At 40.9% G+C, this 121,182-nt stretch overlaps 3 protein-coding genes across 3 annotated transcripts; all 3 read left to right on the top strand.

Moving 5' to 3' along the window:
• Positions 1-794: 794 nt before the first annotated feature.
• Positions 795-31,348, top strand: LOC121179220 (sodium-coupled neutral amino acid transporter 3-like). Its single transcript, XM_041033929.1, has 17 exons — positions 795-847; positions 16,037-16,288; positions 17,177-17,209; positions 17,417-17,510; positions 17,635-17,750; positions 21,679-21,752; positions 21,985-22,077; positions 22,314-22,395; positions 25,193-25,275; positions 26,706-26,764; positions 27,178-27,324; positions 28,174-28,253; positions 28,710-28,810; positions 29,394-29,518; positions 29,671-29,815; positions 30,582-30,685; positions 31,244-31,348. Exons 2-17 carry the CDS (start codon positions 16,152-16,154, stop codon positions 31,346-31,348), a joined length of 1,578 nt encoding a protein of 525 aa, XP_040889863.1. The 5' UTR covers positions 795-847; positions 16,037-16,151.
• Positions 31,349-36,093: 4,745 nt separating this feature from the next.
• LOC121179317 (guanine nucleotide-binding protein G(i) subunit alpha-2) lies at positions 36,094-90,572 on the top strand. The gene is made up of 9 exons (XM_041034097.1): positions 36,094-37,004; positions 74,262-74,304; positions 78,233-78,374; positions 81,777-81,937; positions 85,153-85,281; positions 88,445-88,574; positions 88,764-88,917; positions 89,650-89,864; positions 89,972-90,572. The coding sequence occupies exons 1-8, from the start codon at positions 36,887-36,889 to the stop codon at positions 89,838-89,840; spliced, it is 1,068 nt and encodes a 355-aa protein (XP_040890031.1). The 5' UTR covers positions 36,094-36,886; the 3' UTR covers positions 89,841-89,864; positions 89,972-90,572.
• A 4,518-nt stretch (positions 90,573-95,090) lies between these two features.
• On the top strand, positions 95,091-98,591 carry LOC121179925 (PAK4-inhibitor inka2-like). Its single transcript, XM_041035072.1, has 3 exons — positions 95,091-95,249; positions 95,358-95,391; positions 97,103-98,591. Exons 2-3 carry the CDS (start codon positions 95,374-95,376, stop codon positions 98,096-98,098), a joined length of 1,014 nt encoding a protein of 337 aa, XP_040891006.1. The 5' UTR covers positions 95,091-95,249; positions 95,358-95,373; the 3' UTR covers positions 98,099-98,591.
• Positions 98,592-121,182: the final 22,591 nt, after the last annotated feature.

The raw sequence follows: 121,182 nt of genomic DNA, 5'->3' as shown, positions 1-121,182 counted from the left end.
CCTAGAAATTCAGCGTGCGTATCCTATGTGCGTAAGCAACAGTGGGCTTTGGTGGCACATGGCTCAGGCAGCTGTTTACGTTGTTGATTGCGTGCTCCTATGAAAAAAAAAAAGACGTTGCAGCTGGATCGGTTTTTCTTAAAGGTCCGCGTGAGTTATACTATTTTGGAACCAATTAAAGAGGAAAGCATTGATGAACCGTTGAAATAAATGTATGGTGTATGTGTGTGAGTCTGTGTGTGTGTGTGTGTGTGTGTGTGTGGTCTCCTCGCGTTCATTCACTGTCTCATTGTCTCATGATGCGCGTTCAAGCACGGCGATAAATCCATAAACGCGAAATAGCCCGACACCCCGCCACCATCAGCGTGTGAAACGACAGTTGCGTTTCCAATATTTTGAAAAGCAGCGGACACGACACGGCTGATGATGGTCGGTTGATGATGTTCATGTAACGCTGGTCGTCGTTTCCAAACGGTTTACAAAAAAAAAAAAAAAAAAAAAAAAAAAAAACAACAGGCGCACGTGCCAAATAAAGCAGAGGGCTCTCGTGTCCTCTGCGCGCTCTGGCTTCTCAAGCGTACACACAAACAATAATTTGATTGGAGTCGCCGTGCGTGCGGAACGGTAGGCGGAACCCGGACACTCTTTAACATCCCACTTTTGAGAAGATTAGGAGGACAAATTCACTGAGAATCACACGACGTTGAACGCCGTTTGGAGGGAAGGCGTACGGACGTAGTCGTGGGGGGCAGAGGCAGGACTACACGCCACGGCAGCCGAAGAGTGAGCGGAGGCAAGGACTGTGTGGAGATATTTGGAGTTGGAGGAGGACACTGGTACTTCTCTGGTAAGACACTGAAAGGCTGCTGTAACCTCCGTGTGTAGCCCTTATAACGCGTTTAAACTTGTTAACGGACGCATTTTTGTGTATTTTACAGATAAGGACAGCTAAATATTAGTATTCGTTTAAATATTAACAAAGCGACGCTCGCTGTATGTGCAGACTATGTTCAGCATCAGCCTGCTCGCCAAGTCCATTTACAAACATTAACAAAACGGCAGTTAGCTTGATGGAGGATGAAAGTCACAAGATGAGAGATATCGGTAGGTTGTGTCATGCAGGCGACATGCACGGTCCTCGGTCCAGCTGGAGAGAGAGGTGACATTACAAACGTGCTTCCCTTGGTCCTCATGTGTAGCTTGGTACCCTAGTATTGCGATCCAGTGCCCCCACTTTTGGTTTACACGACTCCTTTTGTAAGTACTTTCTTTCTTGGGGCTTATGTGGAAGTCTGCAGGAATGATTTTTGGCACACCTCTGGATAAATGTTTGCTCCGTATCCGAGAGGATAACTGAGTGAAACGTCGGATTAAATCAGCTAAAACAGTTATCACAGTGTCACCCTCTCACTACCACGGTCAAGTGGAGTAGCTTAGTAAGATCTAACTTGACTATTGGAGGGGACCTGCTGGAAGCTCCCCCACGACCATGTGTATTCCTGGTCACTTTTCAGTGAACCACTCCTTCTTAATTTTTGTAATTTCATTTTTTATGGTCACTGTATACTCAAAGCCGAAACAAACTCTACACTCACCGTTTTCCTATTTTTATGGCATAGGAATTTTATTATAATGCCTGTTTGAAGCATTCAGCCACTGGGATGCTACCATGCTTGGATTTTGCAGATTCTCCATACAGCTTAATTTTTTTGGGACTGCCTGTCATATTTTTAAGTCGTGCTGGCGAATCCATCCACAGCTGGCTCACACCACGTCACAGCCTGGCTACAGGTGCCATCTGGTCTTTATATTTGGTGATCTTGCTCAGTCTGAGGGACATATTCAGGCTTTTGGTTAGATGCCATCTCTAACTTGGCAGGGGGCAAAGCAGCTTTCAAATATATATATATATATATATATATATATATAAATTAGGTGCCAAAAAAATCATAGACTGGATAAAACTTTAACAAAAGCATGCTTCCTGGAGTCACCTGCAGCAGGCAAAGCCCCCAGTCATTCTCTAATCCATCCATACAATGAGTCACCTCAAGGTTGTGGGCAGCAGGTGAGACTGTGACTGCTGGTCTTGACAGGCTGGAGCAGACGAGAGCTCACGTCTGGCCCGCTTGGCCTCTGCTGTTAGAATTGACTGCCTCCTTTCTCTCCCTGGCTTGTCATGGGCCCATGTGCTGCCTCGGAGAAAGTGACCAGTGTGAACAGACTGATTCAGCCTTGCTCGTGCTGAGCTTTTGATCTAGTGGGTGATTAAGCCTTGCGTGTGTGTGTTTTGGGTTGTATTTGTGTACAGTGTACACAAATACAACCCAAAACACACAGTGTGCACTGTGCACGTATGTGATAGAGAAAGTACATTTGAGTGTCATGCCTGTACATGGCATGTTGGAATGGACACTGAAAAGATACTGCAACAAAGGTCACGACCCTCATTCACAACTATTAATGGTTCTTTCTTATAATAGGTATAAATGATTCCATCACAGCTCATTTCAGCCTGTGACTGCATTTCACATGTAGCCAACAGCAATGTAGCTTTCAGTCTCTTCAAGATTTTTTTCCTTGTTTTCAGTCTCAGGTTAGTGGATGGGAAATGCTGATGGTGGTTCCTTCTCCTGTCTCTTCTTTTCTTCATTACTGGATCAGACATAGACACAGAAGTTCCTCTTTAATTAGATCAAAGCTCTGTGTCCTGTGTGGAATATATACTTATCCTGTTGCAGTATTGGTTTACCTCCGCAGGAATGAAAAGAAAACATGAAAGGATTGTTCAGCCTCAGAGTGCAATGTAGTTCACTGCAAGAATAAAGGAACACCCCGCTATGAATATGTTTATGTTATTAAACTCTGAAAGGACGGGAGCCTCTTTCTGATCTTAAGGTATTTGATTTTGGTCTTTAAAAAGGTAAACTGAAGTATTTAACTCTTTTCTCTCTCTAGTTACAAAATGACAGTGTTGTATTTGCAGAATCAAAGTCATATATAAAGACTGAAAAGGATGGAATATACAAAATCTAGGCCCTACCTGCTGATGTGATGTGTTTTGTGTGCATATACGCTGCTGCTGTAACTCTTCCACTCTTTACCAACCTATTGCCTGATCAGAAAACTGAGCTATCAAGCAAACTGGTACCAAGAGATGTTGTGTGCTGATTCAAAATGGTATGAAAAATAATACTGTAGACAGAAGATATGTACAGTATAACCTGTGTTGTCTGAGAACATACTGAGGGATCATAGATGAACTGCAGCTTACATAAGGTCATGCAACTTAGGATAAATACCAGCCTATTGGTTAGATGAGCTCTAAGTAGGAGAAAATGATTTTACCCTCAACACTGTGCTGTCCGGTAATCAGCAGTAGATTGAGGAGAGTCTTAAATCCATGTCTAATGGGGAACAGCTGCCTGTTAATTGAAATTTTATATTTGCTGAAATCCACGTCCTATATTTTCTGGATTTGACTGCAAGTGCAAAAATATCTATTACAGTGGATTATAGCTGTTTTCTTTCCTTTTCTTTTTGTTTTGTTGTTTTTTTTTCTTGTGACCGCTTAATACAAAGCAATGTCTACAATGTCAGGATGCATATCTGTGAGCTTAGAACAGTTCAATAGAAAAGATTTGAGGCATGACAATGTATTATATAACCATGCAGTAAGACCACAGAAAAGTAGACATAATTATATGTAGCAGGATTTAGTTTGTTTTTGTACTACAGACATCAAGGTTGGGAACCACTGCTACAGGGCGTTTTTCACTTGGCCTCCTCATATGGGAGCCAGAGTATTGGAACGGTATGAGTGTCTCTTGGTGCTCATAGGGCTTGATTGAATTGCCAAAGACACTTCAGCAGGACAGATTGAAGAAAGTATCTTGCCACTGTGCCATCTCAGAAACCCCGAAGTTTGAATACATTACTCCTGAGCCTCATCTAGAGCTGAATTTTTGCTCATTATTCATCGCTGAGCTATTGTACTCGCCGCAATTCTCAGTTCTATAAGGGATTTGATACTTAAGCCTTACATTGATCTGCTTACAGTGGGCGCCTACTGTGCTTAAGAGTTCTCTGTCAGTGGGCTGGGATGGATTTGTGCTTCCATGGTGCTGTGGCATGTGACAGTCAGCAAAGCAACACCCACCACGGTGGTCACACACTGCGTGAGTTGCACTTCCAGCTGAATGAATGCATTTGCCCCAATGATGCACTCTCTTTCTTTTTCTTTCCCCCCATGTGATGAGGAGGAAACAGGAGAGAGTCTGGTGGTAGATGCCAGGAGAGGATGGTACTTTGTTTTGGGGCACATGATTGAGAGAGGACAGAGCTGGCATTGAGCAGAGTGGTGGTGAGGGAGGTCTGTGTGGACGGAAGGGCAGTTAGCTGATGGCATTCTGTACTGTTGTGCAAATTAATATACAACTGGCATATGGTTTCCATATAGAGGCTGTGTCCTCAGCTGTGTCAGTGCTGTCCTTTTATGTTCCGTCCTTAGACAACCTGCTTTTGGAGCCACGGTGCAAACTAACCACAAATGACTAACTGGAAGACACAAAAAGTCATATGCGATCAGTTTTCCATCAAATAAGATCTGTTAGATAAACACTAAGAGCTTCAAAGATCGGCTGATTGGAAGGAACATTAATCTGCAACTATTTTGATTATCCATTAATCGTTTAAGTCATTTTATAATACGTCTAACCCTTTATGATTCAGGGTACTCAGCAATGGGAATTTGCTGCTTTTCTTGGTCTTACATAATAGAAAATAGAATATTTTGAACAGTTAGGAAAAAAAAGACATTTCATCACATCACCCTGTGCCCCAGGATAATGTGATGCGCATTTTTCACTGTTTTCTAATGTTTTATTTATATGGTTTAGCCATTTTTGAAATGCACTTGCTGCTTGAAAAGTGCTCTGTAAATAAAATTATTTTAGTGTTACGTGCAAGAGTTAAATACGTCATGTATTTGTCTTCCTCAATGGCTTATTTTTTTCTGATTTGTATTATCTTATTTCCTATTTCCTACCATAGGTGTCCAATAATGTTCAGTTTTTAAAGAGTTTTCATTCAAAAAAAAAAAAAAAAACCCTCCATAAAGGACCACTTCAGCTTGGAAGCCACCAGTTTTGGGAAGTGGAGAAGCTTATGTCCCCAAGCATTTACATCAAGATGGAGGGCATGCACAGAAAGGGCACAGAAAGTAATCAGGTGAAATTATTTGGCATGTGTGACATTTCTGAATTCTTCAGCGCGGATGGCATATTTAACATGTTGCTAATTTAAGCCTACCTTGCTGATATCTTAATGATTTCTCCTCCCTGTGTTCACTATCACCATCTGCTGGACTGGATGTTAGAGTTTGGAACTTGATACCTTATAATCATGGTCTTCTTTAGCATCACTGTTATGCTGGCAAGATGCTTAGAATTAAACTGAATTTGATATATTTATCCAGGAAAAATGCTCATTTGAGGAGTTGTTGCCAGATGCTTTAGGTTTACATCTATTTAGTCATATGCAAAAAAAACCCATCTTATTTTGAAGAGTGCCCAAATCGTGTTTGCTCTCACCATGACTTGCAAGCTCCCTCATCTGGCAGTGAGTATAGCAGTGCTCGCTTCCAGTGCTGTGTTTGACAGCACTCTGAGAACAGACGAAATTTGATTTAGTTTGAGGAATAGCATTACCTTGCCAACATTAAGTTATTGTCCAGGCTGATACTTATCATCCTTACTTTTTTCTTTCAGATAAATCGAATGGAACACACGTGGCATGGGTAGATACATGTCCCCCTCTGTTGAAGATATAAGAAAACAAAAACATAACATCCATCCCAATAACATACTGCTTTGGCTTCTATCTGATTGAGCAATAGGACTAAGATACTACTGTCTCAGCACTTTAAAAACTTTGTTCCAATGTGATAAAAATCCTTGTCTCATAATAATGATAATACTTGAATAAATATAATACGTTACATGTATGAATTCTAACTTTAATTATACAACTCTGGCTTTAACTTTTCACTCTACTGCTGTGATTTTCTTCCGTGAACGACAACACACAATCTGGCATCTCGTAATAAAACACTGTGTTGTACTAGTGGTACACGGGCGTGCTGTATGAAAAATGTTAAACCGGAAGCTTTGCTTGTTAACAGGTCATTTACAGTTTTGCCCATTAAGCAGCACAACACAGTGTTACTGCGTTATGCATAGAGGTGATGGAGGCAGCTTATGAGCCAGGGAGCCACAGGACTGAGACCACTTTCAAATCGAGTGAATAATTTATTCTAAATTCACAGCATGTTGTTGAAACAGATGTGGAGCTGTATATAATCTTATTAACCTGTCAACTATTTGAAGCAGCTCATCACAAGAGCATCATGACTCTCTGCATCTGTGCACAGTGTTTGGTTAGTTACACTGGTGATACCTTGCATGACTGCCCTTTTTAGAATTTCTCCATTTTGATTGGCTGTTTCTGTTTCAGATAAACTTTGCTGCTTTTAGATCTTCTCTGAAATCCCACCACAATACTGGAGTTAAGTCAACAAGTGACTTAAATTTACTGTGCTTTTAGTTCATAATTATAAGGGTATCCTGCACCTGGAGAAGTGTGTGTGTGTAATATTGTACCTCAAACATTTGACTGGCAAATTCAGATGTGCCTAATGGAGGATTGTGCAAAGAACTGGAGGAAGTCTGCTTGATTACAGATTCTGCTGGATTTAAAAACCATCACACAATTTGCAAGGACCAGTTTAATGGAAACATCCTGTATTTGGCTCATCTTTAAAGAGAGAAACACAGGTGTAGTAAAGAAAAACAGTGCACAAAAGGAACTGCACTGCATTAGATATTACATAAACATATAAACAAATAATTAAAAAATGCATAAATAGAAATAAGAGCGTTAATAATAAACACCATATTTAACTATTTTACAGCTACAAACAAATAGGGGATGGAAAGTTTTGGTTTTATGAGACTTGAATTTGACCAACAGACTATAGTGCATATAGTCTGCATAGTCGATATAGTGCATTTGGATGTAGTTACTTTGAGCAGACGTCAGCCAGCTGATGCCAGAACATCCTCTGAACTATTTACTCCACCTGGCTTAACATAATCTGTTCTACCTTTTCCTTTGGATTTCTTTCTTTTTGTTTTGTTTTACTATGTCATTCTGTCTGTTTTTCATTTCCTTGGAAGCTCGTTTAATTATTCTAGTTGCATGAATTAAAAAAAAAAAAAAAAGTCTTGTAGTAAAACAGCCCCAGTCTCTTACTGCCTAATTAACGATGTGCAACTTGGTCTCATTTAGTTAATTTAGATGATAATTAGGTTGCGGCGCTCCAAAGTGTAAATTTAAGTAAGGGCTTGGCACCTTGCATATTCTCACCCTAAATACTAAATACTATACTCGTTACTTCATTTTGTTTTCTCACTAAACCATTCCCCAAAGTAGTTTGTACCTTTCAGTTGCTGTGCCTGTATTGTTTAAAGCTCACTGAGTGCAGTTTATGTGCGGCTGTGTTTCTGCTCTACAATCCCTTGCTGTCTGTTGGATGTCCAGTTCTAGAGTTGAGCCAGAGCGACAGAAAGTCATATGCGATTCTATTAATAAGTCGCATTTTGTGTGAGTCACCACACTGTTGCTCTCATGTAGGCGTGTCGCAAAATGCTGAAGACAGTCCACACTGCCTCATGTCTGACTCGTCCCTGGGTGCAGCCTCACCTTGTAGTGCAGACGCCCATCATCCTCAATGTACAGCATCAGCATCAGTCAGTCAGGCCGAGAGACAAAACGGTTGACACTTGGCCTCTTTCAGTCTTGTACATGGAATGCAAATGTAAAATTGAGTCACCAAATAATTGAGCACCCAAAATTTAAGTAGAGGCAGTGTCATGGAAAACAAAAACTGTCTTGGGATGGATTTTGCCTCATGTAGGGTTCTGCTATCTTCAATCAAAGCAAACCAGTCCTGACAAGGTTTTGGTTAGTGTTTGAGCTGCTGTTTTGTTGAATGAACTGTCCGTCCGGGGGCGGATTCAGGTTTGGTTATTTTCAAATTAAAATTTATTTCTCTCTCTGCTTGTGCAAATCAGGTCTCACGATATTGACACTAGATAAGAGGTGGCTCAGTGAGAGAAAGAACGAGCTAGTGTGTAGCCAATGCTTTTCATTTGCCTCATTAATGATCTATAATGAATGAAAGTAAAATATAGGGTCGGGTTTATGTCTCAAAATTTGCCATTGTACCAGTCACATTTACTCAGGTGGGTTCTTAAATATAGACCTGAACATGGCCCATACCCATTCCTTTAAGGCCCATGCGGAAATCAATGTTAATGATGTTATTGAAAGGCTATTAAAGCATGGAGCAGGTTCTCCTCACTGTTTCACCATCTTTTTGATGTGATAAAATTGCATGTGACCCTCCGTGTGACACCTGGAAAAACTTAAGTGGGGGTTCAGTGGGAGCGATACTGTCAGCCACTCACAGCAGTAGATTTTAAAAATGAAAGAGTCTTTCATGACAGCTGGGTGTGGCGCAATAGAATCCAATCGACCGGTTGGGTAAATCTGACCAGCCTTTGAACAGCTGTTGCCAATGTGCTTGAAAGACATACAGTTGTCATGCCAATTCACAAAACAGGATAACCCCTTCTTAAAACCTTTCTTACACTTTCTCTAATGGTCTCAAATATTAGTGGGATGAATAGATAGTCACAGACCCTGTCAATAATTTGGATTTTATTTAAAAATCATGCATGCATTATAAACAACTGACCACAGACAGTGCACATCATGAGGTGTGATGTGGTGATGTTTCTGTGAAGCCACGTAATTATTTCATTTACAGTGTGCCATGCAATTCCCCTGTTCGTACAGTGCTTGCAAATGTCACCATCCGTCCATTTGTTACTGAACGTAGGTTATGGAATCATCTGAGGAGAGTGGAGAGCAACTTATTGCAATCTTTTTTCTTCTTTTTTTTGAGCATATGGAATAATCCTGATTAGAGACTATATCTGAAACACTTGACTTGCTGTGAAATAACACCTTCCACCTAATAGTGGATATTTAAATGCACTGCCAAGCAGAGACTGCATCCTGCATTTATTTTTTATAGTCTCTGACGAGTGTTTCTCACAGCAGCTTATAGGAACCCTGGAAATGAGGAGCATCTCAGAAGCTGACATACAAATCTCTTAGTCAGAAGTTAATCTCCTATTCTCCCTGCTGGCTAATCACAGTGGTACTCAGGGCCTGCAGCAGAGAGAGAGAGAGAGAGAGAGAGAGAGAGAGAGAATGACAGAGACAGAGGGAGAGAGAGATGGGGAGGGAGATGGCAGGACAACACTCTAAGGAAATAGAAACAGAGGATACAGAGGCCTGTGGGGCAAGTGGCATCTAGTGAGAGACTTGACACAGTTAAAGCAGAATTTCCTTCAGTTACAAATGTTGTGTTGTGGAAAATGTTTTTTTTTTCTCCCCTCTGGAGGTTAAAGGCCCAGCAGAAATTATACTCTCAAATCCAGGCAACAGAGACACCAGAGTCTTAATCTGTGAGGTACAGAATACGATCTTACTCTGCTTACAATCAGCAATACAAAACTTATTGTATTCTGTATTTTTCCTCATTTACTCAGTTCCCATTTCTTTTGAAAGTCCCACACACTCATAGTAACACACACACACCTTTAACCTCACAGTTTGAGGTTTAATCACCCAGAGTAACTGAACTGTGTGGGTACACAGGACCTTTGATCTCTTCAGTGTTCTCAATCACTGTTCGGCAGTAAAGCATTGCTCAGTAATTTTCGGTAACAAGCAGTGTGAAGGATTACAGTTTGAAATTTAGTTATTACATTTACACTTACTAATCCCACTAACGCTCCGCTGCTTTGTCATTTTGAGGTGTTGGCTTGTTCACTGTCTTAAGAGGTTTATGGGAGGACTGATATCAGTCCAGTGGACAGACTGGTCTGGGACATGGTCGCTCAGTGCAGGGATTCAAAGCGTTGGGAGACAGCCCCTGCAAAAGTACTAGGAATGCGACCACCCTTAACTTGTCTTATTTACATGTTCTTTCTTAGCTATTTTGCTAGCTTTAGCCACCAGTAAGCCTAAATTCAGGAATCAACTGGTTCAGTTTTGGAATTGAACGCTGTGTGAATCCTCTTATTTCTCTATGAAGATGGGGCTTGTGAAACACTGTGTGCGTTCACCACGGCCGTTATTGTTAAACCAGCTGTTAATGGTTTGTAAATGACACTGTAGGCTGGCACCTTGTTAAAGCATAATGTTTATTATTATTGTTATTATTAATAATAACAATATCAAACAATATCAAGCTCTGTGATTGGATGTTTCTTACCAACATGCTACTTGGGAGTTGTAGTTGACTTTTCCCCTCGTGTTTTTATGACCACAGGCTTGTACGTTAGACTTTGTAAATACTCAAACTTTAAGTTATTTAATGTCGTCTGCACAGAAAATAATAGAACTTGAATAAGCCTTAATAAACTGTTGTTTATGTTGGACATGTAGGCTATTACTGGCAGAAATTCATCCAATTCATTCATTATTGTGTTTCTCAATCCATCATCAGTTATACTGTATATTGCACAGAAATGTGCTAGATACCTTTTAGAAGATATTAGTAAAGATTTACCAGGACTGGTGTTTTTGCATAAGTAAAAAAAATCTGCTGCAAACATCTTGTAATTCTACACTGGTCTCAGTTACACATTTTGGTAACACACATTTGGTGGTGATTTTTTTTTTTTCTGCCTGTAGCTGTTTGGGATGTTTCATTCATTTAACAACAGCACGACTTTTTCCCATAATTACACTGCATATGTCTTTGTGTGGATGTGTGTCTTATCAAGTGTATTTATGTGCATGTTCACCCTCGTGTGAAGAACCAGAATACAGACAGATGGTTGTTGGATGCGTTTGCTGAGTGTTTACTGCTTATTTCAGGCAGCTGCTGTGTTCACTGGCACATGCAGCAGCGCTTAAATGCAGCTTTGTGTGTGACATGATGTGGGGTTACAGCAAGGCTATTCACTCCTCTGCAGCTATTTTTACACAGGAGCAAGAGTGTATGGAGTGACCTGAGCGGTTTGATCCTGATTTCCTGCTTGAGCGAGATGAGCCCTAATCTGATCTGCTCGATCGTCCTGACTGTCAGAGGTCCCCAAGTCTCAGCCCACTGTTTTACAATAAAATGTCCCCTGATAGATCTATTAGCTGCTCATCAGTGAAATTGTGGGCATGTGTAATCTCTTAATCTGCAGGAAATCTCTTCCTGTTCATGGACAGAAAAGGGAGGATGGATAAATTGCTTTAGATGCTGTCATTTTTCCACTACAGCGACTTTTAAAAGCAAACAAGACCGGGTTGTCAAAAAGGAACCACTAAAATAATCCCTAAAAAGATGTTTTTATTTTCATTTGTCAGAAATGCTATGGTGAGATGGCTTCGCTGTCTTTCAAACGACCTGCAGAGAAGTGATGATGCTGTAGATGACTTTACGATGATAATGTTATTCAGGCATTTTGATGACATTTAAAAGATTTTTAGCTCTTCTTTTACTGCATCCATGGGCCTGGATGTGAGGGGAAAAAGGGTGAAAAACACTGATTGTCCACATGCACTTCAGCAGATTAAGAGTCTCTGAAAATTACACTGGGGACTCAATTAAGAAAGCTTATATGGCCAGAGCCCTATGAGACTGTCATCAAGTAGTGGAAGAGGAGGTATTATTACAGTTTGAGATTACTCCTTGCATAAACTGCCCCCCCCCCCCCCCCCCCCACACACACACACACACACAACGAAACACATTTATATTCACCGAATGAACTACAACTACACACATTCATAGCAGTAAGTGTGGATGAATCAGCATACACAACATTATTTGGTTCAGGTTTCAGCTTAGGCATAACAATCAGGGAAACGGCCTGGATCTGTTTTGCTTCCTTGCGGAGTGACGTCTCTCAGCAGAGTTGCTTGCGTCAGAGCCGGTGAACTGAGGCGCATGGACTCGCTGTGTGCTGGCAAACTGAGGCGGTGTTTTGGATGAGGGCTTGAATAAACATAGCCTCTGCTCTTGCTGTGAAAAGACTCATTTACTCCCACCAAGAGCATCACAATGTGGCAGTAACTCTTGCTTAGGATGCGGAAGTTGGGATATCGGTGGAGAAACAATGGATTTCTAAAGATAATCCTTCTTTTTTTCCTCCATTTGGTGCTTCTGTTGTTTCCTTTTCTCCAATCTGTTGCTTTGTTTTTTCATAAAAAGCTTTGCTTGAATTCCCACAGTAGCAGTAGTAGTAGTAGTAGTAGTAGTAGTAGTAGCAGTTGTAGTATCTGCTCTTGTGAAAGATGTGGTTTAAAAGAATTATTTAAGTGTAGGGCTCTACTGAGATGAATGAAGAGTAATAGTAGTTCTCACCCTGCCAGCCTGTCTATGGCTGGTAATGTTGCATGTTGCATTTAGGAAAATAAACACACCAAGCAAATACCACTTTATTTATTTGGAGATATTTAAATTTTTTTTTGTTGCTCAGCTGAATATCTCAAATGGAATAATGTTTTTTGGGAATTAAATATCTTTGAAACGTGCTGTTTTGAAATCAGGGTTAACTGTAACTTCTCATGCAGACAGATGTACATGTGTTTTGATGACATAGTGTCTACAGACCACAGAGAATTTCAGTTTTGCTGTCTGGGCTTTCCTTGAACATTTCCTTATGGACACACAGCCCTGCCTCTGTTTCATACCACAATGGTGCTATGGTAACTGGGGTTTAAGCCTCTGGGTATGAAGTCAATTGTTTCTGTGCTTGTCCTTTATTTTCTTGGTTGTAACTAATGGTAGTGGCTTGTCATTTAGCAAATTTGATTACAATCCACCCGATAGTGGTACTGTGAAGGAAAGACATTTAGTTTGATCTTGGGTTGACACATCTTCTTGAAATTGCTTATTTCCACAAAGGAAAATTTTCCCCACAGCATTTAAGATATCTCCCTTTCACCTTCACTTACTTTAAACCTAGAGGAGAACAGGCTTCCTAAAAATAAGATGTTCTGACTGAATGAGTGTATTTTCACTCAACTATTTTCAAGTATTGCCTTTGTTATCAAACATAATGATTGTAGGAGCCACAGCTCTCCAGTCAGGCCTGCTGTTTCAAGCTCTACTGCTAGAGGCAGTTGAAGAGGGGACCTCTGCAGCCAGACAGCCCATCGTGTATTGTCCTTGAATTGCTCCCCCAGCCTCCTTGTGATTTGTAGACTTTCTGAGTGGCAGTGTGGTTCTGTGCAGTGATTTGTCCCACGAGAGGGGTGCTGCCTCTGCCACTGCAACCATCAGCAACTATGCTACAACTGTGCATGAATACAGGATACTGGCATTTGCTGAATTCAAGGTGGCGTCTTTTCAATTAAAGCCCAGTGAAATACCTTTTCAGCCTCTCGAGTGGCCTGGCGAACTACAGCCAAGGGGGCCCCGGCAGTATAATGATGCCAGGCACAATAGTACCACTGTTCTCCAACCCGTTCCCAGGAAACCACACAACATGTGCCATTGTGCTGTGTGCTTTGCTGCCGAACCACGTTGCCTGGCTTTAGCCAGAGACACCGAGAGGCCTGGCTGTGCAGTGAAGCTCACAGCAACGTGGTTGGGACGACAGGTTCTGAGGACTGCGAGATGAAGGCCGGGGTTTATTCACCTCACACTACGTTTGATGTGTTAAAATAATATTACAAAAAGCTACATTCAAAAGGGCAGGCTATGGAGCGGAAGAAGCCCGAGGGAACAAGTGCAGCTGAGTGGTTGCCAGGAATGGTAGTACAGAAAACCCTGAGCATTGTTGCTATGTTGAACCCTCTTCAATAAAAGAGGAAACCAAGAGAAAAGTGACAACCAGAAAAATGGAGGCACAAAGACGGCTAGAGCTGGTCGTGGCTGGTTCTTCTCTTTTTATCTCAGTGCAGGGGGTTCAGCTGTTTGTGTGTGTGTGTGTGTTCCTCCTCTATGGCCCCCAACGTGCTCTCCATTATAGCCTCCATTGCCGTTTATGCAGCAGAGCAAAGGACATCATTCAGGACCAGCCAGATTGGGGGCTTTGGTCACCAGCATCCAGGAGATACATGTCACGGGGGCCTTTCTGGGCCCCACAAACCAGCTGGTCAGCTAAGCCACCACAACAAGATATCCAGGAAACAGAGGCCTGACGCAAAGCCCAGTGTGTCACAGTTAACTGAAAGCCCTGTTTCCTCTGTGTGTCGACCTGTCAGTTGATGTGTTAATTATTCATGGGATTTGCCAAAACATCTATTCATGGCCATCTCTATATTTTGATTAACATAGTGGGAATTTTTTTCCTTTGCTTACAAGTGAAAAACAGGTATACTAGTCTCCCCTGTTGTCATCCTTTCTGTCAGCATTCATAGAATTTCAGTCACGTCACTGTTGGACCTGAATATACAGAAGATACAGACTCACTTGAATGTCCTCAGTGTGGCCTCCTTTATCTTCCCACCTGTCTCTTATTGTTGGAAACTAGGAATTAAAGCATTGCTGGGACCAACATAAGTTTCTGTCAATTTCCTATTGAGTTGGACTTCCTAATGTTGTTCGACAACATTACTGACAAATATCATCTCCACCCTTAAGCAAGGGTTGCATATTGTTGCTGTCCTGTGAAAACCATGTATCTTCACCATGTCAGCTTTTCACAAGCTAAGAAAAACAGACAGCCCTGTTGTAGCTTTGTGACAATGCATTTTTCAGAGAACTCAGCGGCCTTTTACATGATTTGTTGCACTAAAGAAGGATCACACTAATCCCTCTATTTATCTGGAAAAAAATAGAATTCCCAAAACTGGAGATACAAAGTTTTCATTGAACAGCCATGGTATGTAATTTTGACAGTTTGTATTCAGATTCTCATTAGCTGACTTGCAAGAAAAAGCTCATCTTTCTGTGACCCTGATATTAAAAATGTCATATTCCTGCAGTCAGGTCTAATACAAGGAATAAAGAAATTCCAGGCCCTGCACACCCACAGAGGCGTTTTGAAGCTTTCTAGTTGATTAGAATTGAAATGTATGTGGACGGGTGGATGCTGTCGCATTATGTGAGGTTATCAGAGTCCATGTACCAACAATAAGTTAAGAAGCTATCATTTGTCCCACCCTAGCAAGTACAACAAAGCTGTCAGAAGAGTGGGGGAGATATTAGTCATAATCTGTAAATGTCCAACAGTCCTTAGAAGCGTTTCTTATCAGCCACAGTAAGTAAAAATCACCTGTGTGGGTGGACCATGAGTTCACAGGGCCTTTAAGAGTTGCCAAATTCCAAATCATCTGTAAACATGTTTTCCATTTAAATGGCAGCCTGTATCAGTTTACTTAAGGTTGGTATTTATAATGCATATATAATGTGACAAGATATTCCAACAGCTTTGTAATGGATTGAATATCTGAGAAAGGGTGGGTGAATCTAACCAATATGTATGTGTGTGTGGTCCATGGATAAGTGTTTAGTGGCCCAATGTTTTATCTTCTGAGGGAGTAGTTTTGATTCTTGATTGAAAACATTTCTAAATGAAAAAACAAAACAAAAACTAAAAACCAATAAATGGACTTGATGGTGGGGCAAGAAGGTGGTCATCACTGCAAGGTAGGAGGAATTATACAACCTTAGTTGCATGTCATACCCTTATCTCTCTTTCCTCATTTCCTATCTGGCTCTGTACTACCTGCTGCACAATGAAAAAGCATCCCTTAATGAATTTCACAGTTTTGTTATTAGAAAATATTTGAGTTCTCACTACATGAGTCACCAAATTAAATGAGCAGTTTACAAGAGTGTCATTGTTCCTGTCTTTTACCTGCACCGTCTGGGAAAATGCTGGGGGGGGGGGGGTTGTCTCCTTGTTTCACTGCAAAATATTATGCTAATTGCTCATATTTTTTTCTTCCACAGATCCCACAGGAGGAAAATAAGCTAAATCGCACTTTCCAGACTGTCACACAGCCTCAAACGTTAACACATCTCAACAGACAGATTATTATAAACACACCAAGGCACACGAGCAGATATGAGTGAAGAAAAACCAGCCGAGACTGTGGAGACCGCCCCAGCCGAGGTGAACGCTATTCCTAATGGGAAAGGCCATGAGCTTGGTGAGGAGATCACAGCATTGGCCAAAACGCCCCCGGCAGAGGACAGTGAAAAGTGAGTATACTCCCACTTAATGTAGTGTACATTGATCGGTTAATAATACTTTTAATTGTACTGTTTGCAAGGCATACAGCAGGAAAAAGATAAATCGGTGATAAACAACCTGTCTGTTAGAGAATCAGTTTCATTATTAAAGCAAGGGGATTTGATTCACTGGGTGCTTTTATTTGTCGTCTTTAACCTGCCACTCACCGAAGGTCTCACATGTCTTCTTCTCATGCATCACATCACATTACACGCTGTATGCCGTGTGTGTTAACAGAACATCAAATGAAATTGGTGTCATGTGTTACTTGCCTGTGTCTGTTTCTCTGCTAACCGAGAGGTTGCCGCACTTATGGAGTTAAGATGTGATATTTGACGTTTTATTATCAGTGTGAGGGATTAGTAAAATATTATCTGAATGAAAGGCCTCAGTGCTCACAATACATTAGGGACAGAGATACAACATAGCAGCTAATTGTGTGTGTTGTGCTGAGACTGATTATGTCACCCTGCTGCCTGGGGCAACAGTTCAGCCTTGACACTAGAGTGATTGTCCCATAATTGCAGGGTTGCGGGGACAGTCAGTATAAAAGCAAATACTGTATGTCCATTAACTGCTTGGTGGAGTGCCTTTGAGCAAAACATTTACTTCCTACCTGCTCACTCATTGTGCTTTAGAATTTGTGCGGCATAATGGAGTAAGCTCTGTGCCTAATTATCACGTCAAAGGCTGTCTAGCACTATTTTTTTTGTACCCTCACTCCAGGATACAGATGATAATTTATAAATGGTCCCTTCACTGTATTATTTGCCTTATTATATTATGACCTGGGGTGTTGTTTTTCCACTTTGTGCTCTCGTTGGGTGATGGATGGCCTCTCTCTGCACTACTTGTAGGGAAACTGTACCCAATAGTACCCAGAATGCTAGGTATGTATGTTACAGTAATGCATGTTTCAAAACCAGTGTGTGCTGTCTGTTTCAGTTGTGTCTTGTGTGTGACCGAGCACAGATGCACGGAGAAGAAACTGTTTCTAAACCACTTGTTCTGTAACAAAAAAAAAAAGAATCGTGAGTGTTTTTGTTAGCTGTGTTTTTACTTCGGGTTCTTTATGGCGACGTTTCTTCTCATTATAGTCCTCACAGAACTGAAAATGCTGAGGCCAACCTCCCAGAGAGCCAGGAGTTCTTATCAGGCGTGGAGGACAAGAAGACGACACGCTTTACAGATGTAAGTTCAAACACAGCCAATGGGCTATTATCAGTCGCATGATCATAATTAAATGTAATCCCTTCAAGCAGTATTGGAGGATTTAACGTGTTCATTCCTCTCCTCTGTCTTACATCGGTCATAGTTTGAAGGGAAAACCTCGTTCGGGATGTCAGTCTTCAACCTGGGCAATGCAATCATGGGAAGTGGAATCCTAGGTCTGGCCTATGCCATGGCCAACACAGGGATCGTCCTGTTTTTGTAAGTTAGACATCTACTGTACATGTGATATGGTAAGCTCATGATTATAAATTGGAAGCATCAGAGCAGAATTAAATCTCACAGATGTTTTATGACTCATTTTCTTTCCAGTGGAGGTCTCTGTCACACAAAAATAGCACTTAATTGTATTGTAATTGGCTTGAATTAACCAGGGAGCAGATCCTGTTTATGGCACAGACACAGATGACACTAGGGTATTTGTTTGTTGATAAATGCTTAGATTAATATCACACTGGAAATAATTTACTTGTGTTATAAATGTGTGCAACTGCAATCACAGATGCAGAAAATAAGCATGTGTGCTTCTGTGCGGTTGAAACAGTGGGCGTATGGTACTCTATATATGAAGGGCTTAACATTTAAAAGCCTCCACAGCCGCATTGTTTGTCAAGATAATGATGTCACAGTCGACTGCAGCTTCTAGGTTGATTGTTTTTATTTTCATCCATGCATTTTTTTTCTGTCTGATTTAGATGCACCGGTGGTCTTTTGACCTTTTAGCTGCAGAGAGATCTTAAACCTCGACTCCTCGCAAAGATTGAATGATGACAGTGGAAAGTACCAGAACAGTCAAGACACTCTGTATAACCCCCTGTGGAGTGAAACATGTTGCAGTCTTGTTTCTGGCACTGCCCTTTTCTGACATGATTTACCAAGGTCTTTTTTTAACCCAGAGAATTGGTTAGTGTTAAAGCAGTCTCTTTCAAACAAGCATGAAGACATCTGAACTTTTGATTTAATATTCTTGGACTTATCCTGTCTGAATCTCTAGTCTACTTGACATGGCTTACAGATCCTCAAATAATTTTGGTGCAATATAACCCAATTTTTTTTTTTAATTGTATATAACATTGGATTGATGGGCTGTCAAAGCTTTATATGCTTGTTTAGGTTTTAGATGCACGTTAATGCTTTTTAAAACCAGCTGTAAGATCTCTTTTGTTGCACATCTCAGAAATAATCAGGCTTGCAAGAAGGCAGTTTCACCAGATATCACTGGCAACATCAACACCTTCACCTCCTCGTCTTCCATGTGCTGTTTTGACACCTTTTCTTGATGGTGGTAGATTGTAAGGTGGCTGGTGCTGAAGCTAAGTATTTTTGTGGGAATAGAAGGGCAGCTCTGTAAAGTATTACATGTCTTTAAAAAAAAATTCAGGCAGTGCAGTTTATTTAACTAAGTATTCTGGAATAAAATTACAATAGTATTGTTCCAGAGAGGTGAAACAATGTTTTGGATATTTGACTTGTTTCAAGTGGATTTGTAGCTGTGCTGAAAAACTAGATGTTCTCCCTTTTTAGGTCACAAGCAGTTTGTTAATTATACAATAAACTCCACAACAGAAAAGCAACAGCATATTCATGTAAGCACTCAAGATTCAAATGAATCTGGGAGAAATGTGAAGCTAGTTTTAATGTTCAACTGCTATCACGGCCCTAAAATATTATTCAGGGATGTTATTTGAACTCTTTTCCAAGGCAGTCATGTCTGGAGGATTTTCCCTCGTGTTAGAGAAAGCTTCTTATTTTGAGCTGAGTTGTGTGACTGAGGTTTTTCAAGCTGTCTGTTGTCTGGACCGACTGAACCCTGTATCACCAAACGCTGCTGTCTTTGACACTAGGCAGTCTAGGCAGGAGCTGAAATGAACTCTGTAGCCGATTAATCTACGTTTCACTCTGATGAATGCATGTAATCGCGTGCGAATTAATAGTACGTGACCAAATGGAAGAGACAGCATATATTTATCTATGCTGTAACACATGAAAGGCTGTGTCTTTGTCTTTGTGTGTGTGTATCTGATTGATCTTGTATCAAACAATAGAGTAGTTACTGAGAAATACAGGCTGGGTCAGTGACATATTTGGCAAAGGAAAACTGGCAATTTCTCTGTGTTCCACATTAGACAGGCGGGTGATTGCCTTAAAAAAAAAAAAACATTGCATCTTTTTTTTTCTACCAGTGCACTGAGTCATTCTGAACCATTCTAATCCTGAAGGGGACAGAAGACCTAAAAATGAGACGACTGTGTTTTCTCAAACACAGGCAGGTAAACGAAGGCAAAATAAATGCCAATAGCAAACAAAAACAGGCATGTTACGCAATTTTTACATTAAACAGGTTGTCCTCATCCTCTCCACTGCTGCAGACATCTTCTGTATACATATATAATACAGCTAATTGATTGGTAGCTTGTGTGTGGCTACACTATAGTGAGGACATGAGAGGTAAGGACAGTTTTTGGACTACAGCGAGAGCCACAATGTGGCTCGTGCACTTAAAGTTATTGAATGTAGCAGATAATTTATTATATCCAGTACATGTATGGGAATGTCCTTTGTTTCTGCTTCCCTTGTGGCCCGATGTTTAATGTCACACAGATTTTTGTTGGCGAGGCTTCAGCGGGTCAGTAGCCCCGGCCCGGGTAGGAATGCAGCAGGGTGGAAAGCTGTGAGCGGAGCTACAGTGACCCAAGTGTGCCAGTGTTGGACTGTCAGCAGATCTGTCCTCCCACTGCCACTTGACTGACTAAATCCTCCACCACAAGTCAGCCCCACATTCTTCCACATAGTCTGAAGAAAAGCCAAACGAAAAAAAACAAAACAAAAAAAACAACAAAAAAACCCCCAAAAACAACTGTTAACTGGCCAAGAGTTGAAGTCGAGGTGAAAGACGTGCTGCCCGGCCTTTCCAAAATGAGGGAGGAATGGAGAGACTGTGTGTGTGTGTGTGTGAGAGAAAGAGTGTTAATGTCGCCAACAGTAACAACAAAAGAGAGAGAGAAAATAGAAAATAGTTGGAATGAGGTGGACTGGGTCAGGGAAAGTCAGTAGATCAGGAGTCCATTCACAAAACTTCCTCATGCTGAGGATTCTTAAAATGGTGATGTTTCTCAAACATCTCCTATAAAATTAAGTAAATGATTAAAATGTGCGTCATTTTATTGCATCTAGCCAGTAAAACAGCATTGATGGATAGCTTGGTTTCCCAGTGTTGAAGTGGGGTCGTTTATTTGAAACATTGCTGCATAATCAGCAGTGTGCTCACGTTTAACAAACGTTTTTATGTAGAGTTGCAGATACGATTGACTTTTTTGATCTTAATGTTAATTGATTTTTTTTAAAAAATCCACTCCAATAAAGACATCATGTGTTGCCTCTGGCTTCAGGTTTCTTAGCACAGAGCACTCTGGGTGGTAGGATGTGTTTTTAAAAAAACATAGCCCTAGCTAATATTGTCACATATGGTAGAATGATTTCAACTGCGGAATAAGATTTGGGATTGCTTATTCACTGTAAATCATAGAATGATCAAATAGAAAAGATAGAAGCTAATCATGTAGCAGGCTGCATGAAGAGGAACAACATGTATAAAATGTGAATACGCCTCAGTGGAAAGAGGATGATTACAAATACAGTCCTCCTTGAGAGTCTGTTATTGAAAATGGAGGTAATGACTGTTGTTGTGACTGAAGTGGATTATTCCACCACTGAGGAACAAAGAGGAACAAGATTAATGTTTACAAAGGATTTTCCTCAGTGGGTCAGTCTCAACACTGCATTGGACATTTTTCTTTTGAAACAGTCCATCTGGAGTGTGTGCTTACTTGCTGTGGCAGAGGGCAGAGGGGCTGATAGGGCAGTCTACTTGGCTCAGCTGGAGTAACAATCCAGTGTAAAGAGGAGCCACAGGGATTCTGCTCTTCCAACACAATCTATGTACCAGCATCCAGAAAATGTACGTCTGTGGTGCAGCTGTACAAATAGCCCACAGAGTAATGTACAGTACAAAAATGTACCATATAACACCGCGATTGTCTGTTGTCGCACTTGGTACGACAATGGTGTTTCTGTTGATGAAAGAGGTGGTCGTAAAACATGTTGTTGATGTTTGTTTTGTTTGTTTCAGGGTACTTCTAACAGTGGTGGCAGGCCTCTCATCATATTCCATCCATTTACTGCTAAAGTCATCTGGTATTGTAGGTACGTGTGTAACTTCACTGTCTGCATCTACTGATTAGCAGACTTCTAAATTAGCCTCCTCCGTCATATGGTAAGATGACAGTGTGTGAACCCCCTGTGCTCTATGACCTGCTGCACAACTGGTTCTCATGTATATGCTTAATGACATTCGCAGTTTCTTTACAGTCTAAGACCTTGTTAGTGTGGATTAAACACATTGCTCATATGCTTTTATCTGCTGTTTGTGGTTCAGGTATTCGTGCGTATGAGCAGCTCGGTTACAGGGCCTTTGGGACCCCGGGGAAGATGGCGGCAGGTATTGCCATCACACTGCAGAATATTGGAGGTGAGGTGACACACTGCCATCTGTCCGCATACTTACACATACGCACATTTTTTTTTTTTTTTTCAAATTTTCTGGGTTAATACTCGTAGTATTCTGTGATTTGTTGCTCTGTGTGTGTGTGTGTGTGTGTGTGTACTTTGAGCCTGTATGTTTATGTGCCTTCATGTTTATACAAGACATTAGCCTCTGTGTTTGTTAGTAACACACTGGTTTATGCACATATCTCCCCTCCACAGCCATGTCCAGTTACCTGTACATAGTCAAGTATGAGTTTCCTCTGGTCATCCAGGCCTTTCTGAAGGTGGATAAGCCTGCAGGGTGAGTGGTCGTTTGCATGACATGCGTTTTTTTCACTCACATCATGTACTAAGACATGTGACTTCATATCTAGGGAACACATACTGAAATGTCACAGGGGAAGAATTTCATCTGATTTCTAGTTAATCTCATTTACACGAGTGTAGTAATCTTGGTTAGTGATTATATGAAATGCTGCAGATTTGGGGAAAAAAATGAAACATCATGAAATAAAAATCAATAAATAAGTCAATATGGACTAAGTACTGTAAATATATCTGGTTCAGCATGACATTTGTAGACAGTGCCATGCCTTCTAAAGATTGAAAAGAAATCCTCTCATGTTAACAAAAAAAAAAAAAAAAAAAAAAAAAATCAGTATGATGTCCAGTGACTTCTCTATGGGGCGTCATGAAGTCACCCTGTGCGTGCAAAGACTTGAGCCTCCTCAAAAGTGTCCTGTCAGGCTGTGCCAGTTGGTGGGCCTGGTGCTGCTCCTCATGTGCTGAGCAGCTGGCGTGAGAACAGCTGTGATAGTGACCCCGAAAGAGGAGAGCAGCACGACCACGTTCACATCAAAACACAGCTAGGCTCCACGGCTGAACACGTAAACCATGGGATATCACTGGCCAGGTGTCCTCAGAGACAAACAACGCTCACTTCCTTGGATGAGATTTCGAGTGTGATGCTACCCCCATACCCCTTAACCCTTACCCCATTTAGAGCATCTCCTCACCTACTTCTCAGTTTTAAGAGAACTGGGTGAAGGGGAAGGAGGGGGAAAATACAAAGTATTTGTATGATGCTGCCGTACGCCTGGTTACACAATCCTGTGTATAAATAGGAAGAGTCTCATGGAAATTTTTGCAAAGGAGGAAATATGTAGTGCAGTGATGACATTTTACTCCTTATAATATCTTTTTACAACAGAGCCAACAATGGTCCTAACCTATAGCAAGGAGACTAAAGACTACCACTACTACCACGTTTGCTCATTAATCCTCAGTTTGATATGTCCTACTATATATAGTTGCTATAGAAGTGATATACTGTGACAACATGTCCGCAGTGTTTTTTGATGTCAGCTCTGTTTTCTCTGTGTAGCAGTGCTTGATGCTGTGGGCCATGGTCAACAATCACTGTTTATTTGAAATGACAGGCTAGATTGTCCCAGTGGCATTTCATCCTGTCGGTGGGTGTGTGTTTATACTCGTAAATTGTACAGGGGGGTGGGCAAAATAACAGGGACACCTCACAATGCGATGCCATCTTATACAATAGCTCTACAAGAAATACAACCATATAATAGAATATGATTATATTATAATCACAGAGCACATAATTATATATTAAAATGAATTACAGCTGAGAATGTTCAGTTTTTGGTGACTGTCTCTAATAAACACTGTTCTTACGTTTCAGGAACTTATCTGTGTTTATTTTAAAATAAGATAGGTTGTTGTTTATGTTGTTTATCTCATTGATGTGAGGGACCCTGGTGGACCATAATGAGAGACTGATTTGCATTTTTTCCTACACTTTCTGTTACTGGAAAGTGTGTGTGTGTATATGTGCTTGCCTCGCAGCAGGAAGCGTACAAACATTTCATTGCACATACCAAAAAAACCCCAATAAACAAGTGAAAATCAGTTCTGTGGAAACTGATCTGCTTCTTCCAAAATATCAGAATCTGAAGTTCATATATGTTTGGGAAAAATATTCTATCTCTGTGTGAATGTTGTGTATCAGTGAGAGATTGGGTCCCTGGTCCAGATGGCCAGAGGGCAGCATGACAATAGGATAAATGAGTCTCTTCTTTCTTGAGATGGGTGAATGTACAGTGTGTGTCACAACAGATGTTGTGCCTCTGCAGTGTCTCCCACCTGACAGAAGACAAGAAATTAATCACCCTTACTGTGTCAATGTAAAAAAAAAAAAAGCTCACAGAGGTTTGTTTTCTTGAAATGGCAGTGCATGAGATAGTAACATGTGGTAGGTTGTGTCAGTGGAGTCTGTTTGTCATATGTTCCGCCAAACTTCTCATATTCATGTCCTCTGCTAAGTCGAAATGGTGTTTTTTTAGTTTGGCAGTGGAAAGTAACCACGCTGCCTTTGCACAATGTTTAGTCATACATAATGTGTTTACACTTACTAATAGTTTCCACTTCACTCTGCGTCAGACAAAGGATGCTATGTCGCTAATTTAATTATAAATCTGATTATGGATAAAATTATATAAACAGTATATATCATAGGTTAAGGTATTTGTTAACATTTAGGTTTACAGTATATATCATGAACCAGTATAAATTTGTAATTTTTCCATACCATTCATACTGTGGGAGTGATCCCTTTAATATCAGTGGTTATATTAGACCATTGTGGCCAGTGGTGCAAATCAGTGAGCTTGAGTAAGAACATGACTTCTGTGTCCTTAATGCCAGCTATAGTTCTTAATGTCCTGCGGTACAGGGAGCAAAGAGATTTATTTCTTCCAAAATATTTGATTTCCTGGCAGCCACTGACTTTAATTTGTTTTCATATCTGCTCAGCTGTGAATAAAATTCCGTCTGCTTGGCATAGTTATGCAGATATAAAATAATCCCCAACCAGAACCTCTGCCTTTTCCACCATGTGGGCCTAATCTCTTGCACACCTGATTTTCTAGCTGTTCTTACACTTTTCTCCTGCGTCCTCTGGATCAATATCTGACACAGTGCAAATGCTTAACAGAAGTGAGATTGAGAGGAGTGTTTAAGCTGAGTAATTCAAAAATCATTAAATTTAATTGTCTCTGTGTCTTTCTGTCTCTCTGCAGTGAATGGTACATGAATGGAAACTACCTTGTGATCATAGTTTCTGTTGCAGTAATATTACCGCTGGCTCTCATGAAACAGCTAGGTGAGTGTGTAATATCAAGTCCTTCTTACAGTGGGACACTCATCTCATCCATGTTTCAGTGTGGGGTTACTTATTAATTCTGATTCGTGTTATATTTTGCTGAATTAGGTTAAATCAAGACTGTAGAACTTTTGCTGAAGAGCAGCCACAAATGACAGTTATGGGTTAATGTGATAAATGCTGAACCACTGCTAAAATGCATCAGCCACGTGGCGCTGTAATGTTTGTAAAACAGTAATGTCTAGCTTAGGTTTGCTAACATTAGCCACCATGAACCAGACCAAGTAAATCTGCAAGGAGCAAAACCCCTGAGTGCATTGGCTTGAGCAATGGTGTCTTTTATTACTAAAGAATTCAACTTTTCATTTAAGAGAAACCCTCAGGTGCGCAAATATAGGAATATAGCAGGTATTATTGTTTATTGAAGGTTAAACATTACTGGTCATTGTGGGAATTTTCAATTTTTTTTCTTTGTTTGCCATCTTGCTTCTTTCCAATATCTTGCAAAGCTACAGGCAGGACAGAATCTATGGAGCTGATAGGGTTTTACACAGTGGCTAGCTCAAGGCTACTTAAGGGGATGTTCGTCATCATCAAGGGTTGAGCCTTGGTCCTCTGTTTTAATAACAAGCTCTCTAACCTCCCCTCAAGCCTTGGCGGCCTCCTAGTTACCTTCTAAATTTGAACAGATGCCATACCTTGTATTTAGATGTCTTTAGGTGGATATTCCAGATATTTGAGACCCACACGATGTTATTTTCCAGGTCAAAGCTAAAATTTGCCTTCCACTGTTTCCATTGTTGTCCTCCTGAGATGTCCCTTGTTACACGGCTTATGCCCCTGCTTGTTTAAGTGTAGCCATGTCTGATGATCGTTAAACACTTCTAGAGTTCACTCATTTTAAAGTAATAACACTCTGTTGTTCTTGTGACACAAACACAACCCCAGTGTGTTTCACTAGGCTGGCAGGCTGTCATGCAGTCTCTCTGCATCATGACTCCTCAGATGAGCAAGTACATGAAACGAAAGTGGAAAGAAGAAAAAGGCAGGGAAAGCCAGTCTGGCAATGAGAAAGGAGGCGTATTGGCTGACCTCTTGCAAGAAGTCTGTCTCCTGCCGAGACATCAAGGACAACAGAGCCTGTCGGTGCAGTGAGAGTCAGTAATGAGCTCTGACTCCGAGCACCTTAAATCAGCTTGGTCCACTTCAAGGCATGAAGAACATGCTGTGGAAGATACAGTTCAACAGGAAAAATGCTGCTTTACCTCACTAGTGATTAGTTAATACAGTTAAGCAGATATTAAAGGGGAGTTATTATACATATCTTAGTATTTTATTTTTATTTTTTGGTGTAATATATTTCAGATTAAGCATGACCATGTAATCCCAGATAAGAGGAATGCTAATGAAGCATTTGTTTTTTTTTTTAGGATACCTCGGATACACCAGTGGCTTCTCCCTGAGCTGCATGGTTTTCTTCCTCATTTCGGTAAGTCCTCTGACTCATGGTGTTCATACATGTGAGCGAGACATCATGTGTCTTGCTTCTTGTTTCTTGCCTATTGGCAGCGACATCAAGGCAGCATATTCAGATGCACTGGGATCAGCTTATAACGAGATGCTTATTTTTTTTCACCTTCCCACCACCTCTTTAGTATTCCCCACTCTCTCTACTCATTGCCATGGACTAATGTTTGTATGCTGCAGTCCCAGGCTGTATTGGTTCTCTGTCTTTCTCTGACCTAGTTTTGGCTGTGTGAGCTGTAATCCACGCATTGCTCTCTCTCTCTCTCTCTCTCTCTCTCTCTGGTTCTCTGTGCCGTATTTTCCGTCTGTCTGTATGTGAACTGTGTCCCACAGTCTTTATTTCAGTTTAATGCTTCTCTCCTCTTCACTGTACAGGTCATCTACAAGAAGTTCAATCTCCCTTGTCCATTTGTGGACTTTGCATTGAATGGCACTAGCAGTGTTCTGAATGTCAGTGCGATGGATCCTGGTGGGGAGGACAACTCTGCTTGCATTCCCAAAATGGCAAACCTCAACTCGCAAGTAGGTTTCTGCATGTCACTCAGTCTGAAATTACAAGTCCACCTCCACTGCCATGGCCACTGACAGCCACCCACTTAGGTCATAGTCATCTTCAGCATGTTTTGCCAGTGACGATTCACAATCCAAGCATGGAAATCACACTTGTTTGAAGCACTCAGTTGCAACCAAAAATACATCAGGGCTTTTATAAAGCTGTTAATGATAGTCAGTAGGCTGCGAATAATGCAAGACTCAAAGATGGACAGCGACCCCTGAGCTGTCTGCTCCCGTCAGCTGAAGAGCAAAAATTGCTTTGGCATTCTCATGGTTATAGTGAGATCATCAATTTTGCCCTTTATGGGCCAAAGAGATAGGTAATGAGTGATATGGGAAAGCCCTGACATTTCTCTAAGTACCATTATTTTTTCACTCACAGTACATACCTTCACAGCAGGGCAAGACTCTGCAGAGACTTTTAATCGCAGCTAGTTGCTTAAATTTGTTGGTGACATTATAATCCTTTACTTTTTTGAAACAATGTCACTTTCCAGAGAATTAGCAAATACTGACTTATTGTTCCTTGATTTTTAAGAAATCTTATCAACTCTTTATTAGGATCCCTTGAAGATGTATGAGTCTTTCCTAACCCAGGCTAGTAAGACCGATTCCTGCTGCTTAGCAGCTTACATCTAAGGCATTCTTAAATAGGCTAAAGCTGGTCCGCAGCCAGGCCCAAGTTAATCACAGGGAAACAATTAGCTCTCTGTGATGTGTCTGGAGGAGTAATGGGCAGTAAAGCGCAAGGTTGGTGGTAAGACGTCTGGGATGGCGCTGCTGTATCTATGGTGACTTGTTGGGATTCATTTTCAGACGGCCTACACCATCCCCATCCTGGCGTTCGCCTTTGTGTGCCACCCCGAGGTCCTGCCCATCTACACAGAGCTGCGCAAGTATGTTCTTATGATGGAAAAACTCCTGCTAGGTTTCGGGCAAGAGATCAGTTGCATAACAAAGAGGAAAGCTACTATGTCTGCTTTGTGCTTGGCTGATCATAACCTAATCACATGCACCGCTTTCACTTAATTTTGAAATGACTTGGCACTGCTTGTATGATGTAGCATGATGTTAGTTTGAATTTATCATCCTGCTTTGAACCACTGTTGTTTGTTTTCCTAACATTAATTTGGATGTGTTACTGAATATTTGAGGCATTTTCCTGCAACACAGCTAGCCCCACAGGTTAAGATGGTATTTTATAGTAACTGGGCTACATGCTTTCTGTATTGGCATAATAAATTTTTACAGTGGATGCCCTGATCTTGTATGTATGTCTGTATCTGTTTGTTTGTTTGTTTGTTTGTGTGTATGTGTGTGTGACATCACACGGCAATGTCTTCTGATTTCAGTGCCACCAAGAAAAAGATGCAGCATGTGGCCAACATCTCCATTGCAGTCATGTACGGCATGTACTTCCTGGCTGCTCTTTTTGGATACCTAACTTTCTATGGTGAGGCGTGGTCCTCCTCGCACTGCAGTGTATTCTCTCTCATACTTCCTCTGTCATCTATCTATCTATATATCTGTCTATCTGTCTGTCTGTCTCTATATATTTCTATTTCTCTCTCCATCTATTTCTCTCTCGCTCGCTCTCCATCTATCTCTCTAGTCACTTTTGCTACACTGCCACATTTTGCTTCTTGATTTCTTTATCCATGTTCCCAATAAGTTAATTTTTGTTGTTCTCATATCAGCACATTATTAAGTCTGAATCACTACAGTATGTCACAGCAGAGCAGTAAGCCTGCAGGCTGAAAAACATTATGATGCATCTACCCCCCTCTAGTGGCCGTACTGTAGACCTTACATTTGCACTGCTTATGTAAACAACTACACTTATAAGGCATCCTCATTTATATTGATTTTTGCATTGTATTTGTTACTGTTGATCATGATCTATTGCTATTAATATCAATATTACATGTATTCTAATTTTATGTTCTTAACATTTTTAGTGTAAGTGTTGTTTTGTTAGTTGGTTTCTGGGAAACTTCATCATCCCCTCTATTTTCATCTGTTTTCATCTCTTCCAGGTGAAGTAGAAGCAGAGCTGCTTCACACCTACAGCCGTATTGATCCGTATGACACTTTGATTTTGTGTGTGCGTGTGGCTGTGCTCACTGCTGTCACACTCACTGTACCCATTGTTCTCTTCCCTGTAAGTACAGTTTTAGCACCGACAGTTGACACAATTATGAGAACTTAATTCTTTATTTGTGCAGTAATTCCACATTGCTTTAAAGCACAGTGAAACAACTGAAAATGGCGATTTTTTTCATTTTAATTTGAATTTTTTTTTGTTATGAACAGGTACGGAGAGCGATTCAGCAGATGATGTTTCCCAACAAGACCTTCTACTGGCCTCGTCACATCGCCATTGCCTTCACTCTTCTCACTTTCATCAACCTGCTGGTCATCTTTGCCCCCAACATTCTTGGCATCTTTGGGATCATTGGTAGGTTTGAATAGCCCAGTAACAAGGGTGGTTCTGACACATTTAGAACCAACAGAACCAACATTTAGACAAACACAGTTACTAGTAGAGGCACTGCGACAAATCCTGAGTAGCTTTCATGATCTCTTTAAAGTCTATATATCTGTGGATTATTCATGCAATATATGCAAACAAAGTCACATATCTACATTTTATGAGACCAGAGATCACTGAAAATGTGTGTTTATATTGTGTTACATAAATATATAAAAAAAAATCTTTCCACTAGCAGTTGGAAAGAAGGGCAGTTATATGTTATTGTACTGTTAACAGTTTGAGCTATGAAAAGACAAAACGGAAAAGTGTGAGGCAGACTAGGGCCAATATCAGACTTGAATTTTTAGGAGTAACTTATTGTAACTCGAAATATGTGACACTATTATGAATAATATATATAAATAGGATTTTGAGAGGAGCAATTAAATGTTTGGGAACATTTGAGATTTTTCTCTCTAACTCTGGGACTTTGCTGTGGGGTAATGAGCAGAACTTTCACAGATGGAGTCCAGCAGGCTCATTCACTCTTCAAACATTAAATTCAAGAGCCTCATGTCATCAATTTTCATTTCTGGCACAAAATAAACATGAACTAATTATTTTTTCCCCTTTTTCTGCTATTTTCCACATCCTCACTACAGTGCTGTGAGACAAGCAACAACTCTTAATGAGAAGTGGAGGGAGTGAGAATTTGCTTCATGAATAATTCTGTGTTTTGTCTGCTTTCCAGGTGCCACATCTGCCCCTTGTCTCATCTTCATCTTCCCTGCTGTCTTCTACATTCGTATTGTACCCAAAGAAGAGGAGCCACTGCTCTCCGTGCCCAAAATCCTGGTGAGCATCACATGAGAATAACAGAGTAAATTTCAGTATGTTTAGGTTATACAGGTTTGTTAAAAACGTAGTATCAGTGTACATTGGATGATCTGTATAAGATGCTCTGTGTGTTGAAAATGACTAAAGACAGAGAGGGAAGAAGTACATTTACAAATGGTGCGTGTGAACAAAAGTAAGGAAAAAAATGTTGTAAAACTGAAGCAGTGTTTTGCTGCCTTTTCTGGACTCAAGTCTTCTTCACCTCTGGGTATGACCAGAAGTGTCTTGCACCAGTAATATCACAAAAAAAAAAAGAATATTGAACAGTGTGACATTATTGGATTTGATTCTCAAATATTGATATGAGTATAAACCTCAAAAATCAAGCTTTTTACTGAAAACCAGAGACTGAAAAATGTCTGTGGTTTACAGTCACTCATATATTCACTGATTTACTGTGGAAGTTACTGTAAACACCCTGACACTATCTGAAAATGATGCTTCTAGATAATGATCCTACAATGATCTTTCTGTCTCCTGTTCTCTGTCCTTCTCGTTACTCACCCTCTCTTTCAGGCGGCCTGCTTTGCTGGAATAGGCTTCCTGTTTATGATAATGAGTCTCAGCTTTATCATCATTGATTGGACATCAGGCACCAGTAAAGCCAGCAGTGGTCACTAGGCACCACTTTCCCTTTTTTCTTTTTTCTTTTTTTTTCTTTAAGGTTTTATACTGTTGATTTAGATGTTATACTGTTACTGTTTTTACTTCGGATTATGTTTGATGTTGAAGATGCCCTGTCTTTTCCATTAGAGAATATTGGCCACAGAGGAGGAGTCTAGAGTTCAGGACAGCTCTCTGTCCCTCTGCAAATGCTCTCGCTCTAATGACATTACGTTGTACTGTACATCCTGCCGAACAGGGACTGCAGATTCAGGCCACTAGACTTTCTTGGAAAGTTGATAATGACTTCACTGAGAGGCCAGGTGCATAAAGATTGATGGTGACACTTGGAGGCTGTGCCTTGTGAGATGGATGTGTAAAAAAAAAAAAAAGGAACAGAACAGTAACAATGTAAGATGCTGCTGTCTTTATACACCTGTCCCTGTGTTTGCTGTGAGCATTTGCCACCTCATGCTGTCCCTGTCTTGTCCTAAGATGATATATGATTTTCAAACAACTACTCAGATTAGAATACACAATCTGAGGCATCTCCCTTTTAACTGTTTTGAATGAAATTTATTGAATGATAGACGATTCTTTTATGATTTTTATGTCTACTATTATTATTATTATTGTTAATAATAATAATAATGATATTCTAAGTTATTTGAAATAACTACATCTTTGCAATTCTGTGCACCTGCAGAGGAAAGTGAAAGTAAAAGCTATTGCACAGATAAGTTAAAGGAATAGTTCAACATTTTTAGGATATGAGCATAGCATAAAGACTGGAAAATGCTGAACTATTCCCCCAGCTCCAGCTCCACTAACTTGTGCTGTTGCTGTTTATTTTAAGGTTTAGAGGTGTTAAAATTCTCACCTCGGATAGAGCAGGGTGCAAAACCACTGAAAGGATGTGGTACAATGTTGTGAGCACATTTATCATTACATTCCTACACAATATGATCTAGATGTATATTTTTATTAATAACCTCTACTTGATAAAAAACCTCAGACAATGCAGTATGGACTGATGAGATGATCCTCAGTTAATGCTTACTGAGGCGATCAGTATCAGCACAGAGGCAGGTTTCCGGTCAGGAGCTTTTTTTAAGTGGTTCTTGGCTGTTCAGATCACTATGTCAAAGAATGCCTATGTTGTGCAAAGAGTTTTTCAGTATTAATCTGTACATGACCATGACAAATGGTACTGAAGACCTCCTCAGTTGGATTGCACGAATCAACGTGATGAATAAAATGAAGAGAAGAAAGTTACCGCTGAGTGTTCCTCATCATCGAGCAGGGAGGAGTTTTACCTGGAAAGTTTGATGTGTTGTTTCTGAACATTTACTGGAAGTAATCAGAGATAACCAAAACATGTATAAAACAACAACAGGGTCACTTCATGAAGTGGTTAGTAACAGTAACAGGTATCTGTAAATATGTCTGCATCCAGCACAAGCTTGATCCCTAACAGAAATGAGAGATGTGGGATCACTGTTTCTTTAACAATCTTGAAAAGTTGTGGGTTAGCAATAGCACTTTTCTTTGATAAGCACAACTTCTCGTAGCCATTAAAAAGTTGAAACAAAAGCAAATTTACTGCTGAGAAACTCTCACATTTCATAGATGTGATTTAAAGGCATGTCTCTTTGAGAAATTAATCTAAATGTAGATTATGAGAAAATTAGCAATGTATCGATGGCATAAAATGGATGTCTTTTCAAATATTACTTGAAATAATGTTAAACTTAGCTTTCCTGTGAGCCCAAGCGATCATTAGCTTCCTCCTCTGGTCTGTTTCGTAGATAAAATGACAAATTAGATGGATGTACTGTTGGAGGTTTTTAGGTGTCGGTGTTGTTTAAAAAAAAAGAAGAAAAGAAAACATGGCTCCACTGTATTTGAACTATAGTACTTATATGCATTTGTGTTGTTAAACCTGGACCTATACTCTGATCAGAAGTATAATTCGAGCATTTGTCTCCTTACCATAGATAGATTAACTGTTGTTTTAAACTTCATGTTTAATGTTTATTCGAGCGTATCAGTTAAATCTGATTCAGTGATGAAATGCAAGATACAAAACCTGTTAATGATTGTTTTTATATGTGTTTTTTATTGTTATATCTATCTGTTATAATCAGTGATATATCATGAGTGGTATAGTTTGGGTCATTCTGACCTCCTTGCTGCTTGTTGGCAGACATTAACCTACTAACTTGGAGTTGTTAGTGAGCTGGTGTACTTGCCTACATTTCATTATATATATATTTTTAAGATAAAATCCTCATACACCAGACAACAGTGAGTGCTCTATGGGTAACTGAGTATTGTAATCCATCTTTATTTGATTATATCTAGGCATTTGGCTGTCTTTATGTAACTGTATGCAGAGAGAATCATCTGAATCAGCCACTGGGGCATAACTTCAGTGTTTTTTTTCAGTCTTTCAGTGTTGTTTAACCAGTGCATGGATTATACTTATCCCCACCTTCTTGTTTGTAGTTTGACCTTAATTTTTTTTTTTTTTTATCTGTATGTAAGATGAAGCCATTTGGTGAAGTGAGTTTCATAAATTGTTTGTCATTGGTCCACACACACAAAACACTTCAAAACCTCACAACATGCAAAAAAGAAAAATAAAAGCAAGGCATTTGAGGGGATACACTGTGTTAGTGGCTGATACAAGATGATCTCTGAGGACCTGTATTTAGATCTCAGTGTTGTTAGTCTCCCACTTTGTGTGATTTATTGAAATGTGTATGATTGAATAGTAACATATTAAATATTGACATCGGCCAGCATTTATAAATAATGTATATAAACGTATACCCTTTATATTCTATATGCATATCTAGTTTGTATAATGTAAATAGCATTAAAGTTTTAGTCTAATTAAAGATATAAATGTAATCATTTTCAAAGTGCTTTTAAACCTTTTTGTCCTTCAATTCATGTCTATTTTCTTGTATCTCTATATATTTTAATATGTTGCTGGCAGTTATTGTACTGTAAACAATGTTGCAATAAAGATAATGAGGTAACATGACTTTCATCTGTCCTCATCAATCAGAAATGACACCTGTCTCTACGACAATCAGGACACCACTTTATATGATACTTGTAGGATTTCATTTCATTTTCATACAGAGAGGGAACATTTTGGGCATATATTTCAAAATGTTTCACAGGTGCATATAATTATATGTGACTATGTCATTATATGTCACAATGAAGTTGCTCTTGGGCAAAAAAAATTATAATAATAATAAAATATTTATCATATATTCATGAGACTGTAGTACAAACATGGTGTAAAGTGAAGGGAGTTCAGTAACGGCTGTTAATTCTTCTCTTGAGGGTCAGGAGACAGTCCACAAGGTGACACCATAGAGCTGTGGAATGAGCTATGTCAGGGTTTGTTAGGTACTTTCTTAAACCATGAATCACCACCTAGATTGTATTGAACCTGTTCTGAGTCTCAGTTTTGACTTCATACTACTATTACATTTAAATCCTTATGTTCTGGCTGGTGTGGCAGTCATTACCCTCAGCTATTTCCATAAACTAATTAGGATTACCAATATTTAAAATAGACCCCTAAAGTCACAGTTGTGGTTGTTCTGTTGCCTTTAAGTGTTCATTGAAAGCTCCTAAGTTTGAAATTTTTACATCCAACTAAATGATTATTCAATATTTTTGATCCAATATAAAATCAAGACAGATCCTTGACCAAGTCAGGCTACTTTAAAGAATGTGATCTGTACTTTACAGAGACAGAGCCAATTTGTGTTTCAGCTGTGTGTAACATTAAAATTCCCCTTATATATTATTGAACCAGTAATAATAATCCAATCTCACACCCACACACACACACACACCCACCCACCCACACACACACACTCAGGTTTTCTTAGCCTTCTGTGATAGCTAATTGAATAACTTTAGATTTTAGAACAAACAAACAAGAAATGTTAAGATGTCATGGGTTAGGGTTAGGGGTTAGGCTAACCCTAACCCCTCATGATGGGCATTTTGGCTATTTCCCTGAATTTTATAAACCAAACAATTAATCAGTAAATCAGGAAAATGAGAGTAGATACATAAGTATGCTGTACATCTGCATGAATATACCATTTGACAGGGGCCATTCTGCTGAGTGAGAACTCTTACTTTTGATAACAGCACATTTTGTAGTTAATTCTTTTACTTTGTAAAAGACTGTAATATTGCATATGGACAATGGCCTTTCAGTGACCTAGGAGATATCTTGTGTCAAGTAGTTAAACTTTTTCAATTAAAAATATCTGCATATTCATAGATTCTGGCTTTTTCAATGGCGGAGGAGGCGTAGGGATCATTTTGAGAACTGAACGCTTTCTTTTTTTTTAATAGAAAAACTATATCAGACATAAATTATGATTCAAAGCATAGCATTTTTCTATATCTTCGTACATACCTGGAAGGGATCTTTAATTTAAATTATGAATGCAGATCCTTCACATGTACCATTAGTTATTAGAAATTGTGCATTTAAAATAAATAAATAAAAACCCTCCAAAAAATCTCTTTTCTTGTTCATATCAGCCCCTTAATTCTAATGAACTCCAAAACTTATATGCATATATGTCCTGTAGGTCGTGAAGGAAACAGTAACCCGTCGTGTTTGACTACATTTCCCATGAAGCACTCGAAGTGGGCGTTTTTACGTTGTTTTTTTTTTCTTTTTTTTTTTCTTAAACTGTGGCGGAGGTTGGACCTGCTGCTGTTGCGTTAGGAGGTGACGGCGCTCTCTCGCTGTTTGTCGGGCAGAGGGGAACTTCACGGCGGCTACGGGTGTGGCTTCAAACGTGATAAATCTCAACGCGGGGGAAAGAATGCGCAGCGGCTACAGGGATTAAAACCAGAATATATAGACATAAAACAGCAGAGATAAACATCCTGTGAAAAGTGGTGTGTGTGTGTGTCCGGTAGCCTAACAGGCAGCAGGGATCCGTGTGCTCGCTTTTCAACAGCTGGAATACTTTTTTTCTTTTTTTTTTTTTCTGGCTTGTGCTGAACTTCGTGGCCCGTTTTCGCGTGTTTAACCTGCTCTGATGGTCTGATGTCGGAAATACCGAATTAACTAAAAGTCAATCGTCCTTAAAAAAAAAAAAAAAAAGTTGCTCAAGCTGGGGTTTCGTTTTTCTTTTTCTCGGACAACTTCAACTCCAAGCTCATAAGAAACCGCACCGATGCTGAACTACTGACTGAACAACCGACGAGTGTTTGGGAATTTCGTACATTAGAAATCTCAAGTTCACCTCGCAGAAGGAAATCGTGTGTTTTAATGATTTTCGTTCCCTGTCGCGGATGAACGGAATCCGTCACGTTCGTCGCCACTCTTGAAATAAAAAAAGGGAAGTCGCCTCACTGACTCAACTTCAACCCTTGTTTTATTATTATTTTTTTTTTAAAACAAGGGTCTTCGGACTTAGCCGTCAAATATTACTATTTTTTCCCAGGTGATATTTTCCCACTAAAGCAGCAGACCTGAAGCGCGCACTAGGAACCATGGGTTGTACGGTTAGTCAGGAAGATAAAGCCGCGGCAGAGAGGTCTAAAATGATTGATAAAAACCTGAGAGAAGATGGAGAGAAGGCGGCGAGAGAAGTGAAACTGCTTCTTCTGGGTGAGTTGCCTGTCACACCGTTCACACTGGGCAGCAAATGTGTCACATTTAATGGTCACAAGCGAATTATGCAAGAGTAGGAACGGGTTGAGCATTTGTGCAAATGTGACACAGGAATATAACAAAAAGTCATTGAGCAAGTCAGGATGATTTTTTTTTTTTGAGGAAATGCTATTAATAGTAACATGTTTTGTTTTGCCCTCCAAAATCTGGCCTTCAGTCCCTCACCCTCATAAAGTGTTTCACCAGCAACAGCTCTCTGAATTGTCTCCTCAGGAGACAAACGTGGCAGCGGTAATGCCACCAGAAATGAGTTGTGTTGTTGTGTGAGTGCAGTAGCAGTCCTGTGAACTTGGACCTGCCACTGCCCCAGTTCACATGTTTAAAAAGTAGCGTGTCCTTGTGTACTTTGCCTCCATTCTGGGTCCTGCTTTGACATAAACACATGGGCTTTATTGGGGATGTTTTGGAAAGTTTGGAGTTGAAACAGCATTGTGGGGGCACATGTCCCTGTCTAGCAGGGACGTGTGGAAATTTGAGAAATGCTGAACCCTGGATGTTGAGTGAGATTTCAGAGCACAGTGCCTGCCCCCCCCCCTCCTTTTTTCTGTTTTTGGCAGGACAGTCAAAATTGTCAGGCTTAAGTTTGGAGTGGTTTGAGTGGTTTCCTCGCAGTAGGACTGGACTGAGGGTTCAGACATGACAGAGTCTGGTTGATAATGAGTGGGCTGCTGTTTGGATAGAGGGTGAACAGCCCTGACTGTTCCCAGCACTGACTGGAACACACACACACACACTAAACACCTGATTGAAAGCACTGCTTGGTAGCAAAAGAGAATTACACTTTCCCAGGCTTTGAAGTTTGTTCCTGGCCCTTTTATTGTTCTGTCAGAGTAACTGGGAAAGCTACATACAACTACAGGACACATTGCTGCTGAGTTAGGTTAATCTCAACTGTTTCCTCAAAGTTTAAATGGAGCTACCATTTTCTCCTTACATGCAGCTCAGAGACAGAGGGAGAGGAAGCAGCAATTCTTATTGGCTGCTTAACCAGTAATTTGTATGAATTAAAAGTGCAGATTGGTAAACTCTTGGGCCAATGATATGTCTCCTCTCATGCTCACTGATTTACTCCCCAGCAGTTCCTCCGGTTATTGCATCAAGGGAATCAATGTAATTTTCTAAGCAAACAGTGAGTCACTTTGTTAGGATAGACAGTGATTTTATTGAGGACACCTTGCTCAACATCTGCTCAGATTTAATCTGATACTGATTTTGTTGATCAAGGAAATCAAAGGGAACTTGTTCTATGCTTTATGAAAATGATTAGTCTACTAAAATATGATGTGTCAGAACATTAATTCAAGGCAGTGAATAGTCAGGAACTATTAATACTTGTCTGTGTAAGTCTCCTACAAGTAAGTTTCCTTTTGTTTAATTTTGCACCATTCTCAAATTTACTTTCTGTAGCTTTTCAAAATCGGAAATAATTTGGGGTTATTTAATGTATTCACCGCTCAGTGCAGCCTGTGCATTTAGTAGCAGTTTGGTGATCACAGAATCACCAAACTGAGTTTTCGTCCTCTTTCCTGATAGAAAACAGAAGATTCTGCTCAAATTGACAGGGAACACATACTGTGTTTTTCTCTCCTGCCTCTTTGAAGAGACGGCTGGTTGTGCCCCTGGTAAGAAGGCTAATTACATACTCGGCTCTGTACAGCAGGTTTCATATCAGTAATTACCATCCGGTTCAGTGTGTGAGGGTTGAGAGGAATTACAGGAGAGCTCTGATTCTGAACTGTGGGTTCATGAATTTGTGCGTAAAGGCTCACGTCATGCAAGTAAGAGTTTTCTCTTCTCTTGAAAAACATGTCACAGCATGCGAAGGCTGCACCTGGGCGTAAAGCAGGAATGTCTTGTGAAGGATTTCTGGTCTCTAAAAAGTGGAATTTACACTTCAGTGTTCTGAATGGTAAATATAGTTGTGCGTTCACAATACTCTTTAAGATTGCACATAGCTAATTTTAACCCTGATTTTGTTTCCTCTTACAACGTCTGTCTGTTTTTCTTTTTTTTGCTCTTCCTGCTCGTAGACTTGACTGAAGTGAATGACTGTACTTTGGTTTAATTGCATTAAGCTTTCTTGGGAGACTTAATCCGCTGAATAAAGCATGCAGTCACAGCTCAAATCATGATCTATCTATTCAGTAGCAGTATGTGTACAGAGGTGTGACATCCCCCCCAGAGGTGCTACATCACGCCTCCAGGTATGCTTTTCAGCACTCACATCTGCCACCATAGTATCTGTTGGAACAGCTGAGAAAAGTCTCACTGCTTCCTTCATGACACACCAGTGAGCAGTCTGTCCTGTCTGTGCAATAGAGCGTAACTTGTGAATGGTGGTCCCATGTCCTTCCTAAAGCAAACTCAAGAGACCCTGGGACGAGGCGCGGGGTTTACGTTGAAGGATGAGCCTCGTTCCTACTTACAGGCAGAGACAGAAATGATGGATCTTTTTTTGAATCACCTCTGAAGCGCTGCCTTCCCTCGACAAGCTGAGGAAGTCTAACCACAAAAAGTACATTCAGAACGGTGGCGCTTCGTCTTTTACCTGGCGTAAACAAACCAATGCAATTTGGAATTTCCATGGTAACTACTTTTCTCTAATTACGCCTTTCCAAACAGAAGGCTGTATTAGATGGTTTTGTCTTGTTAGTTGTCCCTGGAGAAAGCCATTAGTTAATGTAGCAGGGAGGACTTCATACTGTTGAGGCTTAAGCTTTCATTAACAGGAAGCACTCATTCACAGGCTTCCCCCGCCGATTCTGATCTTTTGACTGACATTTAATCTACTCTCTGTCGACAACAAATATTTTGCTGCTCACTTCACTTGGTTTTTTCCTGTTATTTTGCTTACTTTTTTTTTCCCAGCTCGGCACAAATGGAAAGTTCTTTTTTTGCAATGTGCTCTGCTTTAACTGAGAGAACAGCAGCCTGGTAGTGGGAAATATCTCTGCATGATTCAGCATTGGCATTCACATGCACGCTCGCACACACACACACTCACGCACACTTCAGTGTTAATTGTACATAAACGCATTTGGCTTGACAGCCTGTTCTGTTATGTAAATATGTTGGAATACTGAATGCATGCAGCCTAGGGCAAAGTGGAAAGGGACATCTACTTCTTACACAAACATATAGACTTTCTGACTTACTGAAATCCTCTTTGATGCGTTTGCACATCATAGAAGTGTGCAACATGTGTATGCAGCTGAATATACTTGATGTCAACTTGAGATGGTGAATGTAATAAATGAGGGAAAATAAAGACAGTTTTATTGGGCTGCGGTTGAAAAAATAGGCTAGTCATGCTCTCAGAAGAGAAACGACTTGGTCTATTTTGAGTATTAAAAACAACTGATATGACAGCGCTGTTATTCATTTCCATTGAGGATAGTAGACATGCTGTTCTTTTATGACATGATATATATAGCATGCAATGCACTACTTAGTTTATGACTTGGTTATTGTGACAGTGTTGAATTGGTTTGGATTCCATTACATAGCTCCTCGTGGTTGCTGCAGTAAGGCTGCCACATGTAACAATGTAAGGCTTGCATACTGTTTGGCCTGCAGCTGCTTTTATTCACGATCAAAGCATTAGATGGTTAACCTAAAATGAAGGTGGCAGCCGCATTACATTGCTCATGCCACGGGATGGGAGAAGTGTTGTTATTGTATATATTATCTATATGTGAATGTAAAGAGAGGCTTGTATAACTTTAACTCCAGCGGTCACTTTGACAGTTTTTTCCCGTCTGGTCATTATTATGAACTGAACACACACTGACTTTTTAAAAATTTTAATCCACAGACAAAAGGAAAGAAAAACACATGATATGAAACCAGTCATTTTCTCTTCCTCTTTTGCATCCTGACTCTGTTGTGTTTTTGAGGATGTTTGCTCCTCAATTAGAACTGTTTGCTAAGGCCTCGGTTAGGAAAGAGGGAAATGGACTCCCAGTGAACATTGGAAGATTGAACTCCAAAAAAAAAAAAATCAGGGTGGATCAACTTAAATAGTGGATATTATATTTTCCTGGAAGCATTAATCTTCTCTTCCAGATAGTGTCACATCGCCTAGACCTAGGTTTGACCACAGTGCTCATCAGATAAACTGGAAGAAGATGGAAACCTATTTTCTTTACTGTAAATTGTATCCTTAACAAATATTAGACAAAATTAGCTTTTGAATATAAACGCATAAATATATATATCTACACATTTTTTTCTGTTAAATTTAGTTTTATAAGGTTAAACACACATCTTCAAAGGCAGTTTCCTCCTGTGGGTTTCTGGAAAACAAACAGTTACCTTCATTTCTCTTAAATGCTTTGATTAGGTAACTTTCTCAAAGCCTGGCTCTGCAGACGCAGTATTGATCAGAGAGAGGGAGAGGGCCTCTATCGACTAGCCTAGCCACTGCTACCATTTGCGAAAGCCATCAATCTAAGCAGAGTTGTGCTGGGAAACCTGAGCCACGGCTGCTGTGATAGTATGGTAAGAGAAGCAGAGGGCTCGATCCTCTCTCTGATCCAGTCCTGTTAATATTGCTTTGCCAGTTGGTGATTAGAAGGCAAAATTCTTGAAAGCTGCTCCTGTCAGACCCAATTCCTTGTAATCAGAATCATAGAGAGGAAGTACACTTCGCAGGAGTTTAACATATTTGTCCAAAAACATTAAAATCCTAAAACTGTCTAGAAGAATTATATCCCTCAATAGGAAAGAACATTTCTTATATAATGTAGAGAAAATGTGCTGAATGAAAGAAATAAGTTTTAGCAGCACATTTTAGCCCAAACGTCTCCGCTACAGTCACTTATTTACTGTTTGATGACTATACAAGATGACGTGTTCTACTGCTGGTCAGCCCATGTGGTCAGCAGTGCATAGACACTGAGTTCCTCCCTCTTATTAAAGTCAGTAGAAGAGTTTTAGTGGGTGTCAGATATAATTACAGTGGGCTGATTATAGAGACCTGGATTTCTCTGGAGAAACCCAGTCAGACCGACCTGTTCCACAGGTATAAACAGCTCCACGTCTGTGTTCCTGCTCCGGGCAGCCGAGGGCACTTTCACAGCTCCCCAAGAAGTCTCATCTGAACATCAGATACTGAGCAGCTGCATTGTAACCGATATTTACAACAAGCACTGTTGGCAAACGTGTCCCAATTCTATAAGATTTATCAGATGAGGCTGCTGTCCTATGTTTTGGGGTGGTTTGACCTTGTTTACTCAACAGTCTGCACTACAGTGCTGCCCGGTTAGCTGTGTGACTCAGTGGACAGCAGATCTGTGTGTGTGTGTGTATGTGGATAGTCTGAATATCCTGCAATTACAGGGAGAGCTCTGAAGATAAAGCCTGCTCCTGCAGACTCTGTGTCTCAGTGCGAGTCCACAGGGACCAGGCTGCACTATCCTCTCTGCTCTGGAAATACTGATGGGTTAGAAAATCCTCCACCACTGCCTCATTCCCCACTTCGAGCTCATATCTTTGCTTTATTCTTACGCTATTCCTGCTGCTTCATAAAAACACTACAGTAGCATAGAGATTAATATTTTAGAGTGAGGAGGTTGCATGTGGCGTTTTTTTTTTTTTGGGTGTGTGCAGTAACTGTTATGAGTGCAGTCCTCAGGATTCACCTTGGTTTTGGTCACCACAGGGTCTGAAGACACAGGGATCACATCATGAGCTTAATTCAGTACGCCCTTTACTTCTGATAATGTGTGTAGGAGGGGAAGTAGATACTGCAGCATGTAGACTTGCAGACAGCTCTGCACAGACACAGGAACTGTTGCAAAATGCAAAGCTGTCTGAGTGCGAGCCAGAAAAAGGATATAAGCTAGGATAAAGAATGAGCTAAGGAGTTTCTTTTATGTCTTTTTTTAAAGGGTCAGTTTACCCAAGCTACAAAAAACAAATCCCTAAACAAACAAGAAAACCCTAACTAACTTAAGGGTTTGCCATGTAGATATTATTTTTGGCTTAAGGTGCAGAGTTTTTCAGATCTTCTCCCCTGACACTTCAACAGCCAGCCCTTTGCACGGCAAGTGAAGGACGTTTCCTTTGTGGGGGGTCAAAGTGCTGACACAGCAGTCAACTTGTTTTTGCCAGAAACTGTGCAATTCCGGGTATTTTCATCGGCACACCTCACTTTACAGTGTGAGCTATTTTTTTACCTGCATGACTAAATATCATTAGGGTATTTATTTGATTATTTATTTATTTGAACTGACCCTCACCCGTCAGTAGCATACTCCATCTTTCTCCCATGCTGTGCCCTGGAGCCAGAAAAACCTTTATGTTCCAGTTTCAAACCAAATGTGACTGACACTATTCTGTATAATTCATACAGTGCTCCCTGTAGTGCTGCTTATTTTGTCAGGGTCCTGAAAATACACAATAAACTCCCCAGGTTCATGACCCCCCCCCATAGCATCACCAGAGATGTCAAAGTTCCCCTCTTTATATTGCTTACATTTTCATGTGCCTTTGGGGAGTGGGAAGTCAGGGGCGGGGGCTTTCTTTGTCTGACCATGTCATTAAACACACATACAGCAAACCATTACACCCTCCCTCCCCCCCCTCCCCCATTTCCTTCTTCTTGTCATTATAGGAAATGAGCTCACTTCACTTCCCCTCCATCCTCATCGGGTTATCCTGTCATTTTTCTGCAGTGGAAGGTCTGGTGCTCCTGGTCTCCCCCGGGGTCGAGCCTGCACTCTCAGCTTTGAGCCCTGTATATGTGTTGAAACCAGCTAAAGTACACTTAAACAGGAAAATGTCAAAATATAAGCCACAGAAAGAAAATGGCTCCAGTTTTCACTGGAGGCTATGGCTCTTTGATACATCTTTGAGAGGAAGTGGGCTGCACTTGGGTGGCTGCTGAGGTGGGCATGAAAAGAGAAGAACGAGGATTGGTTTAATGTGACAAAAATCATAGTAGAAAGCTCATGAGATAATAAGTAAGGATGGAAACAGGGGGTGGGCCACAGGTCATATTTAACCAAGTGGAAGATTGAGCATGTTCTTATGATCAGCAGGGCAGCTTCACGCTTCACAGCTACCATGGTTTGAGCCTCTCTGTCTCTTCATCTCTCGTTTATTATAGTTGCCGTCCAAATGTGTATTGAGCGGCAGAGGAAACTTGGAAGAAGGATGAGCAAAAATGGTGCATCATGGAAAATAAAGATAGTTTTAATAGTTTTTAGCTGATGAGAAGGCGAGCTCCATCAGAGATTTCATCTTGTAAAATGTCGTCAACAGGTGGACTGTATCTCTGTGGGCTCTGCTGCAATGTGAAACGGTGATGTAGTGAAGCTGACAGCTGACGGCGGAGTAAAGGGGAGCTGTCACTCTCACAGATGTACGCTTGTAATCTTTCCTCGGCGTGCCACACTGTCCTTCATCGCTTCTCTCTAAAGTTTTCCCGTATCAGATGATGGTTTTCATGTAGGACCTCGCTCGTTCTGTCACTCCACTGGCTTTCATCCGCTGCCTGCCGTTGATGTTCATCTGAGTTGCGTGCTGTGGAGAAAGTGCATCAGGTGAGGTGCCTAACATAACTTGAGCAGCAGGGGCCCATGTTAAGGTGATAGATGGTGGGAATAGTTAGATGTCACACTGGGTGAGGGTATGTTTTTTTTTCTCCTGCCCCCCCCGCCCCCCTCCCTCCTGCCCCCAAGGGTGATAATGTTGTGTCAGCTGTGCTGTCAAGGCTGTAATTGAGAGGTCATTTATTTCAGTAGTATTGCCTGTCGTCAGCTCCTAGCTATGTGACAGCTGGACAAATATAATCCATACATTTCACTGGAACCTCTGGTCTAGATTTTTTATCTTCTCTTACTGTGAGCTTCTCTCTGTAACTGGTCATATTTTCTCTTAATTGTCATTTAACTCAATCTAAATGAGGTTGACTGTAGACATTTAGGAGGGTCATTTAGATGAAACCATACTGTTAAATGTTCCCCTGTGGTTTGAGTTTGTGAAAAGGTACGACACGTTTATCTGAAACTGTGTCAGCTTCACAGTACTGGCCTTGTGTTCACTGGGTCACTGTAGTCGCATTAAAGCCTTTTATAATGAATGTATCGATCAGGAGCAGTGTATTGCTGTACCTCTCCCAGCAGCTGCAACTTGGAACACATTCGTGCCCTTTTCAGACCACCTGAACAGGCGGTTGTTAGTGCCGTGGAGCCTGGCGTGCCTTCCGAGTCTATTTCGCTTATTTCTCCAGCCACATTCGCAGCTGAATGACCTCAGCAATATTAATGGCAGAAAAAGCCTGGAGTTGGTGCTGTGAAATCGATTTATGCCAAGAAATTAGACCTGGGTTTTGAAGAAAATATAGGATTTCTTCTTGACAGATTACTTAGTACCTCAAAAACACTGTGCTCACCTTCCAAAACCAATCAGAGCTTCCTTCTGTTCTACAAATTACGAACCTCTGTGGGTGCAAGTGATTTCATGGTTTCAAATAAGAAAGGGACACATGGAGAGGAAATTGAGACCGTAACCGTCCCTTTTAGCTCATTTTCATCACCGGATTTTCTCAGATTCTTGAAAATTTTTTAAATAAAAATCAGTTAATAGGGTTTGTTGTACTTCGCACATACTAATGTAAGCGATTATGACCAGATTAGGTCCCATATCAAATAGATTAGACTCTCTCCTCTCTCTCCCTCTCTCTCTGTCTTACCTTCTTTGATCATGGTTGCTAACTGTGTTGCAGATGGAATTGATGTCATTTCCTGTTTCAGCCCATCACCCCACTCCCTCTTACCCCCATCTGTCACTTCCTCTTTCAGCTGGCTGCATCTAAAAGAGAAGTACATTTGAGTCTTTTGTTCAGCTGGTTGAGGAAACCAGCACACCCATCCTGTCAGTTGCCTGGCTCAGATCCTGAGCCTGTAGACCCCACTGCCTGTCGCATGCAACACTGCAGCCCTTAAACAAGTCTAATTTAAGGATTTGTTTTGCATTGAACACCCTGTACTCATTAAAAAAAAAAAACAAAAAAAAAAAAAACGGAGAGCAGTCACTCCCCTCCTCTTTCTCTGTTATTTCTCTTAAAATGACAGCGGTATGAACAATACTCATGTGTCAGCGTGTGAATTTCACAATGCCAGAAGCAGACCTTACAGTAAGGGGGGAAAAAAAGCATGAAAATGACAAATGATCTACACAACTGGCAAATAGACTGAAGTTTTGAAAGTGTTTAGCTGTGATACTTACAGACTGTAATAACTCATCTTTTACACGTTATACCTTCTCACCATTGTTGTTTGTCTGAACACAGCCCTCAAGCTCAGAAAGATTTTTGGAAGGAATGTCGTAGAGCCGTAAAATATGTTTGTACTTTGCTGTGTTGTTTTGTTTTCCACCTCATAAAAAAAAAAAAACTCTTAAAGCAGCAGGGTCCAATGGAGAAATGTGTTTGAGACCCCATACCAAGCTCTCTGACTACAAATAAATAAATAAAAAAAAATCCCTGGCAGTGCAGGCTCGATTGTGCCACTTGTAACTTGTGTGTGCGTGTGTTATGGAGTTCTTTCGTGTGGTATATAATTTGACATGTAGTAGGAGGCCAGACATTCCCTCAAATACAGCTTACGAACTAGTATTAAACTTGAAAATCAGTTCAAAAATTTCCCCAAGAGGGATGTATGATTAGAGGGCAGAGAGTTATCAGAGTGTCATATTAAAATGCAGATGACAACAGCACTAGAAAAATGTTGCACTTAATAGCAAAGCCTTTTAGACTGTGCTCTCTGTAGCTGTTACACACTGAGTATGTCTGCCATGAAAAGGTGATTTATTAGTTTTGCATGTCAAAGCATGCTGCTTCGTCTCCTCCCCACGAAAGACTCTGCATGTGGAAACCTTATACAAATAAAACAGTTACCGGTGTATCTATTAAAAGCTGGTGGTCTAGATGGTTGTTCAACAAAACATTCTTCGAGAAACCAAAAGCAAAATAAGCCGTGGACATTCTAATGTGTAATAAATAAAATACGGTGCGTAAACTCAGAGGGAAACCTTCTGCTTAACACGTTTGGAAAACGAGCCTAGAATCAGGGAAGTCTTTACAGGCAGCAACTTTGTTCTTAATATTGAGCTGAATTGGTTCATTTTCCATTTCATTTATTTTTTTGAACCCTTGCATGATGTTTGGTATCACAGAAATATTGTCAGCAGTATTTGCTTCCTCAGGAACACAAGCTAACACACGAGCACGCAACACCTGGCTTTTAATGGCTGGTTTTGGCTGAAGTGACATAGACAGGGAGAGGCTTTAAGAAGAAAGGCAGTTAAAAACACTTTTATCACCTGAGTTATCACCTGAGTTTTCCTGTTCAAGGGAAATAGGGAGAAAACGCTGACTCAGCTCCTGCCTTTCAGTGGCTCTCACACTGACAGGGTTTATGCCGTCCTCAGACCTGATGGCAACCTGGGAGCTGCTTTCGCTTTGCTGCTGGGTGTGCATGTGGAGCGAGGCTCGTGAAGCCAGAACTGCAGCTCGCATTACAGCTGGTCACAGAGGTGTAACGTGCACAGGCCTATGATGTGTACGTACACTGCGTTTGTGTGTGTGTGTATACTTATAGGGGAAGGAAAGCACCTTCGTGAAAATAGCTTCATCCTAAGGCTAAGTACCCCATTTCCCTGTGCATTTTGTTGTGTTCAATGTTCAGCTAAAATCCAAAGAGCTCGTAAGTGTGGGAAATTCCCAGGGAAATTAGTTTATTGGTTCCCTTAAAACAGAGTTCGTTTCCATGGAATGATCTCAACAATAATGTCAAACATTGTCTTAATATGCCACCTGAAACAGTTCTGATATTCCAGCATGTAACACGTCACTTGGACTATTTTCATAGGATCTTAAGAATTTATTTGCTTTGATTTATAGCCATAAATCCCTCATAAATAACAAACTGTACCGCATTTCTCACTTCTTGCATCGTTCCAGCTAAATTCTATTTTAGGGTCAGCTCTGGATATTACACTTCTTTTACACTTTCCACTTAAATAACTCAAATTGCAACAACTGTGCCAATGGCTCGAGGAGCTGTGTGCCTTCCATTCCTAGCACAGTTGTCGAATGTTAGTGAGCCGGAGGTTAGGAAAACTAATAAGTAGAGCATATGATGGTCTCATCCACATTATTAAGAATTCCTTCCCACAGACAGGGGAGTTCATTGTCGCTGAAATGATACTTGTGTCGGTCTAATCATAGTAGTTTCACTGTGACAAAAGGAAAATGACTACAGCTGCAAAGAAGATATCAGTGAGTGTGTTTTCGCCGACACCTTCCTGACAAAAGGGCAAGGTGTTTGGCGACACAACACTTCTCCTAGTGCCCTACTTCTCGCAGCTGCGTAACATAAACAAGCAGAATGGCTAATTAATCAGGAATGTTTGAGATGACTTTGAAGCTAGGTGTGGCCTGGCACACATGTTCATACCCCCCCCCCAAAAAAAACACAATAACACAACCCAACGATCCTGTTTTATGATCCCTTACTTTACCTTTGAGCCTCTGGGGCAAGACCTATAGCTGCTCCTATATCATTATCCAGAATGGCTGGATAATGATATGGGTCAACAGCAGGATATAGAAGAAAGATGATCTCACTGACAGAGAAGTGACAGTCAGTGAAACTAGCTATTTGTGTTAGTTAAAGCTGTAGGATCCTATCTGGGTCCTTGGTTGTAGCTCAAAACGTGACAACTTCAAACAGAGTATTTTTTTCATGCTGGTATTGGCTGGATTTTATTGGCTTTTCCAATGCAACACTCTGGGAATCAACTCAGAAGCGGAGGGCAAAGTTAGATGTTATCCCATTCTCTTGAATCAACGACAGAATCAAATAAACTAATAGAGACAGACTTCAGACTGTTTTTAGTTACAGGAAGTTTTTTTCATAATTATATTTATTATTGTAGTTTCCCTGTACGTTTCCCTGCAGCTACTCTTCGTTATATTTCTGTGTGCCCAAGTCTGTAAGTTGAAGTGGGTTACTCTTTTATCGTTTGGAGCAATGATTATTCTGCCCTTGCCTTTATCTCACATTAACGAGCACGTCAGTTTTAAACAAGTGACTCTCTTTTAAGGTGACCCTAATGTCAGACCAACCACTGATGCCCTGTAGGAATAATTGAACCATAATTATCTTTTAACTCACTGGAGAGATTTGCCCCTTTCAGTTGAATACGGCTTAATGATTGGCTTGGTTTTGTTTGCTCAAAGCTGGAGCTTTAGCTCTGTATTAGACTGTATTAGGTTTTTATTGCTCTGGCACCGATCCTTGACTAATAAAAGCACATTTCTCTGTTTCTACTCGACGCTGGGTCAGAAAGAAAGCCTGTGCCCTTTTAGTTTGTCGGGTACTGTACATTGATATTGCAGCTTGATTCCATGTGTGTTTGTGTGAGCTTGTGTCTGTGTGACTGTGGTGGAGTTATAGCAATTAGAAACCGATTACTGCTGATGTTCTCTGCTGTAAAGAGCAGAGTTCCATTTTATACATGATTAAACTGCTAAACAGTGCAGTTCTCAGCAAATGATCAGAACAATACCAGTTAGCACTGGTGTCTTGAGTTGTTGGGGTTTTTTTCCCCCTTTTTTTCAGAGGTCATTGTGGACAAATCAAACAACGCTATGATGCTTAATTGATTCCCTTACCGATTTTCCAAACTAACTGAGAGACAGTTGCAGAATAACAGAATTCCTAGAGGTAGTAAGAATTCAATGACTTGCTCAAGGCCACTTCAGCAGGGTGGAAAGTGTGAAATCAGTGGTGAATCTGTGTTTCTGCAGCAGAAAATCAGTTTCTGCTCTTGTTGCATCAGGATGCTGCAAGCAGCCCTAATAAAGTCCTGCTTACAGAGTCCTGAAATGTCCATCAAGTGTCGATACCCTTTGAGGATAATAATAAGTTAGGCAGTGAACAGACCCCCCCCCCCCCCCACATGTATCTCTTTGCTAGAGAGAAGTGATGACTAGAGTGTGGATTGTTAAAGGTGAGTTGTTGCAGACTTGAACAAAAAAAAGATAGATGGGTGAAGAGGACAGGGGAGAAAGAGTAAGATTTACAGCAGTGACAAGAGAAAGAGAGAGGTGACGGAGGGAAAGAGGGCAGGGGTGAGCAGAGAAAGAAAGCGGTGAAGGAAGGGGGGCCTTGTAGCTGCAAGCAAAGGCCTCAAGTTGGAGCAGACCAGAGTGCAGCTGAGCCTCTGGCAGGGACACAGCACTGAGGGCTTTATTGTGATTTGTAATTATGTGGTTTTCTGTGGGGCCTCAGTTTGGTGCGCTCCCACACTGGGGCTCTTTTTAGCTGGGGAATACTGAGTAGGAGAACAGAGAGAGGGTGGGGCCCGGGGTCACTGTTAACTATTTCTGTTAAACCAAGAATGAGCAGACATGGCTGGAACTCCGCAGAAGTATTGAACTGGAGCCATGCAAGAAGCCGTGACTCAGAAACAGTCAGATTTATATTTAAATGCAGACTTAACTTTGTGGAAAAAAAGGACAACTTTCCTTTTCCTCACCATTTCCTTTGTGGGATCAGTATGTGAGTGGTTAGTATGAAGTTTAAACTGGACAACTGTACATTTGTAGAATCACAGAAAGAATAAAATGCATATGACTACATGAGCTCTGTAAGTTCTAAAAGGGTCATGACTACTTTTTTTAGGGTTAAATTGATAATGGTATCTTTGGCTTGTTAGTGGCTTCCTGCACTGACAGCTAGCTTGGTGGTGTTTTGTTATAAATTTTCCCTAGCTTTGTCAGAATTCATCTTTTTTTTTTTTCCATGTTAGTTCTTCCATTAGGTCTATGTGCACCATAGAGCAATATAAACAGAAGTCACTGTAAATTATAGTGGCCAGACTTTGCAGCAAGCTGGTGGAGTTTGAATATCTGTCAGCCAGTTGTGTGTTTTTGGATGAGTGATGGTGGTCTGCTGTGTCGCGGCTCAGCTTTCCTTAGTCGTGTGCTGATTGAGACCTGCATCTTTATTCTTGGCAGCCTCTGGAGACTGACAGAGGATCCCTTTATTTAAATGTGGTAGAGGGGACAAATGGGCTGCAGTGAGTGGAACAAACTACAAAAAAAAAAAAAAAAAAGAAAAAGAAAGAGGGAAGTCACACATTTAGGTATCTCCCGACTGAACATGAATAGAAATGAAGGCAGTGATGGACAGGACTGTGGGCAAAGGAGCTTGAGGAGGGAGCAGAGGTGATAACAAAGTGTTGGAGTGTTGATTTGCTGTGCTGCATGTTTTGCTGTCAGTCAGTGGCTGAGCTGTTAAGTTGAAGAGAGCAGACAGCTGTACAGAGAGGAGTTTGAAAACGGGGCAGGAGGAGCACAGCTTCATTAGAAGCCTCTCTCTCTGCCTGCATGCCCCTTTCCGTAGTAGTACCTGCAGAGCCGGGCATTTATTACTATTTCTGAAATAGCCTGTGATGTTTGTTGTGATTTGTTTTATATTGATGTGAGTTTGGTATGGCTGAATGTTTTTTGGTTGTATTTAAACAGAAAATCCTTTTAAAGCACTGTTCATAGTTAGTTTTTATTCAGACTTCTTGTTTATAGACAGTGATTCAGAGCCTTTCTGTGTATCTGCTTATCTATCACTCTTCTCGGAGTCTGCCCTTAAAAGCAGCCTGAGCCAATGGCAGAAGGCCGTGCACTGACTCAGACCTGCCCACAAAGGCTGCCAGTTGCAGCAGGTTGATTTCCTGTTTTTCTGCTTTCTTTTTTGCCTTCATGAAATACTGCACGCGTTTAGACCTGCATACTCCCAATGCATGAATACACAAAGGAATAATCCGATCCGATCCAAGAGATAAGCATATGTTAAATATAGCTGTCCATGTTGCCAGTGCATACTTTATTTCCATTTGGCTCGTCTCTCTTAGATTGACACATTGTCTTACAATCCGTTAAAGCAGATCTCCATTCTTCAGCAATTTCAATGGTAGACTGAGTCCTGTGGTGAAAAAAATGGCCTGCCCTTTCCACTCCAGCTTGATTAAAGACTGTGGGGAAATGAAGCATCAAGACAATGGAGGATTTTGGACTGCAGCAGCCCGGGGGAGGGCCTCCCTGCTTTCTCCAGGGGACCCTAAATACAGCTTTTTTTCCCCCGTCTTTACAGGAGAACTGTTTTGTTAACATTGTCACTTCTCAATTACAGCCCATCTCAGCCCAGGCACTTGTTAAATCCTAATGTTTTCCAAGCTCTGCGTCTCAGCGTTTTCTTTGGCCCGGGCTCATGTTGTGGTTCAGGAGCAAATACAAAGTAGTTTGGGTTTGCAGTCTGGGAAGCGCCGGGGGGACCAGTGCTCGTTATGAGCTGTAAAGTCTTCATTTCCAGTGCTTTTCTAAGTATCGTTTTAAAGCTCATTTTTCAGATGATACGCACACTGTAGGGTAAAATGATCTGGTGCAGTGTGGTGTCCACTTGCTGGATGTGATAGCTACTTGGGTAAGTTGGTGGTGTTTGAATCACCTTAAAGAGAAAAAGAAGCTGACTTCAACTCGGGCAGAATGGTTGTGTGTATGTGTGAGTGTGTGAACACAGGCTTGGGGAACAGGAAGGGCAGGGCTGGGGCTGTTCAGCGTGTTTCCTGTGAGGCAGGAAGTGAGCAGGGTCAGACCACAGAAGCACTATGAGTTATTCCTCTGGACTGCCAAAATCCAAAATAAACAGTCCATTGGTGCCTCACTCTTCCCTCCGATTTCATACTCAGTTATGATTCGATTACTTCATTATGTTTTGTCTTACTGTCCCGTCAGCACGACCACTAATATCTGTTGTCTGCATGAGGCCTTAGATCATTGTCTTTCTCTCTCCTCAGACCTTTACACTTTCTTAAATGACAAAGAAAATAGTCCCTTGGTCCCCTGGAAACACCTGTGTCCAGGTTGCTCTTGGCACAGAAGGTTCTTGACGTTTACTGTGCAGCAGAAAAGTGCTAACAGCATCAGTACTGCAGCATGGGGAAGGACAGGAATCCGACATTTGTCTGAGGATCAAACCGTGATCCTTAAAATGAAAAGAGAAGAGAATTAAAGGAGCAGAGAGATGGATGACTCAGCTGTTTGAATCCTGTCTGTTTATGCGGACATTAAGTTCTGGATTGAATATGTGCCTCGCTGCTTCCTTTTTTGTTTTGTATTCACACATATGCACACATCAAGTCATTAGCGCAGATGGGAGTTTGCTGGACAAACAAACTCAATACTGTTGTGCAACAAATTTTGTGACTTCCATACTGTTTATTCACTATGATACCTGCCTGCATAAACACCAGGGACTGCATCAGCTATGGATTGTGATGTTCCATTAGAAGAAATACACAACAAAAGTTAAGACTCCACGCACCATTTCTAAACACAAACAGAGACTCTCAGCATTGTTACCCACTTGCTTTTATACTGAGCTTGGTCACATTTTCCTTTTTTAAAAATATGAAACTCTGATAAACATATATGTCAGATATACTGTTGCCAAACTGATGAATTTGTTACACTGCTTTTGCGAGATCATGAGTTTTGCGAAACCAACAAGACTATTCTGACTAATAGCCCCTCAGGGGGTTCTCTCAAACCTCAATTACTATAACCTTGCATTAACTTATAGGTAGATGTTTTCTTGAATGCCATTAAAGGTAAAAATGGAGGGGCAATATATTGATATATTGCTATGACTGGGTAGCTCTTATCAGTGCATCGTGGGAGAGAAAAGTGCAGTGATTTCCTTTGTTGTTGTTTTTTTTTGGTTTTGCTTTGTTTTTTTTACTGGAAAAAAACAACTGAGTAAACACCCTGAAGTAGTAAAAAAATGTGGCACAACAGAGCCAGAGCCAGCAGTTTGAGTGTCAACCCCAGAAAAACCACTGCATCAACAAAAATAAAATGGCCCTAAATGGTTAAACAAAAGGAAGTTTGTGGCGGGGCTGGTGGTGGGGGATGATGGACTCCCTGGAAAGAGAGGAGAAACAACATCACCGTCCTCTTCTGTAAGGTCTGCTGTTAGTTTCTACCAGAGAGAAAGAAAGAAACAAATCTTTGTAGCACAAATTGTTTATTTGCAGCTACACTGTCCATATACTGTATAGTCTGTCATATCTCAGCACAGTAGCTACCAAGCAACAGACAGAATATACCCTGTGAAATACAGGTAATTTATCATCCTTCTGCTCTTAAATCAGCAGAACCTCATTATTTGGCAGCCCAAGTGCTTGTGTCAGGACATGAAACTGAAGGACAGCTGGGTTCACTCTGCCCCAGCTTCTGCATTAAAAGTGCTCCTCATAAGCTCCGACTCTGACTTAAGATTGGAAGTCAGCAAATGGACCCCAGATCAAAAACTCAGCTTTTGTTAGTTTTTTTTTGCTGTCACATTTTATCTTTTCTGTTTCATTGTCAGAATGAATAGAAAATTCATGTAATGCACAGGACTGATGTGAATGAATGAAATAGCTATTTTTTTAATAGCTGATGCTCAACAGTAAATTGCATGTTGTCATAATAGGTTGCTGGCATTGTTTAAATTGATCTTCAACCCCACACTTTCCCAGATGTGTTTTTCACATTCGTTGGCTTGTCCATTATGGCATTTATAACAGCACTCGAATATAAGGTTGCTATTTTTCTGGCCTTTGTTTGTACTTTTTTTTTAAACAAGCACAAACAATGGTGAACATCTGAATTATTTTTTATGCAAGTTATGTTTTTATTTATTTAAGTCAGTTTGGGTTAAGTATGATGACTCAATATGTTTGAAAACATTTTAAACTTGGGTATTGTCATGATTACATTTTGGTGCCAAGCTATTTCCTACTTCCTTGCTTCCGAGGTGGTGTCTGCTTTTTCACATCCATCCATCATCCACAAAGTGTGACAAGACCTGTGGTTCACCCTAGATCTGTGCCTACATCTGTGTTGTCTACCATGTGCTGAGCCCATAATCCTCAGAGCCCCAGAGAGCACAGCTGTAGAATTTCATTTTTAGACTGTAACTTTGACTCTTGCCTCAGTCTCAGTTCTTACCTTGCAATTTCAGTCTCACATGACAATAATTCTTCTGTATGTGCCTTAGCAGGTGGAGCTGTTACTCTTAGTTGTACTCATAGCGTTGACAGATGTCAAGACCGCATGACACCGCTTGACAAAAATTTGCATAGGAGGAGGCGGAAGCAAAAAACAAAAAACACATTTAATGTGAGCGATGGAGACAAAGGAGGAACATGGTGAAAGTAGAGCTTAAGAGGAAGAACAAAAATTAGAACAGAAAGAGTCGTAATCAAGGAAACCCCTCTGGTAACAGTGAAGAAGGTGAAGAGGAAACTGATTAAACCAACCCCAGTTTTGCTAGAAAGGAGAGTCACATTCTCATGTGTTCTCATGGGAACTTTCATATTCAAATACAGCGACAGAAAAAATGCACACCCAAGTGGAAAAAAACTTTTGTTTAGAAAACACAAATTTTCATTCGGTGTAGAAAACTTGCAGCCATGCTGGTGTAACTTATGAAAGGTGCTGCGCAAAAAAAAAAAAGAAAAGAAGAATCCCCTTGAAGATTTTTTAGGGTGGTACAGACAAACGTGATGTTCCCATCATCAAAATTAAAATAATTTTCTTTCAAGATCTATAGTACTTGTGATGTTTCCCTTTGATGCAGCTAACCTTCAGCACTGTTCTGATCTTCCTCACTTAGGCAGGAAGTTTGTGCAGGGCTTCATGGAGGGTAAGGGTGATCAAATACTTTGAAATCGCGCATGTTAAAGAGAACTGTGTCTTTTGTACCACGGCTTGACCTTCACAGGGCAACTTCTTCAATTTGCTTCGACTTCCTGTAGACAATGTTAGAAAGAGGAGGGAGTTGAGCATATTTAGTCACAGCAAGGATGTATTTTTCTATTTGTTGTTTAACCATTGACGTCAGCTTCCTCATAAGCAGTGAGCCACCAGTGTTTTTGTCGTCCTTAAGGGTGAAGGACAGTGAATTTATAAATTGTGTAGAAGTACTTGCTGTAATGGTGAACTAAATGCTCGTTTACAGAAAGCTTCATCATCAGTCTTTGGAAGACAGCAGCGGCCTAAAGGGAGCTCGTGACTGAACATTTGTAATAGATCTGAGCCTGAAAGTGAAAGAGTAGTACTTGCATTTAACGTATTACCACTGTGGAGGTGACCTTGGGTAAGGCATTTAATTCCTGACTCCTCCACTGGTGCTGTTCAGTGGCCAGTAGATCAGACTGTGGTTGTATTGGTCAGTTTCTAGTAAGTGTGTGGATTACTTAGTCATAGTATTCATTCTGAGTGAGACTACCCTGGATAATTAGGAGTCAAAAAAAGGGGTGGGGGTGGGGCAACAGCTACATCACTCATCGAAGAGACCTTATCTCCACCTTTTCTTTATGCCATCTCCTCGATGAGGCCAGAGGGCTCTGTCGCCAGGCTGCGTTGTCAAGGAAATGTTTCTGTTGTTGAGAGTCAACTGAGTTATTACTGTCACTGTTATAGTGTTAATGAATTAATTTGCTTTGTCTGGTCGTCTTTGACCCGACGTTTGATGACAGTCTTCTGCAAGTCAGCTTCGGTGAACTGTAATTGTTAACGTGTGGAAAGGTTCAGATAGCTTAGGGTTTCAGCTCTGTGGTTACTATGGTGATTATCACTGGAGCAGAGTGTGTTTTGAAAGCAAACACGTCTGTTTTGGCACTACAACCGGCTGGGAGGATGTCAGTGACAGCAGCAAAGGTGACTGTGTGTGCCTACATGAGCGTTTTAAAGGAACATTTCTGACCTGGGTCTTATTTTCATAGTTTTTGCTTCGTTTCTGTCTCATATGATTAAAAAAAGTTTGAGTTATGATAATCACTTTTAGTTTTCCCACTAGTTTTACAAAATTTGCGGACTTCAAAAACTAACGACACTGGACACAAGACCTGCAATTCCATCTGTCCCCATTACAGTTGCATATAAGCACAAATGAACATTTATGCTGTGGCTAGGCTAACCAGTTAACCACTTACCCACTTGCCCAGTTAACCAGTCAGATTATCTCATTGGTTTTTACTTGCCCTTTCACTCCTATGCGGAAAAACATGAGCTTCCTTGTGTGTGAAAACTTTTGTCCCTTTCAGTGCCAGTTACATATTTTGCTGCTGTCACTGTAGAGTTCTGTCAGTAGCTGTTCCACCAATGCTGAAGTAAAGGAATCGACATGCTGCTGATGGCTATCTAGCCACAAACCATGTGCCAAAGGTAGGCTGTTAGGCAACGTGTGCACAAAACAAATAAACAAAGAAACAAAACGCACTTGTTTGTGCTTCTTCGCACAGAGACCAGGGGTTACATATAAGACTTTCCCCAGTTGGACACACCAGGGCTTCAGGAATCCTCTTTTACTGACATTGTTTTATTTTTCAGAGAGAATGGACTGAATAGGTTGTTTTGCTGCTGGAAAAAAAAACTGTCAAACACCAAAGTACTTGCACAGTGAGTGATAGAAGTTTTGTTTGGAGAGTTTTAGTTTTTGATATCACAGGTGTTCAGTGCCATTCCGAACATAAACTTGGTAAATGAATGTTTCTGGCATCTCATCTTGGTGATATGTCAATTCCTCCAGCTCCATTCTAGAATAGAATAGAATATACTTTATTGATCCCTTTAGGAGGTCCCTTGGGGAAATTTGAACCAGATTCACTTGACAGAGCACTTGTCTGTCTGTGCGTGTGTGTGTGTGTGTGTGTGTGTGTGTGTGTGTGTGTGTGTCTGTCTCTCACTTTCTCTGAGTCTCTTTCGCTCCCTCTTTTGGGGTCCAGGGCCATCTCTCTGGTCAGCTGCAGAGAGAGGAGCCTGAAAGGAAGTGGAATAAACAAAAGGAAAACAAGCTAAACAAAGCTGCAACGAGGCTTTGGTAGACTTGCTGGTTCAGGAGCAGTGTGCACACACAAAGAGCTCTCTGTGAGAGAGGTAGTCCTCCGTATTCTTGTGGAGTACTCACTCAGTAACACACACATTGTATAGTACACAAAGATAAAGTTAACATGAGCACACAATTTTAATGTTTTATAAAACATTTTTTTTTTTTATGGCTCATTCCTAAATATGTCAGCAGGTATCTGTAGTTACTACCAGTCCATACTCATCCTAAGTAAATGCAAGCTGCTGTAAGGACTATGTGATATGGAAATAGAATCACTACATTTAGGTTTTCGGAAACAAGCAGTGCTAGTCATGTATGGGGTCTAGTCGTAATTTAAATTTAAGAGTCCTGCTTGTTTATGTGAAAACAGCAGTTCTTCAAACTGCAGCTTTAATTGGTGGCTGAACAGTGACAAAGCTACACTTGATTTGCTCACTTTCTCTGGATTAACAGTTACATAAGTGTTATTTAAATGTGGAAAATATTAAAAGAAATTCCCTGCTTTAATGCATATCTAAGAAAGTCAATATTGGAGGTTAATTTACCATCATATCAGGAAGTCTGAGAGGCCCGTCTCCATCAACAGTTCTTTGCTCTCGTGGAAGATATTAGAATTAAACCTCTAAGTCCTCTGATGACCATGGCTGCGTGGTTCCTTTTTCAAGTAATTTATGTAATCTGATTCTGATCTGCTTGGTCCAGCTGTATATATCCCTTCTTCCTGTAGCACTTGCACCATAAGGCTACCATAAACCTTATTAACACAGATAACCTGTCTTAAATCTCATAGGCAACTTTAGCAGATAAATTATGTGCCAAGCTCCAGGTGCCGGTAGTGTTGAGACAAGCTGTTATTGCTTGATAGACACCCTGTTCTTGCTAAAAATCTGGGACACTTTTTGCTGTGCCAAAGAGATAAACTTCTGCTTACCTTTTTTTATCTTTGCCCCTCTCAATTCATCTCCTGGATTGAAACCAATTTTGGAGAGAAAGCTTTGATGAAAAAAGTTTTCTTCTGCCATAACCTTTTGCTATGTAGTTTCAATTAAAGATTGCAGTCCAGACCAGTGCTGTCACACAATTCAACTGATCTAGAGGTGGAAGTGCCAAGTCAAGGTTTTGGATAATGCTGTGCAGAATCACTGACACCATAAGTCTCTTGCACATGCCACAGAAAGAGCAGCATAAGGTAAATAACAGATGGTAGATGGTAGACAATGCACATCACCCATGTAGAATATACATTCATATCTCATGTAGTCTGTACCTTTTTATGGTACTGTAATGCACGACTTAACTGAACCATGAAATAGTAGAATGGCAGGAACAGCTTGGAAAGGTCAGTTACAGTGGCCACAGAATGGAGAAAATTCATGCAGCCAGTTGGGCAGATATAGTAAAGCAATATCTGTTGTGCATGAGTAATAATAAAAGGCATGATCATGAACGTATTCATAAGAGTAAACAGATTCACAGCCACAGCACAATGACTGTCGAGATGAGTACACAAGTTGTTGTGGGTCACTCTTAGAAATGTCAGTGGAATAAAATTTTTCTTTCATCAGGGAGGTCCAGGCACAGGGTGGAGCTGACACAAATTCAGTGTTTTTCCTCATTAACATTTCATTATTGTAGATGTGTGTGGTGCTCGGCAAGACAACTTTTGCTAAAATGCGACATGTTTTGGAAAGAGTTATCTTTAGGCAAGTTTTTTCCTGCCTACAGTACAGCACAGTAATGCAAATTCAACATGTCCTCTACATACTTTTTCACAGTTAAAGCCTCCCAGTGAAGAGGAATTGTCTGGAAGCCCAGCAGAAACTGTGGAGCATGAACCTTAAAGACAAGCAATGGACTTTTGTTTAAAAGTTTAATATCACCTTTTTTTTTCTTTTACAGTTTGTTTCTAAGCCAACTGTGCAAAATGTGGAAGGAACTGTGATAGAATTACGGACGGATGGCAAGTCTCAGTTTGACATTTCTAACAGAGATAATCACAACCTCATAGTCAAAGAGAACTGGTAGAAGTGCAACTTTCACCAGTCACATCTGAATGATTGAAAGAGCCGAGCACCTTTAATGAATCTGCAAGAGAGAGACCGGTTGGGGGCGGATGCACAGACATTGTCACTAGCAACCTTCCCTGCTGTTTTGCCTTCATGGTGTCCTTCATGGTGTCATGCAGCATCTTGATGGTGGGCCGCTGACAGGTAATGGCCCAGTGACTGGTGAGGACAACTCAAGTTTGTTCTCGGACCACTGATGGGTGTTGTGAAGATTCAGGATTCTTTTGGGTATAAATTGCCGTTAGCAGGGAGGTTTGTCGAGGCAAGTGTCAGTGATGTAATTCCCCTGCATGCATGTGTGGTTCCAGTTCACTGTCTTAAACAGTAGCATAGACCAGACCATCTTCTAGCTTCTTAACTTGCACCTGTTTTTCATTCTTTAGATTCTGTGAGTCGTTTTTTTTTTTTTTTTATTTCCACTTTCTGTGGTGAGATTAATGGTTACGACCTCAGTACCTCCGCGTGCATATGTTTGCAGCCTTTGCTGCCTTCACTGGTGGGGACAGGAGACAGCCACTCCTACTGGACTTCATGCTAATGAGAGATTTTTGCTTTGTCAAGATTGTCACCTCTGCTTGATCACAGAGCATCTCCATATCCATGGCATCCACACGAGAGAAACAAGGATTTGTTCTTTTTTTTTGTTTTTAGGTTTGTTTATTACCTATGTTAGAATTTTTGCTGCCCTAGTAATATTGTGCCTTTATTTATCCTCCAAGTCAAAACATTTTTTATACAACAGAGCTTCCATCATTGTTTAATTATAAAAACTTCTCTGTGAGTACAGCATATTCAAAATCAGATCTGTGTGAAATTTGACACCAGCAACACTGCAGATACATTTGCCTCCGTGATGTGACCAGTCAACTTGAATTCTTTCACTCAGTGAAAGGTGTCAGCAAAGCAAGTTCCAGCCTGTACACTCTGAGGAAAATGTGCGAACCGTTGAGAAACCTCCCATTTCACCCCTCCTCTTTTCATTTCCTGTGCGTTTTTTTCATCTTGCAAGTTGAGGTTGCTATAGTGACACAGAGAAGGAATAAACTTCCTGTCTGTTTCCTGTGGTTAATTGCATACTCTTTTGGCTCGTTTTTTTCTCTTCCTACTCTTGCACACTTCAGATTTCACACTCTCTTTATCTGTTCGTGTAGATAATTATCATCTACACATTGCATTATCACTTTGCTCGATGACCTCAACACATTTTCAGAACCTTTGTTTTAAATGTGGATCAGTCAGGTTTATTTCAAAATGCGTTTCCAGTTTTATAAAAAAGAATCTTTAAAGGCTTATCACATTAATTAAACCATAACCCTAACCAGTATACCCATTTATCTGCAAGGCAAATCTTAACCTCTTCCTAACCAGCTGTGTCTGCACAGTGTGTCTAATATTAAAACGTGACTTAAACTTAAAACCCTTTCCTTACGAAAACCTGTTGGCAGCTGGCTTCATGGGCTTTCCCTTTCTCAGCTAATGAAACACTAATGGCAGTGGTGGTTTTACACACCTGAAAAAAAAAATTCCCTTTGTTCAAGCATTTAACTCTGACTTATTTTTATTTTGTTCAGTTCTGGATGAGATGGGGTTTCAGGTTTGTCAAAGAAGTTACTTCACTGAGTAGAAGCAAATCATATTTCAGGAAAGTATTTAGAAACCATGTCTTCAATTATTGTTTGTAAAGGACATCAGGTTTAACTCAAGAGAAATGTCTTGGCTCTTGGGTTTTACTGATATTGTATATGGTGATTAAAATCTACTAATAAAATGTGTACATATTTTTGTAATTACTTCATTTATTAGGTGGCTTTGAAGTGAATCTTGAAAGAGAGCAGGTTTTATCTTAAAGTTAAAACTGGTTTCAAAGTGTGTCATTTAAACTTGAGTCGAAATGCTGAGCGATGATGTTTGCAGTGGCCATGTCAGGTGCATTGGTCTGGTCGCGCCTTTCATGTCTGCAGGCTTCAAGGCCAAGGCAGCGTCTGATTTTTAGAGCTGCGAGAAGGCCAGTCGTCACAGGCAGCCTTGGCCGCCTCGTCTGCTCTTTGATCGATGGCCTTTCAGTTTGGATTAATTATCCCAGGCCAGACTGGGAGGCCGGTGACTTCTTGGACTGCCATGACCACACAAAGGTCCACAAAGCCTAAAAACCTGGGATTACATATTGAAATGACTTGCATCCACAGCAGAGGTTTCAGACTATTTTCGAAAGGTTCACTGTCTTGACTGAAATGTCAGCTGGTCAGGAATCTGGTCACTCCGTCTGTCTCAGCAAGATTAAACTTTCTGTGGTCACTGATGTTGTGTTTCACTGTAGTCAAACATTTTAAATGATAGCCAGTCATTTTAATTCATGTGTTTCTGTTGTCAGAATCTCATAAATGCTCATAAATGCCATGTGTTGCAGAAGATAGATGAATAAATCACTATATTATGGTTATGAAATTGTCTGACAGGATAACATAATAACATAATCACAGTCTAATTATTGTTGTATTTTGTGGTTGACTATATCAACATTTAAAATAACATTACAGCTGCTCAGCTGCAAGTGTTCGCACACATTGTTTGTTTTCCCCGTCGACACCAGAGTCACTTTTAGATTTGAAAATGATGATGTGCATTTTTGAAGAGCTCGAAAAGCAATGGATGACCTGGATGGGAAAAAAGAGAATATGATGGTTTAGGCCTCAGTGCGTGTGTAAGTGTGTCTGTCTCTGTGTGTGCTCCTTCTTATCTATACAGTATGTATGAGATATGTATTGTAAGTGCACCGAAGCAGAGCAACATGCTGTTTTTCATCAGACTCTTGAATTCCTGCTTTAAAAGAACAATAATAGCAAAATTGTGTTTGTGCCCTTTCAAGACGCATTATCGATAAAGTTCTTATTTTCTGTGTTCTCAAGGGCTCTTGCCTTTTGTTGGATTCAGTTTTATGAAGAAAAACATATTGGATTTGTGACCTGTTTTGAGGTATTTGCTGTTGAATTGGTCAGTATCCTCAAATAATTACTGTGTAAACATGCTTGTATATCACATCTATCACAATTAAATCAGCTTTTTACTTCACTTTTTTCCTTCCTTCCATAAAATAAGTGATTTCACATTCCTTGGTTGCGTGAAAGTCAAAGAGTTGCACAAGTATAGTTACATATTAACATCAGCTTGATTTGACTTCTGACTTTTAAGAATTACTGTTTTATTTTTGATTATTTTTAAGCTAATTTACCTCTTGGTCTTCACCTGGAATATGATGATCTGTTATAACAGCATTCAAGATGCTTCCGATTTTACTGAATCTTCACTATCCAGCTTTTTCTACTGAGCACGTTTCTATCCAAATGTTTATACTGTCCTCCTCCCGCAGCTCATTGCTTATATTTTGACGCACCAATCCATAATTCATTGAACCTTTTTCCTCCATCTCTGTGTGCCTGCACAAGTGAATGTGTGTCTGAGTACAAAGGTTAGTGCAGGAGGAGAGCTGAAAATGGATGTATGTATAATGCATCAGCAGTGCATTTCCTAGTCGCCCGTAGCTCATGATGCAGCAGATACCTCCAGTGAGCTCAGAACCACCACACCGTGTCTCGGACTTTTCCTACAATAACGAGAATGAGAAGGATCAGTAGAACAAATTCATGCTATGAAGTCTTATTGTTGTGGCTGTGGGGACTGTGAAAGCCTGTGTGTGTGTGTGTGTGTGTGTGTGGCATGGCTTTCTGGGTGACACAAAAAAAGCACAGTATGAGGCAGGAGAAATCATTATGGTCCAGAAACAAAATCTTAGACTTAATTTGTACAAAACTGAATTGCTGTCAGTTCTGCAAACAAATTTCTTACATGCTCACTTTGAATCCAAGTCTGTTTTTGCAGGGTGTCTCTAAGAAAGGGGTGTACACTGAATGATTCTGGGAGACCAGATCTGGCCAAGGGGCCTGAAATATGCCAGCTATTAAAGATATTTGACCCCCCGCCTTAAATTTAGAGACACAGATACTTAGCACCAAATAACACATACACAACTGAACATGGATATGTATTGCACAGAACACACACAACAACTGAAAGGGAGGAGGAAAATAAGGGGAATAAACCAGAACCTGTAGCTCAGCTAAAGTCAAAAGCACAAGAACTCATGCCACATTGTTTAGTAGCAGATACATTACTGGGCATTGAGCAAAGCTGTGTGCTTCTTTATCCTTCTAAAGAAGTGTTTGAGTGTTGTGTGTTTACCATTCATCTTAGCAGATGGAACATCTGTATGAGGTTTTAAATTAGTGTCTGACCCTGGTTTGCACCCGTGGTGCTGCTTTAGATGACAGATAATATGCCGGATGTTGGTGTGTGTGTACATGTGTGTTTGTGTATGCAGAGGTATTATTTTTCTCTACCCTCGATACCAGCCCAGGTCTTTGTCTCTAGCTGGGGCAGCAGCAGCGTGTCAGAGGTCATGTAACACAATCCCAACCCTGACTTCACCAGACGCCTGCACGATGTTAGCTGTGATTAAACTATGTGGAAGCAGGAGTCAAAGAGGAGTGAGAAAGCAAAGACACACACACACGCATCATAGCTTCCAGCAGATAAACAGATCTAGTAATTGTTGCTGTTTGGTTTAGATTTGTCTGTCTGATAACAGTATATCTGTGTTAGGAAAGTGTGTTGTTAGTGAGGTGAAGTTATTTAAATTTACATAATTTGGTGTCTTGGTGTTTCTGAAATCAAATCATCACAGAACAAATAAACAATCAGAGAACACAAAATCATGGAATCTTCCTGTTAAACTACAAATTCCCAAATTTGTGACTCATTCAGCATCTGAACACTCATGACGTTTTTCTTTTTACATTTTTCAATGGAAATCAGATATTGCTCAGAAAGTTTGTCCCAACACGTTTGTGGAAGTTTCCACAAATGTGTTGCATTTGTAGTTTGTTTGTAGTTTCACCTTCTTTCCAGCTCCATGGGATTTTAAGTCTGGGGACTGTGCTGGTCTTCTTCATGTGAAGCTGTAGGAGGGTGTACCTGAGCTGCTTAAATTTCAGTATAAACTAGAAAAACGGGGGAGTTGTAAAACCTTTGATGGGTAGTATAGATAGAGAAAATGAATGAATAGTGGAAACACAAGTGTATCTTTGTTGTTAGATTTTAGTCTCCATCATGTCAATCAGTGAATACCAGCTACTGCAGTGTGTTAATCACTGTGATTACTGCTCCTGGCTCTGTGGCGTGCCTGATAGTCACTCCTGCACAGTGCTCTTTCAAATGGTTTCACTACAAGAATTCAGAGCTGACGAAATGAGGCAGGAGAGACACTTGGACCACAGCCATGAAAGAAATGAGAGCAGACGAGACCTCACCGAAATCCATTTTTCCTTATCAGCAAATTTAAGGAGCATGATTGGGTCATTTGTAATAAATATTTGCTGACTCAAATTGGCGCCCGATTGATTGGAGCTTCCCTGCTAGATATTTATACACTCGTCTACTCCTGAATTGAGTCAAGGTTGTTTCAATCACCGGCAGTTAAGGCCAGGGACTGGGCAGTTAATTTGGCACCCTCACAGTGGGACCTCACTCTCGTGTCCCATCAGTGTCTCTAAAGGCCGTCTCTCTCTTTGTCTCCTCCGCCTCTCCTCTCTTCACCTTTCACTCGCCTCAGTCGATCCTCTCTCCTGTCTGCTACGATTAATGGTTTTCTGCCCCGCTCATCTCGGCCTCCGATCACTGTCTTCCCAACCAAAGACAAAAGGAAACTGCCCTTACCTTGGACTATAAGAATATTGTGGACATGGACATTGTCACGTAACGTGGTAGCTGATCAGCTGTTTGATCAGCTGTCCAGGTCCGCCCCTTTCAGAGGGATAGAAGAGTCCCTCTGAAGAAGAGAAGAGAGAAATTCTTACAGAGAGCTGTCAGTCTCTCCTAAAACCAGCTGCTGTTCTTCTTTGTGTTTTGCTCACCACATCTCTCAGAATGAGATGAAAAAGACAGAGACATTTTGTTCCAGAGGTCCCGGTAGCCCATCAGAACATTGCATTACTCACACACTTTCAAGGCTGACAGAATCCTGAGAGTTCCTGCGAGCTCCATTATCAATTGAACATTTCTCAGACACATTTCAACATGACACCTCCGTTTTATTACCCTCTCTTTTATTTGTGTTTCCTCTTTCAGCAGCCCTCTATGTTTCAGTCTTCTATTGACGGAAAGGAGGATGTCTGTGCAGCATCCCTTCCTTCAAGGAAGACAGTGTAGTGGTGGTAGGCATTTGTATCAAACCTCTGTGACTATTCAATGCGTCTATGGCCTTTAATCTGACACAAAAACATAGATATACGCTGGGATTAACACAGTCTACCTGCCTGAAATCAGTTAATCTTTTACACCCCCTAATTGCTCAGCGGGCGTATAGTCCATGTGGTTCTCTCGTGACTAATAAACTCTGCAGGAGCCACACAGCTACCACAATGTCTTTTCCTTTTCTGAATGTTTATGGTCCCACAATCAGTTAGGACCATGATCAAAGAGGGGTTTTCCATATACAGTAAAACGTGTTGCAGTTTAACATATTGGAGGTCTTAGTCCTCCCAAACTGGCCCTTTCAGCTCTTCATCTTTCCATCTAATTGTGGCTGATTTACCATTGAGGAAAAACATGCATTTTTTTTATTGTAGAAGCTTTTAATGATTAATGTATTATTGATTGTTGCTGTGGTTAGTAATTGGTTAAGGAAATGTGCATCCTTACGCAGAATTGTGTTCAAATGCCTTATGTGAAGTGGATAAAATGCCCTTTTCTTCGTCAGTCTTGCCTCATTCACTGACTATACATAGAGGAAGTAGACTTGGTCTTCTTCCCTCTTATCCCTCTCTGCTTTGGCAGCAGTTGTGACTGTGCTGTCCAGACTTGCTCTTTGCCCGAGGCTTGGTAACCATCTGTTGGAGGAGACTGAATCTCTCCGTCCCTGTCTTTCAGATAGACAGATACGTCTGTGTGTGCGTGTGTGTGTGCGGTTTTTTTTTTTGCGTTTGCAAGTGTACACGTGTTCATGCAAGCTGCTTCCATTTCCTCCTTGATTGGATCTGAGAATAGGAAGTGACACATGTGTGTCTCTCAGAGGGCCTCTGGTCTTGAGTCTGGATTGGCACATTTCTCAGGACGTAGCTGAGAAGAACAGGCGGCATCGGGCTGCTCACGGTTGGTGTGTAGGCGGTCGAGGACAGTGGGAGGAAGAGGTTGAGAAATGATGGAAATTGGAATTAATTAGATTTTATAGAATGAAGAGAAAGTGAGGCCATGGGGAGATGGAGAAGTGATGAAGGCCATTTCGTTGCGTAAGAGAGATCTGTGTTTCAGAAAGTTCAGTATACTGAGGCTTGTCTTGTCTCACTGGATCCTGCTGCAGCTAGAGTTGCCAGCTCAGCACTTCTGTTGTTGTGGTCTTCCCCTCTCTAACCCTGTCCCCTTCTTTTCTACCTTTGTTTTCTTAAATTCCCATTGCTTCCTTTAGTAACTCATCTTAGCATTAACACAGGCTGCCTCATCACTTTTTCCCGTGTCTGTTTACTGTATTGTATATTAGCAGGAAGATTGCTAGAATTCAGGCACCTCGTTGTGTTATTTACTCAAGTCACAATGTGTCGCAGGCTACTGAGAGTAAGAAAAGAGACTGAGAGAAGTCCCAAGTGGGTGAGAAGTGATGTCTAACAGTGAAACGAGCCTTGCGTGCACTGAGACTAGTATTTATCAGCACTTTAAGGAAGCTGGAAAAATCACATTAAAGTGGACTAAATAGTGTTAAGTCTCAGTTTCTCTAAGTGGATATTGATTTGAAACCTCATGACATCCAGTGTTTGCCTCTATTGTCTTCAGAGTTAAACTTTAAAGCCAGGGCATACTTGATATTTATGTTTCAGCATGTCACCATGGGGTCAAGGTCACACTGATTTTATGTAACAGATCTGCTCTGAGAGGGGGGCGGGGCAGGAGGGACCAGAAGGTCATCCCATTATAGATGTAGTAGACGGCCGAGCCTGGATTAAAAATAAAATATTCTTGTGCTCTTTACAATGTTTAATTCAACCTTCCCTTTGTAACTTTCTCAGTGGCAGCAAAAGAATCAGTCAGATAATTGTCTCATTAAAGCATGTGACATTCATTCTTTCACACATCACAACCAATGCTTTATTAATTTTTCAGGAAATTGTCTGCGTGCCTGAGGGTTTAGTACAAATGGCTACCACAATTACAACACAGCACTACAGTAATTACTCGAAGGCAGTCTATTTTGGATATCCTGAGCAGCTTGTAAAAGCATGTTTGAAAGAGGACTACATGGAGGAGGAGTATCGAAACAACCCACTCCTACAGATTGTGCACACAATATCATGAACACTGCTTTATGCAGTTAGTGCAATGCAGGACAATAGCTCTGCATGAAAAACTTGTTCATTTGGATTATATAATATTGTACTGGTTTTATACTGGGTTATTATCCCATTGCATCTCTGATTCAGCCACACTGTTCAGTATCAGCTAGGAAGAACGAAAAGGCCTGAAAGGGAAAGAAAAACAATCTAAATGGGAAATGTAGCTTTTGTCCAGATTGTGTCTGTAACAGGTTGGTTGAATTATATTTACATGTAACGTTTAAATGTGTCTTTGTAATTCACATCAAAATTTCTTTTCTGTTTTCCTCTTCAAAACTTCTTCCCCATTAATAAAAGTCCTTATCAGGTACACTCCCTGATATTGTTATGTTGCCTTAAATCACTCTCAAATCTCAAAGTTTCCTCCGAGATCACTGTCAATGGATTTCCTCCCAGACCTCCTTTCATAACATAATCACTGGGTAATGCTCTAAAAAACTGAGTTTGTCAGACTCATCAGGACCAGGAGGCCTGTCAGCATTGTTTGGTTTCCCAGTTCAACACAAAGCCTCTCATCAGCAGTGAGATTTAACTTCTTCAGTCATGTCCCCGCAAGCATTTTCTCTTGCCAGTGGCCATAAAACAATTTGCTGTGGGTGGCGAAGGCAGTTGTCATGCTGACTGAAAGGAGGCGGAGCAGTGTGAGTAACTGGTGTGAGCTATAGCGCTGATTGGAATGGCTCAGGCCTAAACATCAACAGCGGGCCTGTGTTCTCAGCTAGCAGGGGCCCACACTGCTGCCTTTGTGCCTTGCTCCCAGTCCCACCAGGATGGGTCACACTTGCTTCAAACACATGCACATTTATTCACACATAGGGTTGTGCCCTAATGCCATGGGAGGTGGACCTATGAAACAGTAAAATTTTAAACTCAATGAGCTGCAATATGTAGGAATTGCAGGAAGATAAATAAGTTGATTGTTTTAAGCTGTTGATCCTCAGTCACAGAACAGTAACAAGTACCCTTCATTCTTTCTTCCTTTTATGTCTGGACTTGTCATTTTCATCATGCTTCACTGAGTAGCGAAACTCTAGAGACGGTGTGAGCATGCCAAAGATTCTCACTGAAGAGCTGGCTGGCACACTTCTTCCTCTCATTGGGTTTCATCACAGGTCAATTGTGGGAGTGGATAAAGCTCTGTCAGTGCTTCTCTCAGATCCTATTTCTGTGAAGAAAACTGAGTGTATATTGAAATTGATGGCCCTGTTTTCTGGGCTTGATGAGTGAACCGGCCGTCAGCAGATTTTCACGTTGTTTTTGCTTCACTTTTGTTTGCCAAGAAAGCTTCTTAGGGCTGATAGCTGCTTGCCCAGTTTAGACTTTATTATACCTAAAGGCCAGTCAGTCACCACAGGTTTCCTGTGTCTGATAGAGCACAGGTTGAAAACTGGACCACCTCTGCTGTGTGCCATTTTATTTTTACCGCTTTTACCCACCAACACATATATGGCTTCAGGTAGCTCAAAGGCTGTGGATGTAAAGTGTAAAAAAGCAAGTCAGTCTGTGTTAGCAAGGCAAAGTTCAGCAAGCAGCGTGGCATTGATAGACGAGCTGCTGTCCATGGCCGTCATGTTTACACACATTTCTTCTGCTGCTGGACTTTCTGAGATTTGTCAGCTTGCAGTTTAAGAACCATGCCGGATAATTGGACCCAAGCCCTAAAACCACCTGTTTGCACAGTGGGAACAGACAGATTTCCCCTGGCATGATAGTAATAATTGTTTTTCATATCCCAGGGCCCCTAAGCAGCTACCGTCTCATCCCCAAACAAGGGCAGATACCCAATTACAGGCATACTCATTTGAGTCCAAATGAAGTACCGAGCAAGAAATCAATGGGTCCCATGTTGTATATGAATACAAACAAGAGTAATTTCCTTTATCAGCTCTCTAACAATTAAATTAATGAAACCACCAGGGCAACAACACACTTTGTTTTTGATATCTTACCTGACCCAAAGGGATCAATGTATTCTCTCCTTTTATGCAATTAATAGAAGTTTCCTTTAGTCTGTGCCCGCCTGGGACTTGATTAATGCTGTTCATGTTTCTGTTTGTATGTGCCCTTGTAATGTGCACTGGGGGAAAGCAACCAAAAAAGACCTTACTCGCTCAATGTAACTGTCATCTGACCTGACTGTGTCACTGAATATAACACTCACCACCTGTGAATACAGTCTGTCCATCAAGGGTCAGGCACCCAGCTCTGTCCTGCTGCAGCTGGGCCCCAGTTAATCCTGGCACTGGTTCCCCTGGCACCCATCTCCCTGTTGATTCTCCCTGGCTGCCGGTCACATTGTAACCCATCGGTAGTCAGGCAATTTCCTGAGTCTTGCTGGGAGATTTACAAATTCCCTGCTGCCTTTTCCTTGTACTACATATCTTCATGCTAATACCCCCCTCTTCCACAACACACATGCAGAAAGATGATATGTAAGCATCCACACACACTCACATTCTTCCTCTTTTTTTTTTCCATTTTCTACATTTTTTGTGTGAGAGTAAGGTAATTGTGACCAACATGCAGAAGCTAACTAATGGACTTGGAGTCTGAACTGGCCATCCCCCCTCTCCCACCCTCTGAACTCTTTTTTTTCCTCCTAATTTTCTACCATGCGTCAAAGAAAACCACAACCGTTGTAAACGTTGCCCAGTTGCTAGGCAGTGGGCAGTATTTATTTTCCTGCAAACTCAACTTCTCGTCAGCTCCTGCTCTGCACAAGCAGTCCGATCCCACCATGTCTTTGTCAAATACATTATTTAAATGCATCAGTGCGTCTTTGACTTCATCTTCAGTTTTCATTTGTCAGTTCAGAAAGACGTAAAAACAAAGCTACGTCTAGCAATTGCTTTGTTCTGCTTTGGCAGTGTGTGAGATCTGATGATGACTGCAGTGTATTCAGTCACCAAGGCCAACAGTTAAAGCTTACCGTAGAGGGAAGCTCTGCTTGTTCAGCACTGAGTCATAAAAATGTTTTCCAAACAAACTCTGGAAAATTCTAGTATCAATAGGGCAAGTGGAAATGATCAGTGTGTGTGTGTGTGTGTGTGTGTGTGTGTGTGTGTGTGTGTGTGTGTGTGTGTGTGTGTGTGTGTGTGTGTGTGTGTGTGTGTGTGTGTGTGTGTGTGTGTGTTCATGCGTTCATGCAGCTGGAGTCCTGAGCCTCTGTGGTCCAAAGGGAGATATGGTGATAATGCAGCATTAGCCACAGATCAGACAACGTGTGTTGTGTAAAAGCGACAGGATCAGTGGTATCAGTCTGACTGTCATGAGGCCCCGGAGTTCCTACCACAGCTTTTCCAGACAGAACCCCCAGCCACCAGCATGTTATTGCTTATTGCCCCAATCTTGAGAGTGTTTGCCACTTGTATCACATCAGTGACCATAACAAGAGAATCCTCTATGATCCCTTCCGCAGTACCAGCTGTCCTACTAAATGTGTATGTGTGTGTGAGTTTCATTCAGTTAAGGTTTTATTAGTAGAAACAAAGTGTGTCCCGTCCTGTAGGAATTCTGCAAACATTCTTATTAAAGTACATGTGCTTGTACAGTTGTTGGCAGCCTTTTACTGCCAGCTGGCAAGTATGAAATATTAAAACCAAATAGTGCAGTGCTGGATTCTACTTCCTCTGCCTCTGCACATTTCTGGTTGCTGAAGTATTAACACTGACGATAACTGCAGCAGCAGTACATTGTTTATTTTTAATGGAGGTGTACATAAAACTCCAGTTTATTCTCCGATTCGTTGTGCTTTCAATTTTTTTTCTAAGAGTGTGGTCCTCTCACATTAATGTCACTGTCATGTGTAATGAGGAACAGACAGGTTTTTGTTTTTTTTTGCAGGTGAGTCATTTGAACTTCAGGCAGATTCCACACGAACATGCTTAAAAACCAAGAATACACAGAGTCTGCCGGGAGCTAAAGTGTGTTTGTATTGTACAGCAAAGAGAGCTGCTACCTATTTGTTAATCAAAGCAGCAGTGGCACCAAGGTATGTGCCAGACTTCACCGCTCATTTCTAACTGTTAGCAGCTTCAGGTTCACTGGACAAACTCCAAAGGGCATGTTTACTACCTTCAGGAAAGCCTGTGTGTGTGTGTGTGTGTGTGTGTGTGTGTGTGTGTGTGTGTGTGTGTGTGTGTGTGTGTGTGTGTGTGTGTGTGTGTGTGTGTGTGTGTGTGTGTGTGTGTGTGTGTGTGTGTGTGTGTGTGTGTGTGTGTTGTGAGAGACAGGCCTGCTAGCTTTGCCCTGGTCAGATTCATGAACTCAAAGTATGTTCTGACTTGCATATCTGTGGTGGAGTTCATGGCAGAGGCTCCAGGGCCAAACTCGGGCATATCTATCCCACTGTGTTGCTCTCTTCCTGATGATTAATTCTAAATTGTAATTTAGTAATTTCCTTTTATTAGTGTTTGAATCTAAGGGGTAGTTTAAGTTATACAGAGTTAGTGTGAATAAGTTTAAGAGAGGACTGTTGCTTGTCTGGTACATATGATTTATTCACTGCTAAATATTGTATCTACATTCTGTCCAAATAACTGGGTTTATATAGAGTGCACACTGCCCCCCCCCCCCCCCTTTTTTTGGGAAAATGTTTACAGTTTCAATTCACACTCAAGGTATGCAGTGAGCCAAAGAGAGCATATCTTCCTTTTTCCTCCTGCTTAACAATATGGCCCACAGACTGTACAGCAGATGGATGAGCACTTTATCACAGTGTGATTTGTAAATTGCTTGGTGGAAAGAGTGGAGACTTCAGAACCATGAGGTGGATGTAAAATAGAGAACGTCACAATGTGCCTGCATGTTTAAACATGGAAATCACTTTCACAGCAGTGTCTGGGCACACTTCAACGCCCGACACTCACACCCTTTTGGTTTTGTTACTTTTTCTGCCACACGTTCAGTCTTAGTCACGCACCTGATGACACCTTTAGGCTGTCAAAAATCAGTTGGGCGCCTGTTAAAACTGCCTTTATTTCAAGGCAAACTGCTCGTTCTGCTTGATTAGCCAGTCTGAGCTCATATACCATGGAGGAGTAGGAGCTGACAGCTGTCTGTGGAAACTATCTTGGCCCATTCCTACCCAGGGGCTGCACTGTGCATGTGCGTGCTGCATGCTGTGTAGTAGTGTATTTTGAGGGTCATCCCAGAAAGACTTCACCCTGGGCGAGTTCGAATGGAGAGTGCACTGACAGGCACCCCTGGGTGTGTGTGTGTGTGTGTCTCAGTGTGTGTAGTGTTAGATTCCTTGTGGCAGATGAGCTCTCTGTGGTCGCCTCAGGCTGTTAGAATAAACATAGCACTGGATAAGAAAAGCCCATATCCTGTCAGTGCAAGACGTTTCCATTAAAATGGTGACCATGATAAAAATGACTTGTCTTGACAGAGAAAGAGGGGAATAGGATGGCAGGTGGTTTTTGTTCCTTCAAGGCTGAGATGATGTTTCCACTGTGAAATTAAGACATGGCTTTATTACCATTTGAATGCAGACTGCAGATAGAACTGACTGGTTTGCAGCAAAATAGGCAAAGCCCCTGTAGGTGTACAGTGTGAGGGAACAGTAGAGCGATCCAGGATGAAATGGAGAGATGAGGTCTGTTGCAGAGCTGCAGCCAAGCCTCAGAGGTAAAGGGAGGGGAGCAAGACAAGGGTCCAGATGTGAGGCGGCCACACTGCCTGTTTACATTTCTCAGCTAACGGGAGCATATTTTTAACCTCTGCCTGTTTTTGTTCTCTCTGCAGGTGCTGGAGAGTCAGGGAAGAGCACCATTGTGAAGCAGATGAAGTGAGTGACGGCTAATTGTTTTGCTTTTCCTCCCAACATGTCTGACATAATAACCTGATTTAACAGCATTAGTAGATGTATCTGGAAATTTTTAAAAATAGATGGTTTTTCCAACATTAATGTGAGAATCAGTATGCGCTGCATAATAACATAAATAGAAGAATTGTAGCAGAACAAAAAATCTGGGATATTGAAGCAAATGTGTAGCACAGATGTCTCCCTGCAGCAAAATATCTTTCCTGGGCTTGAATTTCAGCTCTGGTCCATTCTTCATCATCATGTTTCATAAAAAAAACATTCCCATTTTCTTTATGCGCATTATGGTCAAAATTTGAAAGTCAAAATATCACAAAAAAGTTTTTGCCCTTGGTTGAGGTGGAAAAGCTGGTGTATAAATAAAAGCAAAATGTAGCAAAATGCATTGATGATAGTCTTAAGCCATTTTCACATACATACGGACATTTTCCAGACTTTCCCTTTCATACACGAGGCACACGACCAGAGATTTTCCGTTCAAGATTCGTTCTCACCTGCTGGAAATACTCCATTTGGTTTAGGCAAAGGGTGGGGCCCAGGTAGATCGTGCAGGACGCCCACTCTCTCACCTTGAATTCTCCGGATAGATACTTGCTCGATTCACACATTGGCTCAGTCAGGACTTTGTGCTAGGGAGCTGGCAGGGTAAAGTCTGTTTAATGTCCGGTTCAACTGAGTCGGACATTTGCATTCACACATACAGCTCCCCCGGGTAATGTCTAGAAAAGTTCAAGGTTGCAGTGTGTGTGTGTGAAAGCAGCTTTAGTGACAGGAACGAATGAATCATCAACGTGAATGTTCACTGAAATTTCCGCTCGACTGAAGACACAAAAAGACACAAAAAAATCAGACAAAAACATCAAATCTCTGCGGAGCGATGAGGAGGCTGTAACCTTCTTCAAATTCATACATGAAACAATCACATTACATCAACTTAATGCACCCACTTCTTCTGCAATGGTTTAATGGCACTCTGATACACCCAGCTTTGATGGTTGAATAACAGTACATTAGGTTCCAGTCAAATCAACATCCAACCTGAGGTAAAGAAAATCAAGTGCAGCCACACTGGTGCTCTGGTTATATACACTGTTATCCATAAAGTTGGAAAAATTTTGTTTTTAGACACATTCCTCTTTATTCCTATTTATACTCATCAGTAATCACATTGAAAGAGACTGATCAATAAAGTTTTAAGCAGATATACACTTTATCTATCAAGAAAAATCACATTGTCACAATCATTTCACGAGAAGAGATAAAATATATTTTATTCCAACTTTATGGGCAACAGTGAGTGAAATTTTTAAATATTGGCATGTAACATGTTAGCTAAGTGGACGGTTTGCTGTTTTTGTTGTTCTTTCACTGAACTGACCTTTATGGAGGAAAGAAACAATTGTTGATGTTTGATTAAATCAGTCAGCAGAATACGGGGATCTTTTGATATCTGTACCACACTCAGCAGGTACTAGGGTTCATCTTGGTACATACTGGTTACAGCTAATTCAGAGAAAATGCTTCCAGACCTGTATTTGCATGTGTGCAATCCAGAATTAGCCTTGCTCAGAAAACCCATCATTACTGCTGCGCTGAATGTAATCTGACAAAGCTTAGTAAGCATTTGCATCATTTTAGTCAAGCTGTACTGTAATGATCCTTGACAGTGCTCCACTACATTGAGGCAACAGCATAAACCTTTCCTACGCCCCACTGGACTAATCCACTCGTCGTCGGATTGTCACTAATTTTTGCTTTAGATTAAAGAACTAGAAAAACACAGAAGCTGTTCTTCAAATCTTGTCAAACCCAAGATCGGGTTCTGATTGAGAAACTGGGCGTGCAGTTGCTGAGTTGTGGTTCATTTTACTTCAGAATTGTAGACGGTTATGGTGTAAAAAAAAAACAAAAAAAAAAACGAGGAGTACAAACGCTCGTTTTTATTGTCTATATAGTCTGAGTTTTTGATTTCTGTGCATTGAAGCATAAATGAAACTGCTGGTTTCCTGGCTGGGTAATTTCAATTTCAACAAGGTGTGTCTCTGAAATCTTCCGTACTTGTTCTTGAAACAAGAGTTGAGAAGATGCAAGATGTGCATTTCCACAGCATGAATGAAAATGAACGTTGCCAAGTTTCTCATATCCTTTAGTGTCGCTGCACTGAGTGACTCAATCACTCCGGTGCAGTTGTCTAAAATCCCCTAATATATGCACATTAGTGAACACACACACACACAATGCACAAATACAAGTGTGTCCAAGTTGTCTACTTATTTCTTTATGTGCATTTTTGGATTTTTAGCATGTTTTAATTTACTCACTTGGGTCACTTAAACTTATTTGTGTAAACTTGACGTGCTGTGGACGGCATACTCTGGATCCTGGATCTGAACTTTATTACACTGCAGCAGTTATTGACACCTGTAGTTGTCCTGCTATGACATGTCAAATGTCAGTTCTGAGTAAGCCCTGTTAAGACAGTTCAGTGAAAAAAACTACAACACCACTGTTCATTACTCATATGGGAGTAAGGGCGAAGCCTTTCAGCTACCTGAATATAAAGAATATACATAAATTACTGTATGGGACCTCAAATACAAATTCTCAGTCCATAACTAGACTCAAAGACAGAGGTATTTGAGCAACTGTTTTGTTTTATTTTTCTGTTTTTCTGTTTGTTGTTTGGGAATTTTCCTATTCATCATTCTGACAAAAACATAATTATGGTTGCAGAATTACGGGGGCATCACAGAAAGCTATTCTAGTTTTGAAGTTCTTTAAAAATGTTCCACTGGTTGACACAAGACTATATGTATATTGTGACAAAAAAAAAAGATGACATATGCTTGCAAAAAATGTGACGGCTAAAGGAAATGACAGCATTAATGATGCATTTTCAATTTAATCCAGTTTTAGAGTTGTATTGAAAATTTCCACAGGTTGACACTAGACATGCAAGTTATTTTTAACAAAGCAGTGATGAAATATTTAATTGAGGAGGACTCAAAAAGGAGTAGGCTGTGAGGTTTAGAAGCACAGTTCTTCTCTTCTGAATCTCTCTCACTCACAGTTATACAGTTCCTTCTTTTACACAGCATTAAATTCCCCACATTCAGGTATGTTCCAAAAATCAGCATGATTAGTCTTGACCTGTATTGTGATGGTGGCGGTGTATAAAGCATAGTTTCCCAATGTTCTCAAATGCAAAGAGCTAGATCGCACTTAGCTGCCAGCTATACCTTTTCCACATTTGCCAGCCTGATGTTAGGTTTCGATAAAGTTTGATTACCACTTTCTAAATCAATGTTTGCAAAAGTCCCATTCAAGTCAACAAAAAACAGAACGATTTTAGGAAATAAAAAAGTAAGTATTGTTTGGATGAGGAAGTAACAGTGTGGGTTTTTGGTCCTTTTGGCTGTGCCTCACAGTGTTTCACACTCAGTGGGGCTTACTTGCATTTTAATGAGGTCCCATTCAGCACATTGCACGACCAATGAGCATCCTGGCTGTGTGACTCTGGTCTCTGGGCTGTGACAGGCCAGGGGAGGTGGTTCTGTTTGGTTTCCAGCCCAGCAGCTTCTGTCTCAGCCCCATGGTTTTTCCAAGCGCATGCCTCTTCCTCCTCGTTTCTCTCTCCATAGCTCCAAAAGCAAGTAAATATTTGTTTTAGTGTCCTCTAGCTGAGAGATACAAAAATGCCTGAATATTCCCAGTACCTCAACCCAGCAGTGTTCTGATTGTGATCACACACGGGCAGGACCAGGTCTATTACAATGTTTTTTTAGCATCCTGAGTAGTTATAATCTCAATATTATGTTTGATTATGAAATTGAGATTTCAGCTTTAAATATAATTTTTTTTTTTCACCACCCTCTCTCCTTCTGATTTTCAGGATTATTCACGAGGATGGATACTCAGAAGATGAGTGCAAGCAGTACAGAGCGGTTGTCTACAGCAACACAATCCAGTCCATTATGGCCATCATCAAAGCCATGGGCAACCTCAATCTTGACTATGAGGAACCTGCTAGAGCGGTAGGTCTCTGACAGTGAAGCTGACACTGAAACCGTTTACCATTGTTGCCCTCTGCAAAACCAAGATATAAGTGAAATGTTGGGAATACAAAAAAAAAATTACAAAAAAAATGTTTCAGATGATTGTGATTTTTTTTCCAGCCACTGCAAAACATAAAAGACAAGCCATCTAGAGAGCATCCTAAACCATGACAAATATTAACTGGCATATATTGGCCTAATAAATGTGTATTGCAGATACTTTTAGATACAGATGCAGTTAGAAGAGACATTTTGTCCTCAAGCAATTTGACACTAACAAGTCGTTTAAGAGTGGAATACTGTTAAAGGTAGTGACAAACCTTCAGGAAACCTATTAAAATTTAGTGTAATATAGCTGCAGTCCTTTCAGTGATATCATCTCTACTAATCACCGCCAAGCTTCCACTCTGCCTCCATCCTAACTACCCATATCTAGCCTTGACGACTTGAGGCAGCAAATCTTATGCAGTTCAAGAATTTCTCTGGGGTGCAGTGTGACAGTCTCTACTTGGAAGTCAACTCCGGGTAGCAGATGCTTAAGATAGACTCCCGCAGTGCCTTATATTCTATGCTCCTGTGTGTGTGTGCTGTCAAAGGAAACTATTAAAGAACTGCTTTTCAACAGGGCACCACCCAGGGAGGTAATGAGGATACAGAAACAAACTTGAGACGTCATGAGACGAGAAAATGACACTCCTTTTGTCCGCAAACCAATCATCTCACAGATTCATACATTCTCACAGATCATCCTGAAAGATCATTTCTAAGCATCCTTAGTTACAGAGGATGAAGCAGTGTGTCAGCTTCTACACCAAAGTAAATTTGAAAAGATTTGACTTGATAAAATGCGGAGAAAAAGGAGACAGCTGTGTAGGCACGCCTTTTACACAGCCCAACAATTTAGCATAATGCTACATATTTCAGCTCATCTTTTATGTTTCTCTTGCTGTTAACTCCAAGAGAGTGTAAATGCTACATAGAGAAATCAGAGCTACCTGATCCGTACATTCTCAGTTTTGCTGAATTGGAATAAGTAATAAAACAGCAGTATGTTATGTGTAATGATGTGAGAAAATTACTGTCTGTATGCTGCTAAAACACATATTCCACAATGTCTGCAATGAAATTCAGGTCTTTTTTTTTATAACTCTAATATTCCCTACTTTGCAGTTTCTGTATGTGCTTAGTACTTTTCATCTTTCTGAATTTCAGTCTCCCTTTCATTCCTCAAGAGTTGGATAAACATGGTTTTATGTGGAAAGAGCTCTTTGCCTGGTGTATGTCAGGATTGGCTCTGCCAAGGTAGCTAGCTCTGCATGACAGGTTGTGCTGGACAGATTGCAGTGTTTCATGAATTAGTTTACTTGAGTTACACCTTCCCCCACTGCAGCAGCCTACAGAGAGCTTTGAGTATCCTGGAACATTTCACTGAATTCAATTAAAAAGACAATATTTGTTTCAAAGCCAGAAGGGAAGCAGTCAACATTCAGCGATGTGGCTGAGCTGGTTTGTTTGATCTCTTTATTTGTACATAAGGAACAAGCTGTCTTCACCGTTGTCTTCAGACATGATGATGAATGCTAACTGCTGGTAACCAAATTGCACTTGGTATGATGTGCACTTCTGCTTTAGCTCTGCACTTGTTTAGATATGTCACTTTGGATTTTCCCCAAAAAGTTCTAATTCCATCGGAGACTCACTATCAGCTGATTTCAGTTCAGAATATGTAGCTGTTTTCCTGCCTATATCCATATCCTGACTATTTGTGTGCTTTAATTAAACTGAATTTGAGCCTCTTCACTTTTCTACACTTTCTTTGACTGCATCTAAATGTGTACCGGTAAATGTTTTTTTTTTTAATCACTTTCTAAGTTGTGAACTGAAACTTCAGAGGGTAGATATCAGACATAGACGTGTATTTTTAATTATGTTCTTCTGATCCATTTTAAACAGTTTGTGTCATATCACAGGATTTTAATTACCACCACGTGGCACTCACTAATGGGCTGCTAGCTTACTGTGACCTACGTAAAAGAGGGTCGAACAATGGTTAACTAATACATGGAAGTCTGCTCTCAGAAGCTAACATCAAAAGTTTATGTGAACCTTTGTTCAGTGTCAAATCTAAAGGGTCAGACTTGTGCAATGAAGGTGACATTAGCGTGTGTAGGATGTCTTTTCATGCTACTAGAGAGTACAGATGCTTTGTCTATGTTAGATTGTGTGTCTTGGCAGGTTATGTGAGCAACGGTCATCTTGAAATGAATGGAATAAGAGTGGAGTTTAGAAGAGCTAAGTTTAATGGTAGAGTTTCCATATACACCTCCCTGCTGACTCGTTACGTGCAGCTTTGTGTAATAGCTGCAAATAAATACTTAAGATGTTAATCTAAGTGGCTAGTATCCTTATTTTCCCCCAGGGCTTTTGCCATTTAACATCTGCCATTTGATGCAACAGTTTCTTTTCCAGGACACTGCACCTCAAGAGATGGATTCATTACAGTGCCATTTGATGGTAGACGATTGCGTGATGGCCCAGGTCCAGCCAGACATAAACTTGGGCCAGTTAATTGAGCTATCATTGGTCCAATTATGCCAATGATTGATGCATAATTTCTTGTCATTATTTCTCACCCTTAGGTTTGCTGCTGCTTTTCTTCACATCTCTCTCGTGCATATCTCCTTTGATTTTGCCATAAAACATTTCAGATCAGACTTGTATGTTGTAAGTGCATAGGGCTGCAGGAACTTCAAACATAACATGGGAAGAAATATACTTTTTGTCTTTCAATCGTGGAACCAACAGTTGTCCAGTTGTCGTAGTTTTTAGCTGCAATTCCTAAGTAGAGCCGGTCAAGATGGCAGTTTTTTAAAGGCACCTTTTACTGCAAACGCACACTGGATTCCTGCAACAATAGTAAGCAACCAACCAACAGTATGTTAGTAAAGCAGCATGCTTACCATACATATCTGATTTATGTTGGCAGGATATAAAATCAGCTCAATCAATGCCTCTTTTTTTTTAGCCACTGGTTTCATTTACAAAAGACATAACATGAAGTCAGTAGCTTAAAAAATTATACACTTAAAATTAAAAATGAATTCACAATCAATGAAGCATGTAATTATGTTTTTAAGTCTTTATTTCTGCAATTTTGAACCCTCAGTATTTTACATGTCATAATAATAAAATGCATTCAGAGCCACCATTAGGAAGCAAGTAGAATATTGGCCATGTGGAAATAAAGTTGTAAATAAAGCCCTGCAGTGTCATGCTTATCAGCTTTGCTCAGAAGAAATATTTCTTTTCTTAAGAGACCTACTCAGTTTAACTGTGTGTGTTGTTTGTGTGTGTGTGTTTGTGTTTGTCTTTACTTGTCAGGATGATGCCCGCCAGCTGTTCGCCCTGTCAGCAGCAGCAGAGGAGCAGGGCATCCTGCCAGAGGACCTGTCCAACGTCATCCAGCGACTGTGGGCTGACAACGGCGTCCAGACCTGCTTCACACGGGCCCGGGAGTACCAGCTGAATGACTCTGCAGCCTAGTGAGTGCCTTAATAACATAAAATAACATCAAGATCATGGTGTGGATTATTATTGTGTCTCAACATAAAACTGCTCATATGTTTGCTCTGAAAAAAAAACCACAGTGACTGGACTTTCAGTGTCCCTAGAGAAGTCATTTCAGCTTACAGCTAAGACACGTCATCTTTGGGACTGAATCTGTGGTGCTGTATGTTCACACAGCATGTGGTGCAGAGAGGAACATGTGATGTGGGATCACATGTTGTCAAAACTGAAAATAAAGGCGACAGTCACCGTCTCCAAACCTCAATGATAATGTTGTATTAGAGAAAAATAATGTTGATATAATGATATAAATTGGGATAAAATATTATATATATATATGAATATATATATATATATATATATATATATATATATATATATGAATATATAAGTGAATGCTTTGTGTCAAAGTGTCTATTTGGAGTTTAATAAATATAAACATTTGAATCAGTCCAACACAAACAGCAGCATGCTAAAATATTATGCAGGACCACGGTTTTCCAGTTAACCGGAGATGTACTGGAGTTGGCGCTTCTGCTCTCTTGTTTGTGGAAAACATTTCCACACAGGTCAGCAAAAGGTGCATTTATTGCATTAATGTTAATTTTCTTAGTATAAGAGTAATTTGGTTGGTCCTTTGATTATTTTTATATTGAAGTTCTAGGGGACGGACTCTAAAACCATGTTTTTGTAATGTCCCTTATCTGCATTAAGAGTTGGAGTTTAGCTTTAATATACCTGCAGCTAGCTCTAGAATATCGTTGCTTGTAATTGTTACTTTTCATCTCTTTATTATCTCACCATCACTTTGTTCTTCTCTTTGCTTTTCTAGTTTAAACCTTTTCTCTGTTCTTGGTTCTGTTTTATTATTTCTCACATTGTCAATATGTCTGCGTCATCCTCAGAGAGAAGCTACAGTTATTAATAGAGAGGACACTTCTGTTTTGTTTAACCAGTGGCTTAAGAGGAAAACTCCTAAGACCTGTCGTGCTGCTCATTTGCAACAACACAACCAATCTCAGTCTCTGTCCGCAGGTCTTAATTACCTCAACGACCCTCATCTCTGAGCGCTCCATTTGTTGGCCGTATTCTTCTAATGTACCCCGTATAATAACAGGGACACCATGAGATAATTGTGAGAGGCTGCTGGTGAGAGGTGAGAGGTGGTTATCACTCTGACCCTCAGGGATGCACTGCTGCTCTGAAATGGAAATCCGGAGAAAACAGAGAGAGGCCGGGACTCGCTCGTTGCCAGCAGCAGCAGGAATTAACTGCAGTAATTTCTGTTTAATACACAGGGCCTTTGACAATTCTGTGACACCCCCAGATTGTGCTGCAAACTGTCAGGGGAGTGTTAAGTGTTTCACAAATGATTGCTTTGCAGTCAAGGCAATATTTAACTTCCAAGGGGAGTGATATTGTTCTCTGTTTGTGTTGGCCAGTGTAATCATAACTTCTCAGTCTCTGCTTCACTGCTCTTGTAAAAGCCGACGGGACCTGTGAGCATACCGCTAACGCGGCTTTATATTTGGTAGGTGGGAGAGTGGACGAAGTACAGAGTTTCATCGTGGCTTTGTAGAGCGCTGAGTGAGTCGGTTGCTATAATAGAGGACTAAATGAGTCTGGCTCTAGACCATAATCCATGTCTGAGCGCAAGCTAAGAGCCAGAGAAAAGACGGGGAAGATAGCGAGAGAGGGAGAAGGCGCAGCTCACATTAACAGAGATCTCCCTCTTCTTTCACTCTCTAGGTTTGATAGGAAGGGACATGAACTGTACACTCTGAAAATAACGGATCCAGCTGTCATTATGTGAGGAAACGAGCCTAACCTTTTCACATGTCTACGTGTATAAAAATGAAATGGTCTTCTGTGGTTTCTCACTTCTAGTTGTTTACTTCAGTGGACTAAAATAAACACGATGAGGTGGCTCTAACATCTTTTGTAAAACCTTAAACTGACCATCATTTTGCCATTGACAGCGTCTGTCACTGTACATTTGCGTACCTTTTCTTGTTAGAGTGTAAGCTGACCAAATTCAATTAATCTTCGAGGCTTATAAACCCAATGGCCAAATTGTGTTACAGTATCTGATGTGTGGACTACAAAAGCAGCCTAAACCTCTCTCTGTGGGGAGCAGGATTATGATTAAAATGTCAGACACGTGGCATGAAATAGTGGTGCGAAGGCTCTAATATCTACACCCGGGCTGTGGCTTGTGTGGGATTACATTCAGCACCAGCACTTTATTATACAACAGTCTTTTTTTATGCAGTTGAATATTATGTTGAAAGATTGACAGAAAATATGCTTGCCCTCTAGCCTTTTGTATTTCCCATGGTAGTATTATATGTGTAAAAGTTGATTGTGGCCTTGTTTTTAGTGCTTTCATCAGGCTTTAGGCATGCTGGTCTGAAAAGTCAGATTGCTTTATTTGGCCATGTTTCCATGTACACACACACACACACACACACACACATAGAGAGCACATCTAATCTTCTATATAGTCTCAAAACAGTACAAAATATGGACTCATTATTGTCAAACTAAGCCAAATTTCCACAAACTCATTTATGTAACGTACATCAGATCCATCCTTATGCCTTTATTCTAAGAGAAAATATAAACAGAAAAATTATGACAGTAGTGTTTTACAACTGAATTGTTTGCTGTACCCTTGCTGCCTGCACTGTTTGCTGTCTCTAAAATCACATCAGGTGATGTGATTTTATCAGGTCTTTTGCATCTAAGCATCAGCGGGAATCTGTGTGTACATACAACATAATTTTGTCATTGCTGGCAAGGATCACTTATAAAATTTAAACGCTACAATTACCAGAACTGCCTCTTGCCAAAAAAAAGTGCAGTGACCTTTAACTAAGAGGAAACAGGCTGGCTGTCACAGAGTCAGACGTAGTCTTGTGTTGTCCTATGACAGTACGCTGACTCCTCGTGTACCATGATTAGAGATTTGAACCTGACTATGTTGCCACGACACAGTGCTGCCAGTGCTGTCAGAGGGCCATCATGAGGCACTTCTGTTTTTCTCATGTCTGTGTGAAGGAACAGATGAGACTTTTAACCTGGAAATAACCCTCCCTCCCACTTTACAGCAATGGCTGAAGATCTTGTCCCTTTGTGAGACAGTCTTCATTTTAAATATATATATAATTTGTTTGTGTCTCCCCATCAGCTACCTAAATGACCTGGAGAGGATAGCCAAGCCAGATTACATCCCCACACAGCAAGACGTGCTGCGGACTCGAGTCAAGACCACTGGCATTGTGGAAACACATTTCACCTTCAAGGACCTGCACTTCAAGTAAGACTTCTCTTTTACAGTTTTTCCTCAGCTGCTTAAGCTCATTTTGTGAAACACAGCTCAGATTATTAAAGGTGCAGTCACTTCATCAGCTCACATTGTACGGCTCACCATTTCATTTCACCTGCCTGCCACAACCGACTAATTCACTCACTCGGTTAGCCCAAATATAATGGCCAAGGTGGGCCAGCTTCACTGCATTTAGCAGCTGCCTCCTCTAATATATGAAATAAAAAGGAGCAATAGTGTTATTTCATATAGCGAGGCTGTTGTTCAGACCATCATCTAAAAACTAAAGTAATCAGGGAGGATAAGGATGAGGTCAGGCTCAGCTCAGCAGGTGACAGCAATTATTTGATTAAGCTTATGCTCAACACCTGAGACTTACCGGCACATTTTAGTTTGAATTGTCCTGATGTGTGAGAATTTACACAGTCAGCATGCTGATAAATGCATCAGAGAGAAAAGAGACGAAAACCCATTTCGATTCCTAAGACCTTCACTCAGACTTGAAAACTTTATGTGAAAGCAATCAAAAAGTGCACTTCTTGTGAAATAATGAGCTGCCGGCGTATTTCACTATGTTTTGAAAATGATGGTTATTTTAGGAAACTGAGGCAAATTAATCAGTGCATGCGCACATATGAGTCATTTATGTTTTTAATAAAACTGTTAATGTGCATTTGTCGGTTCGGAAGTCAGTAAAGTTCACTTGGAAGGGAGACATTTTGTTTGTTGCTATGAAATTTCTCTCTCATTTCAGCAGCTGAGGTTAAGCTGTCTTTACCCGAAACAGCTCATCCTCCCCATTACTGTTACAACGGGGACTCCATATCAGATAAAAAAAACACATAAACGGATTTCTTTTTCTTACTTTGTCTTTTTTTTTTTTATCCCACACAAACAATATGCGTATGTGTGGGATTTCAGTAACAGAATAGAATAGTTATCACAGCAGGGTTACACTCATCAGTAATGGAAAAATGTATTAAACAACAAATTCTCATTATTACCCCCTTTAGCTTGTTTCCTTTGAATGCCAGTTTCCAGCCATGTTTCTCAGAAGCTGTTTTGTTTTTACTGTGTAAATGTTTTGTCATTTGTGTTCGTGCGTACTGGCATTTTCGGCACTGTTAAAATAAAATCAGAAGATTGTAGACACCCCTGCAACCACACACATAAACGCGCACACTCAGACACACATATCTGATAGAGACATTAGTCACCACCAAGGCTTTGGAAAGGGGAAATTGTTTGTAACATATCAACAATGTACAGTGCGTTCGGAGAGTATTCACTTATCACTTATTTTTTCACATTTTATGTTGCAGCCTTATGCTAAAATCTTTGAAATTCATTTTCTGCTCATAAATCTACATTCAATACTCCTTAATGACATAGTGGGGGGAAAGTTTTTGGACATTTCTGCAAATTCATTAAAAAGGAAAAAACTGAAATATCACATTGACAAAAGTATTCAGACTCTTAACTCTGTACTTAGTTGAAGTACTCTGTACTTTTGGAAGTGGTTACAGCCTCGAGGGTTCTTGGTTATTTCTTGACATTCGTCCCTGCAGATTGTCTCGAGCTCTGTCAGGTTGGATGGGGACTGTTGGTGGACAGCTATTTTCAGGTCTCTCTAGAGATGTCCAGTTGAGTTCAAGTCTGGGTGCTAGCTGTGCCACTGGCTGTGACAATCATAGAGCTGTCCCTAAGCCATTCCTGTGTTGTCTTCGCTGAGCGTTGTGGGCCATTGTCCTGTTCAGGACCTCCAGTCTGAGGTCCTGAGCGCTCTGGACCAGGTTTTTATTAAGAAAATCTCTGTACTTTGCTCCGTTCAGTTTTCCCTTAACCCTAAATAGTTTCCCTGAGCCTGCTGCTGAAAAACACCCCTACAGCATGATGCTGAATGCAGCTGAAGTTTTTTTTTGTAGCCTTCCACAGATCTGTGCGTCGACACAATCCTGTCTCTGAGCTCTGCAGGCAGTTCCTTTGACCTCATGACCATATATATAGACATTTGTGTGTCTCTCCAAACATGTCCAGTCATTGAATTGACCACAGGTGGACTCCAGTCAAGGTGTAGAAACATCTGAAAGATTTCAGGTGTCATAGCAAAGGGTCTGAATACTGAATACAGTTGTTTCCTTTTTTAACAAATTTGCAAACATGTCTAAAATCCTGCTTTCTCTTTGACATCGTGAGATGTTGAGTGTAGACTGATGCTGCAAAGTAACTTGACAAAAGCACAGAACACATTCTGAATGTACTGTGTATTGCTTTTGTCGGACTTCACTGTAACATCGTTAACAAAGACAGTTGAAATGAAGAGGTGTGTGTGCTTCTGCTTTGGTGCCTGCTTTGTGTCTTTGTGTAATATTAAAGTCTCATATTTATGTCATGATATATTTTATTTCTTTGTGGAAGACATAAGCCAAATCCCACCCGCATATGTTTACCTACAGCAGTCTTCTCAGTGCTGTGCTGCCGTGATATATTTAGCTTATGTAAGCAGTACTGGAGATGAGCGTACTGTTGAGGTAAACAGTCTAAAGTGTGTCACTGTTATAATGAGCTCTGCTTATTCAGCCTAAAGCTGGCTGTCCGCGAAAGTCAAGGTTCGTCTCTAATGAACCAAATTCTGCAAAGTGAAAACTGCTTAGCAGGAAGAATGAAAGCGTCATGAAAAAAGTGCGTCGCTCTGAGAAGCTACAGATGGTTAAACTGCCAGCTGAAACTCTGCCTCTCAGGATTAGATGGAGAAAATGTTCAATCTGGGTCCGACCAGACAAGCGTCCTCTCATCCATCTAGGTAACCTCCATCTTCATGAATAAGTTATATAGGATCTGAGTGAAAAACCTGCCGCTGCTATGCCTCAACCTGTCTTAAGGCCGCCTGTTACCACAGCAACTGCACTGGACTAAAATGCCAACAAATGCCAGGTAAATGACAAGGCCTGTGCAGCGAACACCCTGCCCAGAAGAGAGGATGATGCAGAGACGTATTCACAGGGAAGAGAGAGAGTGCACACGTTTCTAGAGGAAGACCTTGAGGCTGCTTGGCATGTCTCTCACATTGAAAAATTGTTGTGTGTGTCCTGCGCACGGTCCCCATCCGCTCCCTCGTAAAAACGGCATGTTTACATTGTGTGTGTCCGTGCAGGATGTTTGATGTTGGAGGCCAGCGGTCAGAAAGGAAGAAGTGGATCCACTGCTTCGAGGGAGTCACAGCCATCATCTTCTGTGTAGCCATGAGCGCTTACGACCTGGTCCTGGCTGAGGATGAGGAGATGGTGAGTTGAGCTTCTGCTGCTTCGATTTAAAAACAATAGCTTCACAATCATTTCACAGCAGAGCCCATTCCCAGGGTAATTCAAAACGGGGAGGGAGGTTGGGGTTTCAGTGAACTCATTTCCTTTATGTGCCCTAGTTGTGCTCTCTAATAATCTCTTTATCTCCACATTTGTGCCCGTCCCACCCAGAACCGGATGCATGAGAGCATGAAGCTGTTTGACTCCATCTGCAACAACAAGTGGTTCACGGAGACGTCCATCATCCTGTTCCTCAACAAGAAGGATCTGTTTGAGGAGAAGATCGCCCACAGCCCTCTGACCATCTGCTTCCCTGAGTACACTGGTACAGTGTGAACATCTCAGTGCAAACACAGGCCGGGGCTGTCTGATTGACACTGCTTCAATTTTTCATATGTTTGCATTGTTATGTATTTTTACAACCGTTTCAAGAGCCAGTCTCAAAAATCTCAAATGAAACCTCAAAATATTTTTTTAACTTATACTTATATACTTGTATTTGTTTCAAGTTATGTTCTGCTTCTTTGTTCCTGAAACAAAATCGTAAAACAAGGCAAAGTCTAGTCCCAGTTTGTGCTTCTTGTGAATTAGCATTATTTTGAAATCACAGAGCTAAGCTTGCGTTACTCACGTTACGCTACGATGTTTGAAAAACCTGATTCAACAGGTTTTTAATCTTTTTTTTTTTTATCAAGCAATAAACAGAATATATTTTCAGCCTGATGGTCAAAAGAGACTTTTGAGGATTTCGGAAATACTTTGAAGGGCTTTTAAACGATCCTCTGGGTTCTTCAAACACGGCTGGATAATTGTTTGTTCAGACAAGATGATGCTTATTTCCATGGCTCAAACGTAATGGTAATAAATGAGACGTACAAACTGGGCCCAGGCAAAATCAAGAAGAATGAACCCAACATTATGATGAAAACAGAACTTGATTCAGTGAATTTCTGAAAAACAAGTCCGTAGACATCAGAAACAAGTGAAACGGCCTCAGAAGATGTTTTTTCCACTCGTATCTTTGATCTCTTTTAACTCAATTTTGTTTCCCCCTCAGGCCCTAACAAGTACGAGGAGGCCCAGGCTTATATCCAGACCAAATTCGAGGACCTGAACAAGAAGAAGGACACCAAGGAAATCTACACCCACTTCACCTGCGCCACCGACACCAAGAACGTGCAGTTTGTGTTCGATGCTGTCACTGACGTCATCATCAAGAACAACCTGAAGGACTGTGGCCTTTTCTAAAAACACATCTAAGAAAGAGTCAAGGTGCGTTTAGAGAAATGCCTCGAACAGTGATTCTGCTCTCATAAGTCACAATATAGAGCCTTGTTTGAAATGACTGATTTGTGTGTGTATTTTTTGTGCTTCATTAGATTACTTGAACAGTTCTGACGACCATAAAGATGGGGGAAGTACACACATCATGAATGACTGCACTGGCCGACCACAGTTTCTGCTTTGATCTGCTTTTTATAAAGACACCTAAGAGACTGAAAACTCAACGAGCATTGCAGAATATCAACGATTTGCTGATCCAGTTGCTCGTATTGTTAACTCTCTGGGCTATGACCACAAAAAAAAAAAAAATCAACATTTATTTTGTATTTTTGTTCTTGTTTTTTCTTCTTTATTTTCAATTACTAGTGGAGGCAAAGGAAAACTTTTTTATATAAATGCATTCATTTTACTTTTAGAGATTCTGATGTGCAAATTATTAAACTTTTAATCACATGAAGCTTATTTTTTAAGAGACGAAGCACAGGCATAGACAGAAAATATGATTGATAAAGGAAAGTGCTTTTTTTTTTTTTTATAATGTTTACATAAGTTCATCATTCATAGCCAAACTGCATATTCTTCTGCATGACTTAATGTGGCAAATATTAGCTCTGTAATCTGCACAAATTATCTAACATTCCTACAAAACAAAAAAAATTAAAAAATTAAAAAATGGTAAAAAAAAAAAAAAAAAAATGGCTTCACATGCAGGCAGAAATTAAATTCTAACTGATATTTAAAGTATGTGTGTACCTAACATTCTATCACTTTTTATAATACCATTACCATGTCTGTTGCAGTATGTTTGTGCCTTGACTTCTGTTTACAACCAATTCCTAGATATGCTTTCAGTACTGTCTGACCTACTGTGCGCCTATATTTTTCTTCCGTTTTTCTGCCTAGCACCTATGAATATATAGTGATTAATAATGAGAGACGAAAATCTAATTCAGAAAAAGGTTAGTGTTTCTGGTAAATATTAAAATGCTTTAAAAGTCCTATATGATTTAATTTAAATAAAAGTAGAGATCACCTGACTCTTGCACATTGTTTTTACTCTGTGTTTTGTTTCTTCTGTATTCTACATAAATATGATGGACGTACTTGAGTTTGAAAGAATCATTACTTTCCAAAAAAAAAAAAAAAAACTGTACTGCTGCTTTAAAGGAGACTGACAGACCATTTAAGTGAGAGAATAGATGCTTTAACAGTCGATATTTCAGTCATGAAGGCTGGAGAGGGAGTGGGTTTTATCGCAGCAGACAATTTTAATCAACATATCCCCAACAATGGAGGAAGGAACAAATTTATCAAATAAACTGCTGTAGTGTTTGGTTGCAATAAAAACGATATAATACACCTGGATGTCAGTTGCATGTTGGTTTTATGGCTGTTCTCTTTTCTAATTCTCCTCAGGTGAAGCTTTTCTGTTAGAACAATCATCACTCACTGGCAGTTGTGCTGAAAATTGGAACATCCGTCTGAGACTGCACAGGAACAGGTGCCCATTTCTGTTCAGACACTCCACTCAGATGTTGATAATCCTGTCTTTTGTGAAATGTGGTACATTTGACCAGTGAAATACAAGCACAGCTCGCCTGGAGCCATCAGAAACCACTGAAACGTTTAGTAATTCAGTTTTATTCCAACAGCACACCCAGGTCAACTTAAACCCCAACTTCCTTCCGAAGACATGTTTTTAGATAAGATGAGGTCGCCCTCTAGTGGACATTTGAAGGGTATGCCATCAATTACTTGGAGAGCCTCACTCAGCTCTGTTCATTTAAATGCTGTGGCTAAGACATAACACCACGCAGTGTAACGAAAAATAAGCAACAACAGATTTTCCCAAACGGCTGAATTTCATCTGTTGCTGTACCTGCCTGTTCATCACTGACTTTGTTGAATAAAAGACTGCTGTGATTAAGGCTGAGGGACAAATTGCATTGTCACTGCTGTCTTGAGTCAGTGCAGGTGTTTCCAGGGACTAAGACCCAACTTAGTATTCAGGTACATCAATCTTAAATTAGACATGTCAGGGGACAAACAATGAAATGGGAAACTTTCTGATTCTGACAGATCCAGTGTTCTTCAGTCTGTCTTAGGTCTGATGCAGGAGCATATAAAGCAGGTGAGAGGCTGTGCATGGTGTAATCCCTATCAGACAGATAAGAGGGCTAATTAATGATGCTTGTATTAGTTTAATGACAGTCTCTTAGGGCACCGGCACTCCTCCAGATTCATCCTGCCAGTCTTCTTCAGATGCCCTCCAGAATAGTAATATACTCACAGTGAGACAGATTGAGAACAAGAGACTCTGAACTAGATAGAACTGAAAAGATGATTATAGCCAGATGCTGTTACCATACTAAAAAAAAAAAAAAAAAAAAGTTAACCCTCTCAAGGTGAAGATAAATCCTTTCTTTTCTTTCTTTCTCTCATTACCTAATTAAACAAGTAAATCTGTTGTGCTCACCAGGACATTGCACATGCTGGAGGACAGTTGTCAAGTAGCCTTAGTAGTAGAGACACAAGACCATGCACTGACTGCAACATACCTGGTCTGGTCTGATACGAGCCAGAGGCCTTTTTTGTGTGCCATTTTCCCATCGTTTTCTGTCACTGCTACATCAAGGCAAAAATGTCAAATAGGCCTGAGACATGGACGAAGCCCAGGCATGAATAGATGAATGCTGGCGCATAATGTTGCAGTTTGTGTTGAAAACTATTGCATGAATACACCGTAGAAGAACAGTGAAATATTAAAGTGAAAAGAACAAGGATGTAAAACTCAGAGCAGTGAATGTTTTCTCACTACTAGACTTGCTCACCTCATTGTGACATCCTGTTTTGTAACCTCACTAATTAGATGTGGTCTATAAGCACTGCCTGGCCCCACTGAAGAGAGGAAATGCTGATGACAATGGTGTCTCACTGCTAGAGGAAGAACAGTTTTGTGAATTAAAATAAAATCATAATGAGATAACGGTCCACCCGTTTTGTTGATACAGTTAAACCTTATCACCTGACAGCCAGAGGTGTTATTAATAATTCTTCACTGTACAAGATCATTTAACACTGTTGTTTTTTCCTTGTCTCTCTCTTTTTTTTTGTTTTTTAATCAGAAACTCTTCAGCTGTACTTTCTCTAGGGGGCACTGCAGCTCTACATCTGGTGACTCCACCAGCCCCACTCTTCCATCCACAACTGTAAGATTTCTCTTTTTGTGTACTTGGACAATGAAAGATGTTCTCTCATGTTCTGTTATGTTCAGTTTGGTAAAACGTTCTCAACTACAGATTTTTTTTAAAGCTTTCAAAGTGTTTCAAAATGTTTCTGATTAAATTTTGGCTTAAATGAATTGGCAATGCAGTGAAGCTATGAATCATGGCAATCAGTGTCTGTCAGACTCAGTGAGTAATAGGCACATACAAAATGCTTCAAATCTCCATCCTGACATTGCAGAAACACAACAGAGCAGGGTAAACAGACTGGATGAAACGAGACTTACTGCTGTAAAACTGTGTTTTACCGCAGACTTGGCTACTTGAGGACTCAGCGTTAATGGCTGTCACCACTGCACTGTTTACAAATGTGATGTCGAGAGAAAACTGGTAGCACAACATCACAGTGATTACAAAATCAAGTGCTGCAAAGAAGGAGAGTTAACAATTCACCGGTGACCTTAATGGCCAAGGATTGTGTTCATAAACTCGTACAATAATTAAATCCATTAGGCATTTGGAAAAGCAGAGATGCTGAGGATAAAGGCCAGCCTGAGTAGAAAATTGAAATACAATTCCATTAGCAGCCTATTGTAATTACTTAATGCATAATGTAGAGTGTATGGGACTGGTGGAGGGCTTTAGGAGGCACCATCCTTAATGGTGATGTTGGTACAAATGAACGCCTTCACAACCTGAAGACTCTGACACACTACTGTTTTCATACTCTGATGTTAGTCTGTAGTGTAGCTTATACTGTATAGTAAAGCTTTATGTTCAAACAAGTGCAAGGACCATACAGAGAATTAAATAGGGAAAAATCATATGATAGCTTTCTGTATTAAAGTGCTCAAACTCAAATGAAAACTATACATCGATGAATCTATGCCTGTGAGACATTAAATGTGATCAAGTTAATCATAATGTCATAATGTCAAAGGTTGTATGTCACATGTTGCTCACATTACAGTTGTGTTAGTGGGTCATGTTGGTTAAGCAGGTCAGGACACGCCACAAGTACCTGTATGTTAATGCTGAACTTGCTGTGGAGATAAATCTGCACTTGAACAGCGGGCTATCAGATCTGGATTACTCCCCAACAGTAATGGGCATACGAACGATCCTGTTAGCCCATCGGATTTGCATAAACATCCATTCACTGAATAGTGTGAATGGAAAGTCGAGTGCCACACAACTGTCAGGGCTACGGGCTCAATGCCAAATTAGAGTGCAGATTACTACATTTACATTTAGCCATTTTGTTTACAGTCTGACTAAGTGATTTACAACTGAGCCAACAGTAGGACAAGCTTTAGTTAAATGACTAAAATTGCAAGCAGCCAGAAGAGGGAGAGCAAAGGTTTGGATTTCACCAAACCTAAAAAAATATGCCAAAGAGAAAAAATTGCTTGTAAATAAAAACATATCTTGCTTGCATTTTTTTACAAGGTGCAATTACACAAAGGCATCAGAATAAGAAATGAGACAATTAGTAGATTGATTGATTAGTTGATGGACAGAAAGTTTAATAATCACTTAATTGCTCATTTGATGTGGAAAAAATGAAAAAAAAAACAAAAACCCAAACAAACAAAAATAAAAGCTATTTGAAGATGTTACCTTGGGCTTTGGGACATAGCACTTTAGCTTGGTGGACAAAATTTTCTTAAATTTTTGTATCATATCATAAGTTTAATCACGGACAGAAACAGAGTAAGCACCATGAGAAATGAGTTTAACCCTGGCAGTCATTTTATTTCCCCTTTGTTAAATCAAGCAAGACATTTAAAAAAATGTTTTTTCTTTATTTCTTTATTTTTTTTAATCCCGTGCTGGCCTGAGATCAGAATCATGTGTTCGTCCTCGTTGCAGCTCTTGCAGTTGTTCTCAGCTCTGCAGGGTTTGGGAACGAGCTCTGTTAGCTTCCTGCGCTCTGATTGGCTCATTCAGACACGAGCGGCCGTAACAGGCTGCTGAGCGCGGAGCTGTTAAAGGAGGCGAACAAGACTGAAAGTCTCACTCAGCACATCTGCCTGTGGTCTGTCGGCTACAGAGCTCAGTTAGACTGGTGACACATCTAAACGAAGCGGGACATTTTCCTCTTCATGGGACGAATTATTTCCCGTGGACGGAATCTGTCGCATCAGAGGTGAGTGTTGACTACTTTTATATGTTTTATTTTTTCTTTTTACACAGCGATTGTTTCTGTGGTCTTGTTTTAAAACTATCTATAAGCGGTCTATAATTTTTCTTGCAGGAATTAAACTTTACCGATGAGAGGAAAAGAAATGGTGAGTTCCTTTTCTCTATATAAACTTTATTTTTTAACATATGTGCTGGCGTTTTGTTTTGTTTTGTTTTTACAAATACAGTGGACAGTAAACGTTGAACTACATTTGGGTTGATCTGAACAGAAGCTTAGTCCGGTTGTCTTCCAACATATGGAGTTAACATCTGCTGGTGCAGCACTGCAGCAGGAGGCTGAACCGTCAGTGATGCTCGAATGCCTCTGTACTGTGAATCCGTGTGTTTGTTCACAACATTTGCTGGAGTAAATGATGGCAGATGACTCTCTTCATATGTTTTTAATACAGCACATGGAGACGTAGAAGTATTAAGCAGGCATGCACTGATTATGAACACGAGTACAAACTCAGTTTGGGTTCATTATATAATAAACCATTCTGTAGTCTGTTCTTTTTTTCATATATGCCTCACATTTCCTGCTTTGTGCATGACCATGTGCCTCTTGGGTACTTTCTCAAGTTCTTCATGAGAAAGTACCCAAGAGGCATCTAGCAGAGTTATGATGAAAACAAAATGGGAGCAGAAGGTCCCTCAGCAGGGTCAAATACTTTAATGGGACAGTGTAGACTCAGAGCAGAGAGGTCGTACAGGTTCAAAGGTTAGTGTAGTGGCAGCATCGGAGGAAAGAAGCGTACTGTTATGTCGGCTTGTGTTGGATGTGACCTCTACGGCCACATGAACCCGTATCCCGTGTTTCTCCTCTGCTGATTCTGCCCACATATCTCACCTCTTCGTCACCTCGGTCTCTTATATTTTATGGTAGCATCACACTTAGCTGGAGGCTTTTTTTGCACCGTCTCGAAGTCACAGTGTTGTTCTCAACTCTGTTAAAAAGATTCAAAATGAAGCAAACTGTCCCATATAAAAAAAAAATCTTACATTCTCCTATAAAGCCAATAAGATTTGTTAATCATGTCACAGTCTATGTTTATAAAGAATTGGTCTCATCTTTCTTTCTTTCTTTGCTTCATTTCTGCTCTTAAACTCTCACACACACACTGTCACATGATCTCTTGTGCCCTGTTTGAGTTTGAGAGTGAGCCACCGTCGCTCACTGGCTGATTCTGACCAATCAGCACAGTGAGTCAGAGAGGAAACAGGAGTATTATATTCCTTAGTATGTCACTGGTGAATTTCATAGGTAAGCGAGCTGCGCCCTTAAAGAGACAGGACCCCTGTAACTAAATCAAGAGCCCAGTTTCTCCTTGATACACCGCAGATGTTTTTACTTTGGCCATGGAGTCGTCTCACTATGTAGATAAATAGTTGAGGTTAGACATTGATCTCTCTGTAATAACCTCTGCCTGGGCTGTCAGTTGAATCACTCCTGAGTCAATGAAAATAGGGCGTTCACTCAAGTTGTTGGTGTGGTCGAGTAAATTAACGGACATCTAAATTTGCTTTGTGTTGAAATCTGTCTATTGACGAACCTTTGAACAGCAGGTCGGCTGGCCTTCAGGATTACAATAAGAGGAAAGGTGTTCTCTGATAGGTTGGAACTCACTGCGAGCAAGCCTGAGCGTGCCCATGAAGCAGGCCTGGTGATACTCTGCATTTACTCAACTCCTGTTATTATTAGAGCCATCCGCAACAGTTCACTAGAATTTTCCTGTCACCTGCATTAGCTCACTGATGTGGTGTGGAGTTTGATTTACTACCAACTTTTGCCTGACTCTTTCTCTTTTGTCTCCTCAGCTTTGCTTACGTGACTCAGGCGACTGCTTACGGGAGCACATGCAGTATATGATGAGGTCTTTGCAAGACCTGAAACAACTGCGGAAGACCTGCCCTGCAGCCAGACGCCCCCTCGCTCCCATCAGCACCCAGCTCCCAGAGTTGGCGCGCCACTCTGCCGTGGCACGTGCCTGTCAGCAGCGAGCATTGCAGAGAGAACAGCGCACACGCCTGCGGATATCTGATGCCAGCACGGCCAGTACCTACGACTCTGCCTGCTGCCTGGCGAGTCCGCTGGAGGAGGAGGAAGAAGATGACGACTCAAGCAGCCGGCTGGGCCTGAGCCTCAGACTGGGCCTGGGCTCTCCCAGCAGTCAGAAGAGTCTGGAGTTTGATTCAGGCTACTCTGAGGCGTCATGGCAAGATGAAGGGGTTGTTCTCAGGAGGACGAGGAATGTGCGAGTGTCCTCCTCAGCCTGCCTCCGCACAAACAGAGCACCAAGTGGACGTATTCGACCTAAGTCCACCTCTGATGCCTGTCTAGAGAGGTGGACATCGTTTGAGGTCAGCGACCCGGAGGACTGGACAAATTCTTTACTGACCCGGGGACGCAACCGCCAGCCTCTGGTTCTGGGCGACAACAGCTTTGCAGACCTCATACAGAATTGGATGGACTTGCCAGATTGCCCTGAACCCACTGACCCCAAGCCAAGCTCGAGACGTAGACTGGGAAGAGGTTTATTTGTCAACATGAGAAGGAAACTAGCAGGAATTTCTAAGAGTGTAGAGGACAGAGTGAGGATGAGATCCACAGACTCTGCTCACGCTAACAGAACTGCAAATGCTCCAAAACGTTTGTCCTGTCCAGTTGTGTCCTCACAGCCCAAAGTCCCCTTTTTCCACCAGTCCCTCTCAGGTATTAACGAGCTGGACACAGATTTTTACCACTTTGCGGGCCTCATGAAATCAGGCAGCCGACAGCCCATTATCTGCAAAGACATCATCGGCTACATTTGACGCCCAGTTTGCATGTAAAGCCATGTACAGACAGATGGACAATCCTCAGAGTCACTTTATTTTTGACTGTTCTGACTTATGACTGGTTTTTATTTCACTTTTTATATGCTGTGATTAAGCTATTGAAAATAAAAATGTTCTCATAATTTAAACTCTACGTACTATTAATATTGTTCATGTCATGCATGTGATACAAGGTATATTTTGGTTGATGTTATCTGGAATTCCCTGATAACATTTGAACACATTATTTATTTGAATGAAGCCATAGTCAGTAGAATAGTCATCTGAGTTTCATTACAGCATTCATTACAGTAAGAGAGTGACTCCTCACTGCTGGATTAGTTAAAGAACTATTTCTGCAGTGAAACAGACGAATGTGGGTTCATTTGTTATCATTAGTAATTTAATACTCTGGGCATACAGTACATGATGGAGTTTGAGGATGCACGGTTTAGTGTAACTGCTGTTAAATAAAAAAGATGAATTCAAAACACGACCATATCTCAAATGTGCACACTTGTTGTCATTCCAGAACTAATAAGGGCATTTGAGTTGGTAAAGTCCATATTAGAACACGGTTTGGAGCACGCTCCTTTGATACCAAGGGACTCAGTGTTCTCAAAAAAGTTCTCCTCTTACCCAACGAAAAGTTGAATCCTTTAGAGAGGCTTTAAACAGGACAACGAATCTATTTACAGGCCAGAAACAGAGGCTGTATCAACACAGAGCGCTGTGTGCCTGATGAGGTAATTCCCCATGTGTCCGTGCAGAAAGTGGTGAAGAGAGGCGAGGCAGCTGGTTGCAGATGGCGCACAAGTTTGCTCTCCTCTTTGCTTTATGAAGCATAACGTCTCACTAAGAGACCCCTGCCTCATTTCACCTATTGTGGACAAGCCTCACAGGTGGTACCTACTCATCCGCACACATATCGGCTAATGGTACTGTTAGTTTAGGCTCTCTGGGGAGAGTAAAAACACACTGATACAAAGGAGTGACATGCACCAAGATAAGGTAATGATCACTTCACCTTTGCCTTTACATACTCACTTTGCTCATCAATTCAGATGAGAAATAGCACCAGACATTGCAAAGATAAAGTTTTGCTGTTTTTTTTTTTTACCCAGAAGGCCTTTCCCATGCTCCCTGCTGCAGCCACCCTCACCAATCATGTCTGATATCAAGGACATGGGAGGTTAGAGAAGAGAGAAGGTTCTCATTGAGTGTCATTCGTCTTGGCCTGTTTGTTTAGGTCCCATAGTGGTATGGCACAGCGGCATGCTGCTGAGAAAGCTGGTTCCCAAAGGTTTGCAGCTAGATAAGTGCATCAATATGTCACTTTCCCCAGATGAGTGAGAATCATTTCAGGAAAAGGGATGAGAGGAGAGGAAAGAGGAAGCAAGGGATCCAACACATTACTCAAACTTATCTCGACAGGACATAATCTCCAGATCATAGTCCACTTATCTGCGTATGCGTGTGCCCAGGAGGATTCATGTACTTAAGTATGGAGTGTAGTAAAACATCATCAAGGTTGGGGAATTCATTTCTCACTACTGCAAACAAACTGTTACAACAAATGAGGATTTGTTGGTGCCAAATCCTCATCATTTTATATTTCACTGGAATTGGTTGCATCAGGGGCGGCACTCATCATTCTATATTTCACTGGAATTGGTTGCACTGGCACAGTGGTGCAGTGGTTAGCACGGTCGCCTCACGGCAAGAGGTACGAACCCCGGTCTGGGCTCTTCTGTGCGGAGTTTGCACAGTGCCTCCGTGAGAGAACAATCACAAAAAACATGCACGTTAGGTTAATTGGCTACTCTAAATTGCCCATAGGTGTGAGTGTGTCTGTCTTTGTGTGTCAGCCCTGTGATTGGCTGGAGTCCAGGGTGTACCCCACCTCTCGCCCATCGTCAGCTGGGATAGGCTCTAGCTCCCCGCGACCCTGACGGATTAAGTGGTATAGAAAATGGATGGATGGTTGCATCAGTACCAGAGAATAGATAACGTATGATAAAACATCGGGCTAGCTGCGATCCTGTGGGTGAAAATATGTCAGTCATGAGGATCCTCAGAGCAGAAATTCAAAGATGTGTCCAAACAAATGACAAATCAGTTCACATGCAACTTGTTGAACCATAAAGCTTTAGGGAAACAGCTGCAGGAGAACAGAAGCCAAGAACCATTGAATGACTCAACAGCAACAAAATGTTGTTTGGCCAATAAATCCTGAGTTTTGTTTCAACAAAGTCACAGTGTGACAACATGAGTCCATGATTATGTTTTGCCTATAGTTGAAAATGTGGTCTATGTCCCTACAGCTAATCTTGTTTCACACAACAGACTATTTCGCAACATTTAAACTCCCACTTACATTAGATGACTTCCTAGTACACTTCCTTGGAGATGGCAATCCCTGGAAACTTACAGATAACTTCAGAGGAACCAGCCCTCATTTATCAGGTATCATCACCTTTCAAACTGTCTGCCACCCACAGTCTGCGTATAGAGAATTAGAGTCTCTTAGAACCAGTTGCCAGACACAGTACCCATGACTCTGGCACGCAAAATGATCTTAAGCAGATCTGCTGAGGCATTGCAAGCATACAGGGTGGCCCACACTGACACAGTGGACACACAACAAATCTCCTGGTAATTAAAAGTGTTGCTGAGGATTTTATTTCTAGTCCTCACTGATAGTCCCAGGGTGCCACTGTGAGCATGAACTCATGTTCACTAATCCCCCTCTCCCATCACCCCAAGTTGTGATTATCCTTTTAGTAAACAGAAGTGTATTTATGTTTGGGAAACTCCTCATCTCTGTGATTCTTGTGTGCTGAAGCTCTAATTAGAGCTTCTACTTGTGAATCTATGTTTTACCAGTCATATTAAGAATATATAAAGTCTTCAGGACTACTGAACTGTGTACTTAAAAAAAGGAACTTAAATGTATCTTACTTGACAGATTTCAGATGACATATACGGCTTTGAACATCATACGCCTTCATTGCACTCATGTGAACAGGGAACATGTGCTCAGGTAAAATGTGTAAACAGAGCTACTGTGCATAGAGGTTAATGAGCTCAGTCCCTCTCACTTAGAAGACTGAAAAAGACTGAAAGTGGGGAGAAAGTGGTCCAAAGAAAATGTAAAATGTTCAGCCAAGAGTTACATTGTGCAAAGACATTTAGGAGCGGGTTTATTCTAAATGTTTATGACGCTGTGTTAAGTTGAAAATGGTTATGTGTTGGATAAAAACAGCATTTGGCTTCCAAATCTGTCACAGAACCAGACCAGTGATTTAAAGCCTGTCTGACTTATCACTTTTTGTTGTCTTTACTGAAGAGGAACTCCTCTGATGACTGCTGAGACACACACACACACACACACACACAGGCTATTCCTATTAACCTATCAACTGGCAAAGAGTGGGACAGGAAGTGAAGTGAGGGGGGTGTTTAGCCTGGAGTCTGACAAAGAACGAATGTGATTAATGTCCTTTTTTGTTTTCTTTCTTTCTTTTTTTGGCTATGACTTGACTAGCTAAAGAAAACCAGACAGAACATTTAATATCGGACCCTCACCTGTCAGCTCATACAGAGATCCTGCTCTTAGTCACCACGCAAAACTCCCCCATTATAACCTAGCTAGGATTAAAAAATAATTTCCTCAGTCATTAATTCACTACTGTTCCTGTTCTGATACTTATACATCTTAATTATACGCAAACATAAGCCAGTGGACCCCCGCAGTAGAATTTCGGGAGTTAAAATACTTACGCATCACTGAAATTATCATCAGTTGTTTAGTTATTCTTAATAATTTGGACCTCTAATGAATAATAAGAATTAAAATCTATCATTATTTGAAGGTCCTCACAATGCAAATTCCCTTTTATAGTGTGTATCATGCAGTCCAAATTCACTTAAACATCAAAATATCCTTCTCTTTGGTGTGACCAAACATGCTTTGAACAGAGAATCAGAGAATCATCACACAAACTTTATTTAGGAACCACACAGCTGCTTTCTTCTTCTGCTTACTATAAACCGGAACAGGGGGTTCATGGGAATCATAACAGACGAGATGACATGTGCGAAATATCCCAGAAGACTTTGCTTTGGTTCTCATGGTCAAACAGGGCCTCTTGGGTCAGACCCTACTTCCTCTGTTCAGTACAACACACAGCTTTACAAGCAAACCCAGGATCCAGGATTTTATAAATAAAACTGCCCCATTAGTGGCTAAAATTGCTTCGTGCTTATGTAATGAACTGATATTTTAACATGTTATCACAGTGGAATTTTCTAAACGTTCATACATGAGGAAAAAAAGGTTTCATTCACGTTAAATGGTTTCTTGTGCAGCGGCTGATATTAGAAAAGAGCAGAACTCCAATTAAGAAAACGATCATATTGATTTCCTGCAAAAGCAGCATTTTTTCAGCATTGATTTTCCTTTCTTCTCTGCAGTAGTAACTTTGCTGGCTATGCTGTCAATTCACCTTATGCATGAGAGTATTAGTGTTTCTGGAAGCTTTTTCCTCCTATGAAACGATTTCTCAATTCCTGTAATATTAGAAGGGGACGTTTTCTGCTGTGCTGTAGTTTTCCAAGCTTGAATATACAACCACCATTTCTGGAATGTAGTGTTATTCTTTGCCATCTATTCTTACTCTGATTTGCTGTACCTCAGAACCTGCCTGAACTTGTGTCTCTTCATGTCCCACTTGACCCACATTTGATTCAGTGAAACAACCATGAGCAGAGAGTGACGTTACCACACTGTGTCTTGGAAAAACAGAGAAAGCGCAACAGTTAAGAGAATGGAAAAAAACATTTGCTTCTCTGGAGACAATTAATGGTTTTTCTATTTTTTGCAGAGCCCCATTTTTCAGCACTCCCATAAAACAGCAATTTCCCCCTCTTTGTCTAAAAAAAGACAGAGCCCACAAGGTTCACTTGGAAAATTGTTTGAGACAACGCAACAAAGACTTTTATTTAAAGATAAAGTTTTGATCTTTATGCTGCTCTGTGTCACAACTACCACAAAGACAACTTACCAGACAAAGCCTGTGACGCCAAAACCACATATGGTGACAAACTCTCCACATTCCTTCATGCATTTGCTGTTTGAGGATGCAAGTGTGAGTGTGTCTTTGACCATTCAGAGTCCTTTCACAACCATATGGCCCAATGTGTGTTTATAGTCACACGGCTAAAGGCTTTGACTCTAAAAGCCTGATTGAGTCAAACACACACTTTCACTGCCAAACACAAACATTCACACTCGCATACACACAAACATTGTCACATAGCTTACCTTGATACAATAGACACAGAAGGATACAGTCAATAAACCAGAACCTCCTCTGAAGAATCCAGAAACCAGAAAGCAGATGCTTTATTTTTAGTGAAAAGCAAAAGGTTTTTTTTAACCACTGGCTAAAACTCACAATATTTAGAATGGATCCAATCCAGTCTTTTTTGGCAAAACATCAGATCAACCCTGGTTTGTGACATGTAGCCCTATTGCATGCAAACAGACATGTCCACAACAAAATGACCATATATGCCCAGTGTCCTGTGATTTTGGGGGCATAAAAGAGTCTTTTTACCCTGCATGTGACCTTCTATAAAAACTGTCTTTGTGCTTGAAATGACTGCTTAAAATGTGCCAATTTTTTTTGCCCTCATCTCAGCTCTATCTTTCTTGGCTGATAGTAGCTCATGTGACTGACATTCAAAGCAAGGGAAAGAAATGTAGTCTCTTTCTTGCCCAAAATTTGAAAAACACAGGAAGCATCATAGACTTGAGTAGTGTGGGAGAGCAGGCTTGGCTGGCTCGTGTTCGGGTGAACTCAAGGTGTGGAGAGATAAGAAGAGGTGGAGAGAAGAGACATAAATCCTGCTCTATGAGGAGGATAGGGAAGAGAAAGAGCAAACGCTGATGAGGAATAAAATACCAGAAGAAAGAAGACCTTTGTATAGGAGCAATGAAAAAGCACTGTGAGGAGTGTGTGAGAAAATGTGGTGTCTGGGTGGGAAATTAGTAATCAGAATGCAAGCCTGCAAGTTGCCTGATCGCACAATTGGTCATTATGATGGGCAGGAAACTGAGGTCAGAAGAATGACCTTGATAAGTTGTCTTCCTGTGGTGCTCCACAGCATGGTCGTGGCAGTCACTGTCCCTCCACAGCTCCAGACAGAAAAACCCTTACTAGATGTTCGCACAATAGAGTCCTTCTCCAGCCTCAGATGGCTACAGTGAGGAGACAGACAGAAAGCAGACATTGTGTGGTCTCAAAGACCTCTCAGTCTCCCGCTTCCTCCAACTGTTTTTTTTTTTTTTGTCTGACATTTTCACTTCCTGCTGACCTCCTCCCTCCAACTCATCTTCTCTGATGTCTTCTCAATTCTCTGAAATAAAAATGAGGAATCATTTGCATTTTCAACTGTGAACAGACCCCTGCAGGTATTTGTTATTTAAGATGTGCTACTTGTTTGTAAAGACCTCTCTTAACTGCGCCATTGAGCCAGTTGGACATGGCTGACTGCCTATGGATAATTTGTTATGACGGTTGAACTTGTTTAGTGACCTCTTGTCCTGATGTATGCCAGAGCAGGCTGAGTGTAAATAGAAGTGTAGAGAAAAATGAGAGAAAATGTCTGAAGAGGCCAAGCAGTCACACACATACGATAGATCGCACATATCACATCCTGCTACCCGATGGGTTGTGTATGTTTTCAGAGATTTATTTCTAATATGCTGAAGTAAAGAAAAACTGTAGTGTGACTCCAAACATTAACCCTACTCTTAACCCCATTTAAAAAGATTTTGGACATCTTGGACCAGTTTACCCAACATGGTTTCAATGCAGAAAGCTCCATTTAAAAAACAGATGTGCATGTGGTTAATTATTAAGCTTCAGCAGTTTCTTTGAAATAATTTCGTTGTGTGGTAAACCTTTAAATGAGTGATTTTGTTCTTCAAGGAAAAGCCCCATCAAAAAGCAGCGTTGTACAACCCAAATCGTGTGTCATAAAGGATCAGCTTGGTTGAACGTGGGTCTGAGGGCATGTGGGTAAAGAAAGGGTCAGAGGGTGAAGTTATATGATCATGTGAGAGACCAGATGCCTCCCTCCTCAACCAAATTCACAGACAATACAGTTATTTGGATGTGGGAAATAAGTATGAATGCAGAAAACGGTGAAAGCTGTGGTGTAATTCCTTGCATATTTATCACATGACCACTTCATTTTTGGCCCAAAACATATTAAATTCAACCTTTCTCCTTATATTATTTTCTTTTCCCAGAACTTAAAGGAATAGTTTGACAGTTGAGAAATTGACTTTATTGCTGAGCGTTAGATGAGAAGAGCTAAACCTCTCTAATATCTGTATGATAAATATGAAGCTCTAGCCAACAAATTATTCGCTTAGCTTAGCAAAAAGACTGGAAACAGAGGAAAACAGCTAGCTTAGCGTTGTCCGGAGGTAACAGAATCCACTTAGGCCTACCAGCACCTCTAAAGCTCACTAATTAACCTGTTTTGCACTTATGTAAAGTATCAGGATCTACCAGATCTCCAAATGCAGCAGTATTTTAGGCAGTGGTAAGAGCTTGTGGCTGGCAGAGAGGCACGTCCTCCCCGTGGCCCCTGTGTCAACACACGGCCCAGTGGAGGTGGGCAACTGCAGGCACCAGATGGCCGTCTGCCGCACCTGGACTACTGTTGATTTTAAACAAAGCTGTCATTCCTAATGCAGACCGCATGGCTGAGTGACTGCCTCAGTACGACCGATGGAGTCAAATATTAAACTCAGAGTTGTCAACCCCCCCCGCCAACCCCTTTCACCTCTCACTCCCACTCAGCTGACACACACTGTACACACTGCACACATTGTCCTGTTCTAACAGTTTAAGTCCATTTCAATTTATTCAGTGCTGATTGCTACAACAATAAGTGTAAGCTACTATTGGTACAATAAGTGTAAGCTTAGCGTGAGTATAAGCTAGTTTTGGTACTATTGGTGCAGTGGTTAGCGCTGTCGCCTCACAGCAAGAGGGTTCCAGGTTCAAACCCCACTCTGGGCTCTTCTGTGTGGAGTTTGCATGTTCTCCTTGTGTCCGTGTGGGTTTTCTCTAGGTACTTTGGCTTCCTCCCACAATCCCAAAAACGTGTCACGTGTCAGCCCTGCGATTGATTGGCGACCAGTCCAGGGTGTACCCCACCTCTTACCCATAGTCAGCTGGGATAGGCTCAAGCTCCCCCGCGACCCTGATGGATTAAGCGGTAGAAAGTGAATGAATGAATGAACTATTGGTGCTAAAGTATTTATGTTTGTCCTTTTTTAAAAAAAATCAAACTTGATTGGTTGGTTATTTATATCATATAAGTTCCAAGGTCAACTTCCTAGCTTTTTTTTCTGGAGCTCTCAGTTGTACCAAGTGGTCTGCATCAGCAGAGGGAGTTTGCTCAGTTAACAGGGAGATGAATGTGTTGACATGGCTGGCATAGTTGTTATAATTTCATTTCACTTACTTTCACCTCTGGGACTTATTGGTCTTATTGGCTTTAAAGTAAAACATTAAAATTTGTTCTTGACCTTGGAAATTCTTGTCAACATGCAAGCTAAGGATCTGCGGAAAGCTAGTAAATGGAACTTCAGTTGGGATTTTTTAGTCAAAGAATGAACTTTCATACTTAACAAATATACTATTAGTATTTATGATTGTGGTCATTGTAACTCTCCCTTTGCACGTAGGCAAACCTGTACAAAACAATATGATTAAAAAATGAACTGGGTCAAATTGAAACCACAATTTCAATCCACACCATTGAGACCTTAAACGTTTGTTGAGAACAGCTAGTTTCCCAGTTTCATAACCAGAATTTCAAGCCTTAACGGCGATCAGTTAGCTGAGTCAATCGTGCACAAGACAGGGCATAAGACAGGTTGGGTGACATGTCACAAAAACATCGTTTTAACTGTGCACATTAGTCATCATGTGCCTTAACAGTTACTCGAACTGAACTTACTTTCATTTTCCAGATCAGTTTTATTTTCGAACTGGACTCTTCCTCACAGTGGTAAATGAAACCAGTTATTTTAATGAGAGTCACACTTTTATGCAATAGGGCACAGGAAGACAGACAGACAGTAGCATACAGTCATGAGGTGACCGAGTATTGTTGTTGGGCCTTCTGATTGGTCTCAGCTGACAAAAGTATTTGAGAACTGATCAGCAGTAATGACCTCTACAGGCTAATTTAATGTAAACCCTGCCTGGCAAGGAACCTATCACTTGACCATGTGTTCACATACATTCGCAAGTAGACACAAACATGATTGTGCTAATGCTTGGAAATGCTTTTTTGTGTCATTTATTAGATGTAGAGAGGGTGGGGAGTTGAAATGAAATGACCCGCAGTCCAACACAATCACAACATCATTAGAATGCAGTGTGTGTCCTTAATACAAGTTTTACTGGCAATGTCAAACGTCAGTCGACAAATTTGCCAATGGCACAGTGCCACTGTAGCACCAGTACTCAGCAGCAGGCAGTTTAGTTGTAATATCCAGCTACTCGCTGGAATAAAACTTCCTGCAGGTGTTGGCTGTAAAATTAGAAACATTCTCGATTTTTGTTCGCCTCGAGGCCTCTCAACCAAACTGCCACTCCAGATCAGTCTTAAAATAACCGACTGTCCCTCCTCTACCTGCTGCCACGCCTTCTGTCCCTTAACAAGCATTTGAATAGCAGGATAACAGAAGATTTGACTTGGATGATGAGTCAGGAAACGGGATGGATCACTTCTCCACCAAAGGCAGAGCATTGTGGGAACTCCAATCAGACTTCAGACCAGCTGAACCAGCTATGTAACAAGGGGAAACGGCAAGCTTCGTGCAGCGTGGGAATATTCTTACTGGTGTCACTGTCACTTCACCCGTGCACACCTGCTCAAAGTGCTCACGAAAGATTCCCTGTGAGACCAGATGGATATTTTCAGTGCTGAAACTGATTTCTAGGGATGGCGGTTTGGGTTGGTCCAATGCTTTTGTCCAGTCTGAAATATCTCAACAACTATTACACAAACTGTCATGAATTTTTATTTATTTATTCATTTATTTTACAGACATTCATGGTCCCCATGACTGGTTTAGTTTATTAAGTTCTGTCAGTAGTTCCTGATTTGTTAAGTCAAGTTATTCTTTTTGTCTTTTCAGTTTTGGTTGTGTAACTCCTGTTGTATAAGTTTTTTTAGGTCTTGTCCCTAGTGTATCTGGTCTCCTTCTACTTCCTGTCTTTGTCTGGTTTCCCTCCTTTTTTGATTGCTTGCCCCGCCCTAATTGGTTTCACCTGTTGCCCATTACCCCTATGTATTTAAGTCTTGTTGCTTCCCCTGTTCTTTTGTCAGTTAGTACCTGAGCCCCCTGAGTCAGTTCCCTGTTTGTTCCTCTTGCTGTGCCTTTTCCCATGCACTTACCTTGGTTGCCTTTTGATCCCTAGTAAGGACCTTTTGAACTTTGTGTGTGCTTTGTGTTTTATGTCTCCAGCCATTTCCCTCCTTCATGGATGATTTTTAGTTAACTTTAGTTCTCTGGCCCTGGACTCTTCCAGTGATTTTGAGTTTGATAAAAGACTTTTAGTTCACTCATACGTTTATCCTGGGGTTTCTGCATTTGGGTCCTCTTCCCTTGTGTTCTTGGCTGCCCGGCCTGACACATCACACCTGCAGAATATCATCATGATAGCATTGTCGATGTGAGAGTAGTAGCAGAGTGACGTTCGTATTTAGCTCAAAGCACCACTGGGAACAAATCAGCCTGATAACTTATTTTAATTTTTCCACCCCAAATGTTAATTTTCATTGTGCAAAGTACATTCCCTCAACACTAATGGAATAAACATCAAACGTAAGATAGAAACAAGAGGCATCACAACAAACATCATTTGACCAAAATCTGAGTGACATAACACTGACTTGAGCATGTGATCTATGACGCAGAGACCTAAAGTTACACACACACACACACACACACACGAGTAGTAAGCTTGAGATATCAGCCATTTTATGACTGTGGCAGCCATGGTGACCTATGGCACCGCAGTGTCTGTATAGCTGCAGGGCCAAACAGTACAGCAGCTTTTACATCTGACAACACAGACTGACCACTGTGTTGCTAATTACACTGCCGTTGAGCTCTGACACCTCGTGGCCCCTTGTGACTTGTCACCACCCACCCACCACACTGCCATCAACCCTCCCCCAAAACACAGTGCCTGAGCCAAAAAAACTGGAGTGACAAAAGTGGAAGTCTTTGACTTGTCAAGAGAACTAAAACTCTGACTCAGACCTGAGAGATGATACAATGTGCAGGAAAAAAAAAAAAACTTTATTTCATCTATCAAGACACCACCTAATGTATATGACAATCAGGTCTCCTGTTGGGGTCTACTCAGCGGTGTATCAGCTCAAATAACAGCACTCATTCACCCCTGCATCATCTTATCAGCACTATAAATCACATAAACACTGTGTGATCTAATCAGGAGTCGATTTATGTTCCATTTCTGTTATCTGCACTGCCTTTTCACCTTCTGTATTTGAATACAAACACATACATCAGCCAAACTAGAGCAAATAAACCCAAGATAATGCTTGTGTTTACACAGTTAAGTCAGGCCGTGCTCTTGGCTGGTTGTCAGCGATGTGTCACTCTGCAAGGCTGAGTAATGCATGTCGCTTAGTTCAGATCAAATGCTCTGGCTCAGCGGCAATTAACATCCACATTCCTACTGAGTGGTAAACTCACAGGCATGCTGTGTTTGGTGTTTTTACTGCAAGTTCAGCTAAATTAGGCCAGGAATGGATTTACTCAGATGAGATTTTGCTTTTCAGTCTGTCAATCAAACTGCAAAAAACAAATAATAATTTAGTGGTGGGCTGTATCATTACTGTTGCAGTTTAGCAGTTATCCTGTTTCTTCTGTTCACATACAAATGACATTAGCCAGAAGTCAGTTAGTTTAGCATAAAGACTGGAAACAAAGAAAAACAAGAAATAATCCAGCACATAACCTCCCGTGAAATCACAACCTGGTTATTGTGCAGATTAAACAAACTCTGAACCACACGTGGATTTTGTTACAGAGCCAGGCTTGTTGCTTCCAGTCATTATGCTAAATTAAGCTAACTTGCTGCTGGCTGTTTAAAGATATGATAATGGCATCAATCTTCTCATCTAACTTGTATCAGGGCAGGAAAAGGAACAAACATTATTTCCCAGACTGTCAAAGTATTCTTCTAAGGGCATTGCTGCCAACTATATGAAATAATTCCCCTCACACCTGCATGGTTTGCTGTGAAGGTTTGCTCTGTGATGTGTTACATGACACACACTTTGTTGTTTGGTTATAAGCATGTATGCTTAGTCAGCCACACTCTGCATCAGACCACAGCTGTGAAACACAGGGGTGTTAACTGAGATATATCCAATTATGAGAATTTTCACTTGGGAACTGTTATCATCTTAAGTCAGGAAAATGTTCCCCCATCTGAAACATCTGTGTAAAGAATGTCATGTTGCCAGAGTCAGACCAAAATCTGTTTTATATCTAAATTCCATGCACGTAGAGTCACAGATGATGCTGCTTGTTTACTGCCCTTCCCCACTTCCTGCATTAGGCAAATGAGAAACCACACTGTCATCACAAGGATTAAATGCACATCTTCAGCCATGGGAGCAGCCTGAACTGCTGCCTTTGATTAGATGCTAATGTCTTTATCACACGGGCATGTGGCATGAACACTCTTCTATCAGACAGAAGAGGTGAATACTGTGCTCCTTTGTGTGCAGCTGTTTTTCTCCACATGCACTCCCCTAATAGGGTTGATGTGATCACATTAGTCCCCCTGACTCTACAACCATGTCCTGCTTCTGTATCCCAGCATGCAGCAGTGGGGTGGTGATCCTCCAGGCCTGACTCCAAAATGACAGAGAGCTTTCATGTCGCATCGTCAGACCACACCAGACTCTGCTCTCGTTTTCCCACTCTCTCATTCTATATCTATCTCTTTCATCATCTGTCAGCCTGTGTTTCCTCTGATCTCAGGGGACTCTCTCTCACCCACAACAAACACAAAGCTGCCCCAGAGATTGTCACATAGCCACCAAAATAACTACAAAATGAGCTGTGCATGTTGATTTCTGACAGCTAAATTATGTGTAAAATGCATGTTCTATGCTATCTGTGTCCTCACAAAGTCGGTGGTGGGGTAGAGACGTTACCTTATGAAGCTGATGATCTATTTACATCTCAAAAATATCCAGTTAATTCTCTGTTAAGGTTCGAGATGCTTTTGTGTTTTTCATTGTGATCATAATGGCTTTAAGGTATGGTGTGTTTTTTATTCATTGAGGGTAACAGAAGGAAACATCATGGTTGAAAATTTAAACTCCATTTTAACAAAAATGAGACTACACGGTATACACTGTTGTGTCTCCAGAACATTGCTGCCTCAACAGGAGATAATGAGGCAATTCTTTTTTCAGTTTTATTCAGCCTTGCTCCAGTGCAGCCATTGTTCTTTGGCTGTTTATTCCAGCATGTTGACACTACTCTCTTGGTGCTTGTTCATAAAGCTATAATTACAAACTATAGCTTGTTCTATTGTTAGTTAACCAAAAGTCTAAACCATGATGGGAAATTTAATCACTTAAGGTTCATTCAGAGATGAAGGCAGGGTCACACACTGGTGGGATTTACAGCACACATCTTCTGTTAGTTTATAATATACAGTACATAGAATTCTCCAAATGAAGGATGTGGTAGCTCAAATTAAAACCATAGCAGGAATGTCTCATACCTGGACACATCCTTTCATTTGCTGGAGTGCTTTATGTTGGTCGGTGACTTCTAAACCTTATCCATGAGCCCATCAGTCTTTCATGCACTTTGTATGCTGCAGTTACAGCCTGCACTGAGGACTTTCTTAGGTGAAACATCTGGTTTGGGGTGATGCTCTTTGGTCTTTAATGGCCTCAGCGAGAGGCCACATCAGTGGCAGGGATGATAAATCTGAACAATGAGAGAGCCAGTAAAGAAGTCAGCAGGGGTTCGACGGTGCAGGCCACAGGAAGTGTGGCTCCTTTTGACCCCTGAACCCTGAGGTGATGTGTTCCCTTCAGTCTGCTCTCTGTGCTGGGATCTCTGACAACCAAATGCTATACAGTACAGTCAATTGGCTGCACGGCACATGCCCTGTAGTACTGATTTGCTGAGTTAAAATGAATATTATATGGTTGGATTCTCAGTCATGTCTTGATTTGGCTGATGCAATAAATTTACGATGGCAAAAGTGTTTTGCTTTGTTTTTTTTTAATCCAAACCACAAAAAATTAATTTGCTAAACTGATGGTTACACACACGGTCCTGCTGTAATCTACTCAATATTTACTCTCCAATCACATTATACACCACTATGCTATCCCTCAAGGGAATATTGCCCGTTCTTACAAAGCCATGGTTTAAAATAGAGCAGAATTGTTTTGTTAACAGGCACAACAGCATATAACATACAGTATATGGGACAATGAGCACTCTCGAACAACAGGATACAACAAGATACAAAAAAACTTTTGCCTTCTTGCAGTTAGATGAAAAGATAAATTCCATTCTCGTATCACATGCTACGTAACATGACAGTAATACTAACACGTTATGTCTAGTTTCTTTACCCCAGTAAAACCACAAAGTGACATTTTTTCAGGTTGTTTTTTTTTTACATTTTACACAAACAAGACATAACATGTTATTTAGTAAGCTTTGGAAATGCTGGTATAGGCAGATATATTTCACAATCAGAGAGCTGTTTCATCCAGTCTTGCCAAACTAAGCTAACCAGCTCCAGTTTCATGTTTACTATGCAGATATGATTGATGTCAATACCTGATACCTGAATATCTGACTCTTGCCAAGAATGTGAGTAAGCATATTTCCCAAAATGTCATAGTATTCCTTTTTAAAATAGTTTTAAATGCTGATTGCACATGGAATTTCTTCATGAAGACATTTATGTTTGCTGGTGAATTAAGTAATTTATGAGAAAATTAAACGTCCCTTCAGGATATGAATTTCTGAATTTGAGTGTCCACATGCAAAAGAACAAAACACTAATCTTGACTCTTCCCTCCGTGCTTGGCCGGTGCCTGTCAGTAAACAACACCGACTTGTTAACGTCATTGAGAGAATTAGTTTTACAACAGTCCGGCACTATACGGGCTGACAGTTGTGTACATGAAACTTCTGTCAATTAGTGATGAACAGATGTCCCAGTAGTTGGGAGAAGATCAATAGGGTCAGTTGTGACAGACTGGTCCACAGTGTGGCCTGGCATTTTACAACACAGGCGTCTGCAGGCCTCTGGGCTGTTAGCTGCTAATAATACAAGAAGAAAGTGTGGCAATAGTAACGGTACAGGAACAGAGGGACTATCAGAAAGACAAAAGGGTCCACTAGAGCTAAAAGGCGCCTGCAGCCAGTGACCTCCAGGACCCTGAGAGATGCACTTTCAGAAGGGTGCACTGCCCGCTGCTCTGGAGGAAATGAGATTCTGCAGCTGAACAAAATGATGATCTAGGTCTATATAAGGAGAGGGCTGGAGAAGTTCTGAAAGCTGCTGAGTTTAAACAGTGTAGCTAACTTCTGCTAGTCCTCCCTTCGGGCAGACGTTTACAGCAACTTGTCTAAACAATAGCAAGTGAGGTCGGATAGTGAGAGGAAAGGTTTTACTCTGCATATCCAGCACCATATTTGGATGAAAGTGACAGCTGTGGCTTTTCATGCTGTTTATAAAAGAGTGTACCTGAGCGCCACCAGCAGTGTCTAGAGAGTTCGGAAACCAATATTTTTAACTTAATTTCAAGTATGAGAAGAGCTGCTTTTGTAAAACTGTTGTGTATGGCAGCTTTAAGTGACTCAGCATTTCACTAAACACTTGGCCCTGGGCTGCAGGAGGAAATACTTCTTGTTCCCAGATGTTATTGAGTGGTTACCTCAGCAGCTGCCTGTGGGACCACTTGTATGCTTGTACTGGCCCAAAATTAAATCTGGCCTCTGCTTAATCTTGTGTGCGCCCACTGCTATTCTTCAAGATGAATGGCCTGCCCTTCCACAGAAGTAACACATCCCACATATTTGTTTTTACAGCAAGCCTCCTTTTAAAGCCTAGTTTGGTACAAGCATCAGGGAAATGAGAGTACTGTGACTTTCCACTTTTGAAAGCGGTGCACCATTTTGTGAAGGAATCAGATTTCAATTAGTCTGGCTGTGAAGAACACTAAACTCCAATTTTGTTGAGTGAATCACAGCTAGACCACACCAATGCCCAGCTCCCTGTAACTCCCTCACTACCGATCTCTTATTTCAGGTTTTTCATGTGGTCCCATACCTGATGGTGTGTGGTTTTTGGTGTTGGCATGTAATCACCTTCACACAGCAGGCCCAGTCCAATCAGGATAATTGGCACCAGACTGCAAACTACAAAGAAATGGTTGAGCTTGTTTTTTTTTTTTCCTTCTTTGCTGTCATGCTCACATGTTTATTAGTGTATAGTCCAGGTCAAGAGGGTGTACTGGCATCCATTAAATCAATACTGTGCTGTCTTTGGGTCTTTTTTTCTGTGTTTTCAGAGTGTGGTAGGTGTCTGCTGTTAGAAGTCAGCTGTGGCCAAACACAAGAAAGATGTGACCTTAAACTAACCTGAGAAAATTTCCAATTCAGGCATCAACAGCATTCTATATGGTTTGAAATGTAACTACAAACACATTAAACTTCTTTTCGTCTTTATGCTAAGCTAAACTAATTGGCTGTTGACTTTATATTTATAACTATTAATTTATTAACATTACCCTATAATATATATAGAATATATATAGAATATATATAGATGCTGAATCCTTCCAGGTCCAGTGCAGATCTAAATCCAGCTGGTGAACAGTTCATTAGCTGTTAATGTGAGTGCTGTGGTGGGCTGTGCAGCAGCTGCCCCTCCCCTGACACCCAGGTGTGAAAAGCTTTTGAATGCAGTGGGGGATTGGGCTACTCTCCCTGGAACCAGGCCCACAAAATCACAACCATGTGCACTTTCAGGTTCACACAGGGATGACGAGCCTCGACAAGATGAGGGTGATAGCAAGACGGGAATACAGGATAGAAAACGTGGAATGAAAATAGGAAGTGCAATAGTACAGTGCTGCTTCTGCAGCTCAGTTGCGTTTGCTTAAAAACACTTTGCTGAACCGAAATGTTTTGCTTACATTTACATTGCTATTTTAAACAAACGTATGTTATTTACAGTCCTTCTTATCTTACATACATGCATCAGTGTTTTGCTATATTGCACCAGATAAGGGACAATGAAATGTTGGTTTTTCCTTGTTTATCCTGACAAAACAATGTCAGCAGGAAAAGCATAGCAAAAATACTTTGCATACAGCAGCCTGAAAGATAATAGCTCCCATCTCGCTGTGACCACAGAGACATTTGTGCAGTTTGGGGATCCTGGCTTGTGGAGAGAGATCCAATCTGCTCAGCTGCTCTCCTCTCTCCCAGTATTTAATCACCAGGCCACGCCAAGCAAAACTCCCAATCTGAACCCAGAGCAAAGCATCTGGTTTACCACAGTGGAGATTCTCATGTTCAAATATAGACAGGAGCAGAGACACAAAATGACACACCGAGCACATTTTTTCCCAGCAGACGGTTGCAGCACACACCCTGAAGCCTCGTCCAAAAAATCAGCATATTGTTTGGCAGCGTGGCACTCCTGTGAATAAAATATGATGGAGGGGAAACCTCTCTTCCACTAACCCCTATTTAGAGCTCCCTGACTACATGTTTAGGGCTTTGTGAACACAGTTTCCCTCTCCCACAAGAAGAGCTGGAGAAGCCTTTCCTTTCCATAGCCTACAGCAGATGTATTCTCTCCCCTCTCCTGCGGTTTATTTCTGTCCTAAGTGGGTTACAGTGCGTGTGTGTGTGCACTGCTGCATGAGATCAGTATTGTGCTATAATTAAAGCAAGGGTGCACTTATGGCACTATGGGAAAAACATTAGGAGAGCTGTTTTGAATTATTTAAGTGTTGGTACTGGTGGGTGCACAGTGCACCCGCATCTGCATTGGCTCCCCAAGACGCACCTCACTGCCAGGTTGCCAGGATACCTAAGGCTCATTTAGAACACCTGGAAGGTAAGGTGAGGCCAAGCCCACCAGCATGGCAGCACAAAAGAAATGGAGTCGACCAAATCAGCAGTGAAAGGACAGACTGAGATGAGGATTAGTGATGGAGAAATACAACACCAAGAAAACGGTGGTAAATCGGTAAAAGGATCGGCCACAGCAGCAACACTGCAAACCCCAATTATAATAATGGAATTTTATTGTAGATTGTAGAGACGAATATAGATTAAGTTTCAGTGTCCAATAGGTTGTCCTTCAGTCTACTAATTTGAAAATGCAGAGACAACATCCAAAATATCACACAAACAGAAGAATAACCAAACTGAAGAGTACATTTACTCACATAAATTAGAGATTCGAAAAATAAAAAATTAATAAAACAATCATGTAAAAAAGTCCTGCACTTTCACCTCCTTGCTAAATCCAGTTAAAGTGTCAAGATAAAAGTATTCACTGCAAAACAATGGCCTCTGTGAGTGTTAGATTGTTATTACCAAAGTTAAGTGTTAGTAGTGCTTTCCTGTGTGTTGTTGGTCAGTGTGGACAACCATGTGTACTGTTGGGTAGTTTAGTTTGTAACACTGCATTATAATTTATAGGTTCATTATGCCAATAATAGCTGCACTGTAAGCTCAATGCTTTGGGTGAATGTTTTCCAATAATTTCCTCCCCAAAAAAGCGTGTAACATGAGGAATGTTTGCAGACTCGTTCTTGTTTGAATTTGTGTTCTGTTTGGTCCATTTGGCTACTTTAAAATGACATGAGGTAAACAATGGTCTCCAGAGAAGTAACAGTGTGGCCCCTGGGGACGCTGCTTGCAGTGTGGGGGGTCCCACCCCTGGCACACTTCCCTTGACCTCAGGGTTATCACCATGGTAATCCTGGTTACAGCACCCATGAGGAACGATGGTGGCTACTGGGTGATACCTGGTGTGGTAGTTGTTATTGGTGGCCTATTGCTGTATCAATTTAGATATAACTATACCTGTCATTCTCACATTAGGGTGTTGGTAATCATGTCTCATCGAAGACAGCAAATGCAATGATATGATAAAAACTTTGAAACATTTTGGCAGAACTGTGTGGTGTTACTCTTCCATTAGCATCTGTAAATTCAAAATAATCAAAAACATAAATCTGAATGGTCGCATGCTCTCACTGCAGAAAATAAACCTCATGGCTCATACTATACAAATGCATACGAGAAACAAAGAATAGTGGTTGCGAATAATATGATCTCCTTTCTTTCAGATCCAAGTCACCCACTGTAATCACTCAAGATTTATTTAAATGATCTTCTGGTGCTGTATAAGCATGTGTCTCCATGTGTAGCATACAGCAGAGAGACTGTGTTTGGGTTGAGTCCAGGGTCAGTTGGGTTTCTCCTGACAGTTTTATATACCCAATAGATGACTGGCTGCTTGCACTGCGACACTCAGATGTTAACTTCCTCTGTTTGAGGGTTTAAAAGCATGCTGTGATGGTGTGTCGCATGCTGTATTTATGTTTGGGCCCTGACTGCTCCATCTGACCAGAGCTCTGCGTGGACCCTCACTGTACTGCTGAGACTGGGGTAACTCCTCCACCTAGGCAGGCTCCTGTGTGTTGACATTTAAAAAACCAAACAGCACTCAGCAGTGAAACATGAGCCCTGCACGAGGAGGAAAGGCAGCAGTTTAGAGAGGGGAGAAGAAATACAGAAATAAAAAGAGAGAGAGAAAATATGTGGTTGTAAAAAAAAGAAAAAATAATGAAGGAAATACCCCACACCCTGAAAGATGAGGGAGATGAGTTTCAAAGCTGCACCCTCCCTCAATTCCTTCCTTCTTTTCTGTATGCAGGCTGGAGCAGCTGAGAGTGGTTTCATCTGGGCTTTGGCTCAAATCAGCTGTCAGAGAAAATCTGTTTCCAATATGAGAGTTTCCTGTGAATGCAGGAAATGGCCCTCCTCACCGTGGAGCTACTGCACTCCTCTCTCTCCCTTTCTACCCTGCAGCCTGCTGCACCACTAGAACCCAAAAGATCAGGAGTTATATATATATGTATATATAGTTTTAATAATGCAGATGCCAAATAGATAGGTAATGGAAAGTTATGATAGAAATTCTTTTTTGTTCCAATTTCTCAGCACATGTGATGATAAGTTAAATAACAGAGACATTTAAAACATTCCTCCCTGTATATGGACACCAGTGCAACAGAACATGAGGTAGTTTGAGGTTTGTGGAGACAAATATTCAACATCAGCTGTGCAAAGTACTAGAGTTCATGCATTTGTATAATTTTCTGATTGAGATCTCACAAAAATATAATATTAACTGCAGGCCCACCTAAAGGACAGGAGCATATGGGGGAGTACAGTGGTAACCGAGTCTGTTTCAGCACATGATGACAAGGGTCGTTATCCAAAGGTGACATCAATACTGCTCTTAAAACCAGTGCCTGATCCACTGATCCAAAAATCCTTGCACCGGAGTATCCTGCATCTTATTTCTGATCTAAAAACCAGCAGTGTAACTCAATATTTCCCAAGGGACACGCCGTCATCGCACCCACCACATACCACAACATGCTTCAAGGCTCATGGCTCAGCCCAGAGGATGTGACAGGAATCAGATAGGCTTTTTTTCCCCCTGCTACTTAAATCAGCAGAGCCAATACTTACTTGTGCAGACACTCAAATCTGCTTTGCTGGCTAGGATTTTCCTTCATAAGTCAAGGTCAGATGACTTGACTGTTTTTACAGATAAAATAGGACTCGCTCGTGAGCTACTGCAAGTAATATAACTGCTGTTCAAGATGATATGTGACATTTTTTAGCAATAACTCCTGTGCTTTTTATGCGGCATTTCAAAATTTACCATAGGAAACATGGTGTATTACTTAACATCTGAAAGTTGCTAGCTTTGAGCTGATTAAACTGATTGCCCATAAGCTCATGACAACATCCTTCACACTAACCCATAGCTGGACATAGGTCATTGTGCTGTATAACAGCTGGATCTGCTGAGGCCCCATCCTGTTCCAGATATGAGACAATGCAACAGGGAAGGAAGACGTTCAGGCTGAGGGACACACACCATCACCACACCAGCCCTGCCTTAACAATGAGTGCTCCTCATTAATGATCCTTTTCTCTCACGTTTAGCTTTATGACTTACAGCACTTTGCTGAGTAGTTAACCCCGAGGTCAGGCCTCGGAAGGCCGATGTGACCTCGCTCCATCCGGCCACATATTCAATTAAATTCAGTGTGTCATGTCACTGTTCACACTTTGTCACTCCTCTCAGTTGCTGAAACTATTTCTTAACAGAATCTAGGAGGTGACTTAAAGATCCCCTCCAGAAATGCTTTGAGATTTAGAAAATACTGATATGTCTGATGAACAAAGAAAAGTACTACTTAAACTACTACTTAAAACTACACCTGCTCCTTCTCTTTCATTAACAAATCCAGAATAGGAAAATTTTTTTTCATTTCAAAAGAAGTGTAACTGCTGGATACAAGACGTCTCACTGTATGTGCACTGGAAGCTTCATGTTTCTAAAACACATATGTTGCACACATATAATTTGCTTATCACACCTTGATTGGCTTCCAGTCATTGTATGTATACATGTTAAACTCAGATTTAAGGTAAGCACAGAGCAACATATATTATTCTACCTCAGCTCATCTCATCTCAGGTTACAAATGAAAGAACACCAGCTGACAAATTCTCTTTAACACTATGTGAGCACTAAGTGACCCAGTCAGTCTGGGCACAGGATCAGACACAGACAGTGAACATGAGCACGGGCTGTGTTTTTTTAATGGCACAGGTCTGTCTTCAGTTGTTTAGCACATACACAGCTCATGCTACTCTTTCACTGTGATGCCCTCCTTTAGTTAGGCAAAACAGATATGACATCAGCCGTGATCAGTGAGACTTTGAACCCTGCAACCCCACCACCATAATTATTCCTCCGCGCTCTGTTGTCCTTGGCACTATGCTGGTACTCTGAACATCTGAACAGAGGCGTCTATGCTGCACCCTGAGGATACATTTAGTCGTGTACAATGACTTGAGAAAAAAAATGGGAGGATGAGGTTTTTGTTGAATGTGCTTGGGATGAATGATTTTAACACAGGTCACATTGCCTGGGTGTAAAATGAGAGTGCTGTTCAAGTGTAATGGTCCTGTGAAGACTATTGCTTTCCTACTTGGATCATTAAGCTTGTGGACATCAGCCAGGCCAGACCTTGAGAGGGAGCAATCACTTTGTGATGGGATGCTGTGCAGAATAACTTTATATAGAGCAGTGGGTGAGACTTTGCCTCTGGACATGACTGATCAGTCAGTGTGAGGCTGTAATTTACATACATCACCTGCAACCTTATTCCCATAAAACACACAGAAACACTTTGCGAGGTGGAAAAATGAGGGCCACTTTTTCCACCAGAGCTGAGATGCACGGTGCAGATATGCATGGATCCGTGCACATGTGTGTGCGTGTGGTGTTTGTATGTAATGGGGATCCTCATGACCATTCCTATTCATATGTGTCATGCCTCCATCTGGATCCTGCTCTCTGACCACATGTCAGGTAAGTCAGCGCCGAGTAACAGAATACAGGCACAGATGATGAGCTTTTACGTGGAGCTAACCTGTCATTTATCTGATTCTCCACACCAGGTCAAGGGACTGAAACTCTGGGGTCATGCGTATAAACATACAGCCTTCCTGATGGTGCTCGAAGAGGTAAAAAAAAAAGTCACATGTATCACATGTATCAAGTTACATACACCATGTGGAGTTTTGTTTGTTTTGGTTTTTTTTTGTGTTT

This window comes from Toxotes jaculatrix, chromosome 3 (genome assembly GCF_017976425.1).
Source record: "Toxotes jaculatrix isolate fToxJac2 chromosome 3, fToxJac2.pri, whole genome shotgun sequence".
Classification (NCBI taxonomy): Eukaryota; Metazoa; Chordata; class Actinopteri; family Toxotidae; genus Toxotes; species Toxotes jaculatrix.
This window is presented reverse-complemented; position numbering and strand designations above follow the sequence as displayed.

What these genes read in the sequence shown, in the direction of transcription:
- LOC121179220 (XM_041033929.1), top strand. Translation starts at nt 16,152, where the DNA reads ATGAGTGAAGAAAAACCAGCCGAGACTGTGGAGACCGCCCCAGCCGAG. An exon ending in AAAGTCATCTGGTATTGTAG is followed by an intron (nt 21,753 to 21,984) that starts GTACGTGTGTAA and finishes TTTGTGGTTCAG; the next exon opens with GTATTCGTGCGTATGAGCAG. An exon ending in TACCCATTGTTCTCTTCCCT is followed by an intron (nt 29,519 to 29,670) that starts GTAAGTACAGTT and finishes TGTTATGAACAG; the next exon opens with GTACGGAGAGCGATTCAGCA.
- LOC121179317 (XM_041034097.1), top strand. Translation starts at nt 36,887, where the DNA reads ATGGGTTGTACGGTTAGTCAGGAAGATAAAGCCGCGGCAGAGAGGTCT. An exon ending in AGTGAAACTGCTTCTTCTGG is followed by an intron (nt 37,005 to 74,261) that starts GTGAGTTGCCTG and finishes TTCTCTCTGCAG; the next exon opens with GTGCTGGAGAGTCAGGGAAG. An exon ending in ATGAGGAACCTGCTAGAGCG is followed by an intron (nt 78,375 to 81,776) that starts GTAGGTCTCTGA and finishes TTTACTTGTCAG; the next exon opens with GATGATGCCCGCCAGCTGTT.